Genomic DNA, 143384 nt, shown 5'->3' with positions numbered 1-143384 from the left:
AGTGTCCAGAAAAGAATCTGATTTTAAACATGGGGATTTACCTCTAGTTTTTCTATTGATGTTGAGAATTCAAATCTACAATTATTTTTTAATAATACAAAGAAACAAAAAGGCCCCCAAAATACATATAGGTCTAAATTTTCAAAATCAGTTCCTAAATTGCACATGCAGACTGTGTAAATGTGCATGTAAACTGCAATGAGAAACTGGAAATTGAGTATACAGTTATCCATTTTGCATGCACAACTAAAGAACACATTGTTAAAAATATTAGCCGTTGTACATGCCTCTTAATTTTCTTCTGTGAAAAATGTTTTTCATTACAAGTATAACTCGTATACTGTATTTTTTAAAAGGAGAAATGCAAAATGCTGGCTGTGGAGAGAATGGCTAAAATATAGGGCCCTGATTTAGCAAAGCATTTAAGCACATGCTTAAGTCTCATTGGCCCTGATTCTCCTCTCCATCAAAGCACACCTCAGAGGCAGAGGACAATGACAGATGCAGGAAGCTGGCTGAAATTCCCTGATCTCTGGCCACTTAGCCAGGGCAGAAGACAGAGTAGGCCCCCTGCTGCTCTAAGCTTCTGCCACTTATTGATGTAAGTTCTGTAAATAGATCTTATACCTGCAGAGAATCAGGTGTAGTGGCGTTCAGCTCCACCATTCCCCCTCTCAGTCCACCAGCCTATCCCTTCTTTTCCTTATGCCAGAGAGAGAGCTGATTTAGGAGGTGTCTATACCACCTCTACCAGCTTTACATCAGTAGAGATTCCTTGTACTCAGGAAGACTCTCTGGCAGGTTTAAATTCACTCTGCACCACTTACATGGTGCACTTAATGGATGAAAGAATCCTGCCCACTGATTTTCATGGCATTTGAGCACACTTAAATGCTTTGCTGAACTGGGGCCTCAGTGAGGTGGGGAGGGGAATGTCCAGAAATCCAGTCTCGGATTCACCTGTTACTGTCATGGATAAAACATTATTTTTTAAAAATAAATAGAGGGCTTCTGAGAGTTGATGAGCACCTCAGATTCCTACTGATGTTAGTGGAGTTACAGCTGATCAGTAGCTTCAGAAGGCCCAGAGTTTGCAGTGCCATTGGCCACGGTGATTCCCACATTTTATTTAGAATTATTAATTAGCTGACAGTTCTTAGAGGTAAATCCTGTATTAGATTTTGACCTTCCCGTCCATCTTTCCTTGCTAGCTAAAGCTCTCTTTTTTAGGCATATTCCTTACTGTATACTTTCCATTCTAAGGTTTAAATCAGGGGTTCTCAAACTGGGGGGTGGGACCCCACAGGGGGTTGCGAGGTAATTACATGGGGGGTCAAGAGCTGTGAGCCTCCAACCCAAACCCTGCTTTGCCTCCAGCATTTATAATGGTGTGAAATATATATAAAAGTGTTTTTAATTTATAAGGGGGGGGTCGCACTCAGGGGCTTGCTATGTGAAAGGGGTCACCAGTGCAAAAGTTTGAGAACCACTGGTTTAAATTAATACTGTGTGTATAATATGGGAGCCAAATCTTTACATTTTTAATTAGGGTTCTTTTTTTCTTAAATAAGATAAGGTTGGTAACTACTCTTTAATCAGCAGTTATAAAATTAATATTTTTAACACAGTAAGTTGTGAAAGGCTACAATCCATTTCACATGCTTTGGGTTGTTTTTAAAAAACGTTTCAGGCTTTAGATTATTTTGGAGGCCAGTTTCTGAAAGCAGAGGCAGTATTTAAATATGAACAAAGATTAGAAGTTATAAATGTTGAGAACAAGTTTTTCCTATCCTGAATGTCATAACCTGTGCTGGCATTTTTTCCATGTTAGTATCCTAGTGAATGTTGGTGGAGATTGCAGAAGAGAGTAAGGAGAAGCCACGGGCATCTCTGATACACCAAAGGATACTTTTTGTGGCCTCATACTCTTGTGTCCCTAGTGTATTCAGGATGAAAAATAGTTTGTTTTACAAACACATAATCTAATCATCTTAATTACAGGACAGTAATTTGTAAATTTACTTTAAAATGTACTTTTAGGGGTTGAAGATGCTTGTTTCATTTCCACCCAGAAAATTATATAAATGTATTCAGCTTTTTTTCGAGTTGTCAGAATGTGGCAGCAGTTGGATCTATGCAGGCAGATCCTGCATCTTTGCAGAGCCTTATTGAAATCATCGGTTTGCCTGCATGAATCAGGCCTAAGTGTTTATCCAGCTGTTGAAAATTTTTTCAAAAATGCTTGTTTTGTGCTTGGATAACTCAAAAAAAAAGTTTTAAATCTCTAGTCTTTATAGAATTTAATCTGAAAGGGAAACTAGTGCCTTTGCTATATAGAAATAATTTGGTTTTGAAAAAACAAAATTATGGGCATTTTAAAACAGCATATGGCATGTGCATAGCACACTCAGTTCTATCTGTAGAAACATAAAGGAAGCTAGCACGTGTCAAACGTCTGCAATTATGAATATCTTAGACCACGCGTGTGTAACTGGATGACCAAAATGGGTGAAGATATCTTTATTTACACTGCAAGTGTGTACATGCTCTGAATAGATAGTATCTTTTATTCAAGAGACTGCTGCTCAGCATCCTATTCCTTGACTTTTCAGTCTGTCACCTGCACAATGGTTTAGAACATTTTAAATCTACTGTTTTGGTATAATAATCTGAAATAATAATGTAGAACTCATGTATGAGTGCATTCTGGTATGAACAAACAAACTATGGGAGTAACAGTAAACTCCAGATAAAGTAAAGTCTTCCATTACATGATCACACAGCATAGGGAAATGTGATACACTGTTCACCAAATACTAAGTAACATAGAAAGGAACTCCATCTTTGTCTATAACATGTAGCACATATAACAATAGCACTATGTATTTCTGTCATGTGGCATACTTCAGTGCATGCCCTAATGTACAGCTTTTACACATCCCCGGGTTTTGGTCTGTAACAAGTTACAAACACCACAGTTTGCATGCACCAGTAATGTCAAGACTCTAATACACTACACCCTATTGAATTGGTTACATATTTTAAATTGTCTATTGCCGTTGTTCTTATAAGGAGGTGGGGCAGAAAAGCAAATAAATGCTCAAGTTTTCAATAATATATCCCTTAAAATCATCCCATCCCAGTCCACTGCAGTCAAGAAATTGCACCTGTTTACAACAGAGCATTTAGCCCTAGAAATACTACCGAGGTAAAACATTCATGGTGCTACATAGGGAGTGTCTCTTATTGCTCAACAATGACTTCAGATTTAGAGTGTGCAGTGCCCAGTTGACTGTCCACTTCTTAGGAGAGGCCACTGACAGTTGATAAGATCAAGATCATCATTAACAGAAACATATATCAGCAGCAGTTACAAAAATATTGTTCACTTATTTTCCTACACTCTGTCAGTGTTGTATATATGGGGTAATATAAACCCAGTTAGTAACTCTCTGTTTGAAATTATTTTTAAATGTTTTTGTAACAATCTATTTTTCAATGAGAAAAGGATTATAATCTGCATTAAACATATGGTAGACAGAAATTGAGAGACGGAGTCTGTATTTCTCTGCTTTATGAACTCTACGTGCAAAAACATGGAAATCTAGACATACACAAGGTTAAGTGCTTATGGGTTTGGTGTGGGTTGTTTGTTTGTGAATGGCTGTACTGGCAGCCAGATTCAAAGAAGGGGATTAGTTATTGGAAAGAAGATAGCACACAGGCTAGGATAAAAATTTATAAGGGCTGTAGACAGATCCTCATGCTTCAAGGTACAAGATGATGACCATTCTAAATGCTAAAAAGTCAGAATAAAAAAATACATAGTATTGAACTGCACGGAGTGAATTTAGGGGGAAGAGTTTACACTTTCCTCCTCTAAAACCTCAAGTATTGTCCTCCGTCATAGACAAAATATCACAGTATCTGGACCACTGGTGTGTTCTTATTTGAGTGAGGAAAACATTGAATTGTGTATCTCTCTCTGAATAGCATTTGAACCCTGGTGCTTCCAACAGTACAGACAAAAGCCATAACCGTACCATTGTCTCTTCTAAATAATCAAAGGTGTTAATAAACCCCCAATCGCTGAGGGTAAAATTTTCAAAAGTGCCTTAAGACTCAGGAGTCTAGTCCCATTGACTTTCAATAGGACGTAGGCACTTTTGAACATTTTACCCTGAGTGTTTATCTATCTCTTGGCACCTTAGAGACTAACAAATTTATTAGAGCATAAGCTTTCGTGGGCTACAGCCCACTTCCTCGGATGCATATAGAATGGAACATATATTGAGGAGATATATATACATACATACAGTAAGTGAAAAAAAACTTTTGAAGTGATAATTGGATAATTGAAGATACTTAATTGGCCTCTCAGAGTTGGTAAGACAACTCCCACCTGTTCATGCTCTCTGTATGTGTGTATATATATCTCCTCAATATATGTTCCATTCTATATGCATCCGAAGAAGTGGGCTGTAGCCCACGGAAGCTTATGCTCTAACAAATTTGTTAGTCTCTAAGGTGCCACAAGTACTCCTGTTCTTCTTTTTGCGGATACAGACTAACACGGCTGCTACTCTGAAACCTATCTATCTCTTGTTTGTTTAACACAAAAAAAATGCATCAGAAAGTGAGCAAGGTTTGACAGAGAATAAAACAAAGCATAATTTCAAGGATTGATTCTGTAGCGAGCACTGACCCAAAGATCTAAAGAAATCTGTTTCACTCATACATCAACATCTTTTACTATTACAGAATTCAGGACACATCAGTTATCCTCTGATAGTAAAAAGGTGGGGAGGAGGGGAAGTAATCAGTATTGTGTATTGGCCTCTAGCCCTCCATCTCTATAATTTCCAACAATGTGGTGGTATATTAATTCTGTGCCTCTTAATCTTATGTGCTTTTAAAATAATATTAAAGCTTTGTATATCCCTGTGTTCCCCATCATTTAACCATTGATAATGCTAATATATTCCTTACTGCCTGAAATACCAACACTGCTCTGGCATGTCAGAAATCCCATTTCTGGAACTCTGCATCTCCTTGAATTACTTCCTGAAGTCAGGACACTTTGAACAGTTTAAAATCATTTTTCAAAGAACTAAAGTTCAATCAGAAGATCATGTGTCCCTTTTATTTTTAAGCAATGTAGTGAAGAGGTACCATCCTACCTCTCTGTCAAATGTAACAAAATGGATCTTGGATATATCCCTTTCTTTTTTCCACATATTATATATATGTATATATGCATTGTGTGTGTGAGAGAGAGAGAGAGAGAGAGAGGATATGTGAAGTCTGTTGTTGCTACATGAAATGAGACAGTGGTCTTTCTAAGTACTATAGTATCAATGGTCACTTATAAATCATTAATTTGGAAGACATAATATGAACACTTACATGCTAATTTTTTAATTAATTCAGGTATGATTTGAATGCTATCAAGAACAAACTGGTGATAGAAATATCAAATTCAATCACTTTTGTTTGTCCATTGGAATAAGTAACACATTGTTCTCCTATAATACAGCTATTCTGTAGTGCCTAGTGTTGCTCATGTTACTTCCTTGTTAAGCAGTATCAACAGATTATGCAGGAGTGCCTCCGTTTAGAAACCATGGTCCAAACTCACCCCTGGTATAAGTGGACCCAACTCCACTGATGTCAATGGAGTTGAGCCCCCAGCAGTAAATTTAACCCTAACTCTCCAAAGCCATAAAAATAAGAAATAAACTTAAAGGCTATTGATTTTTAGCTAGCAGACAGTATTGTACATAAATACTTACATTTCCTTTGTCCAGTACAAATAATGGGCAGGCTCTTGGGAGGTGCTGAACGCTCCTAAATGCTTGTTTCAGGTGCTCAACACTTTTCAGGATCATTCCCAAAGCTCAGACAGTTGATGTGTTAACAAGTTCCTTTGTTATGTGTTTAATAAATATAACAATGAAATTGTTTTCTAATATTTTTATGATAGTTTGGAAACATAGGCCCAGATCCCCAAGGACATTTAATGGAAGCTAGAAGCTTAAATATCTTTGTGGATTTGAGCCCTATTGCCTGAGTCTCTCCTGCCTTGCAACTAGTGTAATCATGGACACTTATGCAAAGTGGATGAAAAATGCTATTAGATTAGGCAGTATTTTGCACCCACTTTGCATGGACAGAATAATTACAAGAAGTGCAAATGCACTCTAATTACAAATATTTTGGAAATTACCACACTTTGCTGCAGATTATTTGATCTGCATTGTATTCCTGTACTGCTTAATCTATTTATAAGCGTTTGGGGGGGGGAGAATGAGGAGTAAATCATGGAAGCCAACAAAAAAATTAATCATCATAAAAGGCCGGATAACATATTTACCACTATAAACACATCCATATTTTAACATAATTTTAGCTGCTCTCTTGTTACATTCTCACTACCAAAAAGATATTTTATAGACTATAGCCATATGTGGATTGCTCTTACTGTTCTTAGTTTTGACTGAAGACATCTTCATAAATATAACAGTGCTCATCTTTTCACTTTGTAGTTATGAAAAAAGAAGAACAGGAGTACTTGTGGCACCTTAGAGACTAACAAATTTATTAGAGCATAAGCTTTCGTGGACTACAGCCCACTTCTTCGGATGCATATAGAATGGAACATATATTGAGGAGATATATATACACACATACAGAGAGCATAAACAGGTGGGAGTTGTCTTACCAACTCTGAGAGGCCAATTAATTATTGGCCTCTCAGAGTTGGTAAGACAACTCCCACCTGTTTATGCTCTCTGTATGTGTGTATATATATCTCCTCAATATATGTTCCATTCTATATGCATCCGAAGAAGTGGGCTGTAGTCCACGAAAGCTTATGCTCTAATAAATTTGTTAGTCTCTAAGGTGCCACAAGTACTCCTGTTCTTCTTTTTGCGGATACAGACTAACACGGCTGCTACTCTGAAATTTGTAGTTATGGTTATTTTTAAATCATAGGAAGAAATAGTTAGTGTATTAAAAACACAAGTAGGAACTGCAAATCAAGGGCCAAATTAATGCCTGATGTAAGCAGTACACTTTCCATTGGTTTCATCGGGAGCTCCCCCACTTATGCCAGGATTGAATTGGGGCCACTGTTTAAAATAGGAAAATTGATTTCGCTTTGAAAATATGTTTATAAAAAATTCAGAAATGTCCACGTATTATTTTTTCTTTTCTAATGTCGTGCTTTATGTATCAGACGGTATCTTTTGTTTTGTATTATACCATATATAACTGTAATTTTTATTTTAAATGTTGTTTGTTTGTTTTTGTAATAAATGTTAAAAGCTAATGGTCACAAAACTTACTGAATTGACCAATGTGAATATTAGAACTATTCCAAAGATTGGCGAAACTGTCTGATTTTTTGGGGTTAAAATATATATATAAGCAAATTAAGTCTGTGTTGCATGTCCAGTTTGTAAATATATTTTTCTTTTGTACAAATTTCTTCTCTCACATTAGGAAATGTCCCAACTGCCAACACATGTTCAGCTGAGGTGTTGCAATCAAATCATTGCTGTATTCAGTTTTGCATTTCATAATAGGGTGGCCTATTGGCAAATCCTTTTAGGATAATAACTTAATATAGAGTAAAACTTTATATGTGAGAGAAATGATTAAATGAAGTACATCTTAATCATACAAGAGTCTAGATTCACTTTTATGAAAATATGGAAACTGCCTGTAAAGTGCATTTTTCCCTGAAAAGTGACTCTCTGAAAAATATTACGGCAAGGTTTCAATATTCATTGTGTCTCACTAATTTCTATATTCAGTTTGCTCAGTTTGCAAGTAAAAATGGTTTGAACTAACAGCCGGCTCCACAAATGGATCCTGGCCTCTGACAGTCAAATGTCCTTCTCATACATCACCACCAGTAGTAGAGATTCTACAGGTCAAATTACATCTTTTGTGATGTGTGTGTAACTCCATTGTCTTCCTAGTATACCTTCAGTTATGCCTCTGCAACCCCATTATCCTTCAGAAGGTTTGCCCAGATGCAACTTAGGTCATAACTTGAATTGTCTCATAACAGAGCTCTGTCTTTAATTATTCCTCAATGAGACCAGTGGCCTATAGCTTTTACTTTCAAAAGGGGGAGAAATGTATCAACCCTTGCTGCAAGAATAAGCAGAATTGCAGTGGCGCCAACATATAGGCATCCGCTTCAGACAAGCTTCACTGGGCCTGAGTGTGCAATTTAGCAGTGAGCACCTCAGCAGCAGGTGCAACAAAGTTGGATCATTTTCAGCACCTTGCAGTTTAAAAAGAGCACTCAAACAACATTTAGTTCAGTAGATGTAAATCAATGTGGATTTAGGCTAGATCTACACTAGACACCACTGGTTGTGGCATGTAGTGTATGTATAGCTACATGCTGCTATGAAAAGCAGGCTGTGTTTACACTGCTATGTAGCTACGCATGTCAGTGAAAGGCTGTGGCAAAGGGGAGGCAGCAGGGAGAGGCTCCCTCCTACTAGAGCCTTTCCCCACTGCTGGAGTGTTTCCCTGCTGCAGGGAAAGGCTCCAGCAATGGGGACCTGGCAGAGCCTTTCCTCCTCGCTGCTGGAATTTTAAGTATTTCTTTACACAATGCGCAGTCAACCTGTGGAACTCATTGCCAGGGGATGTTATGAAGGTCAAAATTATACCTGGATTAAAAAAGGGGATTAGATACTTTCATGGATGATAGGTCCATCAACAGCTATTAGCCAAGATGGTCAGGGATGCAACCCCATGCTCTGGGTGTCCCTAAGCCTCTGACTGACAGAAGCTGGGACTGGATGACAGGATGGATCACTCAATAAATTGTCCTGTTCTGCTCATTCCCTCTGAAGCCTCTGGCACCAGCCAATGTTGGAAGACAGGATACTTACTGGGTTAGATGGACCATTGGTCTGACCCAGTATGGCCACTCTTATGTTTCCTGTGGTGAGGAAGGGCTCCAGCAGAAGGGAGGTGCCAGAGACTTTCCCTGAAGCTGGGAAATGTTACACCCAGAGCCTTTCCTTGCTGCCTCCCCCTGCCAGAGCCTTTCCCCGTGGAGAGGAAATGCTCCAGCTGCAGAGTGTTTCCCTGCAGCAGGGAAGGGCTCCAGTGGTGGGGAGCTGGAAGAGTCTTTCCCTGCAGCAGGGAGGGTGTCTTTTCCTGCAGAGGGGAAAGGCTCCAGCAGCTGGGAGGCAACAGGACACTACATGGCTAAAAATAGCAGTGGAGATGGGGAGACACAGCTTGGGTAAGTAGAGAGTGTGTAGGGTATGTACTCACATATTAACCCACATCCTTCAAGTGTCTTTACTCGTTTAAACCAAATAGCTACACTGCTATTTATACATGTGTTGGGGGGTATGGACTTTACACGCTGCCAAAAGAAGCCTGCAGTGTAGATGTACCATTAGTTCAGTTGCACCAGTACAACAATCCAAAGACTGAAGAACTCGTCTTGGAAATGTTGTGTGTCAATAATACCATGAGCAGCAGTGTTCTGTATTAATAACGGTGTATTGAAAAGAGCTGTGAATAAGAGAGTGCAGTAATCTGATTTACACATTTCTTCCACTAATATCTCACTGAAATAGTTCAGGCTCAGGTTTAAAAACAGTAGATCAATACCCTCAGAAAAGCCGGTATGTGTTAACGACAAATAATATAGAAGTAGAGATCAGTGATTACACAAAGCTAATTCACTATCAAGCTGAATGTCACACAACAGAATCAATGCAATTATAAGCAGGTGTCTCACTACTTTGCTGCAGAAAATTGTGTCATTTAATTCTGATTTATGAGGTAGGAACTAAATTGCCTCAATCTGGATGCCATTATAACAATGATAATCCTACCTATATTGCTGAAATATGGACATGCTCAGAAGTGTTTAGATGCTGATAGTATTCAGTATCTAATTCTAAACTGTATCTTATGCCAGCCTCTACACCCTGAATTCTCTTCCTATCCCAGTGTGTCAGGGACCTTCCCCTCTCCTCTCTTCAAACCTATCTCAACTTGCTTCTCCCACAAATGCCCATATCAACAAAAGATACTGTTACCCACTTAAAGAAGACCATCACATCCACATAAAAAAATACTCAGGAACAGCACCTTCCTCTGGCTCATCCAGTACGTTTTACATTTTCAACCTATTTAAACTGTAAACTCCGTGGGGCAGAGTCTTGTACGGGGTGGCATACACTTACAGCACCCAAAAAATAACAACAGAGAGTGCAGTTAAAAGTGCTGGAGATTTAGCAGTCGCTGTATTTAATGGTGGAGCAGAACACTGTACTAGGTGAACTCTAGTCTTGACATTTAGGCAGACAGTTGCAAACAATAGTATATTGTATTGTATTCATGATCTCCTGACTGCAGTTGGATTAGTTTCAAATGCCCATCTGATCTGCAGCCTGCTGAACAACCACAGTAGTGACGGTGGGCCTGATACTGTGGGGCACTAATAAGGATCCAATCTCATTACCACTGAAATCAATGGAAAGAGTTCCATTAATTTCAATGGCAGTTAGAGCAGGCCCTAAACGCCTGCTACTCCCTTTGTCCTCACTAAACACTGCAGGCACTCACTGATTTCATTCCACAGGAAATAGCCTTTATATAAACAGGAAGAATGAAGCTCTAAACAACTAATGCTTGACACAAATAAGATGCATGATGTATGAATTTAAAATCCACTAGCATTTCTATCAGATCTGCAGTGACTATTCTTAAAATAACTAGATTTTTCCTGGCAAGATGGAGTTATCATTGCCATAGTTTGTTTCATGCAGGAGATTGTATTTTGTTCTCTTCTCCACACTTATACATACTACTGCCAAGTAGTAGCCCTCTATTTTCCCCCTGTTGGCTTACAAGAAGATTGTTTGAAAGCGTTCCAACTTTGTGTTCACCCCAATTTAACACACAGCCATCTACTGACAGCCAAGTATATTTATTTTAATCCTTTGAAGCCAGGATTGGAGGTATTCTGGGAACTATGTTTTCCTGGCTTGGGTCACATGTGTTAATATCATATACAGTTAAAACACAGATTGTAGAAAATACATGAATTGATTTCCACCAGCAGCACCCTTTGTGTCTTCCACACACTGAATTTGGACAGTGGTTTCTGCCAATTCTCTAGTAAGCATTAGCTTACTGCACCCTCTCTGGGCCACTGCAACAAAAAACATTGGGTGGGAATGAGTTAAAAGTCTGCTTATTGAAAATAAAGCAGTAATCCTCTTTTGTCTTTAAATCTTTGTATCATTATATGGGCATTACACAGGATTTCTCAGACAATTCCTCAGTGCGCTTTGCTCCACCTCACTTTGAAGTGGGAGTAGATCAAAGCACATTAAGGAACTGTTAGTGCACACCAGCAGGGTCCACATGGAGAGTAGTGCATTGCAGGTGAGTGCAGGGTAGATTCACACCCTCGCTTGCCATGGACTGTTTGTGCAGACAAGCCTCATGTCTCCAGCCAGATTGACCTTGTGCAGCAGTGAGGTGAGCTGCCTAATACCTGGTAAAAAAGCACTTGACAGTATTTTGGGAACAGCATCTATGTTGCAGAGACTGACTTTGATCCACCCCTGGAATGGAAATGCATTTACGGTTATGTTGTTTACTGCTGTAAAAAGAAACTAGTGTGATCCAATGATATCAAGTGGATAATTTTGAAATAGTTACGATATATTAATGGGGGTTGGTATCTCCTTCTCAGGCTTGTGCGTTGTAGTGTTTGGCCCCACCATGGTCTCTCTCTGAGTGGATCTCCTCAGGTGGTGGCACCTGTGCCAGGGCCGCCCAGAGGATTCAGGGGGCCCCCACCGCCGAATTGCCGCCAAAGACCCGGCACTTCGGCGGTGGGTCCCGGGGCGGAAGGACCCCCCCACCGCCGAACTGCCGCTGAAGACCCGGAGCGGAAGAAGCTCCGGGGGCCCGGGCTCCGCAAGAGTTTTCCGGGGCCCCCGGAGCGAGTGAAGGACCCCACTCCAGGGGCCCCGAAAAACTCTCGTGGGGGCCCCTGCGGGGCCCAGGGCCTGGGGCAAATTGCCCCACTTGCCCCCCCCTCTGGGCGGCCCAGACCTGTGCCCTCGTCTCTTTCAGGATGGAATCCCATGATTCTCCCATTCTTAGATGGCGTCCTGGGCTACAGCACCCTGTGATTTAACCGTGTTTACCCAGCAGGCCTGCTGGATTCGGCACCTGCAAGTCTTCCCTTTGGGAGCTTGTGACCAGTCATTAATACAGGTGAGGTGACTAGACAGCTTTCTCAAACCCAAGTACTGCTTAATCTTAACAGTAGAAGGAAAGCATGACATAAGAGAAAAAGGATTTTAAATCAAAGGGATAAATCCATCTATCTTACCAACATCTTTCTTATTATCCCCTGGGAAGCCTAAGAAGGCCTAACTGCTTCTGACCTTCCAGCTGCGTTGATCTCTGTGTCTGTTCCCCATGAATAGCTCCCTTACAATTCCCCCCTCCTCTCTAGAGATTTTCTTTTTAACTATTTAAAGTTCTTTGATAACTGTTTAAATCTATTGGTGACCAGCACCAGAAACATAACTTGTAACTTTGGCTAGAGCCTGGAAGTGGCATCTTCCCAGCTAATAGTTCAGACATTGTCTCTTAATGACACTCAATGTGTTTACCAGGAGGTTGCTTATGTACTGCCATTGTGTTATCTCCTGGCTTGTTTCACAACAGCCCTGCTATTCAACTAAAACAACATATGCATACATTAAAGACTCCAATAACCAAATATAGCCGTACAGTAACTATCCTAATAATCAGATCTCATACAGTAGTCATAAATTATTACAGATCAGCCCCAGGTCCTTCACAAACCCTTTTGCTCATTTTGTAACCATTTCATCCCTGGCAGTCTGATGTCCTAGTTCTCCCTACACGGATTAAGGCTGGTGCTCTAAACAGCTAGATTAGCTGAAGTGTCTGACAACTACAGATATACTGAGCATTAACTCCTTCCATCTAACCTATATAGCTATCTTTTTGGCAATTAAAGTGTAACTCAAAACAATTGTGTGATTTTGTATCTACAGTTTAAGATGAAGTACACAAAAACTGCAATACATATTTACTCGGGCTACCAGTCCTATTTTTCTGAATCTTGAAATGTTGCCAGTATGATGAATCTCTATTATTATACATTATGGAGTATATGAGTCTGCCTTGTCTGACATCCATATTCTTAATGCAGCAGAAGCAGTGATTCCATTAGGTGTATATGTGCTGTGTGATGGAGGCTGTGTCTTCACTGCAGAGTTAACTCAAGTTATCTACTCTCATCTTAACTCCTCTTGAGTTAGCCCAGCTCAGTGAGAGTAGCTTCTGAGTGACTGTATTATCAGCACAGAGTGGTTGTGCTAGCAGCTGACTAAGGCTATGTCTACACTACAGCCGATACAGCAGCACAACTACGGTGCTGCAGCTATACCACTGTAGCACCGAAGTGTAGACACTTCCAACTTCCCAACAACCTAGCTGTGGCTGCATGAGGGGTTAGGTTTACCTAACTGCAATGCTCAGGGCGTGAAATGTTTCACAGCCCTGAGCAACATAGCTAGGTCAACCTAAGTTTTAGGTGTAGACCAGGCCTAAATCGGCTAACAAGAGCTGTAGCGTATATCCCGATAGGCCAGACAAAGTAACTACCATACTCGAACTAAGGGCTTTTGACACAAATTAATTCTGCAGTGAAGACATGTCCTGAGTTGTAGGGGAACTAAGGGCTTGTCCACACACAGTTTTTGTACCACTTTAACTATGTTGGTTTGAAACCTGTATAGTTAAAGCTGTGCAACCTCCTAATTAAGGATGTAAAAGGTTAACTGGTTAACCGGTAAGCATTAAGCTTACGGTTAACCGGTCTTTACTGTTAACTCCGGTGGCCCCGCACCAGCTGGAGGGACCCCAGCCCCAGCCGTGCAGGCCAGCCAGAAGGACCCCAGCCCAACTGCGCCGGGCCGGCTGAAGCCGCCCCGGCCGCGTCGGGCTAGCCAGACAGAGGGACCCCATCCCAGCTGGGCTGGAGTGGCCCCATCCCTCGCCGTGCCAGGCCAGTCGGTGCGACCTCAGTTAACGGTTAACAGGTTAAATGATCTAATTTTAATCGTTTAACTGTTAACTTTTTAAACTGATATTTACATCCCTATTCCTAGTTTGGTCAGTTATACCAGTATAAAGGTGCTTATATAGATATAGCTTATTCCCAAAAAATGTAGGGACCTTTACAACGGTCTACCTGTGTCCACCCAAGGGGTTGTACCAATATAATTATTTTGGTTTAAAAAAAATTACACTCCTCACTGAAATAGTTAAATTGGTTAAAAAACAAACAAACCTGTGTCTAGACCGGGCATTAGATGAGGAAAGTCTAATTAGACATAGGGCCTGATTCAAAGTCCACTGAAATCAACAGGTGTTTCTCTTGACCTAATAGGCTTTGGATTGAGCCCTAAGAGAAGACAAAAATCTGGGATGATTGCATACTAATGAAGAAGTGTTAGAAGTGTTAATCCTTTGCCATCTGTCTTTATTTTGCTAACCAACTCAAGTGGGACCAACCAGCAACTCTATAACAGATACTGAATAGCACGCTAAACATCACCAAAACTGCCCCTACTATAGTTAACAGGATCCATAGAAATGTACAACTATTGTCCATATGAGAGATTTCCATACAGAGTTATAATAAACAGGTATGAGAGAAAGAGGCTACATACTCTGGAAAAGAGAAGAGTGAGAGGGGACATGATAGCAGTTTTCAGGTATCTAAAAGGGTGTCATAAGGAGGAGGGAGAAAACTTGTTCACCTTAGCCTCTAAGGATAGAGCAAGAAGCAAGGGGCTTAAACTGCAGCAAGGGAGGTTTAGGTTGGACATTAGGAAAAAGTTCCTAACTGTCAGGGTGGTTAAACACTGGAATAAACTGCCTAGGGAGGTTGTGGAATCTCCATCTCTGGAGATATTTAAGAGTAGGTTAGATAAATGTCTATCAGGGATGGTCTAGACAGTATTTGGTCCTGCCATGAGGGCAGGGGACTGGACTCGATGACCTCTCGAGGTCCCTCCCAGTCCTAGAATCTATATATATGCTGCTATAAATTACCTGCTGCATTAAAATAGCCCAGTAACATTGTCTGGATTAAAAAAAAACTTTATGCCTCCTTTCTTAAGAGTCTAGGTTATGGTAAGCAGGAATTCAATTATGATAACTCTATACTGTCTCTTTCTTTAAAGTTCCTGTGCTACGTTGTTTGTATGGTGATGGAGCCCGAATGTGTGAATGCTTTTTCCCTGAAGCCATTACACACACCTCCCAAACAGAAAGTTATTTATGCAGGTCAGATCACGTGCTCCTGCCTAAAGACAGAGGTATCCAATTTCCCAGATACCTCTGTCTTTAGGCAGATTCTGTAAAAACTAGACTTGGCATGGATATAACTGAACCCACACAATGCTTTTGTGGGTGTGATCCAAAAGCAAAAGTGGATGGGAACCTGGGAGGCAGTGACCATGAGATGGTCGAGTTCAGGATCCTGACACAAGGAAGAAAGGAGATCAGCAGAATACGGACCCTGGATTTCAGAAAAGCAGACTTTGACTCCCTCAGAGAACTGATGGGCAGGATCCCCGGGAGAATAACATGAGGGGGGAAGGAGTCCAGGAGAGCGGGCTGTATTTTAAAGAATCGTTATTGAGGTTGCAGGAACAAACCATCCCGATGTGTAGAAAGAATAGTTGGCTTAACAATGAAATCCTTGCTGATCTTAAACACAAAAAGGAAGCTTACAAGAAGTGAAAGATTGGACAAATGACCAGGGAGGAGTATAAAAATACTGCTCAGGCATGCAGGAGTGAAATCAGGAAGGCCAAATCACACTTGGAGTTGCAGCTAGCAAGGGATGTTAAGAGTAACAAGAAGGGTTTCTACAGGTATGTTAGCAACAAGAAGAAGGTCAAGGAAAGTGTGGGCCCTTACTGAATGGGGGAGGCAACCTAGTGACAGAGGATGTGGAAAAAGCTAATGTACTCAATGCTTTTTTTTGCCTCTGTCTTCACGAACAAGGTCAGCTCCCAGACTGCTGCACTGGGCAGCGCAGCATGGGGAGGAGGTGACCAGCCCTCTGTGGAGAAAGAAGTGACTCAGGACTATTTAGAAAAGCTGGATGAGCACTAGTTTATGGGGCCGAATGCACTGCATCTGAGGGTGCTAAAGGAGCTGGCGGATGTGATTGCAGAGCCATTGGCCATTATCTCTGAAAACTCATGGCAATGGGGGAGGTCCCGGATGACTGGGAAAAGCCTAATGTAGTGCCCATCTTTAAAAAAGGGGAGAAGGAAGATAGATCCGGGGAACTACAGGCCAGTCAGCCTCACCTCAGTCCCTGGAAAAATCATGGAGCAGGTCCTCAAGGAATCCATTTTGAAGCACTTAGAGGAGAGGAAAGTGATCAGGAACAGTCAGCATGGATTCACCAAGGGCAAGTCATGCCTGACTAACCTAATTGCCTTCTATGAGGAGATAACTGGCTTTGTGGATGAGGGGAAAGCAGTGGACGTGTTATTCCTTGACTTTAACAAAGCTTTTGATATGGCCTCCCACAGTATTCTTGCCAGCAAATAGCGGCTCCAGGCACCAATGCTCCAAGCATGTGCCTGGGGCGGCAAGCCGCGGGAGGCGCCCTGCCAGTCCCTGCAAGGGCGGCAGTCAGGCTGCCTTCGACGGCATGCCTGCGGGAGGTCCGCCAGTCCTGCGGATTCGGCGGCAATTTGGCAACAGGTACGTCGAAGCCGCGGGACCGGTGGACCTCTCGCAGGCATGCCACCGAAGGCAGCCTGCCTGCCGTGCCTGGGGCGGCAAAAAAGCTAGAGCCGCCCCTGCCAGCAAGTTAAAGAAGTATGGGCTGGATGAATGGTCTACAAGGTGGATAGAAAGCTGGCTAGATCATCGGACTCAACGGGTAGTGATCAATGGCTCCATGTCTAGTTGGCAGCCGGTATCAAGCGGAGTCCTCCTGGGACCGGTTTTATTCGATATCTTCATTAATGATCTGGAGGATGGTGTGGACTGCACCCTCAGCAAGTTTGCAGATGACACTAAACTGGGAGGAATGGTAGATACGCTGGAGGGTAGGGATAGGATACAGAGGGACCTAGACAAATTAGAGAATTGGGCCAAAAGAAATCTGATGAAGTTCAACAAGGACAACTGCAGAGTCCTGCACTTAGGATGCAAAAACCGCATGCACTGCTACAGACTAGGGACCAAGTGGCTAGGCAGTTCTGCAGAAAATGACCTAGGGGTTACAGTGGACAAGAAGCTGGATATGAGTCAATAGTGTGCACTTTTTGCCAAGAAGGCTAATGGCGTTTTGGGCTGTATAAGTAGGAGTATTGCCAGCAGATCGAGGGATGTGATCATTCCCCTCTATTCGACATTGGTGAGGCCTCATCTGGAGTACTACCCTGTTTCCCCGAAAATAAGACAGTGTCTTATATTAATTTTTGCTCCCAAAGATGCGCTAGGTCTTATTTTCAGGGGATGTCTTATTTTTCAGAAATGAAAAATGCCTTATTATCGGTGGATGCCTTATTATCGGGGAGGTCTTATTATCGGGGGGATGCCTTATATTACAACGAGAGGCAAAACTGTAAGTAGGCCTTATTTTCGGAGGATGTCTTATTTTCGGGGAAACAGGGTATGTCCAGTTTTGAGCCCCACACTACAAGAAGGATATGGAAAAATTGGAAAGAGTCCAGCGGAGGGCAACAAAAATTATTAGGGGGCTGGAGCACATGACGTATGAGGAGAGGCTGAGGGAACTGGGATTATTTAGTCTGCAGAAGAGCAGAATGAGAGGGGATTTGACAGCTGCTTTCAACTACCTGAAAGGGGGTTCCAAAGAGGATGGATCTAGACTGTTCGCAGTGGTACCAGAAGACAGAACAAGGAGTAATGGTCTCAAGTTGCAGTGGGGGCGGTTTAGGCTGGATATTAGGAAAAACTTTTTCACTAGGAGGGTGGTGAAGCACTGGAATGGGTTACCTAGGGAGGTGGTGGAATCTCCTTTCTTAGATGTTTTTAAGATCAGGCTTGACATAGCCCAGGCTGGGATGCTTTAATTGGGGATTGGCCCTGCTTTGAGTAGAGAGTTGGACTAGATGACCTTTTGAGGTCCCTTCGAAACCTGATATTCTATGATTCTACAAAAAGCATGACATATTTTGTTGACCTAGCTTCTTCAGAATCTCAAAGTTGCAGAGACTCTGTTAAACACAAGCTACAATTCTCACCTTCTCAGTAGCTTTATTTTGACTAGGACTTATGGGCAAAATTCATTCCTGGTCTTCATATGACTTCAGTTAAATTTTACAATGGTTCAATTTGTCTCAATATGTCATATACGTGTAATTTAAATGCCCAAAGGCCAAATAACAATAGTCAGAGTGTAAGTAAATCATGGGACATTAAAACTGAAGGCTTCAGGCCAACAGAAGCTGCGTGGCTCAGGGAGAGGACTCTCACCAGCTATGGGGTGGGAACAGGTGCATATAATAGCACTGCTCTACAGAACCTCATGGAAGCCAACAAAAAATTAATACTACAGTCTCAAATTAAACTATCAGCCCATTGGTTCCTAGGTTATTGCTATAATGCAGGATTACAGGTACACAGGAAATTCTTAAGGGTAACATGGATAAATATTACAACTAATGTTTCACTATCTTGTTGGTCTTTTTAAGAGGTCTCACTTATTAGATCTGTGACAATAGTGCTAAGCCCCTAGCTTCAGTTAAAATTAGAGTGATAGATGAGATAAGAAATTGATCCAGAACTAAGATAAGCATGTGTCACTGGATGTGATGTAACCTACTGTGATGTCACCCGAAATGACAATGTGCCTGATATCATTATGGGTGTAATCTTATGATCTAAACCGTTTCCCTTCTGGGATCAGGCTTAACCTTTATGGCACTTGACCCCACCATAACTAAGGAGCAAAAACAATAGGCTTTGATATATGGCTCAGAACCTTAAATCAAGACTGATAAATAGCATGATCTCTAGAAACAATGCAGCTAAAAGCTTGCGAGGGGGGGGGGGGGTGTAAAAGGAGAGAAAGAGATGTTTAAAAATGTATGCAAGAGACCTGTTAAAGAAAATGGATGTTTATAAATCTAAATATTAACTAAAACACCTCAATGCATTTTCCCACATGAATAACTGGAGAAGGGCCTGACCCAAGCCCCTATGTCCTCCTACACAAAGCCCTTCTCAGCTAAGGAGAGAAACCAATAGGACTTAGTATATGGTCCAGAACCCTTAAATCAATGACTATTATAGGAGCATCACAGAAGTGATAAAGAAACACAGAATAAGCTAAAATGTAAAAAGAGACCTGTTAAGGAAAAAGTGGATGTTTGTTAAATTAAAAAAAGGGGGGGCTGTTGGAATCTTATTTCTGTCTTGTGAAAGAATTATTTGTTTCCTTGTTGTCTGGAGTACCTCCAAATATATTGTTACAATCAAAAACAAAATTATTAATAAAAAGTGATTTACAATCCGCCTTTTTAGAAAATGCAAATACACTCAATCTGTGCTTTTAAAAAAATTAATTCAAAACTTTTGCAATTTCAAACAAGGCATTGTTTCAGCTCAGACTAAGTACATCAGACTTGGCTTCAGTCATAATAAACAGAAGTTAATTATATAATGCATTACCTACAATAATAAAGCCCATAGCAAAAATTCTGCTTGTAATTACTGATGACATAATTCAGCCCTAAACTTAACAATTCAGCTTTCAGCATTCAGGGTCAGCTCCTGCCAATGAACATCCCATGCCACCCATTAACTTCAACAGGGTTGCAGAAGGTGTAAATAAAGGCAGGATTTCAGCTTTTGTATTTAATACCTCACCTAACAATGACAAAATATAAATTTGAACCTGTCTTGGAACAATCCCAGTGCACTAAAAATGCTTATTATTTTTTCATATATGTAATATGTGCCCCTCAATAATGTCTGGATGTTTTTGTAATACATTTTAAACATCACATGACCTCTTCTCATGAAGTAATTTTTTTTAGAGAACTTCACTATTGGACAGATACTTCGCCGGAGCTAAGGGCTGGTCTCTCTGGTCCATCAAAATGGTACTTTTAAATTAATTTCCAATCTACACATAAGAAAATGGAATGGATTTCAGCAGAATGGCACAGGCTTAAATCAGGGCAGAATTTGTTCCAAGATATTTTGCAGAGGCACACACAGCTCTAAAAGATCATACCTGGGTGAGGCAAGGAGGAATCCCAGTACCAGTCACATGTCCAAAGGTTGACAGAAATTAAGCTGCCAGGTATTGTAAAGTATTGTTTAAATATGTGGGATTCAAAACAGTTTCCTTTCTAGTTTCTATGTAAATATTCCAGACAAATTTGCCTACATTAAATATTTGGCATACTCATTCATCTCCCTATCGCATCTGCAACATGACATATGTCCACATACAAAAATGCTCTCAGTAATCCACAGGTAACCACATAACAATTTGAATTTGGCTTTCCTCAAGCAAGAAGAAATGACAACACATCTGTTCTGCAACTTGTCCCTGCACAGATACCATCTGCTCAATACAACACTGTCACTCAAGACAATAGTACTTATTATATGACTGCACGCTACTCTCCAGCTCCCTACATCTGCTCTAAGCCATCCCACCTCTTCCCATGAAAAGGGGAAAAGATAAATAGAATGGAATTAGTCTGTGCAAAGTGGTGGCAGATGGCAGAACAAGGAGCAATGGTCTCAAGTTGCAATGGGGGAGGTCTAGGTTGGATAATAGGAAAAACTATTTCGCTAGGAGGGTGGTGAAGCACAGGAATGGGTTACCTAGGGAGATGGTGGAATCTCCATCCCTGACAAAGCTGGCTGGGATGATTTAGTTGGGGTTGGTCCTGATTTGGGCAGGGGGTTGGATTAGATGACCTCCTGAGGTCTCTTCCAACCCTAATCTTCTATGATTCTATGAAATGGAATACTTATGACCCTTGTTTTTTGTAAATCTGTTACATTGACTTGATGTTGTAGCTGGTCTTCACTTTGTGTTTGTATAATAAAGCAGATTCTGAAAAAAAGTTTGTGTATAATCACTACATCAGTCAGACTGCTCTTTCATATCAATACAACAAATCACTCCTCCATACACTCCCTTACTATAGCTAATACAAATAATAAACCATGAGGAAAAGAAATACATACAAACAGCAAATGTATAAAGTTCACCATTTTTAGACTATGTAAAGGAACTTTATAGCTGCAGTTGATAATAATTATTGCCACATCAATGCATCCTTAGTTCCAGACTCCATAAAATCCCTCACCATACAAATTAAATGAATGGGATAATTAATTACTACATTATTTAACAGATGAGCAACCATTACCAACATAGCAAGAAACTACTCAAAATAAAAATAAATGGTAACAGTTTATTGATATACATGATTCATTCACAGTTCCCTACCATCAGTATGCAACTGTGTGTGCTCAGAGCATCTCTAATTTCCAAGCTGTGCTAAAATAAGTAACAGCCTCCACTGCAATAGCCAGATTGTTCATAAGGTGTTCCAGGTCCTCCTGCCTCCTCACTGCACTGTATATTGAACATCTCATCTTTGCTTGATGCTTCAGACAATCATGTGCTTTTCCTGGCCATGCCATACAAATGTCCAAAAGTTTGCCACAATGATAAACTAAGGCTTGTATCACCATTGAGTAGTTCTCCTTTCTGTTACTGTAATTCATGTACTCTTGGGCTTACAGAGGAGGTGATGTGAACATAGAACGAGCACATATGTTCTATCAATAATCCTACACAGTTCAGGCACCTCGATTTATTAAACCCTCAGCAATCTCTGTCACATTGGCCACATTGATAATACACACCTGTGCAACAGATCATGTACTGTCATGCCCAACCCCAACACAACAGCACCCAGCCAGTGTGAACATCTTAACCCCAAGCTAGTGCCCAACTAACAGGTATCTATGCAAGGCAACCTGCTTCCACAGAGTGATTGCCACTTTGATTTCTACAATGATCCTTGTGATTTGTTGCACCAACTATGGGCCTACCTCATGTATAGAGAAGTTTTTATGCAAGTCTTTCATAGGTGAAATCATCAGGCAAAAGCATCTTTGAAAGGACCTTTTTTTTTTTCAGATGAATTGCCTGTTCAATTTTCCCTGTCACTACATATCAGCCACTAATGCTCCATCTACACTACCAAAATAACTGCTTAAACATATCTGAGGAAAATGGTGATGGCCCCAATATATTATAACATGTTTTATTCTTGCCTGTGTGGCTTAAAGAAATCATGTTAGGGAACTATTTTATTGCAGGTAGGTAGCTAGGCTAAAACATGGTTCTTTAACATAGTTATTTTATGCTTTTCCTATTCACGCAGGCCAGAAGAAATCACGTTACAACATATAATCTACAAGGGTTAAAACTTAATTCTCTTAAAATACACTTTTGCCTTGTGATTTCTCCAGTTAACAAGTTCACTGGTATCTCTGATATCTCTGATCTGCTGGAAAAACAGAGGACTTTATTTTCCAGTGTTGTCAATCTACCGCTTTTTACCATCCCTCTCCCTAGTTCATGATACCTTACCCCTATATAACCACTTTTGTATATCCTTAGCAAAAATAAAAGAGAGAGCTCTTTAGGCAGATTTGCTTTTAGCTCTGTAGAGGGCAACAGCTGCCATAACTGACTTGGGTCCTGATTCTACGGTGGCTTGGAAGCTTTTATACTCAGTTTACACCTGGGCAAACACTACCGTTTTAATGTGCCATTCGGTTTATACCCACTTTGCACAGATGTAAACGAACACACCAGCTGCGGAGGAGTCATGCCATAGTAGTCACACCACTGCTCTATTTATCAGACTATGGCCATCTCAACCTATACCCACCAGAAAACCTCTATAATCGCATCAGAATGTACTGTACAAAGACAAACGCTAACAAAATCTATAGAAAGCTTTCTATTAAAAGGTAGTGAGGAAAAATTGTGCAAAACCAAAGCAGGGAAAATAAAGTGACAGTAAAGAGACCATCACACTGGCTACCAGGGAATCAGAAACAGTCATCAGTGATACATAGGCCCAGGGGACCAAGCCCCATTTATTCGTTAATCATTATGAAGATAAGTAAGCGGGATGCCTGGTGCATCCAGCCGCCTGCTCTGAGAAACAGCCTTTGCACTCTCGCAACAGCCAGGGGGCTGCAGCCTGCCAATAAATGTTTTGATGTGGTCCCTGCCCCTCCAGTCAACCCCACCCACTTCTTCCCCTGGTCCCTTCTCCACCTTTCCCGCTCATCTTCCCTCCCCCACCCCAATTCTCACTCTCTGACCCTCCCCTCTACCTAAGCCTTCTCCTCAGCCCCCCCCCCCCCATTACTCCTCCCCCCTCTGACCCTCACTGCGGCCCCATCCCTCACGCCCGGGCTCACGCGAACCCCAGCAGCTCCGCACCCCCGCCAGGAGGGCACTAAGAGTGGGCGCGGCTGACCATGGGGGAGGGGGGAGAGGATAATGGGCGTGGCTTCCCATGAGTGGGCGGGGCCAGCTGCCGGGATAAGTAGCGGCGGCCGCGGGCGGTTCCCAGGCTGGTGGTTGTTGGCGTGGCGCCCGGCTCAGCACGGCACGGCACAGCATGGAGAGCGCTCGGGACTACGCCGGCACCCTGGTGCGGTGAGTGAGCGCTTGTCCCCGGGGGTGCACCGGCCCGAGACTAGCAAAGCGCAGCGGGGATCCGAGGCTGGATCCAAACGCGGGGGCGTCCAGCCTCCCCGCCCATATGCTGCTGCCGGGGCTCAGCCCGTGGGCCGCCGAGCAATCCGCTTCGCCCTCCGCCTGCCCTAATCCCGGGGGATCCCGTAGCCGGGGGGGCTCTCTGGCTCACTCGAAACCTTTCGATAGCTGCTGTTGAAAATGTAACTCGCAGATGTTGCCGGGCATCCTTGGAAGCAACCTAGCGCCCGCACCTTCTGGCTTAATATAAAGGCTGCAGTGCCTTGTCGTGATGACTTCACCTGCTGAAAACCCCGTGCATCCGAGCTTGGCATCTTGCTTCCTCTGAAACTCTCGTTGTTTTAACGAGACAGAAGAGTTGGTAGTGGATTAGCAGTTTCCGTATGAAAAGGAATCGCAACATAGTTGCACGTTCGTTGTACTGAAAAGGGAACTTTTTTCCTAGTGTCTCCTTTCATCCACTCCTTTTTTAAAAGAAGATTTGGGTCAAGTGTCTTAACAGTGATCAAACTATTTTTAGACGATAGCCATGGCTCTGTCATAGTATTGGTACTACAGCAGGAGTACAGTTTACTCCGTTGCTTCAGGAGTAACTGTATACACTGCTATTAAATCGCAAATGTTTGAAAATTGAGACTGAAAGAAAACAATAAGATAATCTTAAAGACTAGACAAAATTGTGATTGGTCTTGTGTTCTATAGCATTGGAAGGTGAAACTCCCACTGGCTTGATTATAAGCTTTGGCATTCTGGAGTTTGTTTCAATTCTTAGTTGCCTAACACTTGCATCTTGATGATTTTTATCTTATAAAAGATAACAGCAAGTAAACAAAAGTAACTTTGCTTTAATTAAATACAGGACACTAAATCATATGTACAATGGTCTGGCAGTAAAACTAGCAAATGGTACATCTACTGCACCATAGTATATACTAAACCAATCAATCTGTGGGTCGCGACCCAGTACTGGATCGTGGCATGTCAGGCCCTGAGTCGCTCTGGTCAGCACCGCCATCCGAGACATTAGAAGTCCCATTGTCAGTGCTGCCCAGCTAAGGCAGGCTAGTGCCTACCCTTTCAGACACCACGCTGTGCCCCAGAAGGAGACAGCAGCAGGTCTGGCTCCTAGGTGGTGGGGGGGACAGAGCTCCATGTGCTGCACCCGCCCCAAGCACCAGCTCCGCACTGGCCAATGGGAACTGGGGCGGTGCCTGCGGGTGAGAGTTATGCGGAACTGCTTGAGTGCCTCTGCCTAGGAGCCAGACCTGCTGGCCACTTCCAGGGCACAGAGCGGTCTGTGGTGCACCCCGGCTGTGTTGCTGACTGGGAGCTGCTGGAGGTAAATCTGTTCCTGCACCCCAATCGCCTGCCCCTGTCCTGAGCCTTCCAAACCCCTCATCCCTGGCCCCAGCCCAGAGCCTGCACCCTAATCCCTTGCCCCAGCCAAGAGCCCCCTCCCACACTTTGAACCCCTCATTTCTAGCCCCACCCTGTAGCCCTCACCCCTGTACCCCCAACCCTCTGCCACAGCCCTGAGCCCCTCCCACACCCCAAGCCCTTCATCCCCAGCTCCATTGGGTCGTAGGCATCAACAATTTTCTTCAACTGGGTCCTCAGAAAAAGTTTGAAAACCACTGTACTACCTAAACAACCAGCTGTCATGCCAAGAAAGTGTAAGGCTCACGGGTCAACCATTAAATTTAAGATGTGACTTAAGACTTAAATCTATATTTGTGTTGCAGCTATTCGGTATGTCTAAAAAAGACAGTTCTCACTATGGAGCAGTCTTAAATTTGTCTCATTCCTGTCTTCATCTTGTACATTCTAATTAATCTAAATTAGCTATTCCAGTAATTTTTTATCATTCACAGAACTTTAGAGAGCTCTAAAATGCATAGTCTGGGGAAATGCTAATAGCCCATCCTCCCTGAAACACTAACTGCATCACTTTTAGCTGATTCACTCCCCTGATGCTAAGGGTAACCCTCTTAGTCAATTTACTCTAATCTAAAGGTCACAAACAGGCTATAGATTGGTGTTGTGCAACTTGTGACTTCTGAGTATGACTGAAGGCTGTTGCACCACATCACTTAGACAACCATGCATGACTCCCTGTACATTGTCTGCAAGCTGTCTCAAGCTTTTCAGCCAACAGTGTGCACAGGGTTCATTATAAAGTACCACCCACTGAAAAGTAGCTGAATTATGAATCTTGCATGTCTCCATTCTGAAAACAAGTGTTTGGAATACTATGCAAGTTCCTAGTTCAAAAATTAAGAACTTCTAATATGGCTCTAACACCAAGTTTAGCGGATTACTAAAGTTTAAGGATGATGGTTGTGTACCTTTGTAGAAAACTCTTCCATGCCCTGGAACTGGTATTACTGCCTAGACAGAGTAAAATACCTGTACCCTCACCAGGGCCGGCTCCAGCATTTCTGCCGCCCCAAGCGCAAAAAAAAAAAGCCGCAATTGCCGGCGGCAGTTCAGTGGCAGGTCCTTCTTCCTAGAGGAAGTGAGGGACCTGCTGCCCCTGAATTGCTGCAGGTGCCGCCCCTCTTCTTTGGCTGCCCCAAGCACCTGCTTGTTAAGCTGGTGCCTGGAGCCGGCCCTGACGCTCACTGCCTCCCTAAAACATACCCCTTGTAGTTTAATAATAAAACAGTCGTGGGCCTGTTACATTTAATAACTTCATTAGTAAGTTAAATTAGCATTTCTTGCTATTGTTGCACTATTTTTCTTTCTTGGCTTTCACTTTTTCTTTACACAGTAGATTGTGGGGTACCAAGTCTTGCAGTGACACCAAGCCACCCGAGGATTCCCTTGCATCAGGCATCCACTTGTCTGTTTCAAAGGCTGCTTTCTAATGGCTACTGTATAAAGCAGCCAGACTGGGTTCCAAGAATCTGGATTAGTATATCCAAAATCTTTGGCTGCAGTCACTATGGACATGTAAGAATTGGATCTGGTGTCCAAATAGGTAAAAAGGCAAGCAGTCACTGATGGCTCCTATCACTAAGAGAATCATGTTTGCTCTACCACTTGGGAACCCAGAGTTCTCAGCTACTGAACAGGCAGTAACAGTTTCAGGTTAAATATTGCAGTGACAGTCTTGCTATAAATGTAGGCAGGTATCATAGATGGAAACCATGACTGATGGTAGTACTAGAGAGAACTTCAATTCTGAACCTGTTCATATCACCAAAAAAGGTAATTCGCATGAGAATCTTGAATCTTAATGTGATCCTATGGCTTTGTTTACATGTTGGATCCAAAACTGGGCACTATATTTTGATACTACTGGAGGATTTGGGTGCCAAAATTGGACAAATAGCAGCACAAGATGGCAGAAATCATATAAGCTCAGCTCTTGAGCTGTTTAACCTGAACCCAAGCTCTTACTTGGCTCTGAATCCTAAACCTAAAGCCCACATGATACTTCCTTGTTCTGTCAGTAACTCTTATTGATACATAATATATGCCTTGGCCTTTTGCTTTTTTCTTATGCTTTGTCTTCTGCCTGAACAAATACATTCCCTTCTTGGCAAAATAAGGCTTCACAAGATTTAATTCAGCTTAGTGCACCTCTACCCTGATATAACATGAATTTGGATATAATGCGGTAAAGCAGCGCTCCGGGGGGGAGGGGGCTGCACACTCTGGCAGATCAAAGCAAGTTCAATATAACGTGGTTTCACCTAAAACAAGGTAAGATTATTTTTTTTTTTTTGGGCTCCTGAGGACAGTGTTGTATCTGGGTAGAGGTGTAGTTAGAAAGTAAACTGTGACACTTAATATCCTCAAACCTCAACTGTTCCACCTGGGCTTGTAGGGTCCTTTTGATTGTGATAGATTCTAGTACTGTACTGGCAAAGTAACTTTTATATAAAAGTGATGTATGCTTCCTGTTTGAAAAAGTTGCAGACAGCTTCCTAGTATGGGGGCCTTAAGCTTGATGATGGGATATGAAACTTCTTAGTTGTATGCTACTTATCCAAATCTAATCCATATTGCTAACATTCAAAAGGTAAAAACTGATCACATTTGTCACTAGGCATAAGATCAAGAGCAAATACCTACATCACAAAAACTTAACTGTACTGTAATTCTTGGCAGAAATTGGTAACTGGGATTTGCCCCAGGGATAACTTCAAATCAGGGTTGACGTGCACACTGGTATAGCAGGAAAACTTACAATGTTGCATTTTGCACTGTATCTGATCATTATCAGTGATGCCTAGTACCTCATGTGCTGAATTTGCTCTTCAGAGGGGAAAAGCCATCCAGAAAGCAATGGCTTCAACTACACATGGAATAAATATGAATCAAAGAATACTTCTTGAACTAAGTGAATCTCAACCTAAGAATATGTTGCTGATTATGAAGAACAAAGCCAGTATAAGTGAAGGATATGTCTGGCCAGAATTAAACCTGTGAGAGGCACTTATAAGGAACTAGAACCAAAACATAACTTGATAGTCAAAACTAGCAATGTCTGACTTTCAGACCAACAAACTTAGTCCATGCATCCTCAGCTGAATTAAATGGGTTGAAGGAAAATTTTTATCATATTCACTATACTAAATCTAATTTCAGCCAAATAATTGCATCAAATTGAACACTAGCATTCAAAATAGTCATCCCAGTGATTAGGCTACCTGGGGCATCTGACTTGCTGCATCACTGGCAGCTTTTCAAATCTTGACGAAGCCAATGCTGCAGAGAAGTAATGGCTCGTATCTTAAAATAGCTCCTGCTAGCTAGATTGCCACTTGCAACAGGCATGTAAACCCCCAGTGCTTTGGTGATGTAATAATGGAAGTTATCCAGGTGAATCCCTGCCTCATAGCAGGTGGATGCAGAGGCACTGTGTTGATGGGACCCACAGCCGTGTATGCATTACAATTTACTAGACTAAAACTGGCTTTTCTTATCTAGTAAAGAACTTTCTTTCATACAGCTATTGCGAGGCATTCAAATGCATCAGCCAAATGAAAGATCCATTTCCTTATCTGTAAGATAAACAATGGTGCTGAAGTAAACTAAGTTGGAAAGGTAGCTGCTCTAAGCAAGGAGACCCCCGGGGCCTCAGGGATGTGCCATCCGCTTCTGGGAGCGGCGCAGAGTCAAGGCAGGTAGGAAGCCTGCCTTTGCCCTGCTGTGCTGCCAGACTTTTAGTGTGCAGGGAGGGGAAGGGGTTGATCAGCAGAACCTGCAGACCCCTTGGGGTACACTTGAGGACCCCCAGGAGTCCACAGACCCCAGTTTGAGAAACGCTGCAATATCCTATTAAAGAATGTCAGTTGTTGTAAACAGGACTGTGACCAGTGGTGACCTGGCCAAGTTGGTCCCAAACGTCAATATAGTTCTAAAACTGAAAATCATTATCTTGCCAAGAAGAAAGCAAATGCACTAGTTTTATTGAAACACCTTTGATCCCTGACCACCTTAAAGAAACTAGTCTGGTCTCAACTGGCCTGTGATAACTACATATAAGCATTATATAGTGAATGCATAAATCACAATGACTAATCTCAATGTTTGTTTTAATTAAAATAAACTGCTTTTTAGATCTCTGGTATCCATGGGAACATCTGTGGGGTCGGTGACGAGACAGACCCTATTCCCTCCTCTCACACCTGCAGCCCGACCCTTCCGTGTATCAAATCATGACCGCAGCAGTCGGAAAGGAGTTGTTGCAAGCAGTCTGCAGGAGCTTATTAGCAAGGTATATCAAACACTTGATTGAGACTTAAAACTACTTGTCAGTAAGAACATAATACCTAGGCCTTCTGGTCTCAATTCTGTATGAGAGCAACACTTTACCCTGGGCTAAGTCAAATGACTGAAATATAGGCTCTCGTTTTTGAGGCTCTGAATTCTGAAACCTGGTGAATTGTAGTCTAAGATAAATTTCTAAAAAGCCATGGTATGTGGGATATTTAGTGTCAAATTTGGGATGAAACTTCATTGAAACATAGCATAGTCCTTCAACAGAAGGAGATACTGGAAATACTGTCTCAAAACTAAACTAAAATGGAGTCTTGCTCTGAAAGACTCAACTAGATTGCTTATGGAGCTATACTTAATGACCTGTAGTTGGATTCCTCCTTTTTAAAACTAACTCTTTGCATTTAAATACATTATCAAAGCCTGCTTACATTACCATGAGATCCAGATGCTGTGAAAGTGCACAGAACTTTCAGAGTAACTTGATTAGGGGGTGGGGGAAGAAAAGAGTAACTACTCTGCAAGTACAGGACCATGTGGTGTCATATTGGATGTCACAACTCTTCCTTGGTGTGGAAGTTAGAACTGACCTTTATTGGTAAAACAGAAGCAAATCAGTACCTTCTTTTGGTGTTCAACTACTCTGCAAATGAGTAGGTTGCTGTCCTTAAATGTTGAATAGACCGAAGGAATTAATTCCAACAAAGCAGATAGCATTGTGAATTAGATCTATTTTTATTGTAGGCCCTAGATGCCTTGCTGATTACTGCTGGACTGATCACTCTAGTTTTGGAGGAAGATGGCACAGTTGTGGATACTGAAGAGTTCTTTCAATCACTGGGAGATAATACTCACTTCCTTCTTCTAGAAAAAGGACAGAAGTGGACACAAGTAAAGTGTTAACAGCTTTTTTTGTAACTTTTGCAGATCATCTTTGGCTTAAGGAGACTTGTGGCAGCTGGCAGTGGGGAAGGGGTGGAAGGGGGGGAGGAAAATTCTCTTCAGAGAAGGCTGGATGTCAAAACCAAAACCAGCTTACTATGCTAAGAATACATAATCTTTCCAGAGGACTAGAAATAGGGAGTTCTTCTGACCCTTGCTGAACAGGCAGAAAACCTCTCACAAAAACATAGCATAAATTGGAATTAAATACATAACAGGCAGCTACAAGGACCAAAAAATCCCTTTTTTGCTCAAGTCTGTATCCTATAGTATAGAAATCTTCCTTTCCTGGGGGGAGGAAAACTATACACCTATATATCATTTTTTTTTTTTTTTTTTAATCTAGGGTGACCAGATGTCCCAATTTGATAGGGACAGTCCCCATTTTTGTCTTTTTCTTATATAGGCTCCTATTATCTCCCCCACCCCCATCCTGATTTTTCACATGTTTGGTCACCCTATTTACATCAGGCAAAACGGACTTTTTTTTTTTTAAAGCATGACTTTTCCTCTATGCAGTTCACCTTAAAGTAAAAGCCAAGGCATGATTACGGCATAATCTGAAATCGTGTAAAACTCCATATTAGATAGTCAATGGAGGTAACTAACTTAGGAAAAAATATTTCTGCCTTATTCCACTTGAATCTTGGGAAAGGGCTAAAGTGTGCCATCAAAACATAATTATGAAATAGAAAAACACAAGTCTAGACTTTTTTTTTTATTGGCATAAGAGCGTTTCAAGATGAATGTGCCTGGTTCACCTAATGGTTTTAGGGTTGTGTTGTTGTTGTGGGTTTTTTTGGACATGCCTTCCCTTGAGCTGCAAATTGGGGGGCCTTAGTCACATGTGGGAATAGTCCAGATCAGATTAGGTCATTTCTCTAATGGCCCTTCTGTTATGACAGCTCTCTAGAAAAACAAATTGCTTGCGCTTGTCAAGTGACACAGGCTAGCAGTACCACTGTCTCCTCTGAATGGATGACCAGCCTTAAGTTATCACCTGTCTTAGACTAGGACCTAGGTTCTCCTGTTTACGCATGATTGCCTCAGTAGGCCTGGGTTGCAGACAAAGCTTCCAAGGAGCAGAACTGAAGAGATTGGGCAGTAGTCCCCAGTGACCAGATAGCCTTTTCAAAACCAGGTCATGTTTCTTAACAAAAGGAACATCACCTAGCATAAAACAAAAATTTTGAAATTGCCTATACAGGCTCAGCTACCTAGAGTTCACCATCCTCTTGATGTTAGCCAGGTAGACCTAATGTTTTCAAATTTCCTCTGACAGATTCTCCTTTCTTTCCAAAGTGGGACTTACTGTTTAGTGTCCCTTTGATCTTAGGCTTCATTTCTGGTTCCTTAACTAGTAGCCCAGACATTGTTTTCTTAATGTTCCTGGAAGTGTTCTCCTCAGAAGTATCCTGTCTATAGTTATTGTGGTGTTCCTGCTTAGTTTCCCTCCACAAGACCCCTTTTGACCTGGTCCATAGTCAAACTATCCTTGCAGCAACTGAACAAGCATAATATGCATAAATTAATAGAAGCTCCACATCTCTAGGAAAAGTGTGTGAATTGGAGACTTCAGAGGAGAGCAATACTTTTTTTTCTCTCAAAAAACCCTGACCTATGAGGAAAGGCTAAAAACTGGGCATATTTGGGCGGGGGGGGGGAGGGGAGAGGAAAAAAGATTTAGGTTCCTCCTCAGTCTTCAAATATGTTCAAGGCTGTTTATAGAGAGGATGGGGGATCAATTTTTTCTATGTCTAGGCTCATAACTACTTGTTCTACCTTAAATAATCTGCAGCAATGTAAATCTAAGTTAGAAAGGGTTTTCTAATATGTATAAGGGTAATTAATCTCTGGAATAGGCTTCCAAGGGAAGTTGTGGAACCCTCATCACTGGAGGCTTTTATGGAGAAGTTGGACAAACCCCTGTCTGGAATCATCTGGTTTACTTGGTCCTGCCTCCAGCACAGCAAGTTGGACTTGCGTTCTTGAGGTCACTTCTAGCCCTATATTTCAATGATTCAGACTCGACAGTGATCTATGTATAGTTGCAAAATAACTCAAATGAGGAACAAGGCTCAGTCATGTGTCATCTGCTAGCATCCTCCAACTTAAAAAGCTACAAAAAAGGGCATGGGAACTAGCTAATGAGCATGCTGAAAGTACTTGTAAAACATAGTTCCAAAGGTTTAAAATTCATCCTTGTGAAAGGGAGCCAAACCCTAAGCATTTGCTGTGGACTATCAAAGCAAAAACAAATTCAGAGCAGTCTAGTGTAAACATTAGTGAGGCCAAGTGCCCTAGTAATCTGTATCTTAGCCTTTCTTGTACATTGCTTACTAGATAAAATTGCAAAGCTGCTCCAAGCAGTCTTCATTTTTTAAAAATAGTGATAAGTGATGTACAAAGCATTCCAGAAGCACTAATTAGAGTAAAATTTCTCATTGAGTAAGATACAAGATATATCCACTAGGTGTCTCCCTACAGCATTGGACTGCTGCAGACATTTCAGTGACAATACCTTAAGAAGGGGGAAAAGCATGAGCAGCTTTTTACTTGGTAGACAACCTGGGAGGAGATCAAGATTTAGCAGTTGAAGGTGCTTGCTTTCTAACCACTATCCCTGTCCTTCCCTCCTTTAAGTTTGCTTAAGTACAACTTAGAATAGTCACAGAACAGCACTAAGTCCCATCATAGTGGTTCCTTCCAGTGACTTATTAGACTACTTGGTGGCTACTTCAAATCCTAGTCCGAAGGACTGGGTCCACAGATCACCAAACACCCAATTCCCAGGTGCCATTCCAAGGCCCAGTTACCATGAAGCTGGGCAAACTCCCCTTTGAAGGCAAACATTGGACATCTGGACTCCTGATTTGCTTTAAGTGGACTGCTGCAGCAAACAGACTAATATTTTAAAGTAATCTCTTCTCAGTTACTGGTGGTTCATGTCATAACTGGTGTCATTGTGCCAATACAGCTGACTTGCTAAATAACTTTAACATGTGACTAGTGGTGTAATCCTGATGGAATTTGGCCCTGATAGTTCAAGGAGTCTCAGGTCATCTTGGGACAAGTCTGACTAAAGAAAAGTAATATTTCATATATGCAAAAATGATATCTTGAAGGGAGTATCCATTAACATATAAAGGATTAGTTACTTTAGAGAGTCCTCTAACAGGCCTGATCAGGCCTTAAATGAAGTCCTGATGAAAGCTGCAAGTTTGTGGCAAATACCTTGTTACCACTACTTGGATTCATATCCCACACCAATAATGTAGATTGGAATAACATTTGATACCTCTAAAGAATAGCTGCATTATCTAGGGTCATTAAAGTATATTCTCTATTTTATCGCCTCTACTGATATAGTATAAAATTAAATCTCTTTAAATTAGGGAGAAAATTATATCCTCGCTGTACAGCAGAATAAGAAAATGGGGGTAGCCAACATTACTCTGGACTTGTACAAGCTGAATCCAAAGGATTTTATTGGCTGTCTAAACATTAGAGCTACTTTCTATGAAATCTACTCTGTGTCATATGACATCAAATGTATGGGAGCAAAGACTGTGCTGCGGTAAGTATGCATTCCTATTTGTCAGTGTGTGTGTGTGTGGGGGGGGGGGAATAAAGTAGATATAAACTGAAACAAGTCTCAAAGGAGCATGAACTTTAAATGATCCCACAATGAAGATGCTAACTGATTACCCATGTCAGCATTAACTAGTAGAGGCAAAAGCATTTTTAGACTGTTTCCTGCCCATGACACAGCACTCTGCAATAACCATTCTTAGCTTTTTTTTTTTTTACAATGTGACTTTTATGTATCTAAGAGCTATGGTTGTGGCAGAAATTTAAAATAGAACCTTACCACAAGAGTAAGATATTACAAATGGAAGTGTTATAAGCAAAACCAGTCTATGTACAGTACGTGGTGGTTGAAGGCTGACTTGTTGGGAAGGATGCCAAGCTTCTTTAGTTGAAATCAGAACTACTTCAGTGTAGTGTAGTGAAATGAAGGACTGAATAACAGTAACCTTTAGGCTTTTCCCACATTCTACAGAACAAGATGAGTGTCCCCTTCTGATGGGCATGGAGAAAATAGAGAAATGAGGGGTGTAAAGTGAACTTTTTACTATCTTTAGGTGGATTTCACATATCTGAATAAGATTGTGGGCAGGAGTGCCCCCAGCTTTTCTGCTGCCCTAGGCGGCAGAAGGTCCTGCCCCAAAATGCCACCCCCCCCCACAGAGGCAGCAGAAGGTCCTGCTGCCAAAATACCACTGCAGTTGCTGCCCCCCAAATTGTAGCGCCCTAGGTGACCACCTAGGTCACCTAATGGGTTGTGCCAGCCCTGACTGTGGGATGTCTTGGTTCCCAAGTGAACTGCCTCTCCCTGATAGAGCAGTTTGGGCTAAGTGTATCCCTTCAAATACTGATACTTTTTAATAGCATATATTGACACTCCCCTCGTTGAAGATGGAAGCAAATATTCTACCTACTCTGCCAGAGTGTAGAAGGCCTATTCGTTATAGGTTGAAACTACATGAACGCGAAGATATTCTGTATCACTTAAGTGAGGACTTCAAAAGACAATGGCTTACTGACAGAGATGAAAGAGTTCTAAATTGCAAACAGCACACCTTTCTGCACCTGTCTGACAAAGTTCTGACCCCTCAAATCCTATGCAACTAAAGACACTGGCCTAAAATTGGCATAGACTGATCGTCTATCCCTTAATGTCTGGATTCTCAGTCTTGGATTTAAATGAGGGTCCAGTTATGCCATGTATTATACCCTTGCCCAGCACTGATTTCAGTGGGGCTGGATGGGTACCTGAGTGCAGAACTTTGTTTAACAGAACTAAACACTGTCCCCTTGTGACAAGTGGGGACTAATATCTTGTGCTGATCTTTAATTCAATTAACAGTTATGGGTTTGGACTCTAACAATGGAACTTGCATTGTAAGAGGGAATTTTAAGTGACAGTTCCTCCAAACTCTTGCCAGCATGCTGCAGCTGCTGAGAGAAGCTGATACAGGAAGTGCTGCGAAAAGCAGCAGGCAGACAGCTGAGGTATCTGGAGTCCTGCTACACGCACAGCTATATTACAATAAGACCGTTCTAGGGCCAGTACAAGCAAGCAAGTCCTGCAGAGGGCTAGCTGGAAGGAAGATAAGAGCCTATCCCAAGTGGCTGCAAGCTGAAGACAAACTCTGCACTGGAGTCTAAAGAGTCCCTTGAAAAATGTGTTCTATTGATTCTGAAGTCTCATACTGTGAATGTTCACTTGGCAGGCAGGGAGCCCCTTGCATGCCATCAAACTTGATGAATTTTCTATCTTATTGTCCTATCAAAGAAAGGATCAAATGTCCAGACCAACAAATAACAATCTCCTCCACAGCTAAAAATGCCACTGGCACCCACGGCCAGTTGTCTCACACATTGCAGCTGTTGTAAGACTCAGCTGCATGGAGGCCTAAGAAGGCTGCACCTGGTTCCATAAAGTCACTTGGCCAGTCCCAGCAGACTAATTGAAAAGAACATACTGAAGCTATATCAAATAGGTGCCTTGCATATCATGAAAAAGGAATGGTCTTTAAAACACTGCCAAGTTCCTGAGATCTCTATTCAACTTCTGTAGAGTGAATTGCTGACTGACTGCAAAAAAAAAAGTCTTCCTGTTGAGAGAACAATCAGGGAGGAGTGTAAGAGAAGAGGATCTGCCTTCTGCATTAAACAGGAATCCTAGAAGTGGGCAGTACTAGTAGATCACTTGCATTGGTCCTTACTCAGGGCTAGGAAAGCTAGGCAGACAAGAGAAGTGAGGCTTTACTTTGAGGAAGAGGGAGTGTTGGCCTAGGTCCTATCTTCTAAGGAATTGTTGGGGGTGGGGAAGAGGATCTCATTCATAGAGCAATGGTTGAGTTTGACTAGCCCTCTGATTATTACTGTACTTTGTTCCCTTTCCCTTGTTCTCTGCTTCCTAGTATATTTAGCTTGTAGCTGTGAGTTCAGGTAACTTCCAGGTACTTGAGTCTAAAAGATTCATTTGGGTTTAGAGCAGGGGTAGGCAACCTATGGCACATGCGCCAAAGGCAGCATGCAAGCTGATTTTCAGTGGCACTCACACTGCCTGGGTCCTGGCCACCAGTCTGGGGGGCTCTGCATTTTGATTCATTTTTAAATGAAGCTTCTTAAACATTTTAAAAACCTTATTTACTTCACATACAATAGTTTAGTTATATATTATAGACTTCTAGAAAGAGACCTTCTAAAAACATTAAAATGTATTACTGGCACGCGAAACCTTAAATTAGAGCGAATAAATGAAGACTCGGCACACCACTTCTGAAAGGTTGCCAACCCCTGGTTTAGAGAGAGAAAGCAGAATTGTAAATATACGGACTCAGAGCTGGTACAGAAAGCTGAACTCAGTGTAGTTCCTAGTCTAGATGGCCTGGTTTTCTCATTTTTAGAAAATATCACTCTAAGGGGTGACTGGAGGCTAGTGTACAAAGTGTATGTACCAAAAGATCATGAATACCCCAAGTGTTCAGCTTTATCTTCTCTATACCCCTGGAACTTGCACCAAAACCTGTGGGTCCTGATAATAGTGCTAACATTGCCTTAGTTTTAGGGTCTTGCAGCTTTAGGCAGGCTCCAAGACCCAATACATGTTTCAAGCCAGTAATTCACTCTGGAATGTAAGCAGTAACTAATACTCACGAATTGGGAAGACAAAGCTTTAAGATTCTCAGCTCCATTAGTATTACATATGTAAGTTCACTGCAGCCAAACAAGCCAATGTGAGTGCTCAAGTATAAGACCTGGTCAATACTTTAATAGACATGTCAGTGGTGGTTCTGTAGCTGGCATTCCTCCTTACTTCCCACCTTGTACTATACTAACAGGTAAGATGGATTAATGCTGCAGGGCTCAAATTGACTTCCTGATTACCTGAAGTCATTAATGGCAATCCCAGTAAGGGTATTTGGAATGTTTTGCTGATACTCAGGTAACTGCTTTGTCTGCATAACGTAAGTTTCTCTTGCAGGCCCTAACTCTGCTACATGCAAACAGCTTCCTTCCCACTCAGTGGGAGTTGCTTATGTAGTGACTGCAGAATCAGGCCTTGGTGTAATGTTTGTTGCCAAACAGTGGCTAGAAGTGGATGCAATGTGAAGATTCTTATAAACAGGGCTCTTTTAGGATGAGTCACATGTGTGTCCTGAAACATGATGCAGCATTCTAAGACTTTTTTAGAAATGACATTGTTAAATTTTTTTTCTCTTCTAGGAGAATGCTTCGGTTTGTGTCCCATGTGGCACAAATAACTGGGCAGTTTCTTCTCTACACTGGATCTTATGTGTTGCAGCTGATGGGTGAATATGAGGAAGATGGCATGTGTACAAACTCAAAGCACTAATAAGCCATCTCACTTCTAATATCGGTTGCACCTTTTCACACCAAACATTCTCCTGTCCAATTCTAAAGAGAGCTTCATGATCTTAAATTAAAGTAGATGAGAAGTTCACTTTAATGGACAAACATGAATCTAACCTTTGCCCTTTGGCACACTTGTAGATCTTTCATTGTAAGATAATGATGTGACAATTGTAAATATGATCGGAGTCTTTAGTCTTTTTAATGCAGTGAATAAAGAGGTCTAATGTCTGGGAATTGGACAAAAGTTCCTTCCTCCTACACAGATATCCAAAATGAAGAAAAGGTATACATGGAAGCATGGACTCTTTTTGTACCAAGTAGTTGATACCCCTGCATGGATCAAGACTTAATTGTCTTGTGAGTAAACAACCATGTTGCACCTTCTGAATGAATTCTCTGTGGCTTTTAAGTTTCTTTTATGTCCTCAGTACTGTTCATAAGTGTTCACCCCCTTGGTACTCAAATGCCCAGTTAAACTATATCTGTTTCACTCTGTATCAATGTAAATAAATAACATGATTTTTTTTCAATACCATAGGATCTGGTGCAATGAGCTCTGTCTGATTAAAATAATTAGTTTAAAGGTAGTAGAAATAGAGCTGCCCTCGCCTTTTTTTTAAGGCTGGCATACACATTTTTTTTGCATTACAGTGCTAATATGTATAACCATTGCCCTGTAAGCATACTGAAACTATATCCATGTAAGTACAGCCCCACAGGTTTATGCACTGTTAACTGTAGTGGCTTCTAAAATGTGAGTTAAAGCAGCACAAACTGTGTAGATTTACATCCTTGAGGATCACTTACTTAACTTGCATTTTTCTTAACTCAGTATTTACAATTTCCAGTCCTGCATTGAATAAACTGGTTTCGTGTCTCATGCCTAGAATGCTTACACATTTCCTTTCTCTAAAACAATGAGATTCATAAGTCCCAACTGAAATTGCAGTTTGTCCCATCTGTTAAGGCACCCTCAAAGGCACATTTACAATTCCTAAATTTTATATTTAGGAGCTTTTTTTTTTTTGAGAACTGGACTTTCAGAACATCCACTCTAAATAAAGCTAGAAGCTGTACACACAGTAGCCTCTTCGGTAACAATTATGTATATAATTACCTTCTGAATCAACAAACTATCCCTTAAAGCTATTGGGTTTCTTAAATTGTAATTATCCATGATAACAAACTGTTAAAAGACAACTTCTAGAAGATGTACCTCTAGCAGTTGTCCTTGCTAATGGCCTCTTCAAGAGATGCTACAAGTTCCAATATTCAGTCTTTAAGGATGCACATCAGCCACCATACAAGCACACACAGCCTCATGGAAAGAATCAATTCCATGAGATCCAGTAACTAATTACTAGCTAGCCTGCCATGTGAAACACTGTTAGTGTTAAGGGTCTCAGTAAGACCTTCACACTGCTGTTCCTAACTCAATACATTTACCCTTCCAATATTGCATCAACTCTGGCTTCTTGTGTTAATGGCCTCTCTTGTAGCTATGGTACTATGACATTCTGCAAATTTGTCATGGGTCATTTTCCCCCATGGTCAGATGCTACCCTTCTGTAGATACAGGGAAAACAGATTCCATATTTGTGTGTAGGGGGAGATCAATCTTCCAAATTACAGCTACACTAAATATTACCCTGTGGTAATAGGCATAGCCCCCAAAGGAAAGCTAACAGTCAAGGAGGGGTAACTCTATACAGTCTGTAACTGGACAATATTGCAAAGGTGGTATGCTGCTTTGATTAGTATGGTTAAAACTAGTCCGGGAAAGCATTCCACTCGGGGTAAATACAGATGTGAAGCTAGTTTTACTACCCCATTGACTAGCTTAAGAATTTAAGTATAATCTAGGTTCATTCCTAGTCCTACCGAAGGTGTACTTGTTACACTCAAGGAGCTGGATGTTGTGGCAAACACATTAGCTGTTCCTCTTGCCTGCATTGCAGTGGCCCTTCTCTCTGCTGGGGGTTCGCATTACTTAACCTAAATCAAGTAGATTGTTGGTTTGTCTATAGTGGAGTAAAACACCCACAGCTGGCCCATGTCAGCTGCCTCAAGTTGGGGGGCTGTAAATGAACATTTACACTGCGACTTTATAACCTTGCAGCCTGAACCCTGCAAGTGGAGGTCAGCTGACATGGTCCAGCTGTGGGTGTTTTACTCTATTGTTGCCATACCTCCAGTCATGCTGCCTAGTTAAAGGCATTTTCACTCAGTACTCAAGCCTTTGGGCTCAGCTCCTGCTCATGTTCTGTAGGCAAAACAAGGCTCCTTAAGAATTAGAATTAAAATAGTGTTGCCTTCCTACTGTGATCTAGTATTTATCATACCTGGTTCCACTCTATCCTAAGATCAGGACGTGCATGTAGTCAAAATTCTATTGCAGGAAAAGACTTCTGCCTGGAGGCAGTAGCGTGCCGGGGCTGAAAGAGCAAGTACCCTCTGTCACTTCAAACGCATACGAGAGAAGAGGTTGAAAACCTTCTTCTGAGGTGGGGATGGCTATAATAAACCAAAGGAGACAAGGGGACTTCAGTCCAAGGACTGTTTAGCCTTTTACTACAGAATGTGGAAGGAGGGCATGGAGGATAGGGTGGAGATTAAAAATTTAGGTATGGCCCTAAATGAATACTTTGCCTCCCTTTTTAATAAGGTTAACATGGAGCTTGGGGCCAGCAGCAGGGTGGCAAATAGGAATAAGGGTATGGAAGTAGACATGAACACATCTGAGGTGGAAGCCAAGAAGCCAACCTCAAACAGCTTAATGGTACCAAATCGGGAGGTCCAGATAATCTCTATCTAAGAATATGAAAGGAACTGGCACATGAAATTGGAAGCCCAATAAAAAGGATTGGTAATGAATCCATAAAATTTAGGGGTCATACCCTATGACTGGAATTGCAAATATAGTACCTATATTTAAGAAAGGAAGAAAAAAAGTAAGCCAGCAAATTACAGGCCTGTTAGTTTGACCTAAATTGTATGTAAGGTCTTGAAACACATTTTGAAAGAGAGGGGAGTTAAGGACATAGAGATAAAAGGTAATTCAGATAAAATACAACATGGTAGTTTGTGCCAGACCATCCTGCTCTCTTTTTGAGAAGATAACTGATTTAATAGACAAAGGAAATGCAATAGATCTAATCTATCTGGATTACAGTAAAGCATTTGTTACAGTTCCATGTGGGAAATTATTAATTAAATTAGAGAAGATGGGGATTAATGAACTGAAAGGTGAGCAAAGAACTGGTTAAATAGTAGACTCCAATCAGTTATGCTGAAAGGTCAGGCTAGAGGGAAGTTACTAGTGGAGTTCCTCAAGGATTCATCTTGGGCGCAGTCTTATTTAACATTTTCATTAATGACCTTGGTGCACAAAATGGGAATGTGTGATGCTGGTAGACCAGATGCCAGCTCATGCCAAGGTCCCTAGGCCCCAAATGAACACTGCTGAATGCATAGCTGGAAACCAGTCTGGCTCACCTGGCTCTTAGTATTATTAAAATAGGTATTAGATTTATAAAAATGACTTTATGAAATGCTTGTAGGAGGCTGACTGTATTAATTTCACTTAACATCTATACCTCATGTTACATGGTCATATTGAGTGTTTGCATGTAAACTTTTGTATCTTCAAACAAGAAAGAAGCATTCATTAATGTAAAGCTGATGTTCCAAAACTTTCCATTGCACACCCACCCCCTTACCCCTAATGGAATCTGTATGTGTGCCCGGCTGCCCCTTGAAACTGTGGTTGGGAGCCAGGCCGGAGCGGAGCTAGGGGCAGGGTGGGGCCCCTCCACCCTGAGTGCATCTCACAGTTTGGAGACCACTGATGTAAAGGCTGGCTTCCTACAGAAGGTGTTAGGTCCTGCACAGAAAAAGGCACATTGAAATCAAATGAGCTGTTGTGAATCATCAAAGGATAAAGACTTTGTTGATTGATCCCTCCTCCCACATGCACCCATGAAGAGGAGATGTGCAGGTGGAGTCATTCCATCATCTTGAACTTTGGGGGAAGGCAATAAAATCCCTGACAAGAGGAACTGTATCTCTCTGCTGCTTGAATTCTGAGGGGGGGAAGATTTCTAAACAAGAGTACTCCATGTGGATTAGCCCTAAAGGATATATAGAGAAGCTGCTGTAATATGCAAGCTATTACCCTTTTGGAACATAAGACTGTAACTCATTTATCTGCGTGTTACCTGATTTAACCTTGTAAATAATGCTCATTTTTTTACTTCATTAATAAATCTTTAGTTGGTTGTTTATAGGATGGGCTACAAGAGTTGTCTGTGGGGTAGGAGCTAAGGTACAGTTGACCTGGGGTAAGTGACTAGTCCTTTAAGACTGGGAGTAATCTGAACATAGTTGTGATGTTTTGGTGTAAGGGGCCATCTATCACAAAGGCAAGCTGGTGGCAAGATAAACTGGAGTGTACCCAAGGGAATGTTATAGGCTGTTATAATAGCTGAGGTGTTCACACTTGATACTTGGTTGGTGAAATCTAAGCATAAAACTCTCAGCCAATTTGGGGTTTGTACCCTGCTTTTTCAGTCTGCCCTGAGGTTAGTACTCACACTCTGAGCCACTCAAGACAACTTGACAGTGATTTCATAACATCTGCAGATAACACAAAGTTGGGAGGTATTGCTAAATGGAGGAGGACCAGAATATCCTACAAGAAGATTTGGATGACCTTGAAAACTGGAGTAATAGAAATGGAATTAAATTTAATAGTGCAAAGTCATGTACTTAGGGGTTAACAAGAAGAATTTTTGCTATAAGCTGAGGGTGTATCAGTTTGAAGCAGCGGAGGAGGAGAAAGACCTGGGTCTATCCGTCGATCACAGGATGATTATGAGCTGCCAATGTGCTGTGGCGGTGCAAAATACAGTCCTAGGATTGTAAATATACAATGCATCAGGTGGAGTATTTCCAGTAGGGACAGGGAAGTGTTATTACCATTATACAAGGCACTGGTGAGATCTCATCTGGAATACTGTGTGCAATTCTGATTTCCCATGTTTAAGAAAGATGAATGCAAATTGGAACAGGTGCAGAGAAGGGCAAGTATGATGATAAGGGGAATGGAGAACCTAGTTTACAGGAGAAGACTTAAGGAGCTTGACTTGTTTCACCTAACAAAATGAAGGCTGGTCTCTAAATACATTAGAGGGCTAAACACCAGGAAGTGAGAGGAGTTATTTAAGTTAAGGGCCAATGTTGATACAAGAACAAATGGATATAAACTGGCCATTGATAAATTTAGGTTTGAAATTAGATGAAGGTTTCAAAGCATCAGAGGAGTGAAGTTCTGGAGCCATCTTCCAAGGGGAGTAATGGAGGCAAAACATGTAACTTATTTCAAGACTGAGTTTGATAAATTTATGGAAGGGATGGTATGATGAGATTACCTACAATGGCAGATTGCCCATCTGCAACTGCTATTAGCAAATACCTCCAACAGCTGAAGATGGGACACTAGACGGGGAGGGCTCTGGGTTACTACAGAGAATTCTCTCCCAAGTGTCTAGTTGATGAGTCTTGCCTACATGCTCAAGGTCAAATTGTTGGCCATATTTGGGGTTGCCCTCCTCTGCAGCATGGGGTGCAGGTCACTTCCTGGTTTGAACTAGAGTACATGGTGACTTCCTGTAACTTGAGGTGTTTACATCAAAATTTGAGGACTTCCATAACTCAGCAAGAGATTATGAGCCTATTACAGGAGTGGGTAGGTGAGGTTCTGTGGCCTTCAATGTGCAGAAAGTCAGACTAGAAGATCATGATGGTCCCTTCTGGCCTTAAAATCTAATACGCTATCATAGATGCAATCTTAAACATTAGTCATACATTTTTGATATCTTGACACCAATAGTGAAACAGCTATGGAGATAACTGCAACAGACATAGCCGTAGAAATCTATGGACTGCATTGGACTATAGCTCAACTAACATTTGGGCTTATTTCTTTTATACTGAAATGTTACTGGCTTTGTACTGCATACAGACAAACTGTTTTCTAGAAACAGAAATAGAGGCCTGAAAGGGACCCCAAGAGGTCATCGAGTCCATTTCCCACTCCTGGCCCCAAGCTGAAATAGTATTAAGTATACCTAGATCATGCCTTACAGCTATTTGTCTAACCTGTTCTTAAAATCCAATGATGGTGATTCCATAACCTCCCTAGATAAAGTGTTCAAGTGCTTAAATATCCTTATAGTTAGGTTGAATATTAGTGAAAACTTTTCATCTATTGCTTTCCACCATCCACTTGGCTGGTTAGCCTGTCAAAGAAGGAATGTAGATTAGCTTGGCCTGATTTGTTCTTGACAGATCCATTTTGATTATTTCTTATCACTATTCCAGTATCTTTCCAGGTATCAAAATTAGGAGACTAGTCTATAACTCTCCCAGATTTCCCCCCTGCCCCTTTAAAAATAGGTACTATGTTTGACCTTCTCCAGTCCTCTGTGACATCAACTGTTCTCAGAGAGTTCTCAGACATAATCACTAATAGTTCAGAGATTGCTTCAGCTAGTTCTTTAAGTACTCTAGGGTTGATTTCATCAGGAATACATCTAACTTAACTAAATACTTATTAAACTGTTCTTTCCCTATTCTGGCTTGTGTTCCTTCCCCCTGGTTAATTGTTAAACATCTGGTCACAATTAACCTTTTTAGTGAAGACTGAAGCAAAAGGGGCATTATAAATGCTTCAGAAGCCTTCTGTGTCATCCATTCTTTGCTCTTCTTCCTCATTAATAGTCCTATTCCTTCATCTTTCTCCTATTTTCATTTGAATGTGCCTGCAGTAGTGATAGTTACATACCCAGGAACAACTTACAGTCTGTACATGTGAATTCTTTCTGTAAGGGAGAAATGTTGGATGACACTGACTTCTACTGGCTTTCGTATACCTTTTATCATGCCATTTGGCAGAGAGTGGGAGAAAGGGTCTTAGCTAGACAGCTTGTCCAGAGAGTACCTCTAATACTGCAGAACCCCTGTTACTAGTGCAGAGCAATGCTAGCCTTAAGTATGAGCCAAAAATTTAATGTAGATCATTAATTTATTACTTTGGGGGCAATTGTGCCATATTGGTGGTCATACATCAGCAGGTGAACTGTGCATACATTTAATTCATACAAAGAAGATTTTAAAAATTAAGGTCAAAAAGTTTTATTTAATTCCTTTGACTTCACTTGACCCTTTTTCTGTGCTAACCTCTTTGCTGAATTAGTAACAAAATAGCAGCAAAGATGCACATATTTTATAAATTGTTTCAAATGGGAAAAAACACATTCTTCGTCAAGTGAACTTAAAATACTCATAACCATGATTTTGTATACTGCAAGTAGGTGTATGAGGTAATGTTTAAAATTACTTAACTCATGCATAGATAGGGGTGTGTGGTGGTCTGGGTGAGGAGTTTATTTTTATCTTGTGAATACTTTGTTCCTGAAATATTCAGGAATATTAACAGATCCATCTGTGCAGCAGGTCTGCCACAGGCAGCTCCCTAATGCTGGATTTATAGAAATGAGGTAATTGTCCACTTTTGTGGACTGAGCATGGTTGTGGACTTCCAACCCTGCCTCTGCTGCTGACTCACTTTATGACCTTCAACAACTCATGACACCAAATTTCTCCTTCTGCATAAGGGGGATAAAGATACTTGTCTCCCTCCAGCTGTATTTAGGTTTACCAAAGCTCAGCTGTAAAGTACTACATAACTCAGTACTGAATGTGGCAGGGTGGGGGGAGCCTGGGATATCTCAGTTGTGGGTCACTGCTTCCAAGAAAGGGAGCTGAGATCAGAGGATCCAATCCATTTTATAATACTTAATGGGAAAAATTCCTGTGGTCATGTGCCCCTCACTCAATGGCTCTTATTTGACTGCATGGATATATGCATTTCATTGCAGTAAAAGATCCAAACCTGGCTAGCCAAGGACTGACATCAGGCCTTTATTCTGTTTCCCTTGGATATGTTTTTAATTAATCTACCACTATTATTCCAAATTCTACAAACCTTAAATGAGCAAAACTGCAATTGGCTTCTGTGGCAGTTTTGTTGGATTAAGGCCTGCAGAAATAGATTGTTATTTTGTGATTCTTATTGGGCCAGGTCTGTCCCCTTGTAGGGGAACCAAAAACCCAATTATTTTCCTATGTTTCTAGCTTTAGGAAAGGCATTGAGGGCCAGTTCCACCAAGGGGCTTGAGTGTTGCAAAGCTGAGCGTCATGGCACCTAGAAAATCACAGGAACAACACAGCAATCCACAAAGCCTGAGTTAGGCACATAAATTCCCTATACAATGAAGGGGGAGAGAGAGGCACCTTAGAATGCAATCCAGAAAGGCTGGGCAGGGAGCCTCCTAAACTAACCAATGGGAGATACTGATGACAGTATGTGTCCTAAACCCAGGGCCAGCTCCAGGCACCAGCCAGGCAAGCAGGTGCTTGGGGCAGCCGCTCCGGAGAGGGGCGGCAGGTCCAGCTATTGGGCGGCAATTCGGTGGACGGTCCCTCACTCCCACTCAGAGTGAAGGACCTCCCGCTGAATTGCCACCGCAGATCGCAATCGCGGCTTTTTTTTTTTTGGCTGCTTGGGGAGGTCAAAACCCTGGAGCCGGCCCTGCCTAAACCTCACCCCGCTCACAGAAATAGGCATCTCCCTGCAATCCAGTCTTAAGTACCTATCTCTGTTTAGCGATCCAGAAACAGGACCCTGTCTTCTGGAATCAGATGGCTTAAGCACAGAAGGCATTTCCGGAGGGAATGAGTTATGCACCTGCCCTGCTCCACACAAAATGGGGGTGGGAGGCAGAGGAGGTGGTAGTGTCCACCTTATAACTTTTTGCCCAGGGGTTGGAGCACTCACCTGGGACATGGGAGACCCAGGTTCAATTTGCCCCTATGTTAGAAGGAGAGAAAGTATTTTAACAGGATTCTCCCACCTCTCAGGAGTGTGCTCTAAGCACTCAGCCCTGGGATATTTGGATCTGGGGCTCCCTCAGTCTCTCCTGTTGAAGCGGTTCCACTGTGGATAAATAATGAAAGCATGATTGGAGCAAGAGGACTGGACCCTGGATCTCCCACCTTCTAAGTGGGTGCCCTAATAACTGAACTACAGAGTCATTCTCATTCTCTCTCTGGCCCAATGACTATTTAAATATTTATCCACTGTGCAACAAAGGGAGAGAGACAGCAAGCAAAAATAGCTCAGTGGTTAGAGCACGCTCCTGAGATGTGGGAGACCCCTGTTCAGATTCTTTCCCTCATTCCAGCAGAGTGCTTTAAACACTGGGCTAAAAGTTATAAGGTGGGCACCGCCTCCACTTCCTTCTCTGGACAGATTTTGAATGGGACCGAATCCAGTAGGTGGCCTCCTGGCTACTAGATTGAGCTCCACACACAAGATAGGCAGCTGAATGCCTATTTTACCCCCAGTTCATGAATTGTTTTGAGGCTTAGGTGGGAGATACATGTCCGGATGTTTAGAATGAGGCAGCAGTGCACATGCCCACAGGCAGAAACTTAGGTGCCTAGGGAACTTTCACCCTGAAAACTTAGGCACTGAGTGAGTTTAGGTGCCTACAGGGTTTCGTGGGAATTTTGTCAATCACAGTGGAGCCTAAAACTGGGGTTTAGACACCTGAGTAACAGTGGATTGGGAGCCTAAATGGCACTGCTCATCACCAAGAAAATAATAAAAACAAAAAGAACAGGCTAGAAAGAAAAAAGCAATCTACAAAGCTGGGCACTAAACAATATAATCAGTCTTTGAAATCCATAGTAACTGTCTGTGAAGACTTTCTGAATAGCCCTAGAATCTGGTGTTTGCCAAGATAAACTCCAGCTTTATGTAGACAAAGCCAGGTTGATATATTTTAAATCAAAGCTTATGGTACACACTATTTATTGAATAATCATCATAGGATTGGAAGGGACCTCAGGAGGTCATCTAGTCCAACCCCCTGCTCAAAGCAGGACCAGTCCCCAGATTTTTGCCCCAGATCCCTAAATGGCCCCGGGATTGAAGTCACAACCCTGGGTTTAAGCAGGCCAATGCTCAAACCACTGAGCTATCCCTCCCCCCATTGAATATGTTTATCTATCTTAAGTATTTTCTAAGGATACGCATCACTCAACGTTGTGCACAGTAGAATCTGCTCTTAATCTTTCCTAGATTAAGCAGTTTTGCTCACTGTTTGTACTGTCTCTATTTTTGTTTGATAGAGTGTACTGAAATGGTGTTGTTTTCACATTTGTATAGGGAATCAAACAAAATGTAACTTTATTGAAAATACAACATGGTCTAATAAATTCTGGAGCCAGCATGAAGCACCCTACCTGGTTCCAACATAAAATAAATTAAACTACCTAAACTGAAAGGGAAACACAAGTTTTAATTATTTTAGTAAGTATAAACTGGATAAATCAGTCCTTGATACCTTTTTCAGTATCATTATCCGCATCACAGGTTTGTTGTGAGTCTTAATTAATGTTTATAAAGCACTTTGAAATCTTCAGCTGTAAGGTGCTATTCAAGTACAAATTATTAAAAAAAAAATTTGCTTCTTACTCACTCTGCCTTTAGTGGGTTGGTCTTTTTCATTATTGGTGAAAGATATATCACACGTAGTGGGCCCTTGACTAATGGTTACAGTCCAGTTTGGTTTAACTATTTCTGACTAATCTCATTATTCTATGTACTCAATCACTTATTTGATAGGAATTTTTATGGCTATAGGAAAGTAAAGCAGCTTACATTGCAGGAACAAGCTGTTTGGTTTGCAAGTTCTTTATTTAGCAATTTGCGTTTTTAAATATCTCTTCTCTCGCCTCCTCCAGCCCAAATTTCTAATGTTTGCAACTAAAAGAGAATACATAGATGCATGCCTTTCACTGTGGTGAATGAATGAAAGGGACTATTGACTGGTTATTGTACTGGGCAAGTACAAAGTCTGCAGCAATATTTACTGCATTGTGTTCTGTTCTGAAAAATGACTATGGAAATGGCATTGTAGGTTTCCACATCAGAAACTTCTGTATCAAATGTCCTTAATTTGCAGAAAAGGTTGTTTTTTCTGACTGCCAGCCCTGTGACTGGGGGCTTGATTACACACAAAAGGGGACTGGAATAGCTATTGTGGAAGAAGCTATTCCTGAATAGCTAACTATGTGGACATTCAGAATAGAGATTTCAGATGAGAAGCTATTGCAAAATAGTTATTACAGAATAGCTTATTCCAGAATAGCTATTCCGGTCAATGTCCCCATGTAGACAAGCCCTCAGCCTGGGATCTGAGAGTTAAGCTATCATTCTTTCTTTCTTAAGCATCATAAACATTTTCTTTTTTAAATTCTCCAAGCCAAATTATGGCCATGGTAACTGGGTGGAATTTAGTAAACAATTCTGTTAATACACAAGAAGTAAACTCAGCAGTGCTGGCTCCGCAGTTGTCACAAGAGTGCAAAGCAGTAAAAAAAAATTTGTCACTGAAGTCAGCAGCTCTGACTGAATCTACACAGGGAGCAAATCTGTTGAGTAAGAAGCTTCCATTCTCTATGGTCACCTTTCAGAGCAGATCTGTACTTTAAGCTTCACTTCCCTGGTCATTTTTTCAGCAGTTCTCCTCCTCCCCTCTGTTATTGTCTTGGGGGCCTCCACAGGCCTCTGTCCTTGGTCCCTCCTCTTCTCCATTTTCACTTTTTCTCATCTGCTTACACAACTTTACCATATTTATCCCAATGATTTCCCGACAGGGTAGATTTGATTTAAATCAAATCATGATTGATTTAACTCACTAGTCAGGAAGACTCGATTTAATCATGGTTTTCTACATAAAAGTGCATTCTTGTTGGTTGTTAGAACCTTAATACATATTCTTCACAACTCAGAGATAAATGTAGGTTTCATTTTTAGAAGGTACACCCTATACATTTTAAAAGTGATTTATTTTTAAAACTTTTCAGATTAGTTTTACAGCTATATCAGAAAATGAATGATTGTCTGGTTATTTCATTTACCAAAGGTAATTGAAGCAGATATTTGTGAAGTCATTGGGATGCAAACTATTTCCAATTCAACAGGTTAATCATTAATATTTGGAAGATTTTCTTGCCATGCTGTATTAGGAGTAGAACATCACCAAACAGACATTTAAATTGTTTTATTTAACTAAAGCAACAATGTTATGTATTCTGGATTTTTTTCTTCAACAGCAAACATAATATTTGAACAAAACAAGCATATGAATTTTTGAATGTAGTTAAACATTCAAGTTTTTTTAAATCAGGTTTGTTTTTGTTAAAATTGTTTTTAACTAAAATAGTTAAATGAAATATTTTAAAAAAATTAAATCAACTGTCAGCCAGGTCAATATGAGAAACTTAAAATATTGACTTCTGCAGCTAACTCCGTCGTCTTCATCTTCATTTTCCTGTTTGATCATAATCTGGAAAAGAAAAACAAGCTTTCATAGAATCATAGACTTTAAGGTCGGAAGGGACCATTATGATCATCTAGTCAGACCTGTGCACAACACAGGCCACAGAATCTCACCCACCCACTCCTGTAACAAACCCCTAATCTATGTCTGAGTTATTGAAGTCCTCAAATTGTGGTTTAAAGACCTCAAGGTGCAGAGCATCCTCCAGCGAGTGACCCCATGCCCCACGCTACAGAGGAAGGAGAAAAACCTCCAGGGCCTTTGCCAATCTGCCCTGGAGGAAAATTCCTTCCCGACCCCAAATATGGCGATCAGCTAAACCCTGAGCATGTGGGCAAGACTCACCAGCCAACACCCAGGAAATAATTCTCTGTAGTAACTCAGATCCCAATTAATTGCCAAAATTAGGCTATCCCATCATACCATCCTCTCCATAAACTTATCAAGCTTAGTCTTGAAGCCAGATATGTCTTTTGACTCCACCACTCCCCTTTGAACTTCATTCCTCTAATGGTTAGAAATCTTCATCTAATTTCAAGTCTAAACTTCCTAATGTCCAGCTTATATCCATTTGTTCTTGTGTCCAGCTTGGTACTAAGCTTAAATAATTCCTCTCTCTCCCTGGTATTTATCCCTCTGATATAGTTATAAAGAGCAATCGTATCTCCCCTCAGCCTTCTTTTGGTTAGGCTAAACAAGCCAAGCTCTTTGAGTCTCCTTTCATAAGACAGGTTTTCCATTCCTTGGATCATCCTAGTAGCCCATCTCTGCACCTGTTCCAGTTTGAATTCATCCTTCTTAAACATGGGATACCGGAACTACACACAATATTCCAGATGAAGTCTCACCAGTGCCTTGTATAACGGTACTAACACCTCCTTATCTTTACTGGAAATACCTCGCCGGATGCATCCAAAGACCACATTAGCTTTTTTAACGGCCATATCACATTGGCAGCTCATAGTCATCCTGTGATCAACCAATATTCCGAGGTCCTTCTCCTCTGTTACTTCCAACTGATAAGTCCCCAGTTGATAACAAAAATTCTTGTTATTAATCCCTAAATGCATTACCTTGCACTTTCATTAAATTTCATCCTATTACTATTAGGCCAGTTTACAAGGTCATCCAGCTCTTCCTGTATGATATCCCGGTCCTTCTCTGTATTAGCAATACCTCCCAGCTTTGTGTCATCTGCAAACTTTATTAGCACATTCCCACTTTTTGTGCCAAGGTCAGTAATAAAAAGATTAAACAAGATTGGTCCCAAAACTGATCCCTGAGGAACTCCACTAGTAACCTCCTTCCAGCCTGACAGTTCGCCTTTCAGTATGACCCGTTGTAGTCTTCCCTTTAACCAGTTCCTTATCCACTTTTCAATTTTTATATTGATCCCCATCTTTTCCAATTTAGCTAATAATTCCCCATGTGGAACTGTATCAAATGCCTTACTGAAATCGAGGTAAATTAGATCCACTGCATTTTCTTTGTCTAAAAAATCTGTTACCTTCTCAAAAGGCGATCAGGTTGGTTTGGCACTATCTACCTTTTGTAAAACCATGTTGTATTTTGTCCCAATTACCATTGACCTCAATGTCCTTAACTACTTTCTCCTTCAAATTTTTTTCCAAGACCTTGCATACTACAGATGTTGAACTAACAGGCCTGTAGTCACTTTTTTTTCCTTTCTTACGTTAGCAATTCTCCAGTCATATGGTACAACCCCTGAGTTTACAGATTCATTAAAAATTCTTGCTAATGGGCTTACACTTTCATGTGCCAGTTCCTTTAATATTCTTGGATGAAGATTATCTGGGGCCCCCAATTTAGTCCCATTAAGCTGTTCGAGTTCGGATTCTACCTCGGATGTGATAATATCTACCTCCATATCCTCATTCCCATTTGTCCCTAAGCGCTTCGTTAAAGACCGAGGCAAATGTTTAGATATTAGGCCATGCCTAGATTATCCTTAACTTCCACTCCATCCTCAGTGTGTAGCGATTCCACTTCTTCTTTCTTTGTTTTCTTCTTATTTATATGGCTATAGAACCTTTTACTATTAGTTTTAATTCCCTTTGCAAGGTCCAACTCTACATGGCTTTTGGCCTTTCTCACTTTATTCCTACATGTTCTGACTTCAATAAAGTAGCTTTCCTTGCTGATCCCTCCCATATTCCACTCCTTGTAGGCTTTCTGCTTTTTCTTAATCACCTCTCTGAGATGCTTGCTCATCCAGCTTGGTCTACAACTCCTGCCTATGAATTTTTCCCCCTTTCTTGGGATGCAGGCTTCTGATAGTTTCTGCAACTTTGACTTGAAGTAATTCCAGGCCTCCTCTAGACCTTTTGCACACTGCTCAATTTCTCTTTCATACACTTTATTCCGCAGTTTGCCTGCGACATCTGCTCTGTTGGGTGGACTGTATCCTGGTCTTAATGACTGAACCATGTTAATGAAGTGTGGGTTCTCAAGCATACAGAAAGCAGAATTTGTTGCATAAACAAACTGCGCAATTTTTCATCAATTACCTCTGTTTGTAATCTGCTGGTTCTTATCACAAATTTATCTATGGTTGTTTCTGGATGATGGAATTTTTTTTTTTTTCCGTTTTGCTACAGGTAATATACTGTGGCTATGTGACATACATGATGTGACTGAAACACTATCAGAGACGTGCTGGCTGCCATTTTCTGCAGCTCCCATTGTCCGGGAATGGTGAACCGCGGCCACTGGGAACTGCTGAGGGCTGTGCCTGCGGAGGGTCAATGTTAGCAAAATGTCTCATGGCCCGGAATCAGATTACCCTGATGGGCTGCAGGTTGCCCACCACTGTCCTAGATTATCTTCAATGCCCATCACTCTGATGACATCCTCCTCCTTTTCCAATCATTTTGCTTGCTCCCCTGTTCAACTGCATCAAGTTCAAACTCCTGGGCCCAACCTTCAAAGCCCTTCATAACTCTGGCCCTCCCCATCTATCCACTCTTGTCTCCTATTGCCTCAGTCCCTCCCCACTTTCTCTCCAAGGATGCCAGCCTCACCCTCTTGCTTGTCCACTCCTCCCACAACTAGCTTTGTGCTTTGTACCATGCCATCTTTTCTACAGAGAAGGCACTCCCTGAGACTATCATGATCTCTGAGGCTACTTCTTCAAATCCATTCTCAAGATGCACTCCTGCCACATTCCTACAAGAAATCATCCAAAGTTCAATGGCTAAGATGAGGGGCTGCTGGTGACAGTCTAATTTTTTTTCATGTAATTGCAAAGCTAAAGATATACCTATCTCATAGAACTGGTAGGGACCTTGAAAGGTCATCGAGTCCAGTCCCCTGCCTTCACAGCAGGACCAAGTACTGTCCCTGACAGATTTTTTTTTCTTTTTGCCCCTAGATCCCTAAATGGCCCCCCTCAAGGATTGAACTCACAACCCTGGGTTTAGCAGGCCAACGCTCAAACCACTGAGCTAAAAATGTATTTCATCATCTCATGCTCTCCCACCCTTTGTGTGTTACTCATCTTAGACAGAAGTGCTTCAGAAAGAGACTACCTCTGTATTTATACCACCATGCCTATCACAACAGTGCCCCCATCCTATTTGGGGCCTCTTGGCAGTACTGTAATATAAATACTTAATAAGAAAGGCCAATGTACGGACAACATATCATGGAGGTGATCCACTGTACATCATTTTTAGCTTCAATTCCATGTAGAGCTGTGGTACTAAATTGAAGTCATTTTACAAAATAAAGCTAAATCTCTCTGAAAATTTCCCTCACAGAGATTACAATAGCGCTTCCTCCCCACAGCCGCCCTCAAAGCAATGCATTTTGTTGTGTGACAGCATGTAATGTAATCCAATACCCTCAAGTATTCTGGGTATATTGTTTAACAAATGGACTGTGAAATGGATTTTTCAATGTGGGCGGGTAGTGGGACGAACCCTGGATACAGGCTATACTGACCTCTTACATTCTCAGCATTCATAAGCCTTTAATCATCAATACGGCAATAATGCTGATACTCTGCAGTCTTATGCAGCCGCCGCAGAGAGAGAGACGTGGCTTTGATACTTAAGGAAGTTTTCCAAAAGAAATGGCCTGTCTAGTGGATGATTTGTCCCTTCCCCCCACTCAGATTCTTGACTAAAATCTTTCACAGTGTACTGCTCAAAGGGGTAACTCTTCAGCTGCTTTAATGTAATTAATATGAGACTGCATTCCTTCAATGGGCAATACCACCATGCCTGTGACTGCATTTCAGACTGGCATTTTAAAAATAGGCTGGGGGCTGTTGAATGGCAGCTTCTGCTACACTGTTTGTGCTAAACCTAGATGGGATTGCTAAGAATGATGCTGTTCTCTCTGTGAATGTAATCTGAGAGAATCATTTGTCAAGAAGCCTGGAGGCGGTATGCTGAGTTGGTTTGGACATGTGTGACAGATGAATGGGAGCTGTGTTAGCGAGTGGATGCAATGGGAAGGGCAGAGGATGAGAGGAAATTATCACTAGGTGACAGAGAAAAAGACAAAACTGTGGCCCATTTGTAAAGCTGATGAATCTAAACAAAGCAAAGGTATAACTGATCTTACTTTCCAAACTCCTCATGTAGAATCGAGTCACTCATGGTGAAATGAATCACCTTCATTTCCAAACCAGCATATTTAATCTCAAAAGTACACTTCCTTGACTGACAATTTAGAAAGAACTCAAATACTTTGCCATAGAGCATTATTGCTTTTACTTTTGTCAGAGGACACAAAAAGCTGAGAACTATTTTTTGTATAAGCCGCAACCAGAAGAACGTTCTTGTCAGAAAATAATTTTGTCTCTGATGCTCTTTAGAATGATTCTCTAGTGGCAGCAAAACAATTATTTTCCTCGTTCCTGATGCCTCCTTCACTCAGAGCACCAAGATTGAGTACATAAGATTTACTAATCATGTCTGGACTGCACTGGCATCTATTCAGCATTGACTAGACTCTAAAATTCCTATCCCCACACACACACTGGGCTCCATGTAAACCCTGAGATCTGTCCTCTGGGGCCAGTCTCTTTGATTGTTCGAAGTTTTGGTCAGAAATATGCATGGACTATCTCCAGGACAGTACAGGTGCAAGGACCTTGCATGTGGAGAAAAAAAGATGATAGTGTGATGTATTTTAATAGTGGTAGCTGGCATGAGAGCATGGATGGTCTAAAGTGGATAGGGCATTGACCTTAGCTGTGGGAGAGCTGGGTTCAGTTCCCAGATGAGTGACAGGTTTCATGTATTACCTTGGGCAAGTGACTTCTTTACCCTGTCCCTCAGTTCCCTGTCTGTAAAATGGTAATAATGTTCCTCTACATCAGCGGAGTGTTCTGAAGATAAAATCCATTAATGATTGTGAGTACTATGGTGATGAGGTCCATATAAGTGCACAGATTAGGAATGTGAAGATCTGGTATGCAACATGTTAAAAACAAAGCTAAAAAAGTGCTACAGCCACCCTTGCTGCTGCCCATCTTTCTCAGTGTTTCCCCTGCAAAACATTCAGAACTTCCATTTTGCTGAGTTGATGTTGCTTTGATTCCAATCCTCATTTCAGACAGAGATGGCAAGTGTGATGTGACTACAGAATCTGGATTCAGTGAAAAGGAAATGTTGCTCATCATTTGTATATTAATGACAGTGCATCTCAGTGTCTTATGGTGAGTTCACATTTATCTTGAAAAGGAGCACTGACAAAACAGAATCCAGAAGGACTTTGCTTATGAAAGCATTTGGGGAGTGAGTAGTTACCCAGCACCACCTTCTGGGATCCCTTAAAAAGAAAACAGCAAGCTCATTGTAAGGTCATACAGTACATTCCAGCAAGCAAATCAGCAATACCTCATGGTCAGCAGTACTAATGCATTGTGAAGTTCAAAACAAACCTTTTTCAAAATATAATAATAATTAATATTAATCTCCAGATTGAATGTCCTTTAGCAACTGTATCGCTCACAGGGGGTTGTAGAAATGACAGTGTGTTCCTTCTAGAATACTTTTATTTTGCACTTTGGCCCAAATCCTCAAAAGTAGTAATGGAAGTCAGGGGCCTAAATACCACTGAGGATCTGGGCCTTTCTGTCTCAAACAAATCAGATTTCAAAAGTCTCTGTCACACAGAAAGAACAGGAGTACTTGTGGCACCTTAGAGACTATTACCAGCAGGAGAGAAAAAAAATTTTTTTTTGTAAGTAGTGATAATCAAAATGGCCCATTTCCAGCAGTTGACAAGAAGGTGTGAGGAACGGGGGGGAGGGGGTGGAGGGGGGGGGGGGGAGGGGAGGGGGAATTCTTGTCAACTGCTGGAAATGGGCCATTTTGATTACCACTACAAAACGTTTTTTTTCTCTCCTGCTGGTAATAGCTCACCTTAACTGATCACTCTCGTTACAGTGTATATGGTAACACCCATTGTTTCATGTTCTCTTTGTATATATATATATATATCTTCCTACTGTATTTTCCACTGCATGCATCCGATGAAGTGGGGTTTGGCTCACAAAAGCTTATGCTCAAATACATTTGTTAGTCTCTAAGGTGCCACAAGTACTCCTGTTCTTTTTGTGGATACAGACTAACACGGCTGCTACTCTGAAATCTGTCACAGAGTGGCACCAAAGCTGAATGGAGACCAACTTCTGTCTTAATTTTACAAAAAGAAGAACAGGAGTACTTGTGGCACCTTAGAGACTAACAAATTTATTAGAGCATAAGCTTTCGTGGACTACAGCCCACTTCTTCGGATGCATATAGAATGGAACATATATGCATCCGAAGAAGTGGGCTGTAGTCCACGAAAGCTTATGCTCTAATATATTTGTTAGTCTCTAAGGTGCCACAAGTACTCCTGTTCTTCTTTTTGCGGATACAGACTAACACGGCTGCTACTCTGAAACCTGTCTTAATTTTGAATCTCCTTGCTTGTCTCAGTTTGTGTTGTGCTACTGCCAGGTATTTTAACTGCCTAATTTGCCCTAACTCATACATTATATAATCTGGTGAAAGGTTTGTCTGGGTTAGTCTGTTTATTTATATAAATCCAACTGCTGAGTTAAAAATGTAGCCACACTATATATAGGATACACCAAACCTGTCTCTACAGTAGTAGCAGTTGCCTAGTAAACATTATTAGCAGCCCTGCACAAATTCTTGATATCACTGGAGAAAAAATATTAATTTTTTGTCAAATAGAAAAAGACTAAGGACTCCCCTCCCCCCCCAATTCTGGCACTCCTGTCTCCTCTCTGTCTCACAATAAAAAAGGAAATAATCCTGGGAATATAGATGAGCTGACATGATTGAATGCGAAACGCCCATGACAAATACATGAGTGCATAGTTTTTATCTGTGTAAAATGTCTCAAACGGTTTAATTTTAAATGTACCAAAACCATCATTTATTAGAGTAAACTTGTACCAAATTTAATCAAAGCCTTTCACTTCCTGTACATGTGGAGAAATTAATTAATTAAATACAACAAGTTGTTTTTTTAAACACATGGAAACTTAAAAACTGCCAAACAGTACATACATACATACATACATACATACATAAATCACAGCCTCAACAAGACATTCCTGTTCAGTTTTTAGTGTAGGGTGAGTTTTGTTTATAAGCTTGCTGGTAAGCTGACTGTTAGTGTGAAATGTGCAGTGTACTATGTGAATTTTGAATATTATTTTGATACTATGAATTTTAAAATTTTGTGAAATCACCCAGAGCATGTGATGGACACTTGCTAATGTTCTTATAAACCAAATCAAAATAAAATAGTTATTTTATGTTATTTATTTAATTATTAGGGAACCCCACACCTAGCAATCGTGTTAACAGCTCTTTAGTAACATTAACATCTCATTAGCCTATGCAAACTCCTCTAATATATAGGAGTGCTCCCAGCAATAACATTGCACTGAACACAAATACATTCCCAGAAAAGCAGGAAACAGCTTAACAATCAAGTCTCATGACCAACTAAATAGGGAAGAACTACTGTGGTGTTTTCCCAGGATGTTAAAAAAATTTCCATGTGGTTTTTCTGACTGCTAAGAAGATGATGAGTCTGTGATGTTATTACTGGAACATCTTTTCTGTGTACTGTAGCAACTTGTCATGAACCTAGACACTTTATCTGCACTGTGGAATTTATTCTCCCTTGTGTCTCAATATTTATTTTAGTTTTAAAGTGAACTTTTAGTTCTTGTGAAAGGTGCCAGATTGAGAGCACTGGGAATGTTAGTCTTTGGTTTATCCAAAGAACATGTTTAGTATAGCACAGACAATGGCAGTGCAAGCTTTTCCTTCTTGGCAATACACCTTGACCCTGGAGGAGTGGCATTTTGGAGGAAGTAAGACCACCTCTAGAGGCATAGAAGTATTTAATTCTTCATTCCATCTCTGACATCTCTGCTGAGGCTGCCAGTGAAGGTGTTTGTCGATGCTACTTGTGACCTGGGGTCAGCAACGTGTCCGTACACAGACACAGGTGTCCGTGGTAAAATTTTTGAAGACTGTGGTAATTTTAAAAAAAATTGAATGACTGAATGACATAACCCAACTCCTCCAATGTCCATCTCTAAGTACGGTAATTTTGTCAAGTGTCTGTCATACCAAATGGTGGTGCCTAACCCTGCTTGTGACATAGATGCCTGTCTACTAGAAAATGGAAAGAGATCTCCAAGCAGAACATCAAAGAACTGTTTAATGTTAACTAAAACTAATGGCTTTTAATAAACAGCATTCATAGACAAATTCAGACAGATGTCCTAGAGTTATATGTTCCTTATTTTACATATGGTCTATTGCATATTAAGGGATGCACTAGCCCTATCCCCTGCTCCTATACTTACTGGAGGAGATACTTTTGAGAATGTAGGCCATATGAGATGAGTGTTCAAAGGGTCAGGCCTGTGAGGTGCATAGAGGTTGTATCTTCTGGCCATAAGACATGTGACCAGCTTTTACTATATTTACTTTGAGTGTACAGATAACTATTGCAAAAAGAAGGGACAGCGATTTTATTAGAAGCCAAAGTATGAGACAGTTCTGAAATGTCTGAGGGAACTTTGCTAGAACAAGATATTTAGAGACCTGTTGTCTTCTTAATGCAGCAGATATAAAATTCATATTATAATTGTCAAGTTAGGCATAAAATAAATGGGAGAATACAGCCCTTAGTTGTAGTTAATTTAAATTATAGGTATAAGGTAGCTGAGAAAGAGATCATGATAAAATTGCAATACATATAAATCTATAATAGAGAGTTAAGATTATGTTCATACAAGTAATCCCTGTTTAAAAGATTGTTCTTCTGGGGCTCAATCCTATAAAGCACTTAGGGCCACATTTTTATAGGTATTTAGGTGCCAAAAGATGCAGATAGGTACCTAGCAGGACTTTCAAAAATGCCTAAGCACAATCAATTAGTTGGCTAGTGGAATTTTCAAAAGTACCTATGTGCATCTTTAGGCACATAAACAGTGATGAGTTGCCAAAATCTTAACAACCGGTTCCCTATAAAAAGTTCTGATTTAAGGGATGTGCCACAGTATGTATTTTTTGTACCAATAGGGTTACCATACATTCGTATTTTCCGATTTAAGAACCAAAAAGCCTGACATGTCCGGGAAAATATGGATGTATGTTAACCCTACCTAAAGTTCTTTTTTTAAAAGATGGGCCTGAACTAGAAATGAGCTCCGTTTCACATGTGTGGGTCCCTGCCACTCCCTTGGGGTGTGCTAGGCTGACCAGATGTCCCGATTTTATAGGGACAGTCCTGATTTTTGGGTCTTTTTCTTATATAGGCTCCTATTACTCCCTACCCCCTGTCCTGATTTTTCACACTTGCTGTCTGGTCACCCTAGGGTGTGCACATGTGTGGGTCTCAGCTGCTCCCTGCCCTCCTCATTGAAGCAGGTGTTCAGGATTACTGCCTGGGCAGGGGGTGCGGAGCAGGCTGGATACTGGAGGGTGCGGGGTGGGTTGGAGGCAAGGGGGTGCGGGGTTGGCTGGAGACGGGGGGTGTGTGGAGCTGGCTGAAGGCAGGGCAGGGGCTGACTGGAGGTAGGGCAGGCAGGGCAGGGGGGTGCGGGGCTGGTTGGAGACGGGTGTGTGAGGCTGGCTGGCTTCGGGCAGGGCCGCAGGAGGGTGCGGCAGGGGTTGGCTGGAGACAGGGCAGGGGGTGTGGAGGGGCTGGCTGCGGACAGGGGGTGCAGGGCTGACTGCAGGCAGGCCAGGGGGTGCAGGACTGGTGCGGGCAGGGCAGGGGGTGTGGCGGGGCTGGCTGCGGGCAGGGGGTGTGGGGCTGGCTGGAGACAGGCTGGCTGCGGGCAGGATGGCGGTAGTCACAGGGAGAGCAGCTCAAAGCAGCCCGAGCAGCAAGACGCAGCCCACGCCCAGCAGAGCAGCTGGGGACCCACCAGGCAGCAGTGGGAGCCCCAGGGCCAGGGGAGCAGCAGCAACAACAGAGCTCATGCCCAGGGCCAGGCGGCAGCCCACATGGCTCCCGCAGCGCCCTCGGTGGCCGGAGGAGGAATTACATCACTTCCCGGCCAGAGCCCATCAAGACCACTGCGCCCCCTCGCAGGGAAGTGGGTTAACAACCGGTTCTAAAACTGCTTCAAACTGGTGCGAACCAGCTCCAGCTCACCACTGCATATAAACACCTTAAAACATGGCCCTTGGGCACCTGCATAATTTAAAGTAATTAAGACTATACTCAAGTACTTAAACACATTTCTTAGGTCTTTGCTGGATGGAGTGGTCAGTCCCTTCCAGGATCAAAGCTATGAACAACTTAGGAGGAGTGCATTTACCTCAGATATATACAGGTTATAAAGGAGGTTGAATCTCATAACTTGCCTTTAACCAGACTACAGGCTGAGTAAACATTAACATGGATGACAGAGGAGCAGTGAGGATGTTTACATTCAATGACTGCCAGGTTGGTGCTGGAATGTTTTCCTCTGGGCCTAGCAGACTGACACCAGGAAAAGGGAGTGAGATTCTAGGTTGATTCAAGTCAGGCTGATCACTAGTGCGTATTTCACCTTTTGGAAAATGCGTGCAAATGGGCCAGTATCTGCTCTCCTTGCTCACACAAATAGTTCTTATGGCTACAATGGGACTATTTGTGGGAATAAAGCAAGAAGGTTTGGCATCTAAACATTGTTTGTTTGATTAGCTGCTACTTATAGCCAGCACATGTACATTTAGTGGATATATACAATAATTTGTTTGTGCAATTAATAAAGTCTTTTGGAAGCTATTTGGATCAAAGGTGGCCATCATGCCAAAGTTGTACTCACTCATCTATCTGTTGTCTCTTGCCTTAGATTGTTAGCCCTTTGGAGCAGATACCATCTTTTTGTTCTGTTTGTACAGTGCCTAGCACAATAGGGTCTTGGTCCATGACTAGGGCTTCTAATCACAACAGTGATATAATAATAACTATAGATTTGCAAGATTATGATTGTTATAAGTGGTGTATGGTTTAGCGGTCTGAGCACAGGATGTGGTACCAACCCTAGCTCTGACACTTAAGCCTGGATGTTGCAAACCCATCCTCATGCAAATATCCCAGTGAAGACAATGGTTTCCTTCCATGTTAAATTGGATAGCACTTCTTTCACAGGGGTGTTGTGAAGCTAACTAACCTGATATTTGCAAACTATTGTCAAGATTAAAAGCAAAATGTGGGCTTGTGTAGGAGTGAACTGACTCCATGCGAGAAATATTTGGGACTTTTACTGTAAATGTCAAACGTGCAGGTATATGCTAAGATACTAATCACACAACGTGAGAGCAATTAATTATTTCCCTACTTATCTAATGCTAAAATAAAAAAAAGTATTATGAAAATGCAACCACCAAACTTGGGGTGAAAAAACTATTTAACCTGCTCTCAGTAAAGTACAGTCACCTGTGTTCAAGTTTGATATGATTATGTCCATAAATTATTGTTACTTTGGTATTATTTTATTTATCTTGTCTATTATAAATAGACACTTTTGAGTAAGGAAAATGCAAGCTCCCAAATGGTTAATGTGTTAGCCAGTTCCAGTCTTGGCCCCTTGACATCATTCTGGACCAGAAATGAAAGATGAGCTGAAATGCCATTCACACACAGATCCAGCCCCCAGTGGAGGCTGGCCAAAAGCCAGTTGCTCAGCCTGGGCTGGGTATTTTTGCAGTGAAGCTGCACAGCGAGCCGAGCTGGAGGGAAGAGCACAGTCCAGAGCCAATAAAACACTCATTGAGCCAGAGACACACTGCACATAGCTGAACTCTGCAAAGCGTCTGAGAGTGAGAGAGACTTGTAAGTATCACAATGAGAGAAATTGTCCACATCCAGGCTGGCCAGTGTGGAAACCAAATTGGAACTAAGGTAAGAGCTCTTTTCCTCCTCTAAATAGTATCCTCGCTTATTATTTCCTAAGACCTGCACGGAGGGAAATGTAGTTGTTTTTGAAGAGGTTGTGTTTTGTTGTACAACGGTACCACAGCTGCTTTTTAAGTCCTTCAGCAGCACAACGAAAAGTTCTGCAAAGCAACAAGGCGTGTCATTGCCTTAGGATGTTCTTATCTTGAGAAATCCTAGCCTTTTGGCTGAGGGGTGAAAACATTTCCCTCTGATATCTATGGCCGTTTAGAGGCGGTGTTTTTTTCTCACAACAAAAAGTTTGGACTCTGACTTCTCTTGGGGTCGGCGCATACAGACCAGAGAGCTTGAAAACCAGCAAAAGTTGCCTCCTTCACGTGACCATAAAAGGCTTTGGAAAAACGACAAGCAATAACGAAATAAATAAATAAATAAATAAACTGGAGTAGTGGATCAAAGAAAGAAAAGCAGCAAAAAGAAAAGCAACAACCCGTAAAATAGCCCCGCAAACAGTTTGTGATGTTAACCGTTTGCTGTGTTTGGTTTTAAATCCTGGGGTAGATCAGCTGCCAGGCTTTTGTCTCTCTCCAACCCCACCCCATCTCCTCTCCGCTGGTCGGGCCAGGGTCAGGGCGGGGCTCAGAGAAGCAGCTCTCAGACATGCCAAGAATCCGGCAGCTGTTAGGGCAAGGCATGCCTCCAAGGGCTTCCCAGTCCCTGCCAAGTGTGGGTGGGTTTGGATTATTTTGACGTTGGTGAAAGAAGGAGACACAGGGTTGAGGGTTTTTTTATGGTGAGAACAGCTCTGCTCACGTCTTCCTTTAACCAAGTTTCTCTCCCTTTTTCTGTTCCGCCCTAAGTTTTGGGAAGTGATCAGTGATGAACATGGCATCGACCCAGCAGGAGGCTACGCTGGTGACTCAGCACTGCAGCTGGAGAGAATCAATGTCTACTATAATGAATCATCCTGTAAGTGCTGCCGCCGCCGGAGGAGGTTAGGAGGGGTGAGGAGAGTGATATTCCCTAACTGGGAGAGGAGGCATGTTAAAATGGTGAAGAAAGCAAAGGTTTACTCATAGCTTCAGCTACAAAACTTGATTAGACATGTGTGCATTGTCTGCCAATCAACCACCCAACCCAACATCTGCTGTGACTCCCTCTCTCTAGGCAGCAGGAAGGAAATGGTGCAAACAGCTCTGAATTTATTTTTTGTTTGCTAGGAGTTTTTGCTTGTGAATATACGATTAAGTCACGTAAACGTGTCTGTTGATTGACTGACACCACTAAGCAGTTTATAACGTGAGCTTGTCCCGAGTACACTGACTACGAGTTCAGAAGCTAAGAAAGTTTGGGCCTCGGGAAGTGATGGTGACTCACTAAGATGGCAGTGTTCTCTGAATGCTGGGAATCAATACCCCAGTATGGTGTTAGTGGGTACTGTGCTGCTGAAGATGTTTCTTCCATATGGGTTGTAAAACTGATATCTGGATCACTTGTGCACATTCAAGATCCCTGGCACTTTTTGCAAAGTGTGGGACAAATTTCAGATCAGGTAATTCTTTCTACCTAAATTCCCCCTACAATTTCAATTGGGTAAGACATTTTTCACTTCCTGTTATTAACTGTTGTACTGTATAGTGGTGGTGTGTGCTGTTAAACAGCTGCTGTTTTCCACCTCCCAGAAGTGGCTCCATTTCAGTGGTGGATGCAAGTGGTTCTTTACATTTATAAAATATCTGGGGATTATTTGAATAAAAGACCCTCTACTCATGTAATATATGATAAACTGTTTACCAAGAACATGTAACCTATATTTCCCCAGATAATTGCATATATGGATATCAACTGGTAGAAGAGCAGTTTTTTAAATGTAATTTAGATGGATGAATGACAAAAAAACAAAGGATTTTAAGTCCGCTGCTAAACCAGAAGTGATTTTTTCCTATAATGTTTGAGAGGAAAGACACCTATATAGGAATACAAGTTGTATCAGGATACATGAGCAAGCTAAGAATGTTACATACTATGACATATAATTTGTTTATATATTAAGAAATATAATAGAAGGAACTTGGCCTATTTCAGTATACTAAGGATGTCTTTAATTTTTATTGTAGCACAGAAATATGTACCCAGAGCAGTCTTAGTGGACTTGGAGCCAGGAACCATGGACAGTGTGAGATCTGGTCCGTTTGGTCAACTGTTTCGACCTGATAATTTCATCTTTGGTATGTGGATATCATGTTTTCCTTTTAAAACATGTGCTCAATTACCAAGAAATTAACTGTCAAAATGTACTTTGGGATAGAGGGGACAGAAGAGCTTACATTTTTTTTTTTTATTCGAACAGCTGTAAGCAGCCAGTAGTAACAAGAAGTTTGGTAGCTGAACAGTACAGTTCAATTATCCAAATATCAGTTGTCCAAAAAACCAAACCAAAACAAAAATCCAAAAGAGGGTCAAACATTGCTCTATTAATTACATTGACAATTTTCTGAATTACACAAACATACTAAATATTTCCCATGACTTTCTGATACTCTAAATTGTGCTATATTCATTGAACTTACAGGGTTCCTGTACTTCTTTTAAAAGGGTAGGGAAATTCTGCAGGGGGAAAAAGGGAACTGCTGTCTCTCTCTCTCACAAATTCCTCTATTAGTTGGAGCCATAGTTTTATATAAATTCCATGGGCATGAAATTCTTCACTGACCATGGAATTTCTTACCTTTTCAGTAGGTCAATGTGCAGTATAGTCAGAAATGGGGGAAAAAACGGTGTGCAAAGCAGATTAGGTGCAACCGCATGCTGGTGTAGTTCTTTTTTTTCTAGTAAAATAAGAAACCAGCTCAAAACCAAACAGAACTGTCATTCTGAAAGCAAACAGGGAGATTCCATCCAGTGAGAATTTTTTCAACTTTATACTTCTGTAGCACCTTCCATCTGAGGGTCACCAAGTACTTTACAAACACTAGTGAATTAAACCTCACAATACCCCCTTTCAAGTTAGAGAGTATTATCAGACCCATTTTACAGATGAGGCAACTCAAGCATCTATAAGTTACGTGTGCAGGCAGAACTATCCAGGACTGCCCAGAGAATTCAGGGGGCCCCTGCTGCCGAATTGCCACCGAAGACCTGGCACTTTGGCGTCAGGTTCTGGGGTGGAAGGACCCCCCGCCATGGGTCTTCAGGGCACTTCGGCGGCGGGTCCTGGGGCGGAAGGACCCCCCGCCGCCGAATTGCCGCCGAAGACCCAGAGCGGAAGAAGCTCCGGGGCCTCCGGAGCAAGTGAAGGACCCTGCTCCAGGGCCCCCAAAAAACTCTCATGGGGGCCCCTGCGGGGCCTGGGGCAAATTGCCTCACTTGCCCCCCCCCCCCCCCCCCCCCCCCCGGGCGGCCCTGGAACTATCACTAGAACTGCTATCTCCTGGTTTTCAGTTCTATGCCTTAACCACAAAAACCATTCCCCAGATTATTGTTAGGGTGCAGCATACAAGTTGGTGTGCTGTGTCAAACACAAGCATGGGAAGGATACATATTAGGCTGGTAGCGGAAAATGAAACAAACCCCAAGACCTTGCAACTGAGGAGGGGAATAAAAGGCTATAAACTTTCAAAGGCCTTTAAATTTTTAACTGCTTTTGTAACAGTATCCCCATTCCCTTTCCAGACATTAAACTTCCTGGCAATTATGGTAAAGGGATGTGTGTGTTCCTTTAAAATGCTTTTAAACTATAGTAAGCAAAGGTGGGTCTGATCCAAAACCACAGATCCAAACAACCTGAAACTTTGGAAAACTTTGTTTCTGAACCCAAACTTCACAACGGCTCCCTTTTTCAATAGTGGGCCAAACCAAACCCATGAAAATGAACTCACTTACACTTCTGAAAAGTCTGAATCAGAACTTTGCAGCCTGGAACCATCTCAAAACACAGCAAAATAAATTAAAAACTCCTTGAACAGCCCTCCACTACATTATACTCTCTTCCTGCTAAACTAACAATGAGCTAAAAGCATGTGATCAATTGGTGTCCCATGCTGGGCCTAATGCCAGCATCAGGCACTGTCCTACAAATCTGGTGAATGGGTGCCTTAGAACTGAAATGGAAATCTACTGTGTCAAAAGCCAATAAAGCTCCTCCCCCCCATCTTTTTATTTATTATTTGATATCTGTTATGGGCCCCACAAAGGATTCTGTGGCAGAGGATGGTGATTCTATATTTGCCGTATCTCAGACCCATGGTTATAGGGAGGGATTTGTTCCTAAACTCAGCTTTTTGCTTTTTTTAAGTCAGAACTTATAGCTGTAGCACATCAAAATGTAAAGTAGGTCAGTTAAAGTGCATCAAATGCCTTAGTGTTCTCTGTGCATGTCGGGCCTGATCCTGCATTCCTTGCACACCTAAAATTTCCACTAAAGTCAATAGGAATAAAAGTTTACATTAACAAGCTTATTGACCTAAAATATGAATAAGCACAAGGAAAATAATTCCTCTTTCATATGAAGCAGTAAGTTTGCTGGTTATAGCATTGGACTGGGATGAGAAGAGTAATTTCCCTTCCCAGGTTCCTCATCCAATCTCAATCCCCCTCTCCCCAGTTAACCTCCAGTCTCTTTGACAAGCCATTCCCAGTCCCCTGCCCCCAATACCAGCTTGTTGGTAGATCTTTCTCCTCTCCCCCACTGGTTCCTAGTCCAAGTCTCCCTGTCCAGCCAGTCCCAGTCACCTGTCCTCCCCCGAGTTCCTTATCTAATTTGTGTCATCATCCCCCAGCCAACTAGCTCCCAGTCCTCCCTGCCCCATTTTCCCTCACTGTGTCCCAGTCTCCTCACCCCCTTCCCCAGCTCCTGGTCTCCTTGTCAAACTAGTCCTAGCCTCTCTGGCCAACCAGTGTCAATCCCAGTTTAGCCACTCCCCCCAGGGCCCAGTCAGTCTCTCTCTCTCTCCCTCCCCCCCTGTAGTCCCAGTCTCAGCAGGCTCCTTGTTCCAATCTATTCCTTTCCCTCTCCCCAATCCGGAGTTTGTTCCCTTTGCATTTGAATCAGTGTCCTCCTCCAAGCTGCCAGGGTGCCAGTGGGGGTGTGAGAGTGCACAAGTACATGTGTGTGCGCACAGAAGAGACAGGTGCCCTATCAGTTCTGATGCCTGCTCCCACTGTGCCTGGGGGAGTTACAGCACAAGGCTGGAATATGCTCATTACAGGGAGAGTTACAGCACAGGGCTGGAACATGCTTGTTTGCTCTCTGGAGATGACACATGCACAGTATGGTCAGTACTAGGAGCTGAGAGAGACTTGAGCATGTTCAGTGAGGATGGGAATTTTCAGAGATTTTAGCTGCTAAAAATTAAATCAATCAATCTTTGAGCATATGCAAACTGACTTTTTTCAAAGGCTTATACCCTGGCCAAATGTGGGCAGAGTTTCATGAGGATAGCAAAAAGTGAAATCCTGAGACAAAGGCCACCCCACAGTCAAAGCATGGGAGTAGTAGAGCTGTTCAAAGCAAAGGTTGCCAGATTTTGTTTTAACATGGGCAAAACAATGTATTTTCCCCTAGCCTCATTCTCAGAAATGGCTGTACAATGTTGACTGAAATGTTGCAAAAATAATTCAGCCTGGGGCAGACATCCAGCATGGACATTTTCAGCCCAAACAGTTACAGTTTGGCAAAGTTATAAGCAACTGAAAACTGGGTCCTATAGTGGGAATTGTTCCACAACCTTAATATAGTAGGCTCTGTGTTTGACCAGTAGGATCTAACACAATTGTGTTTGGTGGTAAAGTATAATTTACCACAGTCTGTATGAGTAAACTGATGGGCATCTACTTGAGCCTAATAAACTGCAAATTTTCACATCATAGTGTCATAAGCTATAACAATTTATTGTATCTAATGAAAATGTGAAACTGATCATTCAGAATGTTCAAAATACAGCAAAACATCTTCTAAAGTCCCCAGATTTAATATTCTATCACAAGAGAGAGCAATTTGTATGCCGATCAACTCCAATATAAATATTTTAAGTAAAACATTGTCATGTTTTCTTACAACTTGAGCCTTTTTGTTTTTCCTTCTGTGATTTAATACTGTCGTCAGACAATTGCAGTTTCAAAATATACAGCCTTCTGTCAGATGTTTATTTTATAGTAGGTTATGTTTGTTCCCTCTATACATCCTTCACGAGACCAGTTTTCATTGCCTTGGATTTGTTTGCATTATTTAACTTGAAGCTAAAAAAAAAAAGTCTCCTATTGGTGAGCGGGATGAGATCATATCTCTGCATTGTCACAGATTTATCAACTCAATGAGGTAAAATAGGTGTTCCTAAGGTCAAAAGATAACTATCTACATAAAAGGAGGGAAAATAAGTGTAATCTTTGCTATTTAATTTCTTTGTACTGAACAAATCACATGTACCTATCTTTCCTGAGCAATTTGCCTTTTTCTGCTTCATTCCCCATCAATGTCTCTACTTATGTTTTGTTTCCATTCATGCTTTATCACTATTCCCATCTCTGGGCCACATTCTGCTACCCGTACTCCTGGGACAATTTTCAGAGAAAGATACTAAACTTAGAATCTTTTGTTAGGATCCTACAAAATACACAGCACAGTAGTATCTGTTTGCTAGATGCTGCCTGATGGGCTGCAGTACGCACAGGGGGTGGTTAGCTCAAGCAGAACAAGGACAATTTTTATCTTATTCAGTGCTGGGAGGATATTGTTTTGCACTCTGCACACCTGCACAGGAAATACAGAACTTCCCACATTCTCAAGAGAGAGGAAGCTATAACAACGTATAGGACAATGTCTTAGCTAACCAATAATGGAACAAGGAAACTGAAATTGGTATGGTGAAGTTACAAGATATTTAAACAATACCAAAACCAGCAGTTTAGCTGACCCGATGGTTTGGCAGCAGCGCATCACAGCACATGGACTGGGGCTTAAACCTGGTCATGGAGGGTGGGTAGAAGGTGAAAAGGAGTGGGGCAGAGCTATGAAAGTTGGAAGCTAGGTCTGATTCTGCAACCATTACTCCTGCTGAGTAGCATTTACTCATAAAAGTAGTCCCACTGAGTTCATGGAACTATTCATAAAAGTAGTAAGAGGAGCGTAAAAACCTGGTCCTCTATTAGCACCTTTTGTTATCCAGTTAATAGAACAACACTGAAACAACACAGGGAAGGAGCTCCCGTAGCATCCATATTGTAATGGGAGGGGAAAATGTGGCATGGAGAGAGAAAATATAAGCTGAGGAAAAGTTGGAGGCCCAATCTTATAGCAATGAGCAGCAATGAGAGGTGCTGAGTGCCCTCAGCTCCTACTGAAATTAATGAAAGTTGAGGGCACTCAGTACCTGCTAGACATTTTCAGTAACTTGCAAGATCAGACCTCTGGCCCCTATTTACACCAACATCTTGATTCAAGCCAGTCACTTAAGTAAAGAAGCATAGTTTTGGTTACATCAAGATAAATATAGCATTGTATCTTGGCATAAAATCTAGTTTCAGAAGGTCAGCTTCATCCTTGAATGAAATTGTATTCCTTGCTTGAAACCAGTAACCACATGAAACACTAACATACTTTAATTTAAAAGATTTGTGTCTATGATTTGGTGGCATATGCATCATATTCTTTATAAAAAGCGAGCTTTTAAATGTGAACAAATGATAGCTTTGTGCTTATGAAATAAACTGGTATTAAAAGCCTCTAAAGCAAGGAGTCAACTTTATTTCTAGATCTGTTTTGGAGAAGGCAAAATACAGAGACAAAATTCACTGAATATAAACGAAAGTGACCAGTAACGTAAGACAAAAGTAAACATTTTAACAACTCAAATTTTCTTAAAATAGCTTAACAAAACAAGAGAGTTTCTTCAAAGTGAAGCTCAACCCCCCAGTTCCCTATGAAGTGCTGCAATTTTAAAATCGAGGGCCTAATTCTGCATCTCGCACAGTCATTTACACCAGTGTAAAGTGAGAAACCTGTGTGTAAAATACTACCCAACGGTGGTAGAGCCATGTTTTGCACGGAGGGAGGCAATGTATTGATGAATACACTCCTCTTCTTCCAGCGGGGAGCGCCGTAGGGGAGGGCACCAAGCCCGCCCACGGGCCGCTCTCCCCGACCGGCTGGAGCGCTGGGGGGAGGGTGGAGAGCCCGGCCGGGGCTCCACTCTCCGTGGCATCCAGCGCGCCGGGGGGAGGGCAGCGAGCCCGGTCGCGGCCCCGCTCTCGGGCCAGAGCGCTGCGCCGCCCCCCTCCAGGTGCCGCCCCAAGCACATGCTTGGTGGGTTGGTGCCTGGAGCCGGCCCTGCACACATACACTTGAAGGCCACGAGTGAGGGGTGTCGATCAACCCCTCCATCCCCACTGGCTCCACTGCCAGATGAGGATAGTTGTGTTTTGCACTCATTTTGCACTGGAGTCAGTGTGGATACAAGATGCTGGTACAAGGCCAAGAAAAATAAATTAATGGGCATGGAAACTGAAACACACTCTCTTATGCCTAGAATTGGGTCATCCACATCAGGGATGCCTGGACGAGGCACAATAGGCAAAGCAACATGTGAAACTTGCTCTAAAACTGCCCATTGCTACAACTCCTCTGCGGATGTATAGAGAGGTTCGGTTGCTGAGTTTTTTAATCTGGCACCTTTGTGATAAAGATCACAAAATATACATTAAAATGACAAGATTCACACCAGGTTAGGACATTAAAAGGAATTTAGGTTTTAAAGCATTTAGGGAAGTATAAAGCAATGCATTCATTATTATTTTTAAATCTTTCAGTGGAAACAGCTTATTTTTAAAAGAACACCATTCCCTCTGCGGAGTCTACAATTCAAATATTGTTTATGAATGGGAACTAAAAAGTCAAAATTATTAGACATGACCATGAAACAGACTAGCCAATTTTCACTATCCAAGCTGAGAGAAAGTCAGGAAGTAAATTCAACTAAACTTAGTAACTAAAGATAAAGTTCAGTTAATATTTGGAATAATATTTGGAAAACCTAATTTCCCCTTCAGTATCTGTCAGAAATCACAGCTAACAATACTTTTCTATGTGCTCATTGTCAAAAAATGCCACTAGTAATTCTTCTGTACATATTTGTAAGGAAGACCAGAGAGTATGATTTACTAGCTCACAAATTTAGAACAATTAATTATATGTGATTTGAGATCATCAAGCCTCCAACCATCAAACCCTATCAGTAATATTTTCTTCCTTTATCCTATATTATTTCAGGACAAACAGGTGCAGGAAATAACTGGGCCAAAGGACACTATACAGAAGGAGCAGAGCTGGTAGATTCAGTGCTTGATGTTGTAAGAAAAGAATGCGAACACTGTGATTGCTTGCAAGGATTTCAGCTCACTCATTCCCTTGGAGGAGGAACAGGTTCTGGCATGGGAACGCTACTCATCAGCAAAATCCGAGAGGAATATCCTGATAGGATAATGAATACATTTAGTGTCATGCCCTCTCCAAAAGTCTCTGACACAGTGGTGGAGCCTTATAATGCTACACTCTCAGTCCACCAGCTGGTTGAAAACACAGATGAAACCTACTGCATTGATAATGAAGCTTTGTATGACATTTGTTTCCGCACCCTGAAGCTCACCACCCCGACGTATGGAGATTTAAACCATTTGGTGTCTGCTACAATGAGTGGAGTAACTACATCGTTGCGTTTTCCAGGCCAGCTGAATGCTGACCTTCGAAAACTGGCAGTAAATATGGTGCCATTCCCACGCCTTCACTTTTTCATGCCAGGGTTTGCTCCTTTGACAGCCCGAGGCAGTCAGCAATACCGAGCACTCACTGTTCCAGAGCTCACTCAACAGATGTTCGATGCCAAAAACATGATGGCAGCATGTGACCCAAGACATGGACGATATTTAACAGTGGCAACAGTATTCCGAGGTCCCATGTCCATGAAAGAGGTTGATGAGCAGATGCTGGCCATCCAAAACAAGAACAGCAGCTACTTTGTGGAATGGATCCCAAATAATGTCAAAGTGGCAGTTTGTGACATCCCACCCCGTGGCCTCAAGATGGCCTCCACCTTCATTGGCAACAGCACAGCTATTCAAGAGCTCTTCAAAAGGATCTCTGAGCAGTTCTCTGCCATGTTCAGGAGAAAGGCTTTCCTCCATTGGTTTACAGGAGAAGGGATGGATGAGATGGAATTTACAGAAGCAGAAAGCAACATGAATGACCTGGTTTCGGAGTACCAGCAGTACCAAGAAGCTACGGCAAATGATGGAGAGGAAACATTTGAAGATGATGAGGAAGAGATCAATGAATAAAGAAATTCTGTCTTACACACACTAATCGACATCAAAATTCTCAAATATGGATTTTTAAAATTAGTCTTGTATATCCACATTTAATCTCCATCCTCCTTTCTTCAAAAAATAGAGAGGAAAAAAAAGTAGCTTGATTCTCAGAGGTGATGAGTTTCCTTCAGCTTCCGTTGTTTCCGTGGGAACTGAGGGAGATCAGCAACTCTGAAAATCATGCCACTTTTATATAGGAGGCTAATTTTAGGCATCCAATTTTAGAATTTTAGCCTAAAAGTTTAAATATAGAGATCACTAGATTTGTTTAAATAAATCTATGAAAGGTTGTACAAGAGGTAGAATGGGGATGGAAAGTCATTTGAAAATAGGGCTGTCCTGTTTTCATCAAACTGTGAACAGCAATAACAGCAAAAATCTTGTGGGTCTTTGAAGTATTATTCTGTACTGAATGTATAGTACCTATGTGCCAGGAGCAGAATCTATTCATAATAAATCAAAATTTAATCATATTCTACTCTTTTGTATAGTAAATGTTGACCCTGATATTTGACTTCAGACATTTAACAGCAAATCTAAATACAAATGACAAGTATCCTCTTAAGAAGAGTGTTTTCAGGAGTCAGTGCTATATTGACATCTAGTGAACTGAGAACCAAAGGTCACTAGCAATGTATTCAGGAATCCTTTACCAACTTGTCCCAGAATGATCACACACAACGTTTATATGAAATTCATGCACAACACTGCAGAACTTGTGTAAGCTCCCCCATGCTATGATTTGAATATAAAAATATTAAAGATAGTAAAAAGGAAGCACATGTACAAACCAACTCATATGCCTTACATTCCATAAAACTGATTTTTTTCAAGTACGTGGAAGAGCTCCAGAGAAAGGCCAAAAGAAAAAAAATAATCAGAAAACCCAAACTCTAAAAGTTTCAGGAACCTTCTGTTTCTTTACTTCCCCCTTCCAAAATGCTGTTTGAGCCAAAGTACTACTCAGTACTTAAAGAACTTTACAAATTACAATATTTATTAAGTTGATTTCAGGGAGTCAGAATTTTAAAAAAATCATTAGACAAATAACTGTATTTATTTTATAATCTAAAATTGTCTACTTAATTTAGTACAGATTTAATATGGATAAAACTATCTTTAATAAATTAAAAATGCCCTATACAACAAAGTGACTCCTTGGATTGAAGAATTCAAGGCAAGGTACTAAGTGACTTAGTGCTGAGAAAGGTATTGTGTCATTGCCACCAGTCTGGCTTTGGGCTGTCTGCTGCCTTAGTTCCAGGGCCAATCAGCTGCCCTCCATTCTCCACTACATGTAAGCTGCTGATCTGGTGAACTGGAAGAACTCACAGCCATGCCTACATCTTTTTCCGGGCACAGTTTTATTTTTCAACATAAAACTGAAGCAAAATATCAAAACAAAGTTCCTCTGCTTGTCCCTCTCAGCCTGAAAGGAAGACGTACCCTTCCCTTCAATCTCCCACCTGCAGCTGAGCTCTCAACCAGTTATAGGCAACACCTGACCTCCTTCCCAGCTGGATCTGATAAATTGAAGAGGACTAGCTAGTTCCTAGCCCTTAAAGAGGCAAGTGGCCCTGTTACAAGTGTATACCCTGATATCCATGGACACTGGATAGGTGTACTTTGAAAGGTCAAGAAAGTGCCAACTGTAGAGCTGGCTATACTCTTTGAAATGATCAATTATGCAAAAGGAAATTAACATTACATAGCAGGAGATTAGGGAATATGGTTTTAACACTATATTGAATGTTAACTACGAATTACATAAAATTCTAAACATGTTAATGAGGACTTAACACCTAATATTATACAAAACAAAGAGGGGACTGACAGATAAATAAGTTCACTAACACTGGCTATGATGGCTGTAAGGTTAAAGGAAAAGAGTGGACAAACTTTCTGTGCTCTACAGCCAGAGAGAGTAAGAGCATACTACTGTACTAACTTGTACGATCTACAGCTACTAGTCTTTCTCCTATGTAACTAAAACTTCTATCATGGCTTTTTCTAGCTCACACTACACAAGAACAAGTTTAAAATGTGCTCAGATATCACAATGATAGGTACCTTAAATAGCTAAGATGGAACTCTCCCAACAGCCTGCTATCTTAGTTATAGTACATGCAATTGCTTGTGTATTGCAATACAGATTAAATTAAGGCTGGAGCATCAGCCACAGTTGACTCCATTTAAAAACAAATGGCCAGGGACAATTCTTCAAATAAGCCATAAACCTGAGGGATGCCAGAGGTTTGTGTGCTCATCTGGTGAACATTAGGCAATTCTATATTGCTGTCTTTATGTGCACACTGCATTAACATCTGGAGTATCAATTCTGAACCTTTGGAGTACCATGGAGTCCTGAAATCCTACACCCTCACCTAATTCACTCTCTCTCAACATGCACGTCTAACTGTAATTGTCTCCTGGGGAAAGAGAACCTCTACTGTGTACTGAGAAGGGTTCTGTTGAGAATATCTCCAGCTCTCTTTTCCTGAAGGAGAGAAAACCTAGACATCTTCCCTCTTTCTCCCCCTGAGTCACTTCTCAGTAGGAAAGGGCACGAGGGACCAGTTTGAGTGGAGCCATGCATGGGAGTGCATCTATTCCTCCCTCCAAATCACTGCCCCACTTTCAGAATTAAAATTGAGATGTTTCAGTAATGGATTTGGAGAGAGGAGTTGCTAACTGTTTCCTTTATTGTATTCTCCCAGTCCCTTCATTTGATTTTCTACCTTTACCTGCAAGCCTGGCAGTTTTTATTTTGAAACTTACCGTGTTTGAGTCCTATCTTGTTTCTGCTTCTCCTCGTTAGTCTTTATATCCTCCGCCTGAGTTTTCTGTTTGTCTTTTTTCTCCTCCCTCATTTTTAGTCTATTCCCCCTTTCACCTTCCTTCCCTGGTTCCCCCCTCACCACATCTGCTAAACTCATTTATTCTGTTGTCTCCCCTGTCCTCAGACAAGCTCCCTAGTCTCAGCCCAGCCACAATGTTGTACTTACCTGATAGGTAGGCATGGGCGGCGTGTGGCTCCAGCATGGGAAGGCTGGTGTGAATGCAGGATATTCCCCTGGCACCCAGACTGTGGCCTCACTCCCTGCTCTGCCCCAAGGCCCACCTTTACTTGGCCTCCTCCCTGAGGCCCTGCCCACACACCACCCCACTCCACGCCAGGCCTCTCTTCTGCTTACTCCTGCCCCCCAGCTGCTCACCATTGCACCTCTCCTCTGCTGTGGAGGAGTGATGTGGTGGTGGGGACTCGGGGGAAGCAGGGTGGAGGAGAGGAGCAACTCGGTGAGCAGTGGGCACCTTGAGGGAGAGGGGCTGAAGGAGAGGAATGATGCAGGAGGTGGGGTGTGTGGAAGAGAGGAGTGCCATTGAGTGGTGGGGGCCTCAAGGGATAGTGGAGGAGAGGAGCCACATGGCAGCCAGTAGGGACCTGGGAGGCGAGGGGGAAGGTGGAAGACAGGAGCGACTCAGTGAGCAGTGGCGACCTCGGGGGAGAGAGGGTTGAGGAGAGGAGCAACACAGTGAGTGGTGGGGGCCTCCGGGAAGGGGCAGAATGAAGGTGGGCCTTGTGGAGGGAAAGAGGAGTGGGGGCAGGAAGAGGAGCAGCATGGGTGGGGCAGTGTCTGTTGGGGGAGGCTTAGCCTCCCCCAGCCTATTATACCCACCCACCACGGATGTAAGGGATGCCATACCAAGAAATACCAGTAGGCTCACACCTTGAGCATCACAGTCAAAGCGTATCTGCCTGGCAGCGTATCTGACTGTGTGAGAGGCAGAGGGGTGAGGCAGGGCAGGGCTGGGCTAGGATAGCAATCTGAGAAGGGATGGTGGGGAGGTTGTTCTCAAGGAGCACATGCTGAGCCAGACTCTGTGACTGCCTCTGGTTTAGCCAGCCAGGCTACTAGGATTTCCAAAAACCAAGACAAAACAGAGAAAAGGACACAAGGCCCTGGGGATGGGGCTTCTCAGCTGGTCATGCACTGAACCACTGCAGGTTCCTGGTTCTGGTCCTGGTCTTGCCCCTCAAGTTAGTGATGTCTTGTGTCCCCACCCTGGCTTCTTACAAGGTGGGGTGGGATTTGGGCCAGGCCCTTCTCCGGTCCTCCTAGAGCACCAGGCTGGACAGTACCGAGGGGCCTATGCTTTCCCACCCCATCCTCTTGAAACCATTCTCTTGCTTCACCTGCACTCAGCTAGCAGGGGAAGGGGAGAATGTCAGCCAGAGTCAGCTGGTCACCTCACTCGCAGAGTCCCTACTGGAAAAGACACCCGCATTCTGAAAGATTTTCAGACAGCTTGTGAAACTGCAGCTGTCTGGCCACAAGCCCACCTGTAGCTACTGCATTCACCTTCACTTGAGTGGGTGGATTTCGAGTTCCCTCCTTCCACCTCACATTTAAAGTTCTGTGATTTTAAGCGTTTGTAAAGGGGCAGGTGGTAAGACAGGGTTGGTTTTGCTCATAAGAACACAACAACGGCCATAGTGGGTCAGACCAATAGTCCATCTAGCCTAGTATCCTATCTTCCAACAGTGGCTGGTGCCAAATGCTTCTGAGGGAATGAACAGATCAATTTTTGAGTGATCCCTCCCCTGTCATCCAGTCCCAGCATCTGGCAATTAGAGATGTAGGGCACCTAAAGCATAGGGTTGCATCCCTGCCCAACCTGGTTAATAGCTATTGATGGACCTATCTTTTTTGAATCCAGTTATAGCTTTGGCCTTCACAACATCCCCGGCAACGAGCTCCACAGGTTGATTGTGCATTGTAAGTACTTTTTCACACTTCTATTTTAAAGCTGCTGCCTATTAATTTTCTTGGGTGACCTCTGGGTTGTTGTGTTATGTGAAGGGGTAAATAACATTCAGGTTTAATGTTTTCCATTTTGGCTCCAGCTATCTCCAGTTGGGGCCACTCTATGCTACTTTAAAGGTGCAACATCTTCAGACTTATCCTAGTGACGCAATAGCAAGAGAACTAGGACCATGTGAAAAGCACTACGGCTATAAAGTGGGACATGCAGCACTTCATCCACTGCAGAGTCCTTTAAGCAGGACAGTCCGTGCCCAGAGAGGCTTACAATCTAAATGAGCAAGTCAATTCAGTATGCAGTTGGACAGCCAGAAAAAGGATATATGTTAAAAGAAAATTCTTAGTATTATGGATAGGTGACATCACTTTCACAGAGCTGGGATAGCAATTGCTGAAGGCTTGAGGAAGTGGCGAGACATATATATATATATATATATATATATAAAATCCTTAGAGACTACAAATTGGTGATTCCTAACAGTAATAGTTACTAACCAAGTTAAACAAAGGAGGGGGGAAAAAAGGCACCGATCCAAACAAAGTATATGGAAAATACCGCACTAGAGGATGCCTAAAGACAAAGAAGTAAATCCTCCTCCCTCCCACACTGTGACTTACTTTAAGTCAATTTAACAACTTTGTCACTGTACGACTCTATTCATCCTGAAATTGGGTACACCAATTTTCCTTTATTATTGCGTTAGTTTATTGAGGTGTTCCCCCACCAACACATGGTTTATTTTGCATGCTACAATAAAAATATATATTTGAAGTTTTTCCAAGGCAATTACTGGAGTATTTAAGCCCCACACAATAGTTATAGAAATAAATGTTTCCTAAGTGGCAATATTCTCTCAACCTCCCTTGTTTCCAGAATGCGTCTTTCTCCCCACCCTCCCCATTGTATTTCCTCCCCTCTAATTTCCTCCCCTGAAGGTTATCCTGGGAAATGCCATTACTTTTCTGCAGCGGCTGCTCAAAGCAGGACACCATCTTCTAATCCTGTTTTGACACCCCGTTTTATCTTGCACAGAACAACTCCCACTGAGTTAGTTAGGTATACCTGTGTACAGGCTGTAGAACGGACCCTCAGATCTGCTGTTTACAGTGTTAGCAGAATAGTTTAAATACCTTCCATTCAGAGATCAGTTCTATGGCATATTATTTATCTCTGAAGAAAAAGCTCAATTTTTAGTACTAGCCTTGAGTTTGATATAATTTAAAAAACATTTTAATTGTATGTTCCTTATTTAGAAGGGAGAAGGGCATTTTCTTTTTAGTCTATATAATTTGGTTGCTGATGGCAAAGAAAATTTAATTCTTACAACCAACACTGATCGATAGCATTAGATACTGAAGCCTTTTCTTAGCCACACAAGACAGTACAGACTTTTCCCATATCCCATCTGCCAATTAGCTTAACCCCAAAAGTGGAGAATTCTCCAGAATATGGTCAAGAGACGAGATCATAGTTATTTAAAGACTTTTGAGTCTTCGGCATTCGTAAGGTTGTCAACAAATGTATAAAGCATTGCCAATTAGCAGAAGTCCAGTCAGAGAACAATATTTTATCATGGTCAGTTTGGCTCAGTTTGTAAATGCCAATTTAAAAGGCTTCACATTATGAAGGGAGGGGCAGAAAAGTTACAGGAGATAGTTCTTTCACCTACAGCTCTCTAAGGATCTTCACTCTTGTATGCAAGCCACTCATATCATCCTAGACTTCTTCTCAGAGACTATTACTGGTTTTCTTTTCTATTGCCATACTACCTTTTAATCAGAACGTATTGCTAGAACCAATTAAATGGTCATTCACTTAAACATGAAGTTTCAGTCACAAGAAAAGAAAGTGTTAATGTATTTCTTGACCATCACAAAGGAGACCAGTGGCTCAATTTTCCCGGTCTTCCTCCTCTTAAAGAGACAAAAGATAATCTAGATGGACTCATCTCTTTTCAATGATGGAGCCTGACAGTGAACTTTTCCAAAAATTAGAATTCCTTAACTGATGCAACCCGTAGTGTAGAAAACAGACTACGTGTACTGTGTTAAACTGTGTACTGAACCTGTGCAGATAACTATTGCCTACTTGAGGTTAGAAAAACAAACTCAGGATTAAGCAGATTGGACACGAGTGTTCAGATATGAAAGACTGATATATTAAACATTCTACTTACTCCAGCCCTCTACAGACTTTCAAGTGCTTGTACAAAGACAAATACAAGGTTACTAGACTTTTTACATTTATGAGGAATAATCCTGGTGTACTAACTCAGGAAAAGCTTACATTCATGTCAGTAGGAATTTTGCTCAAATAAAGACCTTTGAGTTGGGTCAAAATTTTCTCATAAGAAATCAACCTAAAATAAATGGCAAGACAGTGTATTCAGAAAAGTACAACGTTCTGATTTTAATGACTTTCAAAGAAATCTTATTTACACAGTGAACACAGCGCATTCACATATTCAATATCTTACAGCTCCCTGTAAAAAAACAAACCAAAAACCCACATTTTATTAAAACTGCAGAAGTTGAATTTAGTTTTACAGTTTAAGACACTGAACCATGACTATAACTGTAAAGCATTCAATGGGTCTCCAATTTCATGGTAAATTTACATGGTAGTTCCCTGTGAACAAATTGGTTTTGGAGGTGAGGGGGAAAGAAAAAAGGAGTAAGATTAAATAGCAGGAGGGTGAAAAAAGCTGATGCTTTGCAGAAACATCAAGTGTTTTCGTAAGCTGACTAGACCCTTGGCTAAGCATTTAATAATACGTTTTCCCACATATAGATATTAAAAATGATTCACATTGGGTAGAGGTCACATATACAGACTATCTAGATCAATACTAATGGAACCTTAATTTGCATCAGCTTAAATAAATTTAGAAATGGATCTGACACACAGAGTTTGGACTTGGATCCAAACTATTCCAAAATTTTAGAGGAGTTCAGTTCTCAGGTTCTAACGCAGGCCAATCTCTAATTAACATCTCCCTTAGTTGACAGCTCAGAAGTGATAATCTTTTACCTATGAAGTGAGGACAGCTTAAAAGAGATCTGAGTATTCTTATCCCTCTGTGTCAACCCCTGCTCTTCTGATTACCATCACTAAAGATATGTTTGAATACACAGATGGTTCTTAAGTCAAACTATTGAAGTGTTTTCCGGTCTTTTCAGAATGCAAATCAAAAATATTGTGCAATTTTATATCACAGCATACTTCAAAACTAAAATGGTATCCCTCCTGTTATCTGCCTGGCAGTCTGTTCATCTGTGCTCTCCTCCTTCTCTTTTTCACGATCTTTGTTCCAATCTTTAAGGCCTTCTGGGAGTGAAGTATCCTCATCTAGACTGCCTGTGCCTTCAACAAATTCTTCGTAAGTAGATTTTTCTGCAAATGGTCTTGGGCCAAGTAGTTCAACCATATCACTTTTATCTATTACCTCCTTCTCCAACAGTCGTAAAGCAACCTGAAAATAGCAACAAATTATATTACACAAACAGGTACAGGATGTATTTGCTTTCTCACATGAAAGAGGGAGAGCAAGCACTTAGAGAGGCAGTCTGTGCTTCAAAATTCTATGCTGGTAGATTTTAGGCGGAGAGCTGGGATTCTCAGCAAGGTTCACTTCATGCTGTAAGACCTTCAATGTGCATGAAAGTAGTTGAGAATTTTGCACCTTTAAAACCCTGTGAGTATCAGGTGCAGTGCCTTGAATACCACTGTTGCTCAACGATGGCTGCTTCAGAATAATGCTGCTGCTGCTGCTAGAGAGCTCTGGAGAATGTTACAGGGATTTAATAATGGATAAAAGGCCAGCTTCTTAGTTGCTCCTGTATCTTTGCTCACCAGATCATTAAAAGGCACAATGGGTCTGAGGTTGACTTATGTTCAGAGTATTCGCCAAGCTACAAAACAAAGCTATTACTGGCTAAGTTTCACTCTGCAGAATATAGCATGTACAGTACCAAGAGGAAAGTGGTATAAGACTGTAGGTTGCAAGCTTCTTGGGCAAGTGATGTCTTGTACAGCACTCCATACTTAAATAAAAAGCGTAAGCTATGACAAGGACAACACACATTTCTTTGGAATGTACTTAAAAGAATATTTCATCATAGAAAAATGAAACATTATGAAGTAGGAAGGGAGAGATTGAGAAGAGGGATTAAATATTAACATGGAAAACAAGAAAGCTTACAATGGTTTAATAAACAGGAAATAGAGAAGTGTGATTGACAGACACTTGGCGCCTGTATTCTCATTGTTCATTACACTTAAGATGAAGTTTTGCCAAACTTTATAACTGTCCCTTTTGATGATGAAACACTACTGCACAGTCTGTCTTTCTTGGGGTGGTAGTCAGCTATACCACTCTGACAGAAACCCATACAAGTTGTTGTATTCTTGCAGATAAATCTGTCAGATAATGCACATCCAAGAAAACTGTCTTGTCCTTGAAAGATCAGTCTGCCTGGATCAGAGGTAAAGCTTATGGAGGAGGGGAACCTGAACTGAAGTGGGATCCCCAAGATGCATTATTTCCAATCTGTGAGCCCTGTTACCTAAAATTTAAAAACATTTCAGAGGGAGGAGAAAAAGAGGAAAGAATTTTACACGTTCACCTTCCATAAGATTAAAGTGAAGTTTTACACCATACTCTTCCAGATACCTACTGTCTCCAGAACCTTGATGTTTAATTTTACCCTTTTACTGTTTCTTCCCCGCCCCCCCACCAGCTATAGGGTTTGCAGGAGAGTAATTCTGTCTTTGACTCTGCAAGAAAACTTGCTAACAGAACAACCCTAAGTACAGCTCTGAAGATACTGGAACAATAGTGCACAATATGCTTTTTACACATCTTGTTGCATATTAGCAAGTACTCAACTTATTACAAGGACATTTGAATGCTTTATATTGTTGAAGAATTTATTGGTCCAATACTCAACATATTTATGTGAATATCTATGCATATTTATCTATGTATTCAGCTCATTCTGACCATTTTAACTAGTAAACTTGACACTGGTGATAAATGATTATAAAGCCTACCTTCTCCACATATGCTTTCTTCTCCATCAAGAGAGTTACTGTCCTTTCATAGGCACTGTTAATAAGATTTCGCACTTCTTCATCAATCAGTCTTGCAGTTGCCTCGCTGTAAGGTTTCTCCAATACTATGTCCCCTTGACGCGGGAGATCAAAGGAAATCTGCCCTACCTTTTCATTCATGCCAAACTGAACGATCTGAAAGATGAATAGTGCAATAAGTGGAAGACTTAGATTAGTGTAGTACGGGAAAATAGAGCATCAAGCAAAAGTAACCTATTTATAAATTGAATTAAAATATATAATTTATTAGAATGAGAAAATAGCATTTTTTCTACAAAGAACACATAACACTAGAGTTAATTCCCTCTTTTGTAAATCACTAACAGATTCCTTCAAGTAGGAGATTCATAGTCATCTATCTTTGACATATTTCGAAAAGATCTGTAAACAGCCAAGATGCATTTAAATGCTCACTATGTTTGAATGTTTCTGAGTTACAAAAGTATCATTGTATGTAGTATTGTAGCCATGTTGGTCCCCGGATATTAGAGAGACAAGGTGATATGAATGAGGTGATATCTTTTATTGGACCAACTTCTGATTGTGAGAGAGAACCTTTTAAGCTACACACAGCTATTCTTCAGGTCTATGTAGCTCGAAAGATTGTCTCTCTCACCAACAGAAGTTGGTCCAATAAAAGATATTACCTCACCCGTGTCTCATAAAGTATGGTAATTCTGTTCTTTTCGAAAGTTTTCCACGAAAGTATTTAAAAATTTTAAACAGCACGTAAATGACACGTATTGGGTTGAGTCAGGAGTACAATTGAAATTCAGTTCAAGACACTCAGAAGGTAAAAGTATCACCATCCTGTAAATGTACCCTGGAATAGTAGGAAATATCTTCCTGACCCCATATGCTGATTAACTAATTTCCGCACATACCTCAGTGCACATAACAAAATTTATTCCGTACATGGATGGAAAAAATTAGAGGGAACATTGCTAATGACCTCACTCAGCTGTGTCTTTACATTAATAATACCACAATCACCATTGAGAAGTCTTGTTTATTATATTAAACACTGGAATATTAGCCTTCTTTTCATCCTTAGATTTACAGCATGTGGTGCATTAAACACATGGTTTCCAGCTATTAACTACATACCCATGGATTCAGTCTAGTTGAGCAATCAGGACTCTAATGTATATAACTACGAGAACGTGTCCACAAATCCAAACTTGTAAACTAAAATATTAAAGCCATTTTCTAAGTGCAAAATTTCTTTGCACATTTGAGTGTAGCTATGTCACATACACATTCCTGCAGAGCAATCAGCTTTGACTTGATCTCTAGGCCATTGAATAATGTATATGATGCAATGATCACAGCCCAGCCATGGATTATTGCTATGGGCAAAAACAGAATACAGATGCTTAAGACAAAGTGCCAATATCATGCAACAAATGCATACCACATGACAATATTGCCTTGCACAATAAAATATGGTCTAAATTCTGCAATTCAAAAACCTGGCCAGCAAGCCAAAGTGTGCTCTTCTTCAAAGTTATTTTGTATGAAACAATTTAGTGGGAAACATAGAAAATAAAATTTCCTACTTGAAGTACAAACCTGAGCATATGCACTCTGAGTCACCTTCTTCAAGTCATCTTGGGCTCCTGTTGTAATTTTTCCGAAAAAGATTTGTTCTGACACGCGTCCTCCCAGCGTCATGCACATTCTGTCAAGTAACTGCTCTTTGGTGTAAAGGTATTGTTCCCTGGGTAAATACTGGGCATAACCCAATCCTCTGCCACGTGGGATAATAGATACCTTGGTTTAAGGAAAAAAAAAGACAGTTACTTACCTTTTCCGTAACTGGTGTTCTTTGAGATGTGTTGCTCTTGCCCATTCCATATTAGGTGTGTGTGCTTGCCACATGCACCGGTGCGGGAAGTTTTTCCCTTTGCAGTATCCACAGGGGACCGGCTCTGGCGCCTTCTGGAGTGGCACCCGCATAGCGCCGTATAAGGGGTGCCACCGGCTCTCTCCACCCTCAGTTCCTTCTTGCCGGAAACTCAGAGCGGGGAAGGAGGGCGGGTTGTGGATGGACACAAGCAACACATCTCGACGAACACCAGTTCCGGCACAGTTCCGGCACTGGTGCATGTGGCGAGCACACAAACCTAATATGGAATGGACATGAGCAAGCACTTGAAGAAAACCACAGCCTTCAGATTTAATGGTAAGCTTAGAATTTGTGACAGGATAAGACTTTAGACATACCCCTTTCAAACTATGAAACAGACTTATGATGAGGATGATCCTAACCAGGGATATCAACAGCTAAGGGAAGTATCTGGAAAATACTTATACCTGGGATACAGCTATAACGTGTCCTAATATTTTATTCAGCCAATGAAGATTCAAAGATACTATCACCAAAGCAAATTTACTTGATTTAAGTAAGGAACTTTAAGCCCTTTTAGTATTAAGTGTCCTGTGACAGGGTGTACAGAACTCGACATTCTTTTTCCATTTATTGGCAAGGAGGGTGTCCATGTTTAATAGTTTAACTCAGGGGTCGGCAACATTCGGCATGCGGCTCGCCAGGGTAAGCACCCTGACGGGCCGGGCCAGTTTTATTTACCTGCTGACACAGCAGATTCGGCCGATCGCGGCCCCCCCGGCCGCGGTTCGCCGTCCCGGGCCAATGGGGGCAGCGAGAAGCGGTGCGGGCGAGCGATGTGCTGGCCGCGGCTTCTCGCCGCCCCCATTGGCCCGGGACAGCGAACCGCGGCCAGGGGGGGCCACGATCGGCCGAACCTGCCGCGTCAGCAGGTAAATAAAACTGGCCCGGCCCGCCAGGGTGCTTACCCTGGCGAGCCGCGTGCCGAACGTTGCCGACCCCTAGTCTAAGTTGTAGGAATTTGGGATGCCTGCAGTTGGAGACAAGTGGATAATTTTAAAAACAGAAAATGACTAGTAGCACAACTACTTGATACCCAGATAGTTAAAACTGGAATCAGGAGACTGTACTCAATCAATCATCTGCTTGTCAAGCTTTGTGCATCTGTTTAAACTCAGATAATCAGAACAAACCCTAGATCAAATGTTTTTAAAGCTGGATGTCCCAAGAGGATACCTATTCAGTTGAATTTAACATACACTATCACTTTATGTAAACCAAACTATGGACTGGAGACATTAGAAATCCTAAAAGAAATTTAGAGATCTGATATAGATATAGTTCTTTATTCCCAAACTGTGAAACATCTCTATTTTACCTTTTAAAAATAAATATAAGCTTAAATATTTAACTCCTGAATTATGATCCAAAAAAAGAAAAATATGTTGGGTAGATTATACTGATGAAATGGCATAGTAACAAACAGTAAAAATATCAAAACAGATAGGCACTGCAGAAGTGAGATTTTCATTTTTAGGGTCTCAAAGCAACGTCTCCTGACCTCAGCTCCAAGATCTTTACCCTCTCTAGATCATCTCATGACAGTGACATATACGGTTTTAAAAGGTCAATGCCAAGGGCATTACTGCCTACCACAGGTCACTTTTTCAAATCCTTTTCTCCTGCAAACTAAGACCTTAGTCTGTATACATTAAAACGTTTTTCCCACATGTGCAGCAGCTTCAGCTACCCCTGGACTGTGGCATCAGTAGTATATTCAAAGCAGAGCTCTAGTAGCAGCCATCTTAAAACATAAGACTTATCTAGATTGGCCTATTTTTAATTGTGCAATACTTTTTATGAGAAAAAGATTTAAATTTCCAGTGCTGTTAATCTAGCACCTTTCATAAAATCTAAACAAACTGATACCTGAGATGCAATCCAGTCTGTACACAAAAAGCTGGAAGGTTTTGGATTAAATTAACAAGAAGGTTGGAAGAGGTGAAAGAATGATCAACAGAATGGAGGGAATGGGTGGGCATGATGATGTCATTACTGAGAATGCTAGAAGTAATGAAGATTTAGGATATATTTTTCAGCAAGGATGAACAAATCTGAGAAGGGATCATTACCAATCATAATGTAGAAATGCTTTAGCAATCCTTAAATTGTATTCTGAACTCATGATTTATCTAGCTCAGTGGTTCTCAACCTCTTACATACTGAAACTCATCCACTCAGGTTTCAGAGTAGCAGCCGTGTTAGTCTGTATCCGCAAAAAGAAGAACAGGAGGACTTGTGGCACCTTAGAGACTAACAAATTTATTAGAGCATAAGCTTTCGTGGACTACAGCCCACTTCTTCGGATGCATATAGAATGGAAAATATATTGAGGAGATATATATACGTGTATATATATCTCCTCAATATATTTTCCATTCTATATGCATCCGAAGAAGTGGGCTGTAGTCCACGAAAGCTTATGCTCTAATAAATTTGTTAGTCTCTAAGGTGCCACAAGTCCTCCTGTTCTTCATTCACTCAGGTTGTCAAAGCATAGCTCGGACATCCCCCTCTCATTTAGTAATATGAGTACAGTGTGGTTGCAACGCCATTATACCTGGTCACGACCCCCCCCCCCCCTCAGTTGAGAACTGACAGTCTTCTCCACCCCTCCTCAGTGTTCCTCAAATCTAAAGGAAACCTCTCTAGGCACTGGATTAGAAATTAAATCTGAATTCCACTCTGTCTTTGGCCTCTCTGCTAATACTGCCAACAAAGCTCCCAATTAGTGTGAACTGTTGTGGTGGTTTGTGTCCTTGAAGGACTGCACTGAGACTCATCAGTTCATTTCTCATAAGCTGCTGAATAGTTGTCATATGGTTGCAACTTCTTGTCACTATTGAATCAACCCAGATTTGAATCTGATCTAACCAAGGCAGGCTCTAAATCTCACAAACTATCTAGTTCCTTTTTGTATTCTTTTTAAACAAACCAGGAGGATGGTAGCTGGATTCATAACGGACATTGGGAAATTACAGTGGACAAGACAATTCCTAATACTGTAACATGGTAATATGGCATCAAGCTATTCAACAGAACATGTTTATTTTGAGCCAGATAGGAGTCTCTTTCACCTTCCAAGAAGGCCCTTAATAGCAGACCCCCATAAAAACTGATCAGAAATAGTTAAGAAAAAGCTAGCTGCAAAGGAGAACCAAGAAAGTAGCATCTTAGAACTCACATGGTCTTTCATGAAACTATGTTTTAATACCTGATAGGACAGTAACAAATGTACCACATTTTTGTATTTTCTTCCCAAAACAAGGAATAAGAAAAAGTGAATTAGTAACCTTATACTTCTAATTTAGTGTTCCTTTTTCTAAAAAAGGGAATTTTTAATTTTTTCCCCTATTTTACCTTTAAGAGTGGGTCAGCATGTTCCAGAAACCATCCTGCTACTGCATGGCCTGCCTCATGATATGCTACTGTCTTTTTCTCCTCGGGTTGCAGTACCTGCGTTTTCTTTTCCAAACCTTTACAAAGAACACAATAACTTACCAAAAGTTTCAGACACACCCTCTTCCACAAAAACACTTAACATTCCATTTCCTATTGGCATCTCTATGTATTGATAACATGCCTGTCACAGTGGTATTTAGGTACCATGTATGGAATATATTGTTAAGTCAAGAGACAAGAAAAGGAGATGCAAGACTTTAAATTCCATATTATCTTGAAGATAAATAAATTAGTAGTTTGCAGGTTGTACTTTTATCAAAAAGACTTTCTAATTTGGACATAATAGATCTTCAGTATATTCTGATGCACTATACTAAAAACTTCCTCTTTAAATCAAACAATACTACTTTATTTTGTATGGTATCTCAAAATGCTTTTAAGTGATAAAGAGTTAACTGTTCTTCCCCTCAGCTTAAGCAAATGAGAAAGGAAGTTTCCTGATGAGATTTGTAATGGAATGGAGAATCAGTGAGGCAGAGGAACATTTTAATATGTGATGCCAATTCTTTTAAAATCTTAAGATACAACATTAACCATTAGTGCAGAACTAAAGACTTATTTTTCAAAATATCTGAAATAGATCTGACCTACAGCATTTAAATAGAAACCTTCTGCCACTCTTTTCCCTTGTTGACCAATGATCCATTCTATTCTCTCACCTCCTATTACTCGTTCAATCGCTTGCTCAAAGTGCTTTTGGTTTATGGCATGCGAAAGGTGTCTTGCAGCGATCAAAGCAGCTTCATTACAAACATTAGCAATGTCAGCACCTAAAAACCAAGGCAGAGGATGTGCATCAGTGTCATTTCCAACTACAGTACTGATTTTTTTTAGCACTAACAGGATGAAAATAGTCTGGTGCTTGGCTAAGTGACTGAAGCATCCCAATAAAACAAATGTCACAATAAATCTTGAGAGAATGGTTTTAATTGCTACAGAAAAATCTTTTTTTAATAGTGACTCAAATTAAGTATATGTTAAAAAACTAGAGCGCCACTTAATATATTATGCTGTATAAATACATTCAGTAAGATTAATGGACCTAATTCTTTAAATCAATTATTAAGAGGAATTTATTGTTTGTGAAGTATTCAGCTAGTAAGTCCTATATCCTAAAGTCTGCTATTTAGCTATAGACCAGGTACAGAATGGGTAGCAACAGTGAAGGCTTCCCCCATATGGGCCCAATGCATCTCAAAGCTTGCTTGGGAATGATCTCTTGTAAGAACACAAGGACAGCTCTGGCTTCAAGCCATTCAATCATTGGTATGTCTACAGAGACTCCATATAATGACACCAGTTGATGACAACTATGGTGGTGGTATAGTGTTGTAGACAAATACAGCAACACAGAGACAGACAAAGTTTTATATAGACCACCACTGTCAGATGGCAACAACTTTTGGTCGATACAGACCTGGGCTGGATTAGAACAGTGATTAAAATTTCCAAAACCCATTTCTAGAAAACATGTCTCAATATCTGAGAAAAAAATCATGACATTTGATTATAAACTAAACTTTCTGCTGGGGTAGAAAATAAAATATATTATATGTATGGGTTTTTTCCCCCCCAGTAACATTTAGAGTCAGAAAAAGAACATCCAAATGAATGTATTAATTAAAAAAAAAAAAAAAAAAAACAGTTTCAGTAGTAGTGAGAATTAGGTGACTTTTTTGGTGGAGGGAGGAGGATCTGTCACAATGATGGAACAGAGGGAGAATGTCATACTGTATCTAAAAATTATTAGCCATTCAGAAAAGTAAAGCTGTAGGAGGGTGGGGAAGGAAAGAAAATAGTATCTGCAGTCCCGATAGCTGGTACAGCTGATGTAATGAGTGTATTTAGAGCAAGTATGGCTTTATAATTCACTTACCTGAAAACCCGGGAGTTAGTGATGCAAGTTTTCTTGCCAGGTTATCTTTATCTATGATGCTTTCTAGTTTCAGGGGCCTAAGGTGAACTTTGAAAATAGATGCTCTTCCCTTTATATCTGGAGGTCCTTTAAGGGTTTAAAAAGAATTTTTTTTATTTAATACATAATAAACATGTCTTCCTATTTAAAAAGCAAACACTTAGGCATGGGAATAGTTCTGATGATTTGTGGGAATACTTATGTGCCCAAGTGATTGTAGGAACACACTCATATAGGCTAAGATATAGATAATCTTACCAATGTAGATCTGTCTATCAAAGCGCCCTGGCCTCATTAGTGCAGGATCTAAGATATCTGGTCTATTGGTGCCTGCCAAAATGACTACATTTGTGGTAGTGTTAAATCCTGTCCAAAAAACAAAAACAAAAAAGAACCATGAAGTGGGTAAACAATATTTAAAACCACACGATCACCATTCATTAATTTAAAAAAAAAAATCATATGGTGTAGCAGAAAGTAGTTTAGACTGCCCACTTTACAGAACTACTGCATCTCTGTAAGCGAAAGAGACAGTGCATTAGAAAGAAACACTTTTTAAACCTAACCACAATACCAGCGGTTCTCAAACTGGGGTCCGCAGACCCCTGGGGGTCCATGAGTCATGTCTGGGACCACTCATGATCAACTCCTCCCCCTCTCTCCCAGTGCCTCCTGTATGCTGCAGAACAGCTGTTCAGCGGCGAGCAGGAGGTGCTGGAAGGGAGGGGGAGGAGCAGGGACGGGATGTACTTGGGGATGGGGCGGAAAGAGGTGGGGAAGAGGAAGGACAAGGGTGGGGTGGGCAGAGGTGGGGCAGGGTAGGGCCTTGGGAGAAGGGGTGGAATGGGGGCGAGGCCTGGGGCTGAGCAGGGCTTGAGCACTCCTGGGGAAAATTTGAAGCTGGCTTGGGGGGGGGGGGGGGGGGGGGGCCTGCAAAAAAATTTAAATCAAAATGGGGGTTCTCAGGTTGCTAAAGTTTGAGAACCACTTCACTATACAGTAATCCACACAAGCTCTAAGGTAGTGATACTGCAAATACCTTAGAAACTCATTAGTATATGTGGCAGAAAATGTCTGGATTCTCACAACTTGTTAAAAAAAAGGGGGGGCCTTGAGTAAATCACTGTATTAAGATCTAGTTTATTCTACATATTTGACAGTGAATAGAATGCTAATGAAATTCTGGGATTAGTAACATTGACTAGAGATGGACTAGTCTTGAGCAAAGACTTTTCCACACAAATCTGCCAAAGAAACAAACCTCAAGGGCAGAATCTCTGCTCTGCTATTTCCTGAACACTTTTAAGTGAAGATCTCAATGTGTGCAAATCGAGTGCTCTCTCTTTAATTTAAATAAATGGGGAAAGGCACATTATATTCATTTTACTTATAGTTGACCAGGATTTTAGCTAAGATTTATAGATGTGAACAGCTAATGTATTATTTCCATTTTCTCTTCCTTCTGCACCCACATCTATAAAAAACATGTATATTTTTGTCCATGACCATTATATTTATCTCATTCCATTACAAATTAATCAAGATACATCTGTGTCTTACTCTTATAACCCAGTATTAGAACTAAATAGTTACCATCCATTTCTACTAGAAGTTGGTTGAGTGTGTTTTCTTGTTCACTTTGCCCTCCAAAGTTTCCCCGTCCTCTCTTCCTTCCTACTGCGTCTATTTCATCAATGAAGAGAATGCAAGGGGCGTTTTTACGGGCCAGAGCAAATAAATCACGGACCTTAAAAAGAGAAGGCAATACCTCAGTTATTTTCAATCATCTAGTCACAAATAGACCCAAGATCAGTGTCACATCACAGTATCACATCACTGGCTTTTAAGATTCCAGCTAAACTCACTGTTAAATGTTCAAAACAAGATCCTCTAGCCCAAATGGCAAGGAATGGAAGACTACAATGAAGCCACAATACTGCAACACTGAAAGGCAGTAATGCAAGATAAGCCTGTCTTTCATACATTCTTGGGTTGCAGAGATTGTTTTAGGAAAGCATACCAGACCAGAGAGTTACATTTTTAAATACACCTCTACCCAGATATAATGCTGTTCTCGGGAGTCAAAAAAATCTTACTGTGTTATAGGTGAAACTGTGTTATATTGAACTTGCTTTGATCCGCCGGAGTGCGCAGCCCCCCCCCCCCCCCCCCCGAGCACTGCTTTACCGCGTTATATCCGAATTCGTGTTATATCGGGTCGCGTTATATCAGGGTAGAGGTGTAAAAAGAAAAACAACCACTGAGTGTTGTACTTGCATGATTAAAGTGCTGTTCTATCCTGAACAGTAACTAACAATTGCATTGTGGGTCCCAATTAATCTCTCAATGGCTTACAAATCAAAATAGGTTTGGTTTACAAGTTTGACGACAGTCCAACCCATGCAACTCACTGCAGGATAAAGACATTTTTCTAAAGTTCAGTCCTACAAACTCAGACTGGAATCTCTCAATACACGATCACTAGTAATAAAGGTTCTGTAAGACAAGTTATGTCACTAGTGATACATTTACATGCCATTGCCTTCACCGGGTTTGTACAAGTGTCCCAACTGTATCATAATAAAGAAGAGAATAGACTCCAGGTCAATGATAGCTGTGGCAACTTTATAGGTCTGAGAGGAGCAAAAAGCAGTAAAAAACCCCTAACAATTCTTTTTTTCCCCACTCAAGTCAAACAGATAGTACTCTGAATAACCACAAAATAGATATGTCGAGAAAAGTGACACCAATTTTACATAGTTCTACTATAAAATGTGACTGACTTTTCAACTGTCATTTTCTTGACCAAAGTGAAGTTTAAGAGGTATGTGGTGTAGTATTTCTCCACTGCAGGCAAGTTAAATATGGAATGAGTTTTTGTAATATAAAAAAAAAAAAAAGTTTTCACAATCCAAATGAATAAATAAAATCAATCACTGGAACTAAATGTATTTAGGTCTACTTTGTGATCTGTTCTTAGTCAGCTTTAGTTTATCATCTGCAGGTACAAGGACATCAATGTGTTCAAGAGAGACATTAGGGCCATGATCATACTTAACCTGTAGCCATGTTAAATTATAATACCTATATTTTAGTCCCATTCTATCCCCATTACATTGGCTAGGAATTGGCCTAGAAGTTAACAAATATAATGTGAAGCCACAGGAAAATTTTTCTCCAAAGGTTGAAAATAATTGGTTCAAGTTATAGGTCATTTAAGAAGAGATGGGATATGAAATTTTGAATGTCTATCTTTTTCTGGGTTCCCTCACTCGCAAATACCTTATTCCTACCTCTACCTTTCAGTAGGTTTCTCTTTTGGAAAACCTGTATGCAGGCTATACTTGAAATTATGGTTTAATTGAGCAAAGGTAATAACTATCATATCCAATTGTAAAGGTTGTAGCCAATGAGACAGAATGTCAGGCATTTGGATGTGGTGTGGCCCTACGGAGGTATTCTGCTGTCTCACCCTAGTAATCAGACCATGAAGGTCTCATTAGAGCCAAGTCAGCAAGAGAAAAAAAAAAAAAAAAAAAAGACAAAGGGCACTAACAGGGAAGAACAGAAGAGGAGAAGGCATGAGAATAAACCAATCCAAGAGAAAGCTTGTACAAGGGTCTATGGAGACTATTTGCCAATATAGTCCAGCTTCACAGCTTTATTACTCAGGTTACTAAAGCTGTAAAATAAAGACATATCCCAAAAAGGCAAAAGGTGGTGCAATGAGAAATGAGTTTTGGACAAACAATTTGTTTGTTATACACAAAACTATGTTAACATTATGGTTGCAAAGTTAAGCACTCAAAAGTTAGGAAGTGCCAGAATGAAAGTTGAGTGCCCTTGTGCATATGTATTATGATATGGTTTTAAATTACGTGATCACTTTTTTTTTTCCCCCTTCCAGTGAACAGGATGGACCTGTTCTGGTGATGAATCAGGGTTGTTTTTATAAAGGAGTCTTGTCTGCAGGACCTCCACCTCATTTGTTGAAGTTGACAGATTTATAATGAGTAAGGCAGGGCAATGCAGAAAGGATGGACTCATCGTGCTCCGGAAAACTGATTCTATCTCTGCCTCTGCAGAGTTCCTGTGTGATGCTAAGAAAATCATTTAAACCAAACTTTTCCACAGGTGATCACTAATTAATTGTTCCTCATTCTCTAGGTGCCCAACTTGAGATCCTGGGACCTGATTTGCAGAAGTGTTGAAACGGAGATCAACAGGAACTGTACTTGAATATATAAATGTTATATACTGCTGAAGACTGAAAACTTAGGTTCTAGTTGTCTCAAATTTGGCACCCCAGATTATTAGAAACTTGACTAACTCTGTGCCTCAACTCCTTATCTAGAAAACGGGGATAATACCATTCCCTCTCCTCGCAGGGGTTTTGTGAAGATTAATTAATGTTGATGCCATTGGTAGGAGCACCATAGAAAAATTGATAAGGAAATTAAATTCTGTATTCAAAACAGGGTTTTAAATAGTGTACAGTAAATAAGGCCTGGGGCCAGATAAAACAACCAGGATAAAATAATATACTGAACAGCTACTCATTAATCAAGCACCTTCCACACAGTGAAACAAATAAGGCAGACATCCTGTGGGAAAAAAATAACATGTGATCATGTAATTAAGATTATATTGTAATGCATGGGGCTGAATTAAGACTACACAGGTAACCTTAACTCTGGTGTTTCTTTAGAGTGCTTGATGTAGCAACCTTAATAAAGTTTTTAAAATTTTCTTTTTTAATCCATAATTTTGTAGGATTTAAAAAAAACAAACTGAAAAATCAGAAAAATTCCATCATCTGGCCTCATACTGGCACTCACATGGATCTTCAGCAGGGTTGGTACCTTTAGGTGCACAGCACAGACCTCTGCCACTTGAGCCAACAATAACTGTTAGCAGTGGTAAATTGTCATCCTTTATATGAACCAGCACTAGAGGAGGATGAAACCATTTGTCAGTGGGTTTCACTTAATATTTTCTGATGAGAAGAATGGTGAGACTCTGGAATCATAGGTTCCATTCCAGGTTCCGGAGGGGAGTGCTCTTTAGCAGGAATAGACTTCTGCCCATTCCCCCAATCTTCATCCCTCTTGCTCCGTCCCCTCCAAACTCTCCTTGTCTCAGTCCTGTGTCTTCCTCACTTCTGGCTCCTTGTCCTAGTCCCATTACCCTTGTCCAACCAGATGCTGTTTTCATCCACCTCCCCACCCCCACCTTCCTGTAGCCAGTGTCTTTGCTCTGTCAGTCCTAGTTCCCTCCTACTGTCTCCTCATCCAGCCAGTGTCTGGACCCCCAGCACTAGCTCCCAGTCCCACTCTCCCTCAGCAGGCTCATCGTACAATCTGCTTCTTTCCATCTTTCCCCCACTTTGTCCCAGTCTCTAAGCACAGCTGTCCAAATTTTCCCTACCCCATCCTAGCTCCTTGTCTGATTTGTGTCTCCTCTGCCCTACCCCCATTCTCCTCCCTGGATCCTAGTTCCCATGTCCAGCCAGTCCCAATGTCTCCCCAACTCCAGATTCTGTATCAGTGTCATCATCCCCTGCCAAACCAACTGGCTCTCAGTCTCCTTCACACTTCCTTCCTTTAATGGCTTCCAGTACCAGAATCCCTCAGCACGTGCCCCCTCATCCCAGTCCCCTTGCTCAACCAGTCCCAGTCTACCATTCCAACTCAGTCCCCTCACCCCAATCTACTCCTTTCCCTCTTCCAGTCCTGATTTTGTGCCCTCTGCGTTGAATCAGGCAGCTTTCCTCTCCATGTTGCCCAGATGTTAGCAGGGCTCAGGGGTGTAACTGAGAAGATAGAGAAACAGGCTCCCTGCTCAGAGTTTTAGTGCCAAGCCTGGAGCAGCCATTACAGGGAAAGTCCTTCTGAGCCCCCAGAGTTCTGGGCTGGAACATACTTCACTCTGTGGGGAATAGTACATACATCTTCTGCCTGTGACTGGAGTGTGTGGGGGGACAGAGTATTCTCATTCTGTGTGGATGGCACATCTGCAAGTCTCTCAGCACTAGCAGCTGAGAGAGGCTTAAGCATGCTCAATGTGTATTAGATCTTCAGAGAATTTAGCTATTAAGTCTCTACTGAACTGAACTGCTTTTTTTTTTTTGGAAGGCTTATATATCTTGTCCAAATTTGGGTGCATTTTTCACAGGGACTTCACAAAAGGCACATCCCAGACTCATAGGCCATCTCACTCTGCCAAATTCCACATCTCTGCTCCAAAGAATGGGAGGATGCTAGGCATTCTCCCTCCCCCTCTCCCCCCCCCCGAAGAATCAGGAGAAATTTTTCACATGGGCAAAACTATGTATTCTTCCCTAGTCTTGAAATCAGAAATGGCTGAACTGTTTTGGCTGAAGTTTTCCGTAAGAATTCAGCCAACGCAGACACCCAGCATGAAAAATTTCAGCCTAAATAATTAGAGCTTGACAAAGTTATAAGACCCTATTCTCAGTTGCTTATAATGGGAAGTGTTGAGCAACCTTAATATAGGTGGAGCTGGTAATATTTTTTAAAATCTATTGATACAAGAACATAAGCATGTATAGGTCAAAGCTATTGGTCTATGTTAAGTTAATGGTCTTAATACAGTTCTAGTGACCAGGTATCCACCTCACCCAAAAAACCTCAATACAAGCAGCACTTCTATCAGTAAGACAGCTGCAAAATCATGTTAGGGATGAACAAGCTGTTATGTTGCAGTTATGTCTGAAAGCTCTATTGAAACTGCTCGAATCTCAGGGTTGGACATTGTCTAATGATGAGCTATACATTTAATTTTTAATCCCAATTCATTGATTAGTTATGGATGTATGCAAAACAGCATCTGAAACTGTAATGTTACTTTTTAACCTTCCGTTAAAACAGCCAAACAAGTTTAATACACAACTTTTGGACTAAGTCTTTCTGGCTCATTTTTCAGCTAGAAGCAAAATTTTTATGACCCAGACAAGTTTCTGAACAAACAGACACTTAAAAAGGGCCCAAAGTCTCAGAGAAATGCTGACAAAAATTTAGAGAGGGAGGAGACATTGCCACGGCTGCAGTCGCAATTTATATGCACATCAGAACAGAATTATGAGAGTTTATTTAGTACCAATTTATGCAAACACAGCAAAGGTAAAGAGTAACAAGCACAGGGTGGCCTGCAACTGGAGAATAACTGCGCTGTTTTATCTTTCTTTAAAAACAAAAAAACAAACAAAAAAAACGTTGTGGCTATCATTTAAAGAGAAACACCTGAAGTTATTAGTAGGATATTGAACAGATGACTAACTTAAGGTATATCAAACTTTTGGCCTACCAACCTTGACAGCGTCTTTTTAACAACTGACGCTGCAACAACAGAGCAAGGCCAAAGACTTACTCTAGCTGGACCCACGCCGACAAACATCTCTAAGAACTCAGAGCCATTGACTGTAATGAAAGGAACATTAGCTTCTCCTGCTGTAGCTTTAGCGAGAAGTGTTTTCCCAGTGCCTGGAGGACCCGTCAGAATGGCCCCCTGCAAAAAGGAGCATAATTAGCTTTTTTCAAAGAAAGTATATTTGTTATAACATTTCTATCAGAACATCTTCTCCAGTTAATGTTATGATAATTAATCAGTCCAATTCAAGATGTCTGGAATAGGATGAAGAATTAAGTTTAGGAGGCTGTACGCCTGATTCCGATCTCACTTAAACTCACTGGAATTATACTGGTGTTAAACCAGCATATGAGAGATTAAAACTAATGACAATATGATGCCTGATTTTGAAAATAGATTTAGTGCAAGTAGTAAATTCAAAGCATTTTGGCCAAAATTTTGAAAAATATTAACTTAAATATGCCAGGTGTAAGATTGGGTCTGGGTGAAAAGACAGGCAGCTTTACAACAATGGATTATAGTCCGTAAATTCTCCCTCTTGTTCTCTAGCTTTGGCCAACATGAAATTAGAGTATGCCCCTCAGGACAGGGACAGCCTTATAGCAATGCACACTGTTGGCTCTTAATACTGGCTTTTCTTCAGATTCTTTGTCAGAAGACAGGAATTGGAAAGCACCATCTACTTTAAAGGTTACTACTCTGATTCAAAGTACCTAGAGAATAGTTTTGTAGTTGAAATAATTTTAAATGAGGAGAGGAAAAAAAATTCACAAAGTGCTGTTTAAAATAAGTGTTGCATCTTCCTCATCTTCTGAGCTATTGTTCCCTTACCTTAGGGATTTTTGCTCCTAAATCCTGATATTGCTTTGGGTTTTTCAGAAAGTTAACAAACTCCATTATTTCTAATTTGGCCTCTTCACAGCCAGCTACATCTTTGAACTTTACATCTACTTCATCCTTTAGGACCTTGGCTGTGGTTTCACCTACGCTGAAGAGTCCACCCATTCCTCGCCCTGTTCGACCCATGCCAGCGGGCCCTCGTCTTATTGTGTACAGTAAGAAGCCAATTATAAGGACTGTGGGCAGCATGCTCAGAAGAAACGAGCTGAGGAGAGAAAGGAAAAAATAATCACACATTAGTAAAGAGTCTCTACTGTATATTACAATGCATACAAAAGTTAATTTCCATTATAGATCTTGGAGGTTATTCAGAGTTTATGTTCTAGTAATCTGTAGACTAAGTTACAGGCAATGCATACAATGCATAACAGGGTTAAGGGGAAATATGGGATCAGATACTAAACTAGAGAAACCATAAACAGATTCTACAGAGCCTCCTTTTTTGTGATCATGATCGCAAAGAATCAACATTTAAAGATGTGGATTGAAATGTATTTGAATTAAAGCCCTTAAAAAACAAAACAAAAAACAAACAAACAAACAAAACACACACAACTGTCAAACAGCATTTAAACAGTGAAATACTCCTATGCATCTGATTAGTGACAAGTGATAGACCTGGAAACTGAAGTCATCTACTTATCCTTGTAACAAACACAATGGGAAATGACAGTATGCCTCAATATTTTATCAGAAGACCACCTAAAAGAGAGAAGCAGCTCAGTGTCCATGCCCATTAAAACTTTCTCTGCTAATGAGGCTGTCAGTTATGATCAACAGCTCCTAACTTTCATGCTGGAATTCCTCTTGCAGGCATCATTTTTCCCTTAACCCGCCCCCCTGCACCGCCATTTTCTCTAACACTGCTTTTTGCTCTTGCTGTTATTTCACTGTCTACTCCTTTCTTCCTTCCTCATTCAGTCCCAGTATAGCCCTTCCCCATACCCACGCTCCCCATAGTCTGACACACCCCTTCCACCATTATTGTTCATTCTGTCCTAGCACAGCTCTCTGCAAGCTAGTTACCTCCGGTACTTAGACATCCCCATTTCCACAGTAGCCTAACAATCTTTAATGCATTTATCTTTACAATATCCCTGTGAAGTACTATTATTTCCATTTCACTAATGAGGACTGAAGCACAAAGACACAAAGCCTTGTCTTAACTACTAAGAAAAGTGTATTTTTTAACCTCAGGGTAACTTATACGTGTGAACAATCCCCACTGAAAACACAGTGAAGACAAGCACTGAGTTTTACTGTGAGATTAATTAGGTGAGGTCAACCTCAGGCAGGGGTATAGTGCTGACCTTGTGGTAAAATAAAAGTGTCTTGTCCTCACTGAATTTTTACCTGAGAATAGCTCATGCACTAGTTACCAAGGTAAAAAAAAAAAAAAAAAAATGCACCATTTTAGCAATGAAGACAAGGCTTAAGTGACTTGGCTCAAAGTCTCACAGGCAGCCTGTGGAGAATCAGCGAATTGAACCCAGGGCTCTGGAGTCCAGGCTAAACACTGGACCATCTTTCCTGTTGCCATAGAGAAAACAAGGAACACCACAGTGTATCACTACCTTGTACAGAGGAAGAAAAAAAAATATGCATACCCAGACAGTGGCAACAGTGACAAACAGACATTGAAAGAACATGCATATATGGAGAGGCAGCAGCCAAGTGCCTGGCAGCAGTGACCCATCTGCTACCTACAGCTTCTCAAGAGGACAGAACCGGTTTATTTCTCCTCAAGGAGTCAAGAAGCCCCTGGGAGTAGCATACCCCAGGAGATGTAATTCCTGACAGGCCAAACTAATTTTACATAGCTCAACAGCAGTCATTCTTTCTATAACTGCTCACCTGGACCAGAATGAAACCAAATTTGAGGTAAAAATCCCTATTTCCCCATACACCTGAGCCATTCAGAGCCCAGGACACACACCCTTAAGAGAGGCAGTTGTGATCTGTGCTAAAGACAGCTCAGAAAAATGAAGCCACAGAAAATAAATGCAAAGTATGTAATTTCTGTTTTGGAGCCACTACTCTATTTGGGTAACACAGGTGCTGCAAATATAAATTAAGTTTGCCTATTTAAGGGGATAAGCAGGGTCAGCTGAGGATGCACAGAAAAGATACATATTATATGAGAAGCTAACCTTGGAAAGCTTACTTAACTTTATTCAAAATCTTCATCTCATGTAATTAATTGTCATATGTTCAGCATATTGAACACAACCAAAGGTCAAAGCAGAGTGAGAGTTCCATAATACTGCCATCTAGTGTGCCATGATATGCATACAGGACAACCCCATTATTCCACTGGGAAAGAAAAAGTTTATCAACATATCTAGTTTAAACAGCTTCTTACCCATCACTTTCTGCTGAGTAGACTACAGGTAATCTGTTCTCCCCTTCTATTCCAAACTCTAGCTGTGCAGTTTCCAGATTCCGCTCAAAAGCGTCCACACTACCAATATTAAACCAGACATATTGCTATAAAAAAAACCCAAAAATTATGATCACCACAAGATGAATAATTTGTTTCAGCCTCATCACAAATCCATCTAAAGATAAGACACAGACAAAAATCAGTGGCCTAATCTCAGACTAAAGGACTGATTCACTGTTTCACAACTGAAATATTTACTTTAGTTTACAAAACTATAATTTATATTTACTGCAGAATAGAATGAGTTTAGATTTCGTAGGTACATTTATGGAAACTCATATCACCCAAATTGTTACTGGAGGACCATTACTTAGGCTTGACTTTGGTCATTGCAATCACAGAAGTCATATATGCCAGGATTTTCATGCACTTTAAACGGGCTTAAATTCTGACTTTTACTTTTTAAAAAGAGGGTGAATTCAACAAGCCCAATAGAACAGACATTAAAATCTTCAAAGGGAAATCTAGGGCTGCCTATGAGGCAGAGGGAGAGCAAGAGCCCAGCAAATATACAATGGGGTCATATACAATGGCCACAAATATACAATGGCCACTATTTCTCCTGAAGAGGAAAGGAGGCTCCTCACGCTCAAGTTTGAAAAGAAAACATTTTCTACATACATTTTGTGAAACTAAATTACAAAATTTGGCTTGCTATGGCACCTCAACTATTCACTTTTAATCACAATTCTTAACAGTTAGTGCACTGTTCTTGTTAAAAACACCACACTCAGGTTTGAAACAATGCTGAGAGTTTATTTTAAAGGAACATGTTTCTATGATTTCTCTTTTTCACCATGACTAGCCCTGAAAACCTGCTATTGCATAAAATTGTAACCCTAACCATTATCCAGTTGAGAAACCACGGCCAATCATGGTTTATAGGTTAAAGAGTAAGTGTACAAACAAATCTGAGCAGTAAATCATATTAGCTTCACTGATGAAATAACTATTGCATCTTTCATTTTACCCTGGAGGGACTTCCAGACATTGGTTCAGCAAAAGCTAATAGTCTGGAAAAGAAGCGCCTTGGGTACAGTCTAAAAATAGAAGTGACAACCATATGTCTTAAAAAGATGGAATGATGTTTTAGGGATATGGCCAGTGGTAATGTCATCCAGCTTGCTTAACATTAAGCATGTTTGAAATGATCAGTGCTGTCGTCCAAGCCCAAATATTTCAATAGTTATCAACATTCCCTCTAAGTTTGCTTTCTGCTGCATGGGCCACAAACTCCTCTGGGCACTAGATTTTAGTCTTTGGGCAAACTTACTTCTGTTTGTTTGTTTTTTAAAGTCTTCTTATCGGGGTGTTGGGGTGGCTACTCTGTATGGGAATGGGGAATTGAATGTCAGGGTGGAGGTAGCAGAGGAATGGGGCATGTGTGGGTGGGTGTTGCACATGAGGAGCAGATTGAAATGGGGCTGTGGGGGAAGTCAGGGTGTCAGGGATAGGAAGAGGAGTCAGGGTGGGTGCTCCATATAGGGAGTGGGGGACAGTCAGGGTGTCAGGGATAAGAGGAAGAGATGGGTGGGTGCTCTGCATTGGGATTGAGGGGAGCAGCTGAGTCTCATGGTGGTAGTGGTGGAAACAGCCCAGTCAGTCCCAGGCTGGAAAGGGGTCTCGGCAGTTTGCATCTCTCTTGCAAAAGTAGCTGTTCTTGGCCCTCACCCAATCACCCCATATCCTACTTGCTCCCTCACCGATCCCAGTCACTGCTGCAGCCACTTCAGCCCGTCCAGGTCCCACTCTCGCCTCTGCCCCCATGAGCCACAAAGCCCCACCCGGCCTCAGTCATTAGTCCAGCCCCTGCAGCACCTGCCCCAGAAGTTGTGAGCGGCGCAGTTTGTGACATGAGTGGTACATGGAAAATTGTTGCGCCACCGCCACAAGTGTGTGTAGTTTACAGGGAATACTGATAGTTATTAGCACTAACTTAAAAAAAAAAGTTTAGGGCTTGTCTTTGGGTACTTTACTCTTTGGAGCACTTTAGCCAAGACTTACACTCTCATCCTCACCAGGTTACAGGGAAATGGTTCCCAAGGAGAACCAGGAAGTGTTTTACCAAGCTAAGAACTATGTTTCTTAAGGCAATGAAGAGTCAAAATCCAGATCATCTCTTCAGTTTTCACTTAGCTAGTGAAGATTGGAAAATCAAGATACAATTTTTTTTGGAAGGGGCAATCAAGTGAGTTTATAGATAAATGTATGTACTGCTAAAGGATTTTCAATACTAGATAGTCCACATGCTGCACAATTTACAGTAGGAAACTGTTAGCTGCTGAAACAGACTTCTGAAGACTCCGCATGTGGACTAAGACAGTGGGCACGGGAAGGAAAGAACTACAACAAAACAATTTTTAAATTAGTTTTGTAATGTGTCTTGGTTTTAGCTATTTATAGGGGTAGAGCATGGATAAGCAGAGGCAAAGAATCAGGAGAGATAAAAAACAAAATAAATAGTCAGAACATTAAAGGTAACCTTATGGAAGTTAAAATAGGGGAGAATGGTAATAGATAGACCTAGTTTTCTGCAGCAACAATTTTGTACTTGAAGTGAAAAGTTCTGCTGCCTTCTGCAATACATTTATCCATATTCAAAACTAAAATTTACCCCCTCCATAGGAGACTTTCCTGGAGTAAAGACCACTCTAACAAAGCGCTTGTTCACTACTTCTAGTCTGTCCACCTGCAAGAGAAAGGAATAAACATTTTTAGAATGCACTACAGATAATTTTACATTTTACAAAAACATATTAAAATGCAGCCCAGATTCACTGCTGGTGTAACAGTGTGCAATTCCATATCTTCCTTTTAATGTATAGAAGCAGAAAAATTAAGATTGAGATTATTTTATAGTTGAGAAGCTACAGTTAAGGCTGAGATGGCCATGCTATCAAAAATAACTTTCAATCACTTAGGCCATGTCTATACCACATCCTTTACAGCGGCACAGCTGTGCCAATATAGCTGTGCCGCTGTAACATCTCCACCAGAGGTGTTCTAAGCCAACACGAGAGAGCTCTCCCACCAACATAGCACTGTCTACTTTGCCACTTAGGTTGGTATAACTTACGTTGCCCAGGGGTATGGATTATTCAAAACCCCTGAGAGATGTAAATTATACCGAACTAATTTGTAATGTAGACATAGCTTTAAATGTCAACATTTTGCCATTTTTCAAACATTTTCATTCCAAAAGCTGAATTATTTGAGTTAAAAATCTATTGAGCTGCTTCTGATTTATGCAAGTGAAAGCAGCTTCACATTTAAGAAGTTGTACTCCGCCATACCTCTAATCTATAACTCAAACAGCTTTGTTTGAAAGCCTCAGATCTGTCATATTCCTAATTCTTTTGAGGAATGTATGGTGTTAACATAATGAAATTAAACTTGAAATAGGAAAACACTTCTCTCCATGAAACAAACGTTCTATGAGTGCACCATTCTAGTGTGCAACCTATTTGCATTTAGTTGGGAATACACATATCTAATTGCATTTACTTCAGTGACTGGACATGCAAATAAACAGCGAGAGCCCAATTTTCAAATATAATAATCTAAACAGGGTGCCCAAATCTCATATTTTGATAGTCAGCTACATAAGTCTTAATAAATGATCAACAGCAAAAACTACTGTATTAGAAAGGAGGACCAGGTGACCCAATAGGCCTTTTTAATCACAGAAGAGGCCTAGATGAAATTATATAAGGGTATGTCTATACTACCCGCCGGCAGTGTTCAGTGTATTGGGGATCGACTTATGGCATCTCATCTGGACGCGATAAATCGATCCCTGAATTGACGCCTGTACTCCACCTCAGCAGGAGGAGTAAGCAGAGTTGACAGGGGAGCTGCAGCAGTCAACTCACTGCCGTGAGGATAGCCAGGAAAGCTGAACTAAGAGCTACACGAATAGCGTAGCTGAAGTTGCGTATCTTAGTTCGAACCCCCCTGCTAGTGTAGCCCAGGCCTAAGGTAGGTGCAAAACTGGTTGAATGAGTAGTCATCAACAGTTCACAGTCAAGCTGGAGATGAGGGAGGGGGGCACACCTTGTGGGATCCCCTAGGGGTCTGATACTATTCTGTAATTTCGTTAATTACTTGGACAATAGAATGGAGAGCGTTTGTGAATAAAAATCTGAGGATCACATCAAGGTGAGAGGCGTCGCAACCACTTTGGAGGACAGGATTAGAATTCAAAATGACCTTGATAAATCAGAGAATTGGTCTGAAATCAACAAGATGAAATTCAATAAAGGAAGTGGCAAAGTGGCACTTAGGAAGGAAAAAAAAAAAAATCAAAGGCACAATTACAAAATGGGTAATAACTGACTAGGCAGCACTACTGCTGAAAAGGATCTGGGGGTTACTGTGGATCACAGATTGAATATCAGGCAACAGTGTGATGCAGTTGCAAAAAAAGCTAATACCATTCTACTCAGCACTGGTGAGGCCTCAGCCAGAATACTGTGTCCAGTTCTGGGTGACACACTTTAAGAAAGATATAGACAAACTGGAGAGAATCCAGAGGAGAGCAACAAAAATGATAAAAGGTCTACAAAAACAAAAAACAACCAACATACCTACGAGAAAAAGTTGAAAAACTGGTCAGATTTAGTCTTGAAAACAGAAGACTAAGGGGGCACCAGAAAACAGTCTTCAAAATATGTTAATATGTTCTAAAAAGGATGGTGATCGATTATTCTCCATGTCCACTGAAGAAAGGACAAGAAGTAATCTGCAGCAAGGGAGATTTAGGTTAGATATTAAGAAAACCTATCTTAAAGGATAGTTAAGCACTGGAATAGGCTTCCAAGAAAGGTTGTGGAATCCCCATCATTGGAGGTTAAGAATAAGTTAGAGAAACACCTTTCAGGGATGGTGTAGGGGTACTTCATCCTGCCTCATAAAAGGGGCTGGATTTGATGACCTCTTGAGGTTCCTTCCACCCGTACACTTCTATGAGATGTTAATATGAGTATCCGAATACAAGATTAAGACATCCTATTGGAGCACCTAGGTTTGAAAATCAGGCTCAAAACATGATGAAGTGTTCAGCTGTACACATGCAAGAACACAGAAATAATGTTATTGCAGAATTACTGAAACAATTGCTTGTGTGTCAAACATGTATACACTTGTGGGAACTCACAAAATAATCAGGCAGGTTTCTCCTCCCACACTCTCAAAATGAAATTAAATCCAAAAAACAGCAAAGCACATCAGTACAACAGTAAGGTTGAAAGTTTCAACCAAACAAGTTTGGAAGCTCAAAAATTAAATTACAATAATCTTAATTCTGCCACATTACAGAAAACATATAAAGTCACCTATTTAAACTGTATAAACAATTATCCAATACACAACATACACACAACATAGCCATGTTAACATCGCAATAGGAACGATAAAAACACCACAAAGCTGAAATTCAGTTAATTAAAAAAAATTAATTAGAATTTAAAGTAATACCTGGCCTTGAATCCCAATATATGCTCTTCCAATCATTTCCCTTAAAACAGTGGTTCTCAAAGCTGGTCCACCGCTCGTTCAGGGAAAGCCCCTGGTGGGCCGGACCAGTTTGTTTACCTGCCGCTTCCGCAGGTTCGGCCGATTGCGGCTCCCACTGGCTGCGGTTCGCTGTCCCAGGCCAATGGGGGCTGCAGGAAGGGCGGCCAGCACATCCCTTGGCCCGTGCTGCTTCACGCAGCCCCCATTGGCTTGGAGCAGCGAACCGCCTTCCCTGAATTTTATACCTTCAGCGAACAGTTGTCTCTGTTCACTCAGGGCTGGTCTACACTACTGTGGAACACAGAAAATTGTTGCGCTACCGCGGTAAATTGATCTAAAAAGTTACGGTACTTCAGTTATGTGATTAAGTCGACATAGCTAGATCCAGTTACCACGTTGTCTAGACTGCACTGTGTTAACAGGAAAGGCTCTCCCACTGATTTCCCTTATGCTTCTCAGGGAGGTGGAGTACACAGATTGATGGGAGAGCGTGCTCCCATCAATTTGGCTTGTCTTCACAAGACCCGCTAAATTGACACTGCTGCATTGCAGTGCTGATTTAGCTGGTAGTTTAGACATGGCCTCAGCCACTAGCCAGGAGTGTGGGAACTGTCCCTGGGCAGGAACTGTTCAGCAACAGAGTGGCCTTCCCTACAGCCGGGGTCACATCTTTTTCCTTGCAGTCCTGCCCAGGGGTCTCTGCTCATCAGGCCAGGACTTCAGCCTCCCTCACACCTTATGTAGGTGTCTCAGTCATGCAGGGAGCCTCCTGCAGCACCACTGTCAGCACTGCCCTAACCCAAACCCTAGTCTTCCTGTAACTGCAAGTGTTAAAATAGGTAAAACAAAACAAAAATCTTAAAAATAGAAATAGATACCAATTGTCAAACTTACAAAATAGTAAGAATCAAATTCTGCCAAGCCTATTTATGAGTTACCTTTGTTAGTATCTTTCAGAGTATTTTTGTGCAGAAGTCATGCTAATGCCGTTGCCCAATCTAGCAATCTCTCATTTTATGATTCCCCATACCTACTACTCACCATTCCTTTAGAAAGGTAATTATTGACAAAATCCTTCCAAGAGATTTCTCTGCCAGAGCTCCTGAAGAAAGACACATATGTAACAGCAGCCCAGAGAATGCAACTGCTCACGAAATAATACCGGAACTCTTTGTCATCCCATGGAAAGTCACCCTAGAACATGGAAAGAAGAAAAAACAAAAGAATTTTTTTGTCTCTCTAGTGCAGGGAGTGCAAGGTTGAAGAATGGATGTCACGGGCATTTTCTGTTTGTTCCCAGGGTTAAACAAGGAGTGCATCAAGCTAAACTGAATTAAGTTTGCCAAAATATTATACTTTTTATATTCAAAAGACAAGGCTATGCCAATTCCACAGCAATGCCTTTTATCAGAGGATCTTAAAAGTACTTTATAAACAGTAAGGTGACACAGTAAATTTGAAAGCCAATTAAAGAGTTTTCAGATATTTATTCCTGTCCCAAGTCCTCCTGACAACTTTTGTGGTTTTACAATCACTTCCCGCACCCCACCCCCTCATTTTTTAAAAACCTCTCTTTCCATCACTACTGTGTACAAGACCCACACAAACAAAAGGGGAAACTGATCAAGCTATACAGGAGAAAAACTGATTATACACAAAGTGCTGTCAAACAGATAGAATAAAGAAACTGAAAAGAAAAATATTATTTCTACCCTTAATTATCGCAATCCTTGGTGTTACGTTTAATGGGGTCAAAAAACTCCAGAAAAGCTGTGTTTATGTCAACTGTATTTCTATGGCCAAAATGACTCGTGTTGCCTACATTCATTAAATGTACCAAACTTTATGAAAACTATTATCAGTTTGGTCTGTTGATCCACATAGTGCCTCAAAAAAACAAACAAACAAAAAAAAAAACAGTCTCCCCTGACAATAAGAAGTTTTTAAAGCCAACGATATACACTCAAAGCTTCATTATAAATACACTAAGCACTTCTTCCAAAGAGTCAATCATATTCTTTCATTGGTTCACCACACAGTGTTTATACAAGGTAAGCCAGTGACACAAAACAATGTATTTTAGAGTGAAGACCTTCTGAAATCTGGACCACCATCCAGTGTCTTCTTTCTTGCCACCTCTTTTTCCACCTCCTCCTCCTCCTCCTCCACTGTTGCTCCCAGGAGGTCGCTGGGCATTAGTCTGCTTTGCTTCTACCAAAGAGGGAGACACATTAACAACATTTTCAAGTCCTACAGAAATCTCAGACTAACACAGGGATTTTCTGTTTATAATATAATTAAATAAAAGCTTTTCTCAAGAACAAAACTAACCCGAAATGCACAATAGTTTACAAATGCAAAGCATCTCAGAAATCAATTACAAAATATCATCTATTGAAGAATCACATTTTTCTCTTTTTGTCTCTCTCCCCACCCCCCCACCCCCAAACAAGAGTCGCGTAATCCACTCCTTAATCAACAGATGGCCACAGCACATGACCATGATCAAAGCAGAGCACCCCTATTTGTATTCCACAACTCTTGGGAGCTTCTAAGAATTGAATACGCAATTCCCTAGATTTGGTCCCTCCAGAACATGGAGATGTATTGACTGGGCAATGTGGGGAAGATTATACTATCTCTGTCCCCATTTTGGCAAAAAAGGAGGACTTTTCCTGGGCTGTCAATCTGGTACCCATGACCAGCATTAAGCATCATATGACTAAAACTTCCCTGGATATCTAGGCCTATAGATCATTGTTTACTTCTTTCAACGTTCAGGAAATGTTTAAAATAGAATCTGGAGTCTGGTTTGACATCCTAGTTGTAAGACAATGGAAAAGAATCCGGGGATAGGAGTTCATTATCTCTGCACTGTGCCTTTGTGACTGCTGGTTACTCTCCTCACAACAGGCTCTGATTACTGCCTATTTTCCTGTAATCAGACCCTTAATACATCTATCACTATGACAACCAAATGGTTGCTACGGCCAATAGTTTCCCCATCTCCTGGCCTACACATACACCTAAGCAAAGGACTCTATGGGACTGACACTGCCAGCCTCTCCTTCAAGCAATAACCTACACACAGCTAGTGCTTGGGGCCCCACCCTCTGAACAGTGATTCTGTGATTGCTTCCTGCACAAGGAACAGATGTTTTAACTTGCTCTGGGAAAGGCTCAGAGATCTACACATGTCCATCACATGATTATGTCGATTAAAAGGGCAGTGAACATGTATCCTAGAATACCAGGCTGGGAGGGGCATAAGAGGAAGCAAAAAATGACTCCATGAATGACTATATGCCATATGAAACTGAAAAGGTTTTAATGCAGTCTGAGATTTCAGAGCCAACATGGAGCACGGTTTCTGCAAACATCTAATATGAATATATCAGTGACATAGTAACAGAATTAATAAGTATCCTAAAGCAAAGCCTGAATTGGGAACAGCCCATTAGTACCTTTTGTTTCTCCAGCTGATCCTTTGGATTCATTAGTTTTCTTTCCATTACGAAAATACTTTTCAAATCCTATTAAGAGAACACATTAAAAGTGCCTGATATACTTCTAGCCATTGGTACTTTTATGAAGATTAATGGGGGTACTCAAATATAATAAGCATAAATATTATGCACTTATCACCCTGTATCATATAAGTTATTAGCTTCATCTCAGTGGTGGCTCTTTCCACAAGAACTCATTATAATGTTCAGCAGAAAATATTTGGTTTATTTAGACTGAAGATATTTACTTGTAAAAGAAAAATAAGTAGTTTTTATGCTCTTATTAAATTAATATTGAGCCAAAGTCTAATTGCCCTACAAGTCACGGAAAGAAAGGGTGTTTAATAAGGTACTGGAAAAAAGAGAGACCTAGAAAAAGTGCCGGACAAGAATCTTGCCTTTTAAACTACCAACCCTTTTTTCAATACTAACCCTCCAAATGGGGGTTGAGGGGGTTGGGTGGGGAGGATTAAGGCTTCTAGTGAAAAAGCTAGCCAAAGATTCACCAACAGCATGAACATGTCCCTCTTCCTATCTATCAAGCACCACTCATGTATATATGTCATATTTAAATAATTGCACTATCAATGTTTAAATTAGATGATACATACCATGTATCCGAGAGATCTTTGTGTATAAAGATCCCAACTCATGCTGGTAGAAAAATAAGCATTTATAGCACTATTTTATTAATAATTCAGCAGAGCTTTCTACTCCATACACAAAGTTATAAATCAGGGATACGCAAATTTTGCTTAACTGAGCGATGCACTGGCAACTTGTCAGGAACCTGAAGACCAGTTTAAATTCTGTAAGATGGAGCAAACTGCAGTTACTCATCTGTAACCGGAGGTGCAGTCTGCTGATCCCAGCATTGCTCCATCTTGCTATCAGTGGCCATTTAATGCTGGAAAACTGTTGTTTCTGAGAACAATAGGGCCAAATGAAACATGAGAGTGGTCCTCATTATTTCACTCACTACTGCTAAGTTATAGTTACCTTTAGGAGGTTGGGAGAAGAGTCTTCTGTAAGCAGCAATTACGCTTGCCAAGACAGTACTTTTGTTAGTAGTCACTCTAGTGGTAACTTGTTCATGGAGCTGAAAGATGAAATGCAAACGCTATTAGGTAACAAGAAAGTATTAGAGATGTCTTCAATCAATCTCTTTAAAAAAATCTTTAGATGACACCAGTCATCAGATATTACACAGTATGTCAGAAGATTCTGTCTTCCACCCTAATATAGCAAGAATTACTGTGGATTTGAGCAGAGAAAGAAAAAAAATTAGGAGGAGAAAGGTGGAAATTAGTCATCATATGGTTTTCTGGAATAGGCAAGTCTTTGTTACCTTTGTTGTACAAATCTATGATTTTGCCAGCAATAGTGCAGATTGGGCAACAAGAGGAAATGCACAAAACATTTCTTGTAAATAATTACATATGGTACACAGTGCAGATATTTAGCTTTACATTTATGTTTCCTGTACAATCTCAGACACAGGATAATTTAAAGTATATTACTAAATGTATTTTTCACCTCATCAGCTAATGGGTACTTGAAGTGTAGCACTGAGCCTGGTTGGGCAGGTGAGACCCTCACAGGTATGGCATGAGTTTCTATGAAAAAAATCCAGATTCTTTCTGTACAGGAAGGATCTGCTCAGAGGTCCAAGACAGAGGGGCATATTAGACAGTGCTTACACAGAGCTGAAAAGCCCATTTGAGAGAAAGAGAATCTTAAAGCAGATCTAAAGCTTTTATATACATTAGGATCCATTTACAGCAGACTCACAAGTTCATATTATGCTAATTGAAGTACCTTCCAGGTTTGCAGGGTTCTAGATTTTAGAGTTTGGTGGAAAGGATCCATTTTAAACAATTTTAATTGTTAAGATAAAATAAATTAAGTTAAGTTAAAACTTAATGTTACCTGAATAATGATCCTTAAAACTTTTAGAATATACTGAATAAAGTGTAGTATAATCTTATGGTAAGGTGGAGTTCCCTTTTTCTTCCAAAGAGAGACTATAAATTCTGAATATGATCCAAATTTACCTAATTCCTGGAGTTTACTTAAATTTTATGTTTTTTAGTTATTTAAGCTAAGCTTTCTAAGAATGGCTGCTCAAAGGCTTTCCCCTGAAGGAGGCCATTATGCCCTAAGTTCCCTCTAAGCTGCACGGCCGCGCAGCAGGCTATCAAGGGCCGCACAGGGGCGCAGCCACAGGGGCCTGGAGAGGAGAGAGCTAGGGGGTGGGCAGGGAGCAAATTGAGGTGCGCAGGGCTCCTATGGCAGGGAGAGGTGCCTCTCCCCTGACCCCAGTCCCAGAGCTTCTGCACCAAGGAAAGACGCTCTCCCCCAGCCCCAGGCTGCTGTGGCGAGAGAGGGCTGGGGGGGGGGGGGGGTTTCCTCTCTCCCACCGCAGCCCCGGGGCAGACTGCATTCCAAACCCCTCATCCCTGGCCCCACCCCAGAGCCCACACCCCCAGACAGAGCCTTCCCCCCTGCACCCCAAACCTCTGCCCCAGCCCTGAGCTCCCACCCACACCCCAAACCCCTCATCCCTGATCAGGATGGATAAAAATCAATTATACAAACAAACAAAAACAGATGTTTTTGATAAAATGCTTTTTGAGGAAAAAAACCCTATCTAAAAGATAGTTTTAATTAAGATACATTATAACTCAAAGATATCTCATCATGGAATAGGGATTATAAATTTTAATTCTATAGTATGAGACAATATATTCATGTAATGTTTAAGAAAAATTTTGTAAATGAATTCCAATAGTTCATGGATTAGGGACCCAATCTTATGGGGTTCCAAGAGTTTCTGTATTATTTAGGTTAATCTTTCTATATACTCAATGGGACTCAGTGCTCGGTCTAGAAGATACCATCATAGATGCTTTGTTTTGCAGTTCTCAAACTGTGGATTTGTGTCTATAGAGATAACATGCTTGTTAACAGCAAAAATAAGTAAGTAAGTAAATAAATAAATAAATACTCAGAAGAAAGAAATAACAGACCTCAACCCTATTGTACCTCTGCAAATTTGTGTACACAGAGTCAATCCCTTACCTCTCTCTCAAAGTGCAGTTTCGAACAGTTCAATGAATAGAAGATTGCTGGGGGCAGAATAGATCTGGACAAGGAGAAGAAGTCTGGAGATGAATGTGAGAAGGGAGGGACAGGCAACAGAAACAAAAGTGAAACTGTTTGAGCAGCATATTCCAGAAGTCTTGAGGTCTTTCCAAATGTAGCCTTCATTGATTGGAGATCTACCATACCATTCTCTCCCTAGAAGGGAAAACCTATAACAGCAGACCGTAAGAGAGACCCAGTTTGGGAATATTTGAATGAAGTTCCTCTACCTGTGGGTAAGACAGGCATATGTGCAACAAAAGAAATGCAAGGCCTGGTTGCCCAAATGAAAACATCATGGGGGGAGGGATAGCTCAGTGGTTTGAGCATTGGCCTGCTAAACCCAGAGTTGTGAGTTCAATCCTTGAGGGGGCCATTTAGGGATCTGGGGCAAAAAATCTGTCTGGGGAGTGATCCTGCTTTGAACAGGGGGTTAGACTAGATGACCTCCTGAGGTCCCTTCCAACTCGGATATTCTATGATTCTAAGTGTTCCTTCTCAGGAGGAAGCTGTGTTGAAGATGGTGACCAGCCCTCGGTGGAGAAAGAAGTGGTTCGAGACTATTTAGAAAAGCTGGATGAGCACAAATCCATGGGGCCGGATGCACTGCATATGAGGGTGCTAAAGGCGTTGGCGGATGTGATTGCAGAGCCATTGGCCATTATCTTTGAAAACTCATGGCGATCGGGGGAGGTCCCGGATGACTGGAAAAAGGCTAATGTAGCGCCCATCTTTAAAAAAGGGAAGGAGGATCACCCAGGGAACTACAGGACAGTCAGCCTCACCTCAGTCCCTGGAAAAATCATGGAGCAGGTCCTCAGGGAATCAATTCTGAAGCACTTAGAGGAGAGGAAAGTGATCAGAAACAGTCAGCATGGATTCACCAAGGGCAAGTCATGCCTGACTAACCTAATTGACTTCTATGATAAGATAACGGGATCTGTGGATAAGGGGAAAGCAGTGGATGTGTTATTCCTTGAATTTAAGAAAACTTTTGATATGGTCTCCCACAGTATTCTTGCCGGCAAGTTAAAGAAGTATGGGCTGGATGAATGGACTATCAGGTGAATAGAAAGCTGGCTAGATCATCGGGCTCAACGGGTAGTGATCAATGGCTCCATGTCTAGTTGGCTGCTGGTTTCAAGCAGAGTGCCCCAGGGGTCGGTCCTGGGGCCGGTTTTGTTCAGCATCTTCATTAATGATCTGGAGGATGGCATGGACTGCACCCTCAGCAAGTTTGCAGAGAACACTAAACTGGGAGGAGTGGTAGATACGCTGGAGGATAGGGATAGGAAACAAAGGGACCTAGACAAATTAGAGGGTTGGGCCAAAAGAAGCCTGATGAGGTTCAACAAGGACAAGTGCAGAGTCCTGCACTTAGGATGGAAGAATCCTATGCACTGCTACAGACTAGGGACCGAATGGCTAGGCAGCAGTTCTGCAGAAAAGAACCTAGGGGATACAGTGGACGAGAAGCTGGATAGGAGTCGACAGTGTGCCCTTGTTGCCAAGAAGGCTAACAGCATTTTGGGCTGTATAAGTAGGGGTATTGCCAGCAGATTGAGGGACATGATCATTCCCCCTCTATTCAACATTGGTGAGGCCTCATCTGGAGTACTGTGTCCAGTTTTGGGCCCCCCACTACAGAAAGGATGTGGACAAATTGGAGAGAGTCCATCGGAGGGCAACAAAAATGATTAGGGGGCTGGAGCACATGACTTATGAGGAGAGGCTGAGGGAACTAGGATTGTTTAGTCTGCAGAAGAGAAGAATGGGGGGGGGGGGGGGTTGATAGCTGCTTTCAACTATCTGAAAGGGGATTCCAAAGAGGATGGATCTAGACTGTTCTCAGTGGTACCAGAAGACAGAACAAGGAGTAATGGTCTCAAGTTGCAGTGGAGGAGGTTTAAGTTGGATATTAGGAAAAACTTTTTCACTAGGAGGGTGATGAAGCACTGGAATAGGTTACCTAGGGAGGTGGTGGGATCTCCTTCCTTAGAGATTTTTAAGGTCGGGCTTGACGAAGCCCTGGCTGGGATGATTTAGTTGGGAATTGGTCCTGCTATGAGCAGGGGGTTGGACTAGATACCTCCTGAGGTCCCTTCCAACCCTGATATTCTCTGCTGCTATGAAGATTATGAAAGGAACATGTCTGAACATGCAGGGCCTTCAGGTTGGTAAACTTTTTTATTTCATACTTCTTCCTTAAGGGCTGCCTGTCTTCCATCTGGACTATTCTTGTAGTCTCATGTTTGAGCAAAAAATATCGTTGTTACACTATGGTACTATCATTTTAGATGCAGTTGTGATAAAAAATAAATAGCTGAAACAGGCAGATCTTCTTTTTACAATTTCACCTTTAAAGTAGTACTGAGCATCAGTGAATGCAATGCATAATACTAAACGAGCAGTATGGTAAGAATAATTAAATAACTGCATTGACTTATTTTGTTTAGGAGAATCCATCCTCAACATACAGGATTCTGAAGACTATCCACCTTCAAGATCACCATCATTTTCTATAGTTTCAATTCATTTTCAGATATAGCTGTAAAACTAATCTGAAAAGTTTTCAAAATAAATCACTTTAAAAATGTATAGTGTGTACCTTCTAAAAATGAAACCAACATCTATCTGAGTTGTGAAGAATATGTATTAAGGTTATAACAACCAACAAGAATGCACTTTTATGTAAACCATGATTAAATCGAGTCTTCCTGACTTGTGATTTAAATCACACCTACCATGTCCCTGGTCCCACCCCAGAGCCCTCACCCCCTGCACCTCAACCCTCTGCCCCAGCTCTGAGCCCCCTCCCACACTCCAAACCCCTCAGCCCCACCCTCACCACATCACCTCCATATTGGTGCACATAAATTTCATTCCACACATGGATGTAAAAAATTAGAGGGAACATTGAGATAGAGTGAAGTAGTGACAGGGCAAAGGGATATTCAACCCTTTCATGCTCCTGGAGGGAACTGCTAGAAGTGAATTAACCTGATGTGGGTTGACTCAGCAGAAATAACTCTGCATCAGGTCTAGCATCTGACATCACTGTGAACCAGAACAAAGGTTTTGCATATCTATGCAAGGTCCTATTATCTTCACTCTGAGTTTTCCTTCATAAGTGCAGCAATGTTATTAACATTTAGCAATTATGTTATGCTCAAAATATACTGGCTGTAAAACAGACTTTCTATCCTAAAGGTGAATCTAATATCAAAGATGGAAGGAAGAAATTGATATGCTGCTTCACAGAATTCCATCACACCACCATAAATTGCATTTATAATATTGTCCTTTGAAAGCTGTTGCCATTCCTGTGATTTTTTTTAAGGGTTTTAATTAAAGACTTTTTTGAACAAAGTTTGATCCATTCCCACTTTCGGAATTAGGGGGAATTCAGGAGCATTCACTCATTCAAATATCGCCTTGTTATTCACTTCTGATATAGACAGAGGCAGGTGAAGGATTCCCAGTCTGTTGATGCCCTCCCTTCCATCTTTATTTTGTGTTGTCATACTTAGGGCCCTATGAAATCCGTTTTATTATTGTGAATTTTAAGATTTATTATTTTCTGATGTAGTTTTTTTCCATTTAAAAAATAATTAATTCCATCTCCTCCAGCCCTGGGACCGCAGTGAGGATACGTCTTTATTGTTTTGTATAGCGTTGGATTTTATTTTAGCGATGGATTCCATGTTATTGTTTTGCTTCCATGATTCCATCCATGTTCTGGTTAACACAGATTTCATAAGGCTCTACATACTGCCCTCAGAATAAACCTTGGTACTAAAAATCCAAGAAAACCTTTCACTGAGAAAGTAAAGCATGCCAGGGTAAAACAGATACTTTGTTGCGTAGCTGCTATGTCTAAGGAGCCATCACCCCCAGCAGGGACAAGTACAAATGTGCAGCTGCAAGGGGCTCTAGGGAAAGAGGTAAATCTGTATGGCTAACAAATGGTTTAATGACAATAATCTACATGCATCTCAGGGACGAAGCAGCAGTGAAACTCAGAAGAAAACTATGTCTGAGAATTTTGTCTCACCTTCTCTTCTATATTACCTGTCTTCCTGAAACACCAAAAAATTAATAAAGGTCTGTTGGGGAGAATATTTACTTTATTCATGATCCAAATTCAGAGTAACTGAACAAAAAGCAAGAATATTCAGCAGCTTTTGCTCCATCTAATCAGGGAAAACAATCATGTTCATACAGTTTAAGACTGGTTATGGGTGAACCAGGTTATAACCAGCACGAATAGGGCTAATCTGTGTTATGACTTGGTTGATCAGGAATATGCTATAGCATGGGGACAGACCAGAACAGAAGAGCTAGTACATTGTTAGATTTCTCTCTGCAGATTACAAACTGTGCTGCTAAAATGTCTCTAATAGTGCCTCAGGTAAGACACACAGAAGGAAGAGTTATAAAATACATTTTATAAAGAAGAAAGTAAAAAAGTTACCTTTATGCCACATGCATTGAATCCCTAGACTAAGTCTTGATTGTACCCATGTTTACATTGACTATAGACCAATGCCGAAGTTAATTAATTTTAAAATGCCTACAGTTCCTTTCTCCTCCACCTGCGTAATTTCAACAGTTATTAGAATTCCTATGTGAATTTGTTTGCTTAATCTAAAAGCCAAGGCTACTCAAGGAATATTACAGCCAAGATGTTACACATTCAAGCTAATAACTATAATAAATGTCATGGAAATCCAGTTTTAGCACAGCATGCTGCTGTTCTTAGGGAAACTGTTCCTAGGTTAGCTGGAGCTGGGAATGCCAGAGTGACCTAAAATGATATGATACTTCCAGGGTGTTTTAAAGGGGTAAAGAAGAAAGAGCAAATGAAGCACACTTTGCCTTCATGCTGTCTAAACATTTAGGCCATTTCATGAACCATACGGGGGAACCCTGCCCAGCCTATCAATCCTGGGGATAAAACAGTTGCCATGACAAAGGAATTAGAAATAAATAACAGGCAAGTAAATATTCTTCATTGCTCCAAGGAATGAAGAATATTTTCTTAGGGAAAGAGAATGATACCCAATGAGCATTTTTTAACAAAGTTGATAAAACACTCAAAAATATAAAAGAGTCCACAATGGAGAGCATACAGGTGAGGTTTACACCTGAGTTACATTAAGGCTGTGATACAGCTCTACTCACTGTTTAACAGTGTCAGACAAATACAAGACCCATAGCACTGAATAAATGCTGCCTCATGCTCAGTCTCCTTCAGAATCGTGTGCTGCAAAACAGAATAGCAGCATTGCTGGGTATTTAAAAAAACAAACAAAAAACCCCAGAACTTTTCACTTTACAAAAAAGAAAAGATGTCAAGCTACTAAATCCTCGTAATTCTAATCCACAGAAAGTTACCAAGAACACAAAAGAAGCACAGAAAATCCCCAATATTTTCGATTACATCAACAGAAAACTAATCTTTTCCCCAAAATCAAGAGGTTATCAACAAACAAAACACACTAGTACTAGTTATTTACTGCATGGCAAAAGCTTCAAAAATGTGTTTTTAAAATGTCTGAAACTGGTGGTTTCCAACCAGTAGTACATGCACCCCTGGGGGTACACAGAGGTCTTCCAGGGGATACATCAACTCATCTAGATACTTGTCTTGTTTTACAACGGGCTACATAAAAAGCACCAGCGAAGTCAGCACAAACTAAAATTTCATACGACTTGTTTATACTGCTCTGTATGCTATACACTAAAATGGAAATACAATATTTATATTCCAATTGATTTATTTTATAATTATATGGTAATAATTAGAAAGTAAGCAATTTTTCAGTAATAGTGTGCTGTGAAACTTCTGTATTTGTAGGTCTGATTTTTTAAGTAGTTTTTAAGTTAAGTGAAACTTGGGGGCATGCAAGACAAGTCAGACTCGTGAAAGGGGTACAGTAGTCTGGAAAGGTTGAGAGCCACTGTCTTAAACTGAACAAAGTAAATTGGACCCAGCTGACATCCTTTTTAGTATCTGACAACCATCAGCTACTTCATAAGAGTGCTTAGGAAAAAAAAAGTAGAAGGTTTATAATAAAGACTAATCCTTTGAAAATGCAGTATAATTAACTTACATAAAGGCAGGCACAGCCGACCAAAGTAACTTACATAAAGGCAGGCACAGCCGACTAAAGTAACTTACATAAAGGCAGGCACAGCAGATCATTACATACGGTTATCTCCACAGTTTACTTCAGTTTCTTGTAAATTATGCTTTCCACTGAAGATACTGTAGTTAAGATAATAAATTTCTAATGTTCATCATCATGTATATTCTACCTCCTTAATATAAGAATTCTTAAAAGGAAAACATACTACTTTGAATAAGAATATACCCATTAATAATAGTAAGTGTTCAACTTTCTTAAAGATCAGTGGCATTGCCTACAAGAAGCCATTAAGAAAGATGTCCTGATAAAGTTAAGGCCTCACTAAAATCTACACAAACTAAGAATTAAAACAAACTATGCCTAGAGATGGAAGTATATACTCAGGGTTTGAGACCTCATGCTGAAGTATCCCAATCACTTCATAAGTATTCATTTACCTTTGCAGCAACAATGTGAACTATTCCCCCATCACATAAGAAACTGAGGCACGGAGACATTAAGTGACTTGCCAAAGGTCACGTAGGATAGTGGTTCTCAACCAGGAGTACACATACCCCTGGGGGTACGCTGAGATCTTCCAGGGGATACATCAACTCATCTAGATATTTTCTTAGTTTTACAACAGGCTACATAAAAAGCACTCGTGAAGTCAGTACAAACTAAAATTTCATAGACAAGGACTTGCTAATACTGCTCTATATGCTATCCACTAAAATGTAAGTACAATATTTATAATCCAATTGATTTATTTTATAATTACACCTCTACCCCGATATAACGCTGTCCTTGGGAGCCAAAAAATCTTACCGTGTTATAGGTAAAACCATGTTATATTGAACTTGCTTTGATCCGCTGGAGTGCACAGCCCCGCCCCCCCGGAGCGCTGCTTTAGCGCATTGTATAAGAATTTGTGTTATATCGAGTCACATTATATCGGGGTAGAGGTGTATATGGTAAAAATGAGAAAGTCAGCGATTTTTCAGTAACAGTGTGCTGTGACACCTTTGTATTTTTATGTCTTAGTTTGTACATGAGGTGAAACTTGGGGTTATGCAAGATAAATCAGACTCCTGAAAGGGGTACCGTAGTCTGGAAAGGTTGAGAGCCAGTGACATAGCACTAAATGGAGTCCCTGTCCAGTGCCATGCCACAAGACCATCCTCCCTTTTTATCCAATGACATTACAAATAAGGGTGACCACTCAGATGGCTTTTGTGCTCCCCACACCTGTGCTGTAGGAGCTGGACAGAGGTCAGACCATTTCACTGAGAGTGAACAGCCATCGGATGTCAGTGATTATTGTGCAATACTGCACAATATTCAAATCTGCCCACATTCAAATCTGCAACCTAAAGCTTGAACCTGTGAGCTTCCAATTCCCGTCACTTCCCTTTACAGTGACCACAGGAGATTTTTTTTAGCGCCTTGGCTTACGGGTGAGCTGCGAACAGTTCGTTGGGATCCAGAATCCTGTGAGTGGAGCAGAGCGCCCCGGCTAACCAGCGCGGGGAGCCCCCAGCGCCCTCCTGGCCTTACACTGCCCCCGCCTTGCTTTAACATTGATGCCTGGAGACCGGCCTCCAGCCCCCGCTTGGCAGGGACACGCTGAAGGGCCGGGGCATCCTGATCCCCGGGGCATCCTGCTCCCCGGCTCCTTGAGGGCAAAACGCAAAGGCAGGGCCCCGTGGAGGGCGCGATTTCAAAGCGAGCGGGAGGGGAGTGGGGGTGCAGCAGTGGCCTGGGGCCGGGCCAGACGCCCGCACGTTTCTGGCCGGGGGCGTTAGGGCCTACGCGGCGGGCACCGAGGAACGGGAGTCTCCTCAGGCGCGCTGGCCGGGGGAGAGCAGCCCCCTGCGGAGCCGGGCCCCGGGCGCGGGTTAACGCAGGCCGTGGGGAGCGCGCCCGGGCACGATGGTCAGCGGGAGAGCCAGGGCGGGTCACCCCAACCCCACTCGCAGGCTTGGGAGCGATCGTCCCCCGCGGACACTGACAGCGGCTGCCCTGGCTCCTCCCGCACCGCCGTGTCACTCACCTGCGCCGGCCCCGGCCCGGAGGGGCCCCGGCCCGAGAGCAGCTGCTGCAGCGTCGGGACCCTGAGCAGGCCCCGGCGCCGGCAGCAGCCCCGCGACAGCAGCAGGTAGCGGTACGCCATGGCCAAACGGCCGCCGTGAGACTCGGTTCTCCGGCCACAAGCCCCGCCCCCGCCGCGGCGTGTGAGCTCATCACGTAACGTCGGGCGGGGAACGGGGTCACGTGGCTACAGAAGCCTACAGGCGCTGGAATGACGTATTTAAAGGTGGGGCGGGTTTTTTTTCCTGGTGTCCCGCGCGCCCCTCCCCCTCGTGAGGCAATTGGGAGCGCGTGAGTCTTGAGCCTGCCCGGCACACTCTGTTCCCGGCTCGGTGCGTCCCGCCCCCTGGTTGCGTCACGGCCCCTCCCCCGGTGAGCCGGCTCTGTCTTTGCCCTGAGCGAGCGCTTGGGAGGTCGCCATTGGAGCTCGCGCGCCGGGGTACAGCAGCGGAGCGATGAAGATCTGGAGCTCGGAGCATGTGTTCGGGTGAGCGGGCGGGAGCAGGCGCCGCGCCTGGGCTGGGGGAGCTCGAGCGCCGGGCCCCAGGCGGGGCGGTGATTCCTGCAGGCCGGTAGCGCGCTGGCCCTGCGGCCCTGGGCTGTGACTCCACCGTTACCGGGCCAGACGCCGGTCTGTGCCCGTGGGGACTCCCGGCCCAGCCTGGGACTTTGTTTGTGATCCGGGGCTCCCTGGCGCGGGCCCCCGCCGGTCACTGGGCTGAACGCCACCCCGGCGCTATGATGCTCCAGCCCTTACCCAGCGCCCTTCGCCCATGGGCCGGGAAATGGTATTTATCCCTAGATCATCGTTGAGGAAACTGAGGCACAGAGTAGGGTTGTGACTCGTCCGGGGTCACCCCGCAGCACAGCGGCAGAGCCAGGTGACAGCTGGCACCACCTAGACCGACAGAGGGAAAAGTGCTAAGTGCGAACTGTGATCTACCGTTACTGCAGTGGCCTTAACTTTGCTTATCAGCCTGTGCTGCGACTCTGTATCTCTCTCTGTATCATTGTGTGGGTTGCAGGAAGTGTCATCAATTCCGCAGTTCCTCCTTTTTTTTCTTTCTTTTTTTTCTAAGTAACTAACTGATCATGAGGTCTTTTTGTAGTTAAAGTTAAGATTGTGCGCAGCTCTCACTGAGTGAGGACTACATTTTGCTGTTCAAAGGGGATGCAGTTGGTGGCAGTGCAGTATGGAGATTTGTGCAAAATTTCCATACCAACCTGAGAGAGGTGACTGAGGGCTTGTCTAATGGGGAAGTTTTACCGGTAATACTGGTGTGACCCCCTGTGGACATTATTAATCCTGTAAAAGAGTGGCATTTTTCACCTTAGTTTAAACCACTTCTCAACCACCAAGGAAGCTCTTATAATAGAATGAGTGTCCACCAGGAAGTTCTGCTGGTATAACTACATTGGTTTAAATTCACCCCCCAAATTATGCTGAAACTTTCCTGTATAGACAAGGGCTGAAAGCAGTGTGAAAGGTTTCCACAGCTGTCTTCTGTTTGCCAGTGCCAATGTATGCAGTAAGACTCTAAAAGGGCAGTTATGAAACTGACAAAACTATTACATTATTTGGGATTAAGGCATAGGCATTCATAAATGACCTTTCATAATATTAGAACAAACACAGATGTAGTTGATTCTCCTAAAGGGTATGAACAGATTAAAACTGAGTTATTGTAACATTTTGATTATGCCACCCCCCCTTTTTTTGTTGTTGTTTGTTAAGGGGTAATGTGTTTTAAGTAATCCATGAAATATCTTCAATGAGCCGCTAACATTCAAAGTTAATAACATAATTTGTCATTTATTTCATGTTGTTATTCATATAAATGAAGCATTTAACTGCAAAAATGATTGTTTGACATTTGAAAACTGCTTGTGTCACACAAAACGAGAACTGTATAATTGGTAGCAAAGTTTAAGAATACTTGTGTGTCAAAGTCTAGCCACATCATACTGGGAAACATCTGTAGATAACAGGCTACGAACTTCAGTGATGATGGCTTAGACATTTCAAAACAGTGGCTTCCTTTTCGCATTTGTTTATATGTTGTGGCACAGATTGGTAGGTAGAAGCTTGTTGTGGTGGGTTTTTTGTTGTTGTTGTTGTTGTTTTTTTAAAGTCAGTGAAGTCATAGCCTCACTATATAGAAATATAATATAGTCCCTGCTTCCTAGGACTCTACAGTCTAGACTGGATAAACCTAGGAGATACTCAGCAAGGAGGGAGAGGGAAGGAGGAGAGTAAGTTCAGAATGTGACTCTGTAGTCCCAGATGAAGCTTGTAGTTGTGTGTGCTGGTTTTCTCTTCTTTTTTTTAATGGACTACAGCGGGGAGGGGGGAGGAAAGAGAAAAGGAGCTGGGTGCTTGTCACCACCCAGTTCTTCCAAGCTGATGGAAGTGGGTTTTGAGGAGGGATTTGAAAAAGTCCCATTATTGCAAACTCCAGTCTTGCTTTACCAGTGTTAGCAACTTTGGGAGCCTTAATGTAGGTGTACCATCTGTGTTTAAAGCTCCATGTCATCTAGCCTGGCACATGTCCTCTATCTGTTGATTAGACATGCTAGGTCTACACTGCATGGTTGGCCTTTGTCTGCTGACTCTAGCTTTGGTTGCAGAGCTATAAAATTGCAGTGTAGGCATTTGGGCTAGAGGCTGGGTGCTGGGGCCCTCTGAAGGGGGAGGAGTCTACATTACAATTTTATAGCCCAGCAATCCAAGCCCCATGACCCAGAGTCAGTTGACATGGGCCAGCTGTGGGTACTTTATTGCAGTGTAGACATACCCAGAGTGTTTAAAAATGTCATTGAAAGCCCCCCTATGCTAGGGCTCTTGCAGTTGCTAACATAGGTGAAGCTAGAATGATGTTAGCAGCAATATAAAATCTTTGCTAAACTTTCTTAGTATAGGGGTTGATACTGGTTTAGCGATATTTACTTAAATAACTTCAGATAAGCTGGTGTACATTTGGTATGTGGACAAAGATCTAGTCTCAGGGTTTTGACAGCTGAAGTTATCATGTGTAAACCAAAATTTCTAGTGTAAAATGAAAGGGGTCGGTGCTAATAACACTTTCTCTTGTGTTGCACAACTTTTGTTTTGAGCAACTGCAGAGCTTGACTTGAAAATCAGTTATCTGTGGAACATAATACTTTCTTGATGCGATCTAATTTTCACATAGCAGAGTGTGAGGCCTGCAAAACTGTATGCTGCAATGTGTGAGTGTGTAGTTAGATCAGAGATTCATAAAATGGCCTTTAGCTCCTTGAAAGTCTTCAAGGACATCTTGCCTTTGTTAATCACCTTTGTGCTTAGTTTTATGTTCATGTTACATTGCATAGTTCCTGATGATAATATGAAGACCAATTCATTCATATCTTTTAGTAGAGAGCAGGGTCTAGGAATAGAGGAAGGAACTTTTGCTTGAAATTATATATATAAAAATTTCCCCATTTGAAGCTGAAGGACCACTTTGTTTTCCCTGTTCATGCTGGAGATGTTTGCAAAACTCCAGAGTGTCTGTGTGTGTGTTAGAGGGATGTCTTGTAGATGCCTTCCTACATGGTGAAGTTAAGCTCTAGTCTAATTCAAAACTGAAACTTTTCCATTATTTATCTAATATAGCTCCTATAACAACGTGTGTGTGTGTGTGTGTCAAAATAACTCAATGTCTTACTCTTCACAAAACCTCACCTATTTAAACATCTCCAATAAAAAAGACAAAATACTGTTTAGTCAGAAGTTTGAATTAAACATCAAATCAAATTCTGGCATTGAGGGGAGTGACGTCAAAAGTTAGAGCCTCTGAGAACACCTTGTTACTGACCTTGGAAAGCTGGGCCTTAGGAGCTGACTTTCAAGACTTCAGAACATGACATAAGGCTGTTTGCCTCTGAGGTCCTGACTACGTGCAACAAAAACAGTAGTCAGTTGTATAAAATTTACTGTTGCAATGCTTATTCTTGTAAGGGTTTTAACACCTCCACATAGCAACACCTTTTGCATGGTGCCTGCACTTGTCTTTTATTCCCTAACTTTTTTTTTTTTCCACTGCAGAGGCACACTTGCTAACAGCAGTGGAACTGAACAAGTGTTAGTAATATGGAAAACTTGAGTGCAGAAAATACCTGAGAGAAACCACTGTAGTTTGTGTTGGTTGAGCTGGACTTGAGCTTGCTCTTTGAAGTAACAGCTGATTTACAAAATGAGAGAATCCTACTGCAGACAGTAGCTGTGGGTAGCAGGTGCGTGGACCTCAGCTGTATTTGGCTTTCAGTGGTTGGTCTGCTAGTTTAGACGAAACAAAACTGTTAAAGAAATCTTGATAAAGATCTGGTGGAATATGGTGTTTAGATCAGAGGCTGCTGAGGGCTTAGGGGAAATGTATTCTTGACACTGTCACTTTGCTAATGTAGTGGGGGCCTTCTTTACATGTGAATAGCAAGAGCTGAAGGTAAGGTGAGTACCAATCTCCACAACCCTAGAACGTTGAAAGAAGTTTTCAAGGAGGCCAGCTTTAGCATGGAGAACATGACCTCATAAATCTGTTTGCCATTTTAGTCCTGGGATATTAGAGAGACAAGGTGGATGAGGTTATACCTTTTATTGGGTGAAAGAGACAAGCTTTTGAGCTTATGCAGTCTCTTTTTCCCAGACCTGAAGAAGAGCTCTATGTACGTTTGAAAGCTTGTCTCTTTCACCAGTAGAAGTTGGCCCAATAAGAGTTCCTCATCCACCTTGTCTCTTCTACTCTTAGGTAAAGCTTACATTAACCCCATATTGCTAGAACAAACATAACTTTATCAAGCACCCATTATCTGTAATTCAGCCTGTTCCATCTTCCCCGCCACCCTTTTTAATAGCTCTCAAGTTAGACAATCAATAATCACTTTGGAACAGGTTGATCTTGTATAATATGTATGCAATACAAAGTACACTTACACAAACTATCAGGTATTCTTTCAACACTGTCAGTATTGTTTAAGAACAGAAGAATTTCCATACTGGATCAAGCCCATGGTCCATCTAGTCCAGTCTTGTCTCTCTTGTATCTGACTGTGGCCAGCACCAGATACTTCAGAGAAGATGCCAAAACCACACAGTAGGTGCATGTGGGATGATCTGCCCCATGTACTAGGTTTCCTCTAATCCCAAATAGTTAGAGATTGGTTTAAATCCCGAAACATGAGGCTTAATATTGCTTCCAAAATTTGTTAGCATTACCTAGATATTTATTATTCCTTTTTGCCGCCGTGTCCTTTGGTAGTGAGTTCTACTGTTCGTTTACATGTTGCATGGAAAAGTATTTCCTATTAATTGTTTTGAATTTGCCATTTTTTAACTTCAGTAAATGTCACCTTGTTTTCGTTAGATCAGGAGCTTCTGTTTTTCCTGTCTATCTTCACTATAACTTCCTCATTTTATGTACCTCTGTTTCCTTTCCAGGTAAACAAATAAGAGGAGACATGACAATCTGTCTTTTTAATCTTTCCATGTAAAAATTCTTCCATGCCCCTAACTATTTTAAGACCTTCTGAGCCCCCCTCTAATTCAGCAATATTTGTTTTTGAGGCGCGAGGTGACCAGTACTTCACCCAATACCCCAGATAAGTCTGCACCACTCATTCGATCTTAGATGAATATTGTTAATGAAATGTATAAATAGTTTTTTTTTGTTTTTTTTTTTTTTCCCCCTAGACACCCATGGGATACAGTTATCAAAGCTGCTATGAGAAAATACCCCAATCCCATGAATCCATGTGTGGTAGGAGTAGATGTGATAGACAGAAGCCTTGATAACCAGGGAAGGTTACATAGTCACCGACTTCTCAGCACAGAATGGGGGCTACCAAGTATTGTAAAAGCGGTATGTTTTAATAAGTTGAATGAGTAACTGATGATGTAATGCATTTAAACACGTCATCCTCTGGGATCTCAACTCTGAATTTATAGGAAATGCCTTTTCCAGAAATCGTAGGGAAAGTGTAATAATATAGCAGCACATCTCTTGCCATGAATGCATTGCAGTATTTCCTGAAATGTTAATCAAATTTCGATTGTAGTATCTTCCAGGCAAGGACTGTCAGTTTGTGTGATTGCCTAGCACTCAGCGTGTTGAGGTCTTGATCCTGATCAGGATGTTTATGTACAACCACAACATAAATATGTAAAAGTAGTAATTTAGAACACAGAAAACCTTTTGTAATTTGCTCTGATGTCATGTTGAATATTTAAATAATTAGAATGTTTTGTCTTCTAGATTTTGGGAACAAGTAGGACTTTGACATACATTAAAGAACATTCGGTGGTAGATCCAGTAGAAAAGAAAATGGAACTCTGCTCCACCAATGTAAGTGACTAAGTGAGGTCAGGAAGCTTTTGGTAATGGCTGTAGGGGAATAGAACAACCGCCTGCATATTTGCAATACAAAAGAAAGCTTTGCTTTTAGAAATGTACAAGCTTGCACTCACGCTGTCAAACAAAGACTGGCATTTTCAATGTGAAGCTTTTCTGGGTTGCCAAATTTTTAAATAACCTTTCCTTTTTCAGTTGCTGTTGGCTGCTTCTTTGCATGAGTAGGCAACTTTAAATATGTAGGCAGTATAAAATATTTGTATGGGTATAACTTTGACATCAGGTGAAACCATCTTCTGAGAAAGCAGAAATGACAAACTTAGAGAATAAAACATGCTGGCCAAAGAAGTTATTTCCCTAAACAGCAGCAGAAATAAATTTAGAACTGTATTGCAAATCTTTAATCTTGTTGAAATTTGCAAACTGTTATGTTGTGTTCTAATGTCCTTCAAACTTATCGAGTTTTAAATCTACGATTTCAATAAGAGTCTTGTCTTTGTACAGTAAATGTAGGCTTAGGGACTTTCCTAAGTACATGTTTCGTGTGTGATTGGTAAGGCTGCTTATTTTCCTCAAGAGCCTGGATTAAAAAGCTTGCCATTGCAAACATGCTGAAGTTCAGACTTGGTTCAACATTCAGAAATGTTACTGGAAAGCTACCTAAATTGTGTCTGACAACATGGAATGTAGAGAGATCTAGTGAAAGGCAAAGGTTACCTAGCTGTAACTGGATTTGCAATAGGAGAAGACAAACCACCTCTCAATTATTATTGACCATTATAATTGTGCTGTTACAAATTACAGTAACTGTCCTGTTTTCTGCTGTTAAGGATAATGAAGCACCAGTTGGTGCCACTGAATTGTTGAAAGAGGAAACAGCAAGGAGGAGAAACACTGAGGATTTGTGTGTGTTTTTGTTTTTAAGATTACTCTCACAAATTTGGTGTCAGTTGATGAGAGATTGGTCTATACGCCTCATCCTGAAAACCCAGAAAAGTAAGTTGGGGTCGGGGGTCTGTCTGTTTGTGAGAGAGGGTATATTGCTCCTTTTCTGTACCAATAAGCTTTTTTATTTCTTTCATTGCAGGACTGTGCTAACTCAAGAAGCAATTATTACTGTAAAAGGCGTTAGCCTGAGTAGTTATTTGGAAAGTTTAATGGCCAACACAATATCCTCCAATGCTAGAAAGGTATGCTTTTGTGGCAATAATTCTTGGGCACTTGTACTGCTGAATACCGTGCTTAAGGCTCAAACCTGCAGGATTGGACCCTAAGTGTGTATAAGTTTTTTATTTTTAACCGTTAAATTCTTGTTGTTCCTGTAAATGTCACCAGAAGCAAGAAATGCAGTACTTGTTCATTAGTTTTTAAATGCAGGCTAACCTGTCTGTAATGTTCCCATTGTTAGAGACTGTTACCCAAGCAGCTCTTAAACACTCATGTCACAGTTCAAATGTCAGGGGGTAGCCATGTTAGTCTGTATCCACAAAAACAACAAGGAGTCCAGTGGCACCTTAAAGACTAACAGATTTATTTGGGCATAAGTTTTCATGGGTAAAAAACCTCATTTTAGATGCATCTGAAGAAGTGAGGTTTTTTTACCCACGAAAGCTTGTGCCCAAATAAATCTGTTAGTCTTTAAGGTGCCACAGTTCAAATGGTTAAAAAGGCTACCAGGAAAGATGTCTGTAAAGACTGAATGGAAAATTAATTCACAAAATCCAACACTGCTCACACTGATTGCAGACTTTGTGCTCAGCACAATCTCCTTTGTTTGAATTCTTGACCTGAAATCATCCAGCTTAGTTTTATACAAGCAGTTCTGCACAGAGATTAAATTACCTGATGTTTTCGATGAGAAGGAGAGGAACCTAGGCCAACTTGTATACTCCCAGTTGTAAGTAAATTCCCCAATTTGTGTTAATCTGCAAGGCATAGAAAAAGAGCTCTGTTCATCCCAACGTCATGCTCAGACGCTCCAGGTAGAGCTTTGGGAGTGGTTATTTGCTACTGTTGGGGGCACTCTGTCTTGCTCTCACACTACTAAAAATCAATGGAGGATCATACCTGTACCTCTCCTCTTCCTCCAGAGATGCTAGTGCAGCAGACTGAAATGAATATGGTGTGACAGAGCACGGGTCAGGTGTAAGGATGGGAAGGACAAACAGTGATGGAGGGAGCAGTGAGACAGATGTGAGGGTGAGTGGGATGTGGTGCACAAATAGAAGTGGGAGCTGACCTGCTTGGGTAGTGGCAGTTCAGGTCCAGTCTTACTTCCCAATGCCATCCTAGGTAGTATGTGCCTTGGCCAGCCCCTTTCCCCTGGAAGTAGGATATCCTTAGGCAGCGATGCTGCTTCTGTCACTTGATGTCCAGTATTAGATTGATGAACATTCAGCCTTCTTGGCCAGAAGGCTATCGTGGGGGGGTGGGAAGAGGAGGGAATCTGAATGTTCACTTCATCCCTGCAGTGCACTTCCCTGAGGAAATAGTAAAGGTGTGTGAGGGGATAGACTGGCAGAAATAAAGTGTGCTAAGGTTGGGGGTTAAGTGGATGAACTGCAGGGTTTGGGGAGAAGGAGAAAAAGTGGCTAGTTGAATTTCGAGGGTGTAGATTGTATTTTAGTTTGGTGGCCATAAATGTCTCTCCACTTAAACGTTTTACAATTCTCTCCTCTAATTCCACTTAGAGCAATGGGGTACATGCTGTGATCTCCCCATCCTCTGGCACTCATAACTGCGGTTAAATCTTTGGTTTGCCAACAGCCCACTTAAAAAATGTCCGACATATATAGAAAGCCAAATTAAAAAAGGGCTCCTTCCATATAACACTTAAACATCTTCGTAGCCAAGTGTCAAACGGTGGAACAGTACCTTCTTGTCCTTTCTAAGGCAGCTAAGTCCATTCAGAGATGCCTAACTTGGCAGGAATTTGTGTTTCCAGCCCTCTCATTACTAACAAGCAGATCTACTTTGAAGGAAGTGGTGACTGCAGAAGCACAAGACTGAGTTTCTGTGCTTTCAGAAGTCTGCTTAGACATGGCAAAAGCTTTGCTGGAAAGTGTTTCCTGCTGTATCTTGAAATTCTGACGTAAATGTTGAATTTTGCTTTGAGGGTTTGAGATTGCAGGCCTGATGCCTGAATACTACAATGATGAAAGATGAATTTTGTGCCATGTGTTAATCTTTTCTGTGTTACTCCAGGGGTGGGATGCTATTGAGTGGATAATTCAAAATTCTGAAAGCGCTCTAAGCTAGCAGTCTAACTAGTGGTAACTCCGGCATTCACTATCTCGGTACAGCATTTCAGCTTTCTAGCAAATGTGTGCATGGACTGTTGTGATGTGACTTTAATATATATGTACATTAGCTTGCATGTATTTTAGTATATAATCACAGTTACATTCAGGAATGGCAAACTTGTTCTCATAATACTAGAATCATACGGTTTCTTTTTTCATTGCGACCTGGAATGGGTCAAGTAGATATCAGTGGAAAGGCCGGCCTTAGTTATTCCTACATGTACTGCAGTGCTTTTGTACCGTAGTATTGCTTCTTACACATGCAAATGATAGGTTACTGCAGGTACCTAGGCATGTGAATGTGTCACTCTTTAATAGGGGCCCACGCCAGCTTGGTCAGTTAAATTGGACTACATAAGAACAGTTATCTAAAGAAATTAACCAAAAAAATGCTTGGTTAATGGAATCAGCCTTATAAAATTAGAGCAGAATTGCACTTAATGTGTTCAGGATTGGTTTTCTCAAAACAGGTGCCTAACAAGCATAGTCTTCAGCACAGAGTTATCTCTACTTGCTTTGTCTTCCCTGGCAGGAATTGATCTGGTCGCCTCCTTTTCATTAGACTTTTTTTTAAGAGGTAGATGGGATTGGGGGGTGGGGGGTGAGCTTCTGTTGGTGTTTTAAAATTTAGGTGGAAGCTGAACATATTTCACTCTGATGAATTGGTATAGTTGCAATAAGAATCTCATTTAGCATCTTAAATAGCTTTCCTGGTTTGCTGCTGTTACAAATGAATGACCTTCTTTAAGCAACATGATTATTTAAAATTTAACTTTCAGATGCATTTCAGTTTGTTCATGGTAGGAAGTGCTGCTTTCTTTCGTAGTCCGACTTCAGGGCTGAAAGGAGTGGTTACAGTTTTCATAGTTACTTTTATGCTGGACAGTAAATAGTGCTCTCCACCTTGCCTTCCATTAGCTAGCCTAGCTCAACTCTGTCATTCTTGTATTGAAACCACAAACTTCCAATGATAAAATCCTAAAACCTTTTTTCATAACTCCTTCTCCTTCATTCCTTTATAATTTTATTTTGGGATGTGTGTGTATGTGACTTATAAAATCAGCAAATGCTGGCTGTGTGCTTTCAAGTTTACTTTTCATTCCACTAAATTCTTGAGTTGGACAAACCATTAAGCTTTGTCTTCTCCAAAAAACTTCAACTGGAGGAGTCAGTTTGCTACCAATTATCCAAGATATAATAAATCTTTATACTAGTATTTGACCTAATATTGAAAGCATAATGTAGTGCAAATATATGTAATGTGCATGCTTGGTTATGAATGTGCTTGCTTAAGTCTTATATAATGTAGGACTTAAATAACATTGTATTAAATACTATATATATTACACAGATAATATATATCAAACTCCAGTCCTCTGTCAGATTCTGTTTTCCTTTTACTGAGTAGAACTGCCTAGGTCCTTAATTTTAAAAGAAATTGTAGAGGTGAAGCTTTATTAACTTAGATTCCACTGGAGAATTGTTCTGAAATTTACTCTGTCAGCATGGTGCATTGATGCTTAAGTTTTATATGGATTTAAGCAGTTTTTCCAGAGCTGCGAGAAAATACCTCACTGATTTTATTTGTTTTGGAAAACCAACAAACATACTTTGGATGATTGACTGGTTATAACCCTTGGAAGGAATTCTGTGGATCTGAGTTCCACCCAAAAGATGCTGGCTAACTTTTTGGCTAGTAAAAGTCTACTCTCTATATGATCAGACTTAAACATTCTTAGTGTTTAAATGTTACTTGTTTTCTTCCAGTGCTTTGTATATTAGTGTCCCTGTAACTAAAAGTACAGTAACTTGAAAAATAGCTTTTTCAAATTGAAAAGCTTATACCTGGGGTTATTTCTAACACCTAACATTGTGGGAAAAGAGCTATGTGGTTTGTTTGACTGAACTGTCATATTCACAGAGATTAGAGGGGGGGGAAAAGTTTCACTGTTTTGTTGTGCATTTATTTCCTGTTGCATGTAGCAACCTGCACTGCTCTGTTGTAGCTCCATGTGCATGCTTCCTTATATCCTGCAAGAGAGAGTTTGCCAGCAATAGTACCAGCAAAACAAACTGAAGTTGGCAACTGTGTGCACAGAGGGGAAACTGGCTGGTGGGGAGGAGGAGAGTGGGGAGTTTAGTATGGCCCTTGGGGCTACTAGATATCAGCAGGGAAGCAGGGGAAAAAAAACTTTTCTTAAGAAGACATAAGGGTTGCTCTGACTAAAATAAATTCAATTTTAATTAACCAAACCAAAAATATGCAAGTTGATGTCTCTTTAATGTGTTGGTGGCACTCACTAGAAATGCTAACTTCAGAGCCACTAATTTTTGAAGGAACTGAAATTTCTCATGCTTGGTCTTGGCTCAGGAATGAGAATTTTTGATTCTATTGGTTTCTGTTTGGAATACTTCAAAATCTTTTCAGGAGGGGGACTGTCTACTAGTGTGTGGGCAGTTCCTAGTGAACACTGACTGCTAACCATAACAAACATAAATAACTCAATATAGCACTTGGATAACAAAGGGCTTTATTTCTAAACTTGGCATGTTCTTCCTGTTGATTGAAGATGACTCTATTTCACAATCAATTTTCTTTCAATGTGGCTAAATCGAAATAGCATCGTAAGCCTGTGGAATCTTTTATTTTTCTTAACTTGAAAAAGACTGACTGGTTATTTGAATATGCATCCACTCTAGTTCCCTCTGGATAGGGAAGAGGAGAACAGAGGCATAGGGACTTTAAGATAACCTATAGCAAATATACATGTACAGTGCTCTCTTAAGGGGTAACACCCTCTTTGTTCCTGCAACAGTAAGATTCCCCCCAGCTATTCAACTTGTTTGCATGCATTGCGATTTGTAAAGCTAATGACCTAACGACTCAATCACATAGCATACATTCTGGTGCTTCTTGCTGAGCTGCCTGTGTCACAAGAGTTCAGTTCTTACTGAAATATTGTTCTGAGGAATCCTGTCATCTGATATCTGCTCATTTGGGTGCCATCTTGTATTCTGCACTGTTGAATCAGGGTCCTGGCCACTGGTCCGGGGGGCTCTGAATTTTAATTTAATTTTAAATTAAGCTTCTTAAACATTTTAAAAACCTTATTTACTTTACATACAACAGTAGTTTAGTTATATATTATAGACTTGTTGAAAGAGACCTTCTAAAAAGGTTAAACTGTGTGACTGGCACGCGAAACCTTAAATTAGAGTGAATAAATGAAGACTCGGCACACCACTTCTGAAAGGTTGCTGACCCCTGTTCTAGAGGATGCTTTTTGTGGTAGTAAGGATGTAAGAGGTTATGGTGAGCTTGATTTTTTTTTTTTTTTTTACACTTCTCTCCAAGGGGACTTGAAAGTCTTCTGACACTTGCTTGAAGACTAAGCCTAATATGCCAGGTGGGAAAGTACCTGTGCCCACATACCCACATATCTTAACTCCCCTGGAAAAAATCACTTCTTCTGTCTTCTTAAATAATAACCACTCCCTTGGTCTGTTCTGCCACCCAAATAAATTAAATTCCATCTCCCTAATCAGTTCTACCCCAGTCCCTCAACTTTGCAGGGTGCTGCCCTCCCCCCTCTTGCTCTTAAGGAAATGCCTGAGCCCCTGCAGGGCCGGTGCTACCAGTTAGGCAAACTAGGCGGTTGCCTAGGGCGCCAAGATTTGGGGCACCAAAAAGCAGTGCCCCCAATTTTTTTTTTTTTATACAGCGTTCCTCCCCAAGCACGCGGTCGCCGCTCCACTTCTCCCGCTTCCCAGGCTTGCAGTGCCAATCAGCTGTTTGGCGCCGCAAGCCTGGGAGAGGAGGAGAATTAGAGCGGGGGCGGCAGCGGAGCAGAGGTAGGGTGACCAGACAGCAAGTGTGAAAAATTGGGACAGGAGGTAGGGGGTAATAGGAGCCTATATAAGAAAAAGACCCAAAAATCGGGACTGTCTCTATAAAATCGGGACATCTGGTCACCCTAAGCAGAGGTGAGCTGGGGTGGGGAGCTGCCGCAGGGGGGCGCCTCAGGGCTGGGGGGGTGGGGCGCACAAGGTGGAAGTTTCGCCTAGGGCGCGAAACTTCCTTGCACCGGCCCTGAGCCCCTGCCCCTGCACCTACCAAATATTCCTCTCTCCACCTGGGCACTCTGCTAATTGCATCAACCATTCTGTTAAAGCAGTAGTGCTTGAGAGGTTTTGTGGCCTTCCTTTCCCCTCCTTGTCAAAGGCCAGTGTCTCCCTGGTCTCACTCAATCTATTTACCTGGGCAAAACTTCTACTCACCCTAGGTAAATGGAATTTTAAAGCCCTACACTCCAGTACTTTTAATTAAGGAAATAAAAGTTGTACCTAACTCTAGGCTAGAAATTTCTCATTTTAAAGCTAATCTTCAGTAAGGGTGTGAGACTCACTAGAGTCCAGCAAGATAAGCATGTCAAATAAGTCTCTTACATGAACTCACAAAACTGGGCAGTGCACATTCTATGTGGCCAATTAAAATAAGAGAGCTGCACACTTAAATATAAGTTTAATTGCACTTAGTCACAGCACTTTGTTTTCTCTGAGGCCTTCTTAAAATATTCTAGGAGTAGGAAGGAACAGGGCAGGGTGACAGAAAATTTAGTTGCAGTTTTAAAAACTTAGCCCAGTTATATGCTGAAAAGTGACTCATTCATGAACTTAGAACTCCATGATACCCTTCCTACAGTCACTTTCTGATCAAATTTTGTTCTGACAAGTAGAATATCTGTGTGTGTTTCTTTGTTTTCCTTAACTGCTGAGTTAACCTGAAAGTCCAGTTTGGTTCTTTCTGGCTCTCATCTTCAATAATCAAAAATTCTCCAAATGTAAATTTCTTAACAATTCTGATACATGAACTGGACTAGAATCTATCTTCCTCTCAGTACAAGTGTTGGCTTTACTATGCTAACAGAAAAAGCAAATGGTAAAAATATCCTTATTGCTAAAGTAACCAGTGAGCAGACTTGTTGAATTAGAAGGTAATTTTACATAGACCCTCTTTTCCCATAACCTCACTTTGGTATGGCACTAACTTTTTGCACATAAGATGAAGGTTATGCAAACACTCTGTTTAATGAAGCTTCAGTAAAAACTTGAAACCTCAGCATAAAACCCCAAATAATGCAAAACCAGTTTCCTTTAGAGCAGTTCTGAAGTCTGACAAAGGAAAGATACTGAAGTTTTAATTTTAAGTGGCTTTATATCCATTTTGATACTAAATTTGTGTCTTTTTCTGACAGGGTCGAGACGCCCTGGAATGGGTGATCGGCAAACTAAACACAGAGTTTGAGGAGTTAACATCATCGACACGGGAGAGCATGAAATCTGGAATGGCAGCGGCATCAGCAGCAGAGAATTGAGGCCGCAGAACACTGAGGAACTGTGACAGAACAACTTTAAACCATGAACTTTATTTCCTTGGATCTCTTCTCTATGGCTGATAATGCCAGTCCTTTATATGTTCATAGGAATGTCAGAACTCAAGAAAAATATTTTTCTAGCGCTCTCTAGCCTCCATATCAACTTATTTGACCAGTGAAGACTAACATGAGCTCTTATGCTTTCCTTTATTTTTATTTAAAAAACCCCATGTGCTGTACCAATTGAAACAAAATCTTTCTGGCAATTCTTAAAAATGCCAAAATGTGCCTTTTCATAAAGGCGGTAACTAGTAGGTTTCTTCTATATTATACCATCTGTTTTTTGTGCTCACTTTTTTTTTTTTAAAATGGGTGTACATATATTTATTAAGAATTTCTTTAAAGAGAGCAGCTGCTGTATTTTATGAAGGGCGGATGGGTATAAAAGCACTGAATCTAGTGTTGGTCTTCGCTGCCGAAGCGGAATGGCGAAAAGTAACACACACTGTAAAGTGATGGAGATATTTACTCAGGTTATCTGAAAAGCTAGATCTTGCATGGTGGTACTGACTCTTGTTGTTAAATGCAGTGTCTGAATGTGATACACAGGTAATTTATGTCTTGGATGTTTGGATACAAACCTCCGACAGATGTAGTGAGTATTTAGATGTGAATGTAGATTTTTAGTTAGACTTTGTGGGGAGAGAAGATGTAATTTATTTTTGTAATATTTATTCACTGGCTCTAGGGTTTTTTTTTCCTCCCTCTCTTCTGGAGGAGCCGCTGATACCTCCATGGAAACCATTGGAAAACGATTGACTTCTAAATGCAACTTTTCACAAGGTGATTTGAATGAAGAGTATCGTTGTTGCTTCAGATTGTAACACTTAACTACTGTGAAAGTGATTCTTATACCACAAACAAAGATATCATGAAGACTCTGCAGCAAACTTGGATCCACTCTGAAGAGTAACAGTACTTTAAAAAAAAAAAAAAAGCGCAGCAGAACTGGCTTTCTCTAGGTTCTCCCGTCCCCCCCCCCCCCTCCCCGCAGAGCTTTCCATGGACGTTCAGTGTTTCTTTGTGTGTGTCTTTAATTTACATTTTAACAATATTTTTGTCTTGGTGGCATGAGTAATCATTTTTAGGCTCATTTAAATGTTTCTGGTCATAGTCATTCATTGTCTGTCTGGGAAAACAAGATTGCAAAATCCAGTAACACCTATGGAGTAGAATATTTGCAGGAAAAATACTAATTGGATTGCTTTCCAAAAAGTATGAAATCCAAAACTGTTAAAGGTACTGATCTTTCTTTGACAGGGCTACAGAAATGAGTGTTTGAAAGCAGCACTAGTTTCTGATGCAGCCTTCAACTGAAGGTAAATTTTTGATATGTTGAATTTAAATTAAATCTTTTTTTGTGTGCACGCAAAGGCTGAAGAAACAGTCTGTTCTGTTTGCACAAGGAATCAAGTCTTTGCAACAAACAATTTAGAAAACTACTTTTGAGTGAAAATTAAATATTTTTTTAATGGTAAAAATAAATGATTGTTCCATAACTTGCTTTGATTTGAGTGCTGTAAAATACAATGCTAGCTTGGTGGAAAACCCACCAAACACATGCACAATATAGTTTGGTAACTGTAGAAACACTATGCTAAGTGGTTTTTTTAAATTAAGAGGTAGGTCTGTAACTATTAAAGTACACTTTCCTACCAAGTAAATATTTCTATTTTAAACAAAATTTTGGTTGGATGATAGGACTTAATCTTAGCTTTTCAGAAGCCAGTCAGTGACAGTAAACATTTACCTTTTGTCTTCATATGGACCTCAGGTGTTTCCTATATGAAACAGACACTTAGTTCTGAATAAGGCCTGGAAGTATGTTGTCTTTCTCCAAAGGACAACTTGCGTAATACTGACATTTTAGTTGAAGTGAGTTTTACATGGTGCCCTTTCCTGGGAGGGGGGAATGCAGAAAGGTCTAGTTGCAAAAAAAAAAAAAGTGTCTGATACTACCGTGCCATTTCATCCTGGCACAAATGAGTGAGACACAATGGGCACACTTATGCAAATGAGATAAAACAGGTGTGACTGATTTTGGGGAAGTTGTAGTACAACATTCCAACACATGCCTGCTGTGGGAGGTGTTAAATGCACAGGTGTGGCTATGCTGCAGTAAAACAGCCATGGCTGGCCTGTGTCAGCTGAAGCAGGAGCACAGAGCTATAAAATTGTACTGTAGACATTCAGGATGTGAGGGGTGAGAGTCCTGGAGCCCAGGCTCCAGTCTGAGGCCAAACTTCTACAGTACAGTTTTATAGCGCTGTGAGCCTGATTCAACTAACATGGGCCAGCTGGTGGGTTTCTTATTGCAGTGTAGACAATGCTGCCTCATGTAGCTCCTGGCCCCAGCAGTTCTTCTCTCCTCTTGTTCTCCCTGGTCACTAGTTGCTCTGGGCTTTTATTTACCCCCTCTTTTGGCCTGAAAGGCCATGACTTGGGTTGTAGCTAAACAGGGAGAGGAAGTTAATCCTATCTGCTTCTTGGCTGTACTCCCAAGAGAGCTGCTTAGAGCTTTTGGGATGTCTGCCCACCTAATGCCCTGTTGGCCTAGGTCACTGCCTCTATCCTTGCTCTGCCTCCCCCTTAGTCTGACAATCATTCAGGGTAGAGAGGGCCCTCTGCTTTAAATCCCCTGAAAAGAAGATGCAAGTTGCATCCACTCTTAATAATTTTGCTAGGCATAGCCTCTTGCACTGTCCTTTGTGATCTAATACCACCCACCCTGCGTATGTGCACCCTTGGGACCACCGAGTGATTGATCACACTGCACTTTATCTGCCTTACCAGAAGTTCATCAGGTCCAATGTTACTTGGGATCTATCTTGACTTTCACTAGGAAGCTCATCCTCTTTCATATCCGGGTTTCTATTTTCCTATGGCTTGTCAGAACGGTTTTCTATTTTGCTGGTATCCTCTTCTTGTGAACAGCACTGCTCCAGTTATAGGTGTGATCCTCTGGGCAGTCTGCCCTTTCATCCTGTTCCTCCTCCTCCTGTCATTGCAGTAGTTCTATGGAGCCATTGTGCAGAAGGGCCTTGGCCCTCCGATGGGGACTACATTTTTCACAAGTCACATCTGTATATTCCCAATCTTGTACAAGAGTCGCCCCCTAGGACCTGTGGCACTCACATAAGCTCCCTCCCCCCCTGCATCTATCCACACAAAGTTCTACAATATCTTCCAACTCTTTGGCTGAAACAGTCTTCCTCTGGTTAGTCTTCTGTGTGTATGGAAAATTTCTGATGGATCAGATTTTATTCTAGTCTTGCACTAATCAAAATGCCTTGTAACTGGGCCCTTTCAATGTGGTGGTTCTCTCCTGTATGGGGCACTTTTAAGTCTAATTTCTCAAATGTTGAGGTAGAAAACCCTATGGTGCTAATGTGGGCTCTGCCACTGCAGCCAACAGAAAGGAGGGAAAAGCTTACATCCTAGGGCTGAGTTAAATAAAAAAAACTAGGACCTAACCTGTCCAGCTCCTTTTGGGTCTCGGAGGTGAGGCCAAAAATGTCAGTGTTGAGCAAAAGAAAATCACTTGGCTCAGTAAAGGGCAGTAGGTGCACGTTTAGATAGGAATCCTACACTATAGTACCATGAGGGTTGAAAGAAGGGAATTAAGGGGTTTTGGTTGTTTACAGCTCAGCCTTAACTCTAGTAGTGCTTTTGTCAATGCAGATCTTACCTACATGCACATCATTAAACAAGTAAGAGCTGAAGCAGACTTCTAATGCTGTCTAAGTCCCATCTCAAAGTTCCCTTTGTTTTAGAGTAATCTGAGTCTAAGGATTCTCTCCTTAAAGCAGTTGTGCTGATATTAGCTGAGACAATTTTGGAAATATCTGTTGTATCTAATATTGAATGTTCTGTTCTCCATTGTATCTGTGTGTAACTTTCTCTCATTGTCTACATTATACTCCCCCATGCCTCCCTTCAGATTACTTACCCCTGCTGTGACTGCAGTTCTGTAGTCTTCGATACTGGGGTAGGGAGTGCAGTGGTGCCAGCGCTAGAGGTAATGTATAGGAAAAGCTCTCACTAGTGGGGAAATGCCCAGGCTTAGTGTAAAGAGAGCCTGAGCCTACTAAAAGTAGCTGAGGTAAGTAGAAGAAACCCAGCTACAGCATTTCTGCCTTCTGAGAATTATTGATAAGTGTGATCACTTTTGTTGCTGCATAATTTATAAAATAGAGTACATTAAACATTGATCTACCATATGTTAACCAAGACCTTCCCATTAAATTAAATGCATTTAATCTTCCTTATAGTTTAGACAATATTTAAACTCTTATTACAGTGAAGGCAACATGATGGTTACAGGGGAGGATAACAGATACATGTTAACTCTTCCTCTTCTACTCTCCCCATTTTCATCTCAGTTCAGACTGTAAGCTCCTCAAACTGTGATTCTCTGCCCTATCTCTAATGTAAGGTGCCATGCACATCTATGGTGCTAAGTAATTACACACTCTACTAAAAATAACTACTGTGTATAGTTTTCTTTGTAGTAAAAACAGGCAAGCATTTGCTGCTTATGGATTCTTCCCCCACAAATATTTGTCCTGGTCTAGCCCAGGGAGTAGGAAATGGTGGTGAAGCAAGCAACTCGCATTTCCTTAAAGAGGATGCACAGATGTCTTGCTGTGGTTCAACAGGTTTAAACTGAAGGAGGAGGATGAGCAATTCTTCCCTGGTGAATAGTTAAAGCTGAGCTTATTATGGGTTAATGGTTCCTCCCATATGTGGCACTGGCACCATGTGTTTGACTAGAGGCTGGAAGGAGAATGCTTAACTGTAGCTCAGGTTTCTTAAAAAAATAACTCTACATTTTTTGTATATAATAGTTATAGTTTAAGCCTTATTTTGAAATGTAAATTACCTCTGTCCATCTCAGAGCCCTGTCATAGTTTCCGCACAGAGTTGTGACCGCTGGGCCTTTTACATAACCAAATCACAAGCTAACTTTCAGCTGCCACTTTTCAGCAGTGTGAAAAATGTTTGAATGGACAGGAAGACAAAGCTAGGCCTTGGGGGCTAAGTCACAGGGTGGGCTTTTTTTGTTTTTGTTTTTTGTGAAGCCTGAAGTAACACACAGCAAATCATTCTCAGGGGGACTACCACAAGGTGAGTTTAAACTCTGTGGTGGCAGAATCCAGGTACTGAGATGTTAAGAGTGCTCTGATCTCAAACACAAAGGGGAGTTGTTACAAGGTAAAACAAACCTTAATTTGATACTGCCTGACTTTATAAAGTGACTATTGTCTCCTAAGGCAGGGCAGCAGGAGTTGGCATGCTAGAGCCTTTTTATTAGGCTCTGCAGTACTACAGCATTGGGATTTTGGGCACCATAAATGTGTGCAGAAAGTGTGCAAAGGAGAAACTTAACTGAGTATATGTTCCCCTTCCTCCCAGCTCCTGTATTTAATTTAGGGCCTCAACGCTTATCTCCCTGTCCCTTCCTCATTTCCCCCACTAGTTAGTCTGTAATAGCAACCAGTATTTAGGGTACTAAGGCTAAGAACAAAAAACAATCACTGTTTCAGCCTAGGTTACACAAAAGCCTATTATTAAATACTCTAGGTATATTTTTACCATTCATTATGTCAAAAAAGCGGGAACTGGAGAATTCACCTTTTAAGAGCTTTTTATTAGTAATGCATAAACAAACTGCATTTCAGTATCACAGCATGAAAACAAGCAGAAAAAATCCTATTGCCTTTCTTGCATATAAATGATTGCCCTTATCTATTGGAAGCCATACAAAAGTACATGCACCATGACAGTATAGAGGAAGAAGGGATGTGAGAAATTAACACTTTGGAGTTGGGTTTGTGCTATATCCTTAAAGATTGCTTTGAAATACACTCCAAGGTGAAACCTAGTGGTGGGACTCCTACTGCATGCAATTTGTGGTGCCTGTGCTTAGGCTGTAAGCTCAGTGCAGATGGTCTTTTTTATGTAGTGCAAGGCTTAGCCAATTAATAGGCACCACTGTAAGTTAATGCTAACGTCCATAGGCCTGGAAAGAATAAAATGACTGCATAGCTTACTGGCAAATGTACACCCATTTACAGATGGAATACTGACAGCTAAATGGGACTAAAAAGTCAAGTTCACAAATAAACCTTCAGGTTAAAAGCAACAGAGGGTCCTGTGGCACCGTTGAGACTAACAGAAGTATTGAGAGCATAAGCTTTCGTGGGTAAGAACCTCACTTCTTCAGATGCAAGAAGTGAGGTTCTTACCCATGAAAGCTTATGCTCTCAATACTTCTGTTAGTCTCAAAGGTGCCACAGGACCCTCTGTTGCTTTTTACAGATTCAGACTAACACGGCTACCCTTCAGGTTAAGTTACTTCTGAGGGTGCCTATTACACTGCTACCCTTCAAGTCATCACTTTCATTAAAACCCCTTGCTTGAGATGAACCAAATCAAGAAGAGCAGGGGGGTGAGGCATAGGCAAAGACCAAAAAAAAAAAAAAAAAAAAGCCTCCACTTGTAGATGGCAGCCCTTTACCTGCCATGCAATCTTTTTCATGCACAGGACTATGATGCAGGAGAGCTGGGTTCTAGTCCCACCATTGACAAAAGCGTCCTGTTGACATTGGGAAGGAGATGCTGTGATTCCCCCATCTATAAACTGTGTTAGCCTTGGTACAGCTCTGTGAGGTAGGTAAGAAACAAA

The 143384-nt window shown here is 41.4% G+C and overlaps 4 protein-coding genes across 14 annotated transcripts; 3 read left to right on the top strand and 1 right to left on the bottom strand.

Moving 5' to 3' along the window:
* Nucleotides 1-23675: 23675 nt before the first annotated feature.
* CIDEA (cell death inducing DFFA like effector a) lies at nucleotides 23676-38900 on the top strand. The gene is made up of 5 exons (XM_005282672.4): nucleotides 23676-23833; nucleotides 29465-29621; nucleotides 30368-30514; nucleotides 33961-34142; nucleotides 37865-38900. Exons 1-5 carry the CDS (start codon nucleotides 23796-23798, stop codon nucleotides 37992-37994), a joined length of 654 nt encoding a protein of 217 aa, XP_005282729.1. The 5' UTR covers nucleotides 23676-23795; the 3' UTR covers nucleotides 37995-38900.
* Nucleotides 38901-62653: 23753 nt separating this feature from the next.
* Nucleotides 62654-73727, top strand: TUBB6 (tubulin beta 6 class V). 5 transcript variants are annotated; one of them, XM_005282673.4, is made up of 4 exons: nucleotides 62654-62904; nucleotides 63759-63867; nucleotides 65016-65126; nucleotides 72161-73727. In XM_005282673.4, the coding sequence occupies exons 1-4, from the start codon at nucleotides 62848-62850 to the stop codon at nucleotides 73222-73224; spliced, it is 1341 nt and encodes a 446-aa protein (XP_005282730.1). In that variant the 5' UTR covers nucleotides 62654-62847; the 3' UTR covers nucleotides 73225-73727. The 5 variants fall into 5 exon arrangements, with proteins under 5 accessions (XP_005282730.1, XP_042699093.1, XP_065441307.1 ...); XM_065585234.1 differs by lacking the exon at nucleotides 62654-62904 and adding an exon at nucleotides 63514-63628; XM_042843159.2 differs by lacking the exon at nucleotides 65016-65126 and having other exon boundaries at nucleotides 62687-62904.
* Nucleotides 73728-80462: 6735 nt separating this feature from the next.
* AFG3L2 (AFG3 like matrix AAA peptidase subunit 2) lies at nucleotides 80463-121767 on the bottom strand. 2 transcript variants are annotated; one of them, XM_008164395.4, is made up of 17 exons: nucleotides 121557-121767; nucleotides 111228-111327; nucleotides 110187-110255; nucleotides 108815-108930; nucleotides 107764-107916; nucleotides 103823-103897; nucleotides 101128-101252; nucleotides 98697-98970; nucleotides 97866-98003; nucleotides 92070-92223; nucleotides 90735-90842; nucleotides 90438-90563; nucleotides 89221-89331; nucleotides 88460-88575; nucleotides 84763-84963; nucleotides 83131-83325; nucleotides 80463-81550 (listed from the first exon to the last, which is right to left on the bottom strand). In XM_008164395.4, exons 1-17 carry the CDS (start codon nucleotides 121674-121676, stop codon nucleotides 81308-81310), a joined length of 2424 nt encoding a protein of 807 aa, XP_008162617.1. In that variant the 5' UTR covers nucleotides 121677-121767; the 3' UTR covers nucleotides 80463-81307. The 2 variants fall into 2 exon arrangements, with proteins under 2 accessions (XP_008162617.1, XP_005282733.1); XM_005282676.4 differs by having other exon boundaries at nucleotides 108815-108933; nucleotides 121557-121751.
* On the top strand, nucleotides 120888-141179 carry PRELID3A (PRELI domain containing 3A). 6 transcript variants are annotated; one of them, XM_065585237.1, is made up of 6 exons: nucleotides 120888-120996; nucleotides 127302-127470; nucleotides 127864-127953; nucleotides 128885-128955; nucleotides 129047-129149; nucleotides 136517-141179. In XM_065585237.1, the coding sequence occupies exons 2-6, from the start codon at nucleotides 127333-127335 to the stop codon at nucleotides 136634-136636; spliced, it is 522 nt and encodes a 173-aa protein (XP_065441309.1). In that variant the 5' UTR covers nucleotides 120888-120996; nucleotides 127302-127332; the 3' UTR covers nucleotides 136637-141179. The 6 variants fall into 6 exon arrangements, with proteins under 6 accessions (XP_065441309.1, XP_005282734.2, XP_008162619.2 ...); XM_005282677.5 differs by lacking the exon at nucleotides 120888-120996 and adding an exon at nucleotides 121780-122081; XM_008164397.4 differs by lacking the exons at nucleotides 120888-120996; nucleotides 136517-141179 and adding exons at nucleotides 121874-122081; nucleotides 131164-131344.
* Nucleotides 141180-143384: the final 2205 nt, after the last annotated feature.

This window comes from Chrysemys picta, chromosome 2, assembly GCF_011386835.1.
Source record: "Chrysemys picta bellii isolate R12L10 chromosome 2, ASM1138683v2, whole genome shotgun sequence".
Taxonomy (NCBI): Eukaryota; Metazoa; Chordata; order Testudines; family Emydidae; genus Chrysemys; species Chrysemys picta.
This window is presented reverse-complemented; position numbering and strand designations above follow the sequence as displayed.

Bases quoted from the DNA above. Each gene is read 5' to 3' on its own strand.
- PRELID3A (XM_005282677.5), top strand. From the start codon at position 122,050: ATGAAGATCTGGAGCTCGGAGCATGTGTTCGG. The intron at 128,956-129,046 runs GTAAGTTGGGGT...CTTTCATTGCAG, and splicing joins CATCCTGAAAACCCAGAAAA to GACTGTGCTAACTCAAGAAG. The intron at 129,150-136,516 runs GTATGCTTTTGT...TTTTTCTGACAG, and splicing joins TATCCTCCAATGCTAGAAAG to GGTCGAGACGCCCTGGAATG.
- AFG3L2 (XM_005282676.4), bottom strand. From the start codon at position 121,676: ATGGCGTACCGCTACCTGCTGCTGTCGCGGGGCTGCTGCCGGCGCCGG. The intron at 111,328-121,556 runs GTGAGTGACACG...TTCATCTTTCAG, and splicing joins CCGGGCCGGGGCCGGCGCAG to CTCCATGAACAAGTTACCAC. The intron at 90,564-90,734 runs GTAAGATTATCT...AAACCCTTAAAG, and splicing joins TGATAGACAGATCTACATTG to GACCTCCAGATATAAAGGGA.
- TUBB6 (XM_005282673.4), top strand. From the start codon at position 62,848: ATGAGAGAAATTGTCCACATCCAGGCTGGCCAGTGTGGAAACCAAATT. The intron at 62,905-63,758 runs GTAAGAGCTCTT...TTCCGCCCTAAG, and splicing joins GAAACCAAATTGGAACTAAG to TTTTGGGAAGTGATCAGTGA. The intron at 63,868-65,015 runs GTAAGTGCTGCC...TTTTTATTGTAG, and splicing joins CTACTATAATGAATCATCCT to CACAGAAATATGTACCCAGA.
- CIDEA (XM_005282672.4), top strand. From the start codon at position 23,796: ATGGAGAGCGCTCGGGACTACGCCGGCACCCTGGTGCG. The intron at 29,622-30,367 runs GTATATCAAACA...TTTTTATTGTAG, and splicing joins TGCAGGAGCTTATTAGCAAG to GCCCTAGATGCCTTGCTGAT. The intron at 30,515-33,960 runs GTAAAGTGTTAA...TCTTTAAATTAG, and splicing joins AAGGACAGAAGTGGACACAA to GGAGAAAATTATATCCTCGC.